General features: G+C 37.4%; 5 protein-coding genes across 18 annotated transcripts; 3 read left to right on the top strand and 2 right to left on the bottom strand.

The window, feature by feature from the left end:
- Positions 1 to 25,706: 25,706 nt before the first annotated feature.
- MAP3K7CL (MAP3K7 C-terminal like) lies at positions 25,707 to 53,350 on the bottom strand. Its single transcript, XM_026103597.2, has 5 exons — positions 53,297 to 53,350; positions 52,934 to 53,042; positions 44,447 to 44,508; positions 34,964 to 35,079; positions 25,707 to 26,888 (listed from the first exon to the last, which is right to left on the bottom strand). The coding sequence occupies exons 1-5, from the start codon at positions 53,312 to 53,314 to the stop codon at positions 26,708 to 26,710; spliced, it is 486 nt and encodes a 161-aa protein (XP_025959382.1). The 5' UTR covers positions 53,315 to 53,350; the 3' UTR covers positions 25,707 to 26,707.
- Positions 53,351 to 71,526: 18,176 nt separating this feature from the next.
- On the top strand, positions 71,527 to 82,853 carry CCT8 (chaperonin containing TCP1 subunit 8). Of its 2 annotated transcripts, XM_026103610.2 has the most exons (16): positions 71,527 to 71,683; positions 73,091 to 73,181; positions 73,779 to 73,858; positions 75,090 to 75,239; positions 75,495 to 75,675; positions 76,356 to 76,417; positions 77,084 to 77,221; positions 77,636 to 77,814; positions 78,798 to 78,864; positions 78,967 to 79,054; positions 79,164 to 79,279; positions 80,483 to 80,554; positions 80,728 to 80,892; positions 81,289 to 81,408; positions 81,854 to 81,942; positions 82,613 to 82,853. In XM_026103610.2, coding segments are annotated over exons 1-16 (1,659 nt in total). In that variant the 5' UTR covers positions 71,527 to 71,623; the 3' UTR covers positions 82,614 to 82,853. The 2 variants fall into 2 exon arrangements, with proteins under 2 accessions (XP_025959395.1, XP_025959396.1); XM_026103611.2 differs by lacking the exon at positions 81,854 to 81,942.
- Positions 82,854 to 84,222: 1,369 nt separating this feature from the next.
- Positions 84,223 to 105,146, bottom strand: USP16 (ubiquitin specific peptidase 16). Of its 9 annotated transcripts, none has more exons than XM_026103603.2 (18): positions 105,012 to 105,146; positions 103,331 to 103,429; positions 100,512 to 100,687; positions 99,741 to 99,844; positions 97,203 to 97,306; positions 95,177 to 95,358; positions 94,126 to 94,218; positions 93,285 to 93,415; positions 92,870 to 92,957; positions 91,770 to 91,848; positions 90,769 to 90,860; positions 89,893 to 89,949; positions 88,575 to 88,745; positions 87,278 to 87,944; positions 86,451 to 86,545; positions 85,120 to 85,206; positions 84,654 to 84,810; positions 84,223 to 84,551 (listed from the first exon to the last, which is right to left on the bottom strand). In XM_026103603.2, the coding sequence occupies exons 2-18, from the start codon at positions 103,389 to 103,391 to the stop codon at positions 84,427 to 84,429; spliced, it is 2,469 nt and encodes an 822-aa protein (XP_025959388.2). In that variant the 5' UTR covers positions 103,392 to 103,429; positions 105,012 to 105,146; the 3' UTR covers positions 84,223 to 84,426. The 9 variants fall into 9 exon arrangements, with proteins under 9 accessions (XP_025959388.2, XP_025959390.2, XP_064379909.1 ...); XM_026103605.2 differs by having other exon boundaries at positions 104,940 to 105,136; XM_064523839.1 differs by lacking the exon at positions 105,012 to 105,146 and adding an exon at positions 104,802 to 104,852.
- Positions 104,729 to 109,563, top strand: RWDD2B (RWD domain containing 2B). 3 transcript variants are annotated; one of them, XM_026103609.2, is made up of 5 exons: positions 104,729 to 104,969; positions 105,851 to 106,073; positions 106,175 to 106,242; positions 106,899 to 107,264; positions 107,988 to 109,563. In XM_026103609.2, exons 2-5 carry the CDS (start codon positions 105,867 to 105,869, stop codon positions 108,223 to 108,225), a joined length of 879 nt encoding a protein of 292 aa, XP_025959394.2. In that variant the 5' UTR covers positions 104,729 to 104,969; positions 105,851 to 105,866; the 3' UTR covers positions 108,226 to 109,563. The 3 variants fall into 3 exon arrangements, with proteins under 3 accessions (XP_025959394.2, XP_025959393.2, XP_025959392.2); XM_026103608.2 differs by having other exon boundaries at positions 104,732 to 104,931; XM_026103607.2 differs by lacking the exon at positions 104,729 to 104,969 and adding an exon at positions 105,195 to 105,481.
- Positions 109,564 to 109,954: 391 nt separating this feature from the next.
- Positions 109,955 to 143,348, top strand: LTN1 (listerin E3 ubiquitin protein ligase 1). Of its 3 annotated transcripts, none has more exons than XM_064523809.1 (30): positions 109,955 to 110,173; positions 111,874 to 112,077; positions 112,505 to 112,603; positions 113,679 to 113,909; positions 114,707 to 114,759; positions 115,188 to 115,368; positions 116,078 to 116,251; positions 117,297 to 117,487; positions 118,787 to 118,934; positions 119,324 to 120,112; positions 120,654 to 120,695; positions 121,861 to 122,053; positions 124,957 to 125,196; positions 126,867 to 127,020; positions 127,262 to 127,412; positions 128,169 to 128,370; positions 129,256 to 129,415; positions 129,604 to 129,708; positions 129,988 to 130,130; positions 132,002 to 132,137; positions 133,134 to 133,275; positions 135,179 to 135,392; positions 135,690 to 135,927; positions 136,843 to 136,917; positions 137,859 to 138,045; positions 138,403 to 138,574; positions 139,713 to 139,933; positions 140,475 to 140,669; positions 141,368 to 141,535; positions 142,243 to 143,348. In XM_064523809.1, the coding sequence occupies exons 1-30, from the start codon at positions 109,988 to 109,990 to the stop codon at positions 142,303 to 142,305; spliced, it is 5,457 nt and encodes a 1,818-aa protein (XP_064379879.1). In that variant the 5' UTR covers positions 109,955 to 109,987; the 3' UTR covers positions 142,306 to 143,348. The 3 variants fall into 3 exon arrangements, with proteins under 3 accessions (XP_064379879.1, XP_064379887.1, XP_064379872.1); XM_064523817.1 differs by having other exon boundaries at positions 109,956 to 110,173; positions 113,679 to 113,738; positions 133,131 to 133,275; XM_064523802.1 differs by having other exon boundaries at positions 109,956 to 110,173; positions 133,131 to 133,275.
- Positions 143,349 to 144,179: the final 831 nt, after the last annotated feature.

Raw genomic sequence — 144,179 nt, 5'->3', positions numbered from 1 at the left:
ATGTGGGCTAGTATGGCTGAGTACCAGTTGTCTTTTGTAACTAACAATCATACAAAAGAAATAAAAGCAATGTGAATAAAGTAAATGATCTTTACTATGTTGGCTGTACGCAAGATTTAGTCAAGTGACGTTTTTCTAAAAGGCCTACACTAAGCAGGATTATATGCCTATATGGTCATGCATGCTAAAGGCCGTCACAAAAAAAAGGTGGCACATATGCCACACTGGAGCTGATGAGGCAAAGGAGGGTATCAAGTCAAAAGAGGTGTTGAAAGAACAGAAAGAACACAGCAGTGTAAAGTATGTGACTAAACAAGGAATGGAAGGTTTAAAAATATATGTTGGCTTAAAAACAAATCTGAATCTTCAGTAATTTAAAATTACGGTATCACTTTATTTTACAAATGATCTTTGTGAGCAGTCTTAGAAGGAAGTACGATGCATTTTAGGTAAGAAGAATCTTCCATTAGAAGGAAGGATTGCCTTACACTCTCCATTCCCTACTTTTCCATGGAATTCCTCTGTCAGATTTGTCTAGGTGTATTTCTGCTAAAGGTACAAGTTATCTCCATTACTTTGTAGATTAAAATAACCCCTCTTTAACAGTTCTTTTCATATGTAACAGAACTATTATTATCCCTCTGTTTATACAACTCTATTTTGAGTAAGTAAGAATTTATTGATGGCCCCAGTTTACAACTGTATCTTAAAATGACTATATGAGAGGTTTGTAATCCCATGCAGGGTTTAGCAAAATCACACATAATGAAGGGAGGGTGTAGTTCTCTCTGCTGTTGATATGAAGAGTGTATTGTGCAAAATTTTGGGGCTTTCAGTTTTGATAGAGGCTAATAAAGACTTTCCTTTTGTGACTGGTAACTGCTTTCCACCTCACTAGCCTAAGTTTCATTACAAAAGAACATAAGCAATTTGTGAGCAAATAAATTCATGAGACAGCTATTTGATATTATTGTCCAAAGAGTATCTTTTTGCTTGAGATTTGGATACTACCAGTTCTTACATTTTTAGTAATAACATATTTTGAATCATAAGTTTTTGCAGTTGCTCCTTATATTTTCAATGACCTGTAGTTCTCATGCCCTTACACATGTTGGTAATTCCCAGTCCCCAAGTACTCCAGATAAGAAGAAAGCAGCTTTAGGAAGATTGTTTAGGTCATAAAATTTGAGTTACAGAAATACCTGTTCTCAAATTTTAAGCCTAAGCAGAAAATCTAAATACCTACCATTACACTAAGAGGGTTTTTTTCTGATCTTACACTTAAGATTCTCGTGAGAGAACAGAATAGGGAAGAAACTAATCAAAACAAAAAGAACTCTTATTTTGTCTTGAAAATTGGCTACCAAATCTTGGACATCACCCACCAAGAAAGGATCTTCATCTCTTGTTCTCAATCCTAAGGATGATGCAATGCTGACTTCCCACACAATAGAGAATGAAATTATGGTGTAATAACTTGTTGCTCACTCATAGTCAGACTGAAGAACTGAATAAGTACTTTCCTCATTGAAATTAAACACAACTGGAGAGAGGAAAAATAATAAAAAGAGAGTCCTTTTTTTTCCTAAAAAGGAGAAGTAAAACCAGCAAAAAAGAGATCTGTGAGCTAAGCTGAAAAATAAGGAAGTAGATTTTCCTGCATATGAGGAATGGATGTTTTAAAGATTAAACAAGATATAAATTGAGATTGTAAGTGTTCACCAAAGCATTCACATAATTAGAAGAAAACAAAGAATAATGTCCTGTTAATTTTTTGGCAACAGAATTATTTTCTGATATGCTGAAGGCATTAATGGGATTTTAAAGCCCATTATATAATGTGCTTGTATTTCCCTGAGAAGCACGGCAGTAACTCTCTCTTTGCTAGTGTCATTTACTGCCTCTGGCACAGTGGCTGCCCCAGCCTCAGCTAGTGCTAGTTGTGGCTAGACTGCACTGAGTTCTGGCTAGTCCATGTGGGGTAATGGCCTGGAGAGATGGAAGTGGTATAATCTTTAGAGGTTAGTCGTGCTGGATACTGGCACAGCCTGAAATAAGGAATGTTGTAGGACAGCTTTAGTACTGTGTTTCATCTTCTCTACCCTTGCTCTCAGTTCCTGTGCTGAACCTTGATTCATACCACAGAGACTTGGCTAGTAAATTCTCCAGAGGTAAATTGCAACATATCCCAACTCTAAAGGTGAGATTCATCCCACCTATCTTTAGCCATCTAAATTTTAGCTGTCTAGTCTAAGCTACTTATCTAGGCTCCTCTGCAGTCAATGGAACTTAGATAGGCATCACCACAGGGTAATTTTTCCCTTCCTATGGTAGGAGGGTGAGACAGGTGTGATGAAACACCTTTTGGAGATGCCTGTCTCGCTCCTTTTTCTGTGGCGGGAACATAGGTAGTTAGGTTAGACTGGATGCATAACTTGTAGAGGACTACAAATTAACTGAATCTGTGCCTCAATATGTACTTTACAGGGTTCTGGGATAGGAGCACTCGGTAACAAAAGTGCTATAGAGTTGTAGAAGGAAAACACATGCTAAAGGTCAAGCTCCTTCCTTTTACAATGGAACCTCCAGTTTTTGAGGCTGAGCAGAACACTTATTTCAGTGCCAAAAGAGGGTTTCTGTCTTTGGCCCCTTGCCTACCCTGTAATGGACTGCTTAGGCATACATAATGAACCCAGCATTTCTGGTCATGAGCCAAATGAGTACACGGATCATGTACAGTAAAGCAGGTGTAGTAAACATGGTGTTGTCCTGGACACACCAGTTTTACATGCATAGATTGAATGCACTGCATACGCTTAGTAGGTTGAGGCTTTCCTGGAAGCACTGGTCATACTATCATAAGCAGTACAGTAAATCTGTGCATGTGCAGCAATTCCAGTATTTCCCTGGAGCAGCAGATTTTCTGTGCATATGTACAGCAGCTGAAATGCCCATGTGCAAGGTGTGCATGTGTGATGGCAGGCAGAGACAGCAGAGAAAGATCACAACTGGGATGGGGCTGCTCTTGTTGGAACAATTAATGAACTGCTTCTAGTGTACTCCTGCGCTTGTCAACACCAAGAGGTGTGCCAGGAATGACCTGAAGGTAACTGCTACCCTCAATTCATGGGTCAGAGGCTGAAGATCTTACTGTGTGCAAATCCATGTCAAATGTGACTTCTGTTACATGGAAGGTAATCTCATTTCCACCGAGGTAAATGAAAAACAAACCACTCCCTGATGTGAACTTGCAAACACAAAAGATATGTTTTAATCTACACTTAGGTTACATTTTCTAACTGTAAATCTAGCTATCAAGTAGCTATTATAGCATGTAGTGTATTTAAGCAACGAAAAACTTCAGTTACGGCTACGTCAATATGTACAGGCTGAAAAACTGACTCTTAGAATGACTTTTTAAAAGTCTTTAAATAAATTATTTTAGAAAACTTTTGAAGAGGATATTTTTCCCCACGTTTTATTCTAAGCATGCAAATGAAGCAGCAAAGCAAATTTATTTCCATACTGTCTTTCACCATGTGTGTGTGGTACTGTTCTAATTCTTAAGAACACACATGCTTGTTTTGTATGGTTTCTTGCTTATAAAAGTCTTTTGTTCATTCTGGGAAAACATACTGTTAATCACAGGAAAATATTTTTAAGTTCCCCGTTTATAAAAAAGAGGAAAAAATGCCTTTCATCTAGAAGTACATACTATTCTATTAGACAGTCCTTTAAAAGTACAATTATAAAAAGATTATCTTAAATCTAAAGTTACTTTAGTCCAAATCAAAGCTTCTTAAATTGAAAAGTGGCCTCTCACTTAAAACTGATATTTCTCAGATACTATTTTAAAAAACAGCAACCTTAGAATAAGTAATAATATTTCCATGGGAAACATTTGGAATTTTTTTTATAATTTTGCATCAAAAGAATGAGAATTTTTTGATTCTTTGAGAGGGTTTATAAAGCACATGTAAACAATGGCAGAAAGATGAGAAACATGAAAAAGTAGCTAGATATTTTAGGAAAATAAGAGGTCTGCTTAGATAGGCTGAGGGAGTTGTTTGAAAAAAACAAGGGATGAGAACTGCAGCAGGGCAGCTAAAAAGACCTACCCGGCTACTTAGCTTGAAATAGAAAAACAATTGATATATTCCTGGAAACTGGATTTGCTTTCCTGGAAACCTGGAAAAAAACTGGTGATAGCTGTAATTTTGTCTGACAGAAATGCCTGATCAGAGGGATCTATGAAAACACCAGAAATTTTCAGGAGGTGAGGGGAAATTACTGTAGTCAGACTGTCCAGACCATACATTATCACACAGTGGCCTTTTTGAAGCCTGGGAGGAAACTTTGGTATGTGTGAGAAAGCCAGCGTGTATCGTCCGGAGCTTGCTGAGTGTTTTCAGTCTCAAGTAATGCTGCGGGATAGAAGCTGTGAGGGTTTTTTAGATGAATTAGTTCAGTGCAGCAGAAAACCACTAAGTCTGAAACCAGCAGAAGCTTATTTCTCAGCCAGGTGCAGATCTGCAAACAGATTCATGGAGGCACTGAGGTTCTGGGAGGATGGAGGGAGACCTGGTGAAATGCCTCATGCTTGGGGGGCTGAGAGTGTTTGTTCACAGGCCGTACTGTAAATATACTACACTGTCCTGTGTCAGTGTTCCCTTTCCCTATGAAAAGATAGTGCTAGGGAAAGGAGTCATTATCTCTTCAAAAAATGTCCTTTACGGTACTAGGGAAGGAAGAGCCCATCTCTTTTCTTTAATGTAGAATATAGTCTAATGCTAGTCTCCTGAATCAGGATCTCTGGGTGGCCCCTTCACACACCCTAGATCCTCGTGTAGAGGGGACTAAGAGCTGGTACTGCATTCTTCTCATACGTGTCTGGTTTTGGACTTCGTTGTTGTTTTTAATCTAACCTGCTGTATCTGAAGTCTGCTCATTAGTACTACGTTATCATCAGGGATATCTGGAGTACTGGTTTGTTGCTCTTCTAGTAAAATGTAACACCCGTCGCCAGATGAAAACTTAGGGAACATTCATCGTATCCATGGAAGGAGGTACCCTGAGTTCTCTGAAATGAAGCAAGTGTTTATAGTTGAGGCCCTTGAAAGTAGCATGGAAGTGTTTTCTCTCTCATACACATGCAGATTCATAAATCTCTACAATACTTGAAACAGATTTAAACTTTGGAAAGATTCCCTAAGAACTGTAGTCATACCCCTGAGAGGAGAAGGATGTTGAGTCATCGTGAAGCAAGGAAAAAAGCTGAATGTTTTTTCTATTACAATCGTTACAGAGGTCAGACGCAACCAAGACAGACAGATGAACAACAAAAACAATGGTTAAATGATTCAAAAGGCTAGGTTTTCTGGCATTAGACAGAACCATTTCAAGCACTGAAGGAAAATGTGGAAATGAATTGTCACTCCAGCATATCTAAACATATGTGCCGTTTGAGTCCAATGCCTAAGGAACAATTAATTTTAAAATGTTTCAGCAGAAACCTTCTGAAAGACTTACATGTAGGCTATCTGAAGGCTATTGTATATCCAGCATCAGAAAGGCTATCCAGCATCAGAAAGGTGAATAATCAAGTTGCATTTACTTTTAGAGATCTCTTGACAGTGGCAAAAAGACTAGGTAACATGATCCTTTGCAGTATGGCATAACATCAATATTTAAAAAAAAAAACAAGCTACTGTTTTGTTTATGTAAGTTCTTCATGACGATCACGCAGCTTGCCTTTTTTTACTGGATAACTGTAAAAGCAAATGATGTATTTGAAGACCTAGCTAAGACTGGAAAGACTACCAAAAATTTGGAAAGAATATCATACATTCAAATACTTGGCTAGGTTTTAATTTCACAACATAAGGTACTTATTGTAAACTATTATTTCTACATTGATCACACAATGGCTTGCCAAGAAGAGAATCTGACTGCTCTACATATTAACTCTGCTGTTATTACAGCTTTCTGAAAAGGGGATTTATTTTTCTGAGGGTTGTACATTTTCCCATTTGTCATAACAGAGGAAAAATTGATTCAATGCCTGCTTCTGTTTAGAACAGCAAATTAAATGCCCCACAACAGATGATGTTCAGTTTCTGCTACTGATTAACCAAGCTGGAGTCTCAATTGAGAAACCGGAGTGGTTACTAGTTTACATGTCACTGTGATGATCCGGTGAGAGAAGGGAGCCAGTCTTAACCCATCTGCTCTGTCTATCTGGATTTCCTCCCGCTCGCAAAGGATTGGCCAGTTGGTTCATCATTCGCTTGGGTGTGACTGCAAGCCATGATGAGTCATGGTTTAAATGCACAACTCATACCAAAAGGAAAATGAGGCCCAATTTTTACTCTAGTTTTAGTTTTATCTCTAGCTTAGTTAGTTCTGTGAAAGTCACAGAGTGCCCAGAACTGGAAAAGGTAACTCTATGGAAAAAAGAAAGAGAAGGAGGTAGCACCATCAACATACAAAAAGAGACCTGCCAGTCTCAAAAACAGAATATTAGATGCTGCACAGAGTAGTGGTCATCTGTTGTCAGATGATGAAAGATGCTGAGAACAGCAAGTTTACAATTGGAAAGTGTACTTGCAAACCTGGAATTTGTTATAGAAGTGATGAAACTGATTATGTAGTGTCATTTCGTGATAACCTGGTTCTTTGTTAGTCTTTCGTCTTATGAGGTATTGCCTAGGATGCAATAGTCTGCTTGATAACTTCCTATTGTTCCTGCTTTTCCTCTCCCTTCTTTGGACAGTTGATGATCCATGCCTGGGGAGGCTGGAGCTGCCAGCACGGGAGGAGACTCACTCAACTTTTTTCCAGGAACCTTTCAGAGTTGGGATTCTCACACCACAAAGTAGGAGCTTCTTGAAGCCACTTTCACTGACAGCTTAGCTCAGGAACAGTTTCTTTTCCTCTTTTCTCTTAACTGGGATGAAGCACTGAAGTGGAGCTGAAATAGGCCAAGCTGCCTAGGCAGGTACTAAGCTAACAGATCTACTCAGCAAAAAACTCTTGTGCTGTTCCTGCTACTTTCTGGTGATTGCAACACTTTCTGAGACATGCTCTTTCTCAGGCAAATGTGTAAAAATTGCCCTTGACGACAGCTGATCTTGGGTGTTTTCCAGACAGAGCTTACCTAGCCTAGGAGCTTTTCGAAAGCTCTGCAAAAACACCAGAAAAAGTCAGTGAAGACTTACTCAGACATCCTAGCCCACACAGCAGCCTTCTGTTACCTTATGCCTTGTAGCAGATTCACTGTACAAACTGTTCACGTTAAGTGAACAGGCTTAAGTATAGACATGAAAAGTAGCCTGTAAAAATTTTGTTGACAGCTGCTAGGGCATATCTTTGTCTTTCCTGAAATGACAGCACAGTCCCTGTCTCTTGTCTGCAGAGCTCACACAGGGTCTTTGGTCCCCCTGAGGTGAAGAAGAGGAGGGAAGACAGAGGGAGGAAAGTGGGGGTCCACTTAGCCAGAAGGATAGGTTCTTATTACTTCTTTGCAGACAGACTTATTTCCTGATAAGGAGAATTGCAAACATGACCTTAAATTCCATGGAAGAGGTTTTCTGGCTGTGATTTAATTTGGGAGATTAATTTTCTCGTAATATTTCATATGCCACTATGATCTCATTTTTCTCTGTACAAAATCCTCACCTTTTTGTCTCCCTAGCAAATTCTGGCTACATTAATTCAAAGACCATCCCAGTGCATAGCTGGCTGTACTAGGACTTTGTGCGAGACCATTCCCTGTGGTACCATATGCTCCATAAGAAGTCAAGACTCTTACATCCTCTCTAAGGGATATGTCCATTTATAATATCTCCAGAGCAGTATCTTTCATGCGTGCTTCTGCCAAGTTCACTGCCACTGTTGCTACTTCAAGATGGAGCACTTTGCAGAGGGAGCAGATTCCCTTTGCCTAACTTCTCAAAACACTCAGGATCAATTTAGGGCTTGCAAGTTGCTCACGGGAGCAATATTCTCTTGGGTATGTTGTGCATATTGCATACTCCTCCTTGCATCCCTTCACCTAAGAGTTACTTGGAAAATTTGGGATGCTGGGGTTCAGGTGGAGCTTTGCAAGTCACACACAACCTGTTTAAATCTCTATGTGTAGCCACAGCAGAACACAGTCATGTTTGGTACTGATAAGACACAAGCTTTCAGTTCTGAGTGCTTGTTTGCATGCACACCCACCATGTGAGAGCAAGTTCTTGCCTAAGAAAATGCAAATGCCTTATACTTCATGACCAACGTTGTAAGTCAGAAATTGTTGTAATTATCTCATGTGAAGTCCCTCTCAAAAAAGAGCAAAATACTAATGTTCTGGTTAAAATGTTTATGAATCACCACACAGAAAAAAATGACAATGCCTGTCACATTTAATGCAAGATCTCAGAAAAAGGGTAGAACATACTGAACTGAGGTAGTGACTGTTGTATGGTGATTATTATATCACATCATGAGATCTATTATACTGCATGTTCCTCTCAGGCGGAGAAATGTAGTAGAAACTGCACAGCTGCTGAAGTCTGACAAACTGCTAGGAGAAGAAATCCTAAAAATATTAGTTTAAGTAACAAAAACATGCAGTTTTTTGCATACAAAGTAGAATGCCATTTAGATATTTTTCTATGAACTTAATAAATACATGCAGAAATTGCATGTAGATGTAACACAACAGTTACTATTGCCTTATAATAGATTATAAGGCATAAGTGAGAATGAGTAGGAGCTAAAACATTTGTGGAACAAAGTAATAAATGAAAAATAATAATTCAGGAATGCAAATGAGCAGCTACTCCAGCTGAGAATATAAGATTTGGAATTGGAATTTATATTATATCATATGTAGCTGATGTTTATGCAAAATTAGGCAACTAAGTACTCCAAAGAGAGAGCAAAATGGAATATATTAAACATTGAGTCCCTTATTTGATAAGACATTTAACAGAGTACATATCCTTAAGCGGATGAGTACTCCCACTAAGATATGAATTGCCAAGCATTTAAAAATCCATTCAAAATGTGCCCTGGTATGTTTTATATCAGGAAATATCAGAGATTTTTTTTTTCCTCTGTCATTTTGACTTGGATTATTTTAATATTGCTTGGCAGTTTCATTGGTGGCACGATATGATTTGGAGGACTAACATCATGTGGCAGAATGGATCATCAGGAGACTTTCAGACACCAATCTTTCAAAATAAGAAATAGCAGACATTTTGTATAAGAACAGTTTTGAGAAAACACTCTTGCGTAATAATCAATAATCACCAATTTTACCATCTTTGGGAAATTACTTTTTCCAAACTGGCCCCTATCTGAGGCTTCTAAACCTGCCCATCAAAAGTTCATTCAGATCAGCTAAAATGTAAAATGATACACAGATAAAATACAGCTTGAAGTTCTACCAGTTCCATTCAGTTCTGTCTCTTTATTGTGCAAATCTTGTCACATTGAATGAAATCAGTCATGTGTCACCATAATCATGTTTATTTGGATTAGGGGCTGTTCTTCTACCAACAAGAAACTTGTAACTATGTTGTTGGCAGTTGAATTTGTAAGGCATGATGACTAGGCTTCACATGCTTCTATTAATTCAGAACTTCTCTGTCATTTTTATCAATATTTGCTGTTGCATAAGGTGGGAAATATTGTACGATAATCACTTATAAATTTGTAGAAACTAATCAAATACACATTGCATTGTAGTTTTGTTTTGAAAGTTCTCATTTGCACAGTGCCAAAGGAATCTTATTTTTGTCAGAACATGAACAGCTTGCTTGTTTTTCGTTATTTGCCAATTGCAGTGGAAATGATGCAGCACAAAAAACTGCTGACTGAAGAGTTGGTTGTATTTTCTAGGTACTCTCTGGTTTTGAAATAACACTATAGAATATTGCAAGTGCTGCAGTTGCCTGGATTCAACTTCTGCCTAGTTTTTATGCTGCTGATACTTCTAAGAATAGAGAAATCTACCTTAAATGCTACTTCTGAAGTCACATCAAATTCCATATTAAATTTAAAATGTTTAAATTCTTATGCATATTTGTGATGATATTCCTTAAATGATATTGCATCTTAACACTTATATACCAATTAATGTTTTGTATTGTTGAGTAGCCACCCAGTGCTGAAAGCAACTATGATTTACTTGTGTAAGGAAATGACTACAAGGATGCGTATTAATATGCACTGGTGCAAGGTGGCACAACTCTACTGGTATTAAAAAATCAATAAATCCCAGTATCAGCTGGCCAAATAAATGATGGTAAGGATGATGAAGCTCTCAGTCAAGAGAGACAACATTTTAATCTTATGAGGCCTGTGATGGGCTTCTCTGACAAACAAAGGCTGTCTTAAAGGCCTTTAATTACTCATATTCCAAAATAAAGAGCCCACATGGGGAGCTAACTGTACTAATACTTGTGGATTTTTCCAACAGTTTGTATAGATGAGCCTTGAGTGAATCTAGTGTTCTCAGTGTCTGAGTAAGCATCACTATTTTATCTGGATTTTATGCACGCAGGTAAATTTTATCCTAAAGCTAGATATGATATCTAGTCTACTTCTAAATAAATAGCAAAGACAGTTACAAAAATTTATGTTGAAAAATTAAAGAACCACATTTTATTTGCAAGCATTGTTCTTCAGTGTTTCTGCTGGGGAGTTGGAAGATATAAAATATTAGCCAGAGGTAACAAATCAAATAGCTAATGTGTTTTAAACACATTGCAGTTGGAATAACATTCAAAACTTTTGCAGTTGTGAGCTGGTGATAGAATAGAATAATTGCAAATACAAGACTGCGGGAGGCATCTTGAAATATATCAAGATATACCTAGGCACATAAATATACCTATATATCTAAAGCTTAAGTCTACTTAAATTCAAAATACTGAACCCAGCAATATGTTCCTTGCCTCTCATCCTGATCCTGAACATGGCTAGATTTACCCCATACTTCCCTGTTTGACCTGAGCATAGCTGCGGTTCTGTTTCTCTATAGGCATAGACTAGCCAAGGCCTAGGTAGGCTGCTGCCTGATCCCTGCTTAATTCTCTGCTTGAGTTTCCAGGTCCCAGAGTGCTGAGTAGCTCTTCTAATGTATGCAAACTAGCAGGTGCAAGCAGAGCACATCTGATGGGTGTGCAGACACTCTGATGGTGCAGACAAGACCAGGCCTCTCACAAAATGCAGTACATTGGGTTTTTGTTTGGGTTTTTTTTTTTTTTTTACATGACAAGAGAAGAAGCAACCAGTAATGGTGATATAGATAGCATTCTGGTGGTTAGAAATACTCCCTCAAGAGGTATCTCCTACCCTCCAGGAAAATACCCTAGCCTCCAAGCCAAGGTGGGAGTGCTTCCTACTCCTTCCCTTGAAATCAGACCCCTGTGTAGGAGATAATATGCTATTGATAGGGGAAGAAAAAGAGTGAAAGAGGAATTTGACTGTGACCTTAATGACTGGGGCACCTAGCTAAAAATAGAAAATACCCAGCCCCTTATTTCAGGGCTGTGAATCATATCAAAAAGTTTGTGTGTAAAATTTGAGTGAGGTGCCCCAATATCCAAGCTATATGGCCCTTTTTCTTGTTTGCCCTCCCTCTGGCTCACAGCTCTTGCAAAATTTGCTGCACAAGGACCCACTTGTGACATGAGAGGATCATGAGAGGGATTTTCCATCCACATGTACACTTTAACCTATTTTCTGGTGATGGAGACATTGTCCTGGGACATGACAGGGCTTTCTAATTCTTTCCTCTGAGCACTTTTGAAATGTTTTTTGTAGAAATTAGTGAAGAGTCAAGGGTAAAAAAGCTGTACCATCATCACTTTTCAGAAAATCCTCTTTTCATTAGTTCTCAAGACAACAGTCTCTGTTGTTCAGACCACTCCTCTATTTTTAAGCAACATAAGCACATCAGAAGGATTTCATTTTAATCCATGTACATTGTTTTAAGCTTGTAATTGATGGGTTATAAAGATAGGTAACCAGCCATTAAAAGTGTCGAAATTAGCTTGCATTAAACTGAGCTTGTTCAGAAGCTGTCAAGGTTTCAAACAGCAATATCTGACATATTGCCAGCTAGCTAACTTCCAAATCCCAGATGTACTTGATTTATCAGATAGATAGGCATCATTAGATGAACAAGTATTATGGAATACATATATTAAAAATGAAGCTTCGCCCGAACAAAATAATGATATTTAGGTAGATATTTAGGTATTGGGCAATCTTTACAGTGAAAGCATAAAATTTAACCATTGATGGACTAGAGTAGAAGAATTAATTAAGCAAAAAACTCTCCTGGAAAAAAAAAGACAGAAGTGCCGAGAAAAATTGTCATGCTTCCTGTTGAATTTCAAGTCATATTGCTTACAGCAACTGCTAAAGTATTTTGTACATTAGGACTCTGTATAAATTTATTGTAAATTTAGTTCAATATATAATATGTAGTTTATGTACTGCAACCCTGTGCTTAGGTTAGGATTTTAGTGGAGCATGGCAAACAACCTGCTAAAAGAAAATGTGTTTGCGTTATCAAACAAAGGCAGGAAACAAACTTCTGGGAAAATGGATTCCAGGTAGAAAAGGTGCCTTTAGATTATCAGCGCCAAAGCAGACATACTAGAGATAGAGTCCTCTCCCTACCCTACAGGCAATGAAAGAGAAAAAAGTTTATACCTGGAAGAAAAGTTGTTCTTGTTTAAAAAAATAAAGAAAATGCTCAAAAGAGCAATGAGGAAAAAGAAATCAGCCAGCCAGTAAGAAAAGTACATTAAATTGGGAAGCTGAATAATTCATAAAACAACTAGCATAGTTTTGGAGACTCTTACAATCAGGGAAAAGCTGGCTATGAGGAAATTAATTGCCTGTCATGAATTAAGTCAGTTATTGTGTTGCTATCAATAAATTTCAGATTTTTATAGAAGCTTTGATGTGGCTATCAAATTATTTTCTACAGAGAGGGAGATACTCTTGTAAAACATCTGTCTGACAGCCAGTTAGAGCAGTTCTAATGAAAAATGCAATAAAATTATTCAGTTCACAATGGGAAATGAGTTCTAAGAGAATGAACAGGTAACAGAAAAATTCAGTCATGAGACTGTTTATAAACAACGTTATAATTTAATATTTTTGCTTTATCAAAATGGATTGTTGGTTCATGCAGCTGATACATGGATAAACTGCACGGATATACTGCATCTTCCAGAAATAATTAGGCAGAAGGAAGGACGAAATTGGAGCAGAATTCACCGAACGTGTAATCCAGCTTTAAAGAAAATTAGTAACAAGATCCAGGAAGGAATCACCTGGAAAAGTAACTGAAAAATTAGTTATCCCAATTACTTAGTCAGCTGTTCATAGTGAACGGACAAAGTGGGCTGCAGGTGGGGACAAGGCAACGGGTATGGGGAGCTGAGGCAGGATGCCCTGCTTGTGGATGTACTCCTGCTTGTAGTCTCCAAGAATTACTGCAGCAGTGAAGATGTATCAGCAGATGTATTTGGGGTTCGTACCTACAGACCTACACTGGAGGGTGGTAAGAAATCACTGCACCCTTTTCTCCCCTCATCCTCCATACAGGAAGGAAATGGTCCAAGAGAGTTTTCCAAGGAAGCCCAAGAAGACTCACATACACGGTTGCCAGATTTACAGTGAATATCTATCTTCTTTCCTGATCTTTATTCCTCTAATAAGGTAGAACTAAAAGTCTATTTTTAAACTGAAGAGTCATCAGGAGCCTCTGAAGGAGTGCAAATGAGCAAATTTGTAAGTTATTTTCCCCATATTTCTTAGCTAAAATTATCAAGTAATTTCTTTCTTCAGCATGTTAAAAAAGCAGTCTGCAATACCACCTGTCAGATGTCTGTCCCTAAGATTTCCATTTATCAGGCTTCTGTTGATCAGAAACAGTACAGAGGCAGCATCTCTTTGGGTTTTGTTTGTTTTTCTTTCACAGACTAGCTAAGTACTAAATAAGCTTAAATAATCTTGTTCAGATTCTAAGAAACTTCAGGTTGAACCCTGAAAAAGCTCTAGTTCTTGAATTCCGACTCAAGGAGTTGTTACAAACAACTCTCCATTTATATCTCCTACATTTTCACTGCAGCACCACAATACAATTTGTTAAAACTGTTTTTTAACAGTAATGTTTCCAGTGTCTCATTTGCTTCATCTCCTTTTACTGTCGAGTACTCTAGAGCCTCTACGGAGCTGTAAGAACATTAGTTTAGTCTACAGGTTTGCAGTCTTTTTGGCTTCTTCTTTGCCACCCATCAGTGTCTGTGGAGCCATGGTGACAATGCTCACATTTCTGTCTTCTGAGGACCTCTCTACCTCTTTCCAGCTACATGAAATGAAACAAGTAGAATCGGACAGGCAAGGTGCGGAGCAAGCCCTTTTGCTCTACTTTCCCCATTTTCCAAAATTTGTAAGTGGCTCTTTGAGAGAGGGAATTCACACAATACTGCTGCAATGTATGTGGTGTGCAATGAGGTTTTGTGTCTGACACTGAAATACAGAAGAGCAATGACTATAGCTGCACAGACGTACTGTAAGGATTTCAAGCTCCCTTTCAAGTGTGCTGAGTTTGCACCCATGCAATGCAGGCCCTTGTGTGGTTGACAGAATAGTTTGTTTATGTGTTTGGTTTCTCAGGGTGATTTTCAAGTGAAGACAAAAACAGTTAGGTGCTGATGCTCCTCAGAATTTGAGTTTTAGGTACTTTTTATATCCACATAGCATGACTCAAAGTGCCAGCAGTCTCAGTCTTAACAGTATTCCCAGAAGGCCAGTACTTAAGCACTGAGGCCCAAGTTTTAAGTGATGAAAGGCTCTTGTGTACAGATGCAAGATATAATAAGGTGGGTTTTGGAGTCAGAGAGGGGGCAACTGGACCCCAGGGTCCCTATACAGTCAAAGGAAAAGACAAAGATCACTATAGGAAGCACTTACAGGACGGTCTAAATAAATGCCTACTCCCTGTTATTGACTGTGTTCCCAGAACAGCATCGGTCCTGGATAACATGCAATCTGAATTGCTCATGTTGTTTTTGAACTGGGGCACTTTCTATGTTGTTCAAGTCCTGGACAGATGTCAGAGGAGGTCTTAATACAGTCTAAATTTTCAAAGGTGAAGCCTGACTTGCTGTGATGTGTCCATTTTGATATATTTAAAGGAATATGATGTTCAGAAAGTCCTAATACCCAGTTCCTGATAATCAAGCTCTGGGACATTACTGCATACATTACTGCTTACCCAAACACTAGTTAGTTTTGAAAAACTGACTTAAATTATCTGGTGAGCTATCTAATCTCAGCATGCACTAGTCTTCTTCTAACCTTGTCCTTTAGTTGGCATCGACTCGTAATCAAATTGGTATTTATAAGGGTACACCTAATTAAATGGGGCTGGAAGTTTTTATTTACTTATTTTTAAACAAAAGTGTTCACTAATGCCCCAGTAAGGCTGAGACTAATTGAAGATGATGTATTTCACAAAGCCTCTGCTTACTTCAGACAGATATTAAATAATTCCTATTCTTGAAATAGGAAAGTGCGTCATCAGACAAAAAGCTCCAAATGCTTAAGTTCATACTGAAATAGTCATTTTGTTTGTTCAGCTGTACATATCACTGTAGGTCTGAGCTCACTGCCTATCTAGTGTATTTAGAAAGCCACTCCGCTTTAAGTTGCTTATCTTTTCTAAGCATATGTTTTAATACTCCTGATTAAAGAACATTCTTTTAAAGAGAAAGAAAAAAAGAAAGAACAGAAGAAAGAAAGAAAGAAGGAAAGAAAGATCAAAAAAGAGAGAATAAAAAAGAGCAAGGAAGAGAAGGAAGGAAGAAAGGAAAAAAGGAAAGGATAAGGGAAGGAAAAAGTAAAAGTTAAAGGGGGAGGGGAGGAGAGAGCAGAGCAGAGAAGAGAAAAAAGAAGAAAAAGAAAAAGAAGGAAAGAAAGAAAAAGCTTTGGGTTTGATTAGTAGCAATTAGTAATGATAAAGCAAATCAAAAAAGTAGCAATGGGTTCTAGGGAGAATTAAATGCAGTCTTCAACAAAATTACTGTTTTTAAAAGATATTAAGTGTTGAACCAGTTGAATAACTTCAAAACTTGTCTATGCAGAGGTGAAAGCTATACACACTTTGTTGTGTGTTCTCACCTTCTGTCAAAGGGAGGGAGTGGACATTGCCAGGATGTCATATTTTGTTATCTATGGTATCATCTATTCCTAATTTCACACAAATGGTATTAAAAAATCTGTATCATAGAGATAAGCAGTAGGAAAGTTAGTGCTACCTCACTCAACTAGCTTTTGTGCACATGCATTATTATAGTCTTAAGCACCTGATCACAAATGACTTTTTTTTTCCAGATCCAGCCTGCCTTCTTGATTGGCCTGTTTTAGTTTTGACACCACATCTCAGATTTCTGTCTCTTTACTTCATCTACCATGCGGCTGTTCCCCTGTATCCCCCTTTCCCTTTTCTCTCTCTGCTTGCTTTCTCCAGATTCCTTGGCTTTCCAGTCAATGGCCTCTCCTATAGCCCAGCTTTTCATCAGACCTATCCTTTCTCTCCTCACAACATTTCCTTCACATCTGTTACCAGTGTTAATTTGTTGTGTCTCTTTCTCCTCTAGTTTCTTGTCCATTCTTCTTGTTCCTCTCCCCTTCTGCCACTATCTTCCAGGACTGCCATTTCCCACATCAGTCCCTGATGGTAGTCTCCCAGCAACTTGCTCTACCACTACCATGCACCTCCCTGGCTTCCAAATCCATCCCAGTTTTTCCTTCCTGGGTCCAGGTGTTTTGTTATTTCGCATTTGAACATGACATTTTCCTCCTTCACAATTTACAATGTCCAAAGGAAGGATATTGACAGCATGGGAGAAGTTGGGAGATGAAATCACAAGCAAAATTGTCTTTGGTCGTAGATCCCTGTCTGAAGCATGCTCATTTGTGGAGTGGTGCAATCTGTATGCTGAACAGTCACATACATACTGGAGCTCTTGGGTCATAGAGCAAGTTAAACTCCAAGTCTCCACTTACCACATGCAAACTGAAAATTGTATGCAATATACTTATTACATCTCCAAAATTGAGCAGGCATTCATGTAGAAGGCAGAGAACATATTCTTAACCCAGTCACTCCTCTGCCCAATTCCTACATCAAAAGCAGAGGGGAGACATAGTTTCTCAGAGAAAAGGGTGCTGCAGCCTCAGCTCTGAGAAACATTTTTTGCTCTGTCTCATCTTTGAAACAGCTGACATCTCTTATTGGAAGAACTGGAAGGGGTATGTAAAGGGAGGGGAAAGGAGGAATGGGAGATATCTGACAGAGAAACCCATGGCATTTCCCTCATAGCCCAGTATCTCTGTTAAATTTTTCCAAAGAAAAGAGAATCAAAAGGAGCATTTCTAAAATACTTTAATGGTGTTATGCTGTTAATCTTCTGGTTAAGAGCAACTTGTGCTGTATTTCATAGTGTTTTGTAAATATTTGACATTTTTTTCTCTGTTTGCTTGGATTTTTTTAACTCAGTTCCACACAGTGACTCTACAGAGACACTTCATAGGAGTTGGTAGGGCAGTAGTTGTGTGAGTGGGAACAAGTGATTACTTTGAGTCCTTATTCCAGTGTCTGGCTTCTCCAACAGCTAAAACTGGACCTAGACCCAGCTCAAATGACTGGAACAAGATGCCTGAGTTTTGTACACACCTCAGTGTGAAGCACTGCACAGAAGAAGATCCTTCCTGTTATTAGATTATGAAATCGTCTGTTTAGTTCATTTGCAGACGGCTCAGCTGAAAGACCCGGATGCAGCACAGCCTGTAAACACTCCAAGCACACAATTAAATTCAAAGAAACTTTAACTAACAGTCAGGTTTCAAGTTAAAGTGCTGGTCACTTTGGCCGTGATCCAAAAAAAATCACTTCAGTGCCTGAGTAAAACTTTACCACTGTGAGTAGTCCTAATGGCAGATCAGTGGGAACTACTCACAGCTTAAAGTTAGATATGTGTTTAAGTGCTTTGTTTGATGTGGCCACAGTGCCCCATGGTAAGTGCTATGTTGAACCAGGGCCTAAATCCAGTTTTCCATGTGGTGTGTTCTTGACCTTGCTGGTTACCTTCCAGACAGCCTTGCTCACTTAGATATGGATTCTCTCATTTCAGAATCAAGTTTAAGCACTTTTAAATGCCACTTTTTTGTGATTAAAAAGTCAGCGATGATGCTCTTTTGGATAACAAGATACTGCTAGCTTCATTTCAGAGCACTCTGACAGTCAAACTTTGAATAACAGTCTCTTGAATGTAAATCACAGCTTTAGGAGAATACCATAAACACCTGAAAACACTGTATGTAGAGTCAAACTCAGGAGATACACAGCTGTCACAGTAAAAATGTGCCACTGCCTTTGATACAATCCTGCTTACGTTTTCTTTCTTTTTCATGCCTCACATTTAAATATTGTGTAACTAGAATTTTGTCTCTTACCAGGTTTCACATGGGCAGAAAAAAATAAACCTCTTTTTGTTAATTAAAGGGGAGTTCTGAAACAGCTAAAGTAGAAAAGCAAACTTATCAGCCTGCTTTTCCTGCTCTTCTTCCTTCCACAATGTTCTAAGAATCCTAATTTTCCAAAATATGGTTGCTCAGACTGATTGTGGGGTGTGCAAGATTGCCCCCAATTCACTGTGAGTAAGAGCAATCCTAACATTCCAGCACAACCCACTTTGGGTAATTGAAACCCGAACTGTGGCTGGAACGTTGCCAACGTGCTAGGGCACTCTTCCCAAGGCTAACCCTTGAGATGTTCAGATTACTTAACCTAAGTAGGAAGAGAAAAATTGAACGACAACATTTGCTTTTTGTTTTATAAAAATGTAACTCATGAAAAACAGGGTGTATTGGACTTAGGCATATTAAAATTTGCTAGCAAAGCAGATAACATTAATACCAGCCGTTCTGTGCAGTGGATTTGATTCTTAGTTTTTATAATATTAAATAAATGCTTTTTAAATAAAGGGCCTGCAATCAGTTAGTACTGTCTAATACTTTGAAAAAGTAAAGTCATATAGGCCAGATTTCCAGGCAAGCATCAACACAAGTTAATGTAAATCCAACTGAAGTCAACAGAAACTACTCATGGAGGAGAGGACTACTCTGGACAAAAAGAAAGATATTTCTGTGTAAGCTGTAAGTCTTATGAACTCTTTCAGCTTCCCTAGGATGTCAGACCTCCTTTAACTTGGGTGTTCATGTTAGCTCTTGCCTAACGCTTTGTTGAAAATAACACCTTTGTGCAAGTATTTCTGGTATGTTAAGAACACTGGATACCTCCCTTTTGGTAGTTTCATGCAGATGTAATCAGATAGTGAGAAATTAGTATACTGTCCTACAACTAGAGAAAATAAAGAACATAGATAATCAAAATAATCAAAACTCCACTGGGATAAACATAATTGCAAACCCAAAACGTCTCTGTATTTACATTGTAGTAATAGTGGTAGATGCCACATTACCCACCAGAGGGAGCTCACAGAGTCAAATGTAAAAGTACTTTAACTTTTGAAGTTAAATTGAGAGCTTTTTAAAGGGTTATACATAGTTTTAAGAATATTTTTAGGAAGTAGTGCATAACTGCATGTAACCTGTTGTTTTGGCTGGGAGCTGTTATGCAGAATTTTTCCTAGAAAGCATATTCCTTTTTTGAAATTATTTCACAAATAGTTGTTCATATTCTTCTTGGCCTGCAGATGATTTCATAAGCAGGTACTATTTCATATATGAGATGTGGGCTTTTCTCTGATTAGATACACAATAAGGGACTGAGGTCCCTGCACAAGCCTGATATTTAAGGCCATATTTGTAAGTGTATATGTTTGAATGTGTCTCTGTCTTCCATGAGCATTAACACCTGTATTTTTTATACTGAGATCTAATCAGTTAACTTATGTACTGAAGTACTTGCAGAACGTGAATACAAAAGGATCTGACCACAAGACAGTTATGGTTTTTAGCAAGTGATGTTTTCAAATGATGTATTTGCTTCTGCCTACACTTTAAAAAAAATCTGAGTGTTGAGGTATCTCAACTATCCAAACAGAGCAGAAAAATGTGACAGGAAAGTGACATGAGCAGAGTGGAGAGAACATTGCACTGAAACGGTTACAGAGAAAGCCTGTAGGAACAAGGTAATGTGGGTTGTGCACTGAGATGTGTCGTACACTTTTAGGAAGGTCACAAGACAGAAGTGGAAGGTTTTTGATCCTAGAACATCACACCAATAGCTCCTCATGTGGGTTGCTGTTGATGTTCATACGACCAAGTTAATATAAGCATCAAGCTGTATTTGTGCAATGAAAGCAGTAAGAGCTAATTAGTGGATTTATTTCAGTACAGAAGTGTTCTACCTTCAGTATAGTTTTTACTATATATAGGCTATTAATCAAGGCTGTGATTTATTTACTTTTTTAATGCAAATACAACATCATGAAAAAAGAGCCATATACTGATACTGGTTATTCCTCTTTTTGTATGAGACTGATCTACAACACTATGGGCATCTTTATCACAGTACAGCTTTGTTGATCCTAGGCATGTTAGACAAAAACTTGCCCTTAAAAGAAATAAATGTTGCAGCATAAAATGTTTGTGTAGACAAAGCTTGAAAAAGCCCTGGAAAATGTCCACACAAGAGTTTTTAAATTTTGAGTTAAGGATAACAGTCTATGCATCCCACTGATGCAAGCCATAAAAAGCAAGAAAGCAAGCAGCTAAGGCATACAGCCCACTCACCGGTTCCTCTTCTTAGCTGTAACTACTTCCTTTCCGTCACTCACAGTTCTCATATCACTATACTGATTCTCAGCACCCAAGGGACAGTCTCGCATCTGCCCATACATTTGTTAAATCAGCGCACACATCCTCTTTTCATTTCCCTAATTTCTGTATTAAAATTTAATACAAAATTCAGACAAGTCACTAAATCCACAGACCACCTGTTCACATTTCCCTAAGCTGTTCAGAGAAACAGAAGGTATCTCACAATCACGCCCTGCGTGCTGGCAGAATACCTTGCTGCCATATACCCGTCCCAAATCTCAGAGCCTTGTGCAATTGTATCTTCTGGCAACCCTGTCAAGCACACAGCCATCACCAGACCACGTCATGACATAACCGGTCAACTGGATCTGAGTTCCAGACTGATGCTGCTTACTCAGGAGGGGGGGAAAATACGTAGCTTGTGGTCAGGGGGAATTAAAGGAACCGGACGTTCAGAAGTGGGAACTAGTGTTTGGCATATAGAAGTGCTGAGTGACTCATATGCTAAATCTTGTGCTTTCTACAGTTTAAACCACTTGACTGTGCAGCCTAGAAACCCTGGGTCAAAGTGAACAGTATTTTGTGAATGATTGCCATCTTTCATTAATATGGGTAGTAAATATGCCTAACAGTGAATATAACTATGCCACTCCATTAAGGAATGGTAAAGAACCTATAGGTGATTATCTTTGCTCCAGACAAGGTTGATTTTTTCATTATTATAAAATAATGCTCTTCTTTAAATTTAAAATATCAGTTTTACAGTTTTGGTAAGCATCTAAGCATCATCTCAATAATTTGAAGTTTAAGCCTGCAAAATCAAGGGCTCAGATGAGAAAAGAATGAGATCGAGGCTACTCATCCAATTTTAGCTTGATTCCCTCCCACCTTAGTGTGAACTGTGGTAAAGTCTTACAATCCCATTGCCTGTTCTTTTCCCAGAGAAGCCCAGACACATTCAAGGAGGGACGACTGGGGCCAGCTATTCAATAGTCTGCGTTGTCCTCCTTGCTCAGTATGTAGCCCTGGACCTTCATTACTGCACGCCTTCTAGCCCTGTCATAAGGACAATTAATAGTTTCATCATGGGCTTTCCAAGGATATTTTCACTGTTTTATCCACGGGTGTCTCACATTACTTCCCCTACACAGTACCTTGTAAGATAAATTATTATTCTCATTTGACCTCCTATCTCCTCCTTTTAAATGGAACTGAAGCACAGAGAGATTAAAGCGCAAAATGGCCATTCATACTGGATGTGCAGGCTGTGATACTTTGCTTGTTTGTCTGTCTTTTCCCCTGGGGCATTTAACACACAGAACAGTTGAAGGCTAAAAGTACAACTTTTACAGACTTCAGTGCAGATATTAATGCTCACTGCCTTTGGAAATTGGAGCTCAATGACAATTTGGCATCTTCCCCCTCTTCTATGTGTATATGGACAAGAAAGCTGTAACGGGAAGGCAAAGACCCCCCCGCCCCCACAGACTGTGGGTGTTCACATGTGTATGTGGAAGTATATGCAAGGGGAAGGAAAGTGATGCCACTATCCAGGTTCAGTCAATTTTCCTCACAGTCTTGCTGGCTGGGGCTAGTGATCCTCCTACTACATCACTGCCTGAACCACTCTTTCTTTTCCTGCAGTCCTCTTCCTTGATCACCGCACCCTTTGCACCCTCCATGACAACAGTGGCAGGGTCCCTTTGGACAGCAGTCTCCCCTGCCCCTCTAGATAGGTCCATCTTGTGCACTGAACAAGCAAAGAAATGTTTGTGGGGAAAATACCACGTGACTCTGTAACTGAAGACCAGGTCAGACTAGCTCCTTTCTCAAAGGGGTTCTGGAACCGGAGTTCTAGCAGCAAATGGGAACGTGCCAGAGCTCCCCAACCATATAGTCTAAAGGGAGCTTGAAAACACTTGTGCGTCTTATCCTTGTGCATTTCTAACCACCGTGAAGGACTTACAGTGCTCATGAAGGCCTATATGGCAAAGCAATCAGGGGGTGGGAGGGAAGGACATTTCCAAAGACCATTAATTCACAAAAACAGCCAGAATAGAGATAATCCTGGAACAGCAAACATTAACAAAACAAACAAACAAACGAACACCTGCAGATCCTTAATTTCAAGATTTTTCTAATGTAAAGAATGTAAGAATTTGCCAGTTTGAAGACTGCATGAGTCATATCCTTGCTAACTGGAATACTTAAAAATAAGCTTTTTCAGCATTTGTTACGATGGAAGGAAGTCAGTAAGCAATAATGGGAAATGGAAAGCACAGGTCTTGTTTTTTTAAACCCATGTACTTCACTGGCTGTTTTCTTAAGCGATCTGAGACAAGTATTTGTCATTGTAATGGCACATTTATTTTTTTTATCCTGAATAACCTGAGTAACACAAAGAAACACACTGCATCTAACAGACTGTGTCTATGTAGTTTTACACGTTTAGAAACCACTTCTGTCATCTGAGCCTTTCACTCATCTTTCCTTGCACTCTGACCATTGGTGAAATGTGACCAAAAGTTTCAGACTGCTCTGCTGTTTTGCTGAATACAATTGCAGTCATTACAGGATGTGGTCAGAAGTTATAAAACTGAATGTTTCACTGAGGATTGAACTCAGAAGCTGAAACTGGCTTCTAAGTTCTTGGGTGAAATACAGTATAAAAATGTCTTTGAAATAATTGTATAAAACACTTTTTTACAGGGCTATACTTAAAATGGACCTAGCAAGCAGAACAATTTAAGGTCTCACCTTGAATAACAGAAGGACACACATCATGTTAGCTATTTGGAAAATACTGCATAAATATAACAATGAGTAAATCATTTCTTAAAAAAAATAATTTTGATTACTGAGCCTGCAGAGCTATGTACTTCAAACTAATACCTAGAGAAGAATTCAGCATGTCAAAATCAAAGGTCATTGACTACAAAAACATTTATCATCATTACACTTTAATTAACATTAAAAAATCAAGAGATGAATTATAGATACAGCTTTTACCTCTCAGAAGGCTGTTCTAGTCATTTTACTCTTCGCAAAATCTGAGTGACTTCCTGGGTTATCCTGACTTTTCTGCATTTTAATTTCACTTGTCTATAAATGTTTTTGAAAAATTTCACTCCTCTACCCCTCTTCTCTTTGAATAACATCTCCCCCTTAATTTTTCTTACTTTCTTTTGAGGATACACTTTAATTTTTCTTCACTGGTACTTCTATTTTAGTTTTACTCATTTGGACTGTGATGCAATCTCTCTGAGTCACTATTCTCAGACACACGAGCATCTATGCTGGCATGCAAATATGTTAATACAAAACAGCTATTTTTGACCTTGGACCAGAATTAAAAATGGGAGGAAAAAAATGATTGCAAATAGTTAAAGACCAGATTAAATACAGATCTATGAATTCAGTTAGCTTGGGATGTTTAAAGAGTTCCATATTTATCCTGGGTAGTAACTGGACCACACCGAGCATTTGGTGTCTGTGCACCTAAAAAAATGTTTCCCAAAGACTTCCATAGTGATTAATATCTATAACTTAGAAGACTCTTATTCCCTGGCTTCTTTCAAATCACTATGTGTCACAAATGAGGCCTATTTTTCTTCTCTGCAAGAATGTGGCTCTCCTTCAGACTTTTCTCAGAAAGTATGATCTGAGACTATTTTGACATATAAAACATAATGGCTGTACTTAAATAGAAAATTTCAAGGCGGGTAAAGTTCTGCTCTCTGGCCCACTTCCACACAAAGCCAGTCAGATAATGAAAGATTTGTATGTATTTTGTGCAGTTTTCACTGAGTTTAAAATTCTTATATGAAGAGCTGGGGTACTCAAATGAATTTGTGCTAATACATTTCTGTGGAGTTCAAGGTAGTTTAAGTTTTTGACCTCTGTGGAAGTCCACATCTAAAATCAGCACCAAATACATTAGCTGATGTTTTCAAAGATAGATAGAAATTCTGTGACTAAATCCATAAATTCATTTTGAAAATGATACTCCTGTTTTTGAAACATGTAAATAAAGAAATGAAGAATACATCCCAAATTCTGCCACATCCTGTGCTCAAAGCAAAACCAAGAAGACTGTACAGGGTATGTTTGTCATCAGCCCAAAACTCAGATCAAGGCTCTTCCAGCATTCCCAGACTTGACATCCCACATGTTCCTTTTTTTTTATCCACTATGCTTTTCCTCTTCAACTTCCACAAGATAGAGTGGACCCTCAGATAACAATGTGCTCTGAGAAAGGAATACTGGGTTTTACTGCCCAGGCATCCCAGGAGAAAGCACATGCCTTGTAGCAGTGATTTCCCTTTGTGTCTCTGCAGCGGCCGTGGAACAAGCGGAGTTGGGCACGTACGCTGCCCCGGCAGCTCAGGAGAAGCAGAGACAAGGCTGGATTCCTCCACTACCTCCTTGCAATCTCCTCCTGCTGCCTGAGCTATTGCTAGTAACATGGAGCTTGTTCTCACTCCTGTGCTGCTGGGTGCAATGTAGGCAGCCAGCACAGAGAAACGAAGAGACAGCTTGTATTTTTTTGTCCCCTTTGTTGCCAAAATTACTGAGGAATATTTTGGTGCCAAAGGACTTCCCCGGGTATTGTTCTGATTAACCTAAAATCCCATTTTTGTAACAGATTAGTGATAATAATCAAAGCTAAAGTTCCTGTGGAAATCTTAAGTTCATAGCTTTCAATTATTAAGACACATTTTAGTACTAGTGACACCTCCAGCTTGTATTGAATTCCAACCTCACAAAAGTGTAACATGCTGTGTCTGTCAAGCAGAGTTAAAAATACAGGGTGGTTTAAGAACATTCAGAACATAAAATGGCTTTTCTATATCTGCTTTTAATGAAAAAAATATTGTATGAATAGAAATGGAAGTATAACAAAGAATTTTCAATTGATCTAGGAAAGTAAAAGGATAAATAGAGCAAGTAAAACAAATACTTTAATTCCAGGTTATTTGTATGTCACAGAACTCCTGTCCCTACTTACAGCCACTTATGTTTCAAAACAGCCCAGAAAATAAGAACAAAATACCCTTATGGTACTTTAACTGACATATTCTCAGTTGAAACTATGACAGTAGCGCTCATATATTATTTTTTCATTTCTGGCATGCCAAAAAATACAAAAAGAAGACTCACAAGCTATCTTTATGCCTGAGGAAGGAAAACTTGATCTGTTCTGTTTCCTTTCAATTTCATAACTTGCAAATTATTACTGGTAATACACTCAGTTGATAAAAAGTAATTGTGTTACTTTAATTTTTTAATGAACAATTTCTTGAATTTTATACAACACTGTAAAGTAGATATGGGCTCATAAAGCATGGTTTTTACCCATAAGGAGATCCATTTTAAGATAACTTCCAAACATTTTAGGTATGAGGAAAATAATTAAAAAAATGTTCACCAAACTAAAATTAACATACATGTATTCCATATATTAACATCGCCCCTGCTGTATGCCTTAGTATGGTCCAGATTCCCAACACACAGACTATTTATATCATTTTCTAGTGTGTCCATATCTTCTTAAATTGGAAGAAATATGTTTAGAAAAGAAACCTGATCTACTAGAACATATAATGGGGATAGATTAACTTCAATTATGTTACTTGAAATAAAATATCCATTATATAATGGATGAAATATCCATTATATTAAGCTACTGGCTGGCAAGCATTAAATCAAATATAGACTTCTACATACTCTGTATCTGTAGTAAAGTATTGTAACATATTAAACAGACCTTTATTTTAAAATCTCTTTCCAGCACAGGAACAAGCCTGTATTATACTGCCTCATATAAGCTAGTTGAGAGTTATGAGGATCCCTGTCTTTTTTGATACTGTATTCTGAGCTTTTCCAGTTGTTCTACACACTGTGTCTGGGCCAGCTTCAGTGTTCGATTCTCCTCTGTCAGTTCTGCATACTCCTTAGCCAGCTGAGCAGCATCCATGCTTTCTTTTTCCACTTGTTCCAGCCTGGCAATCAGCTCCTTTCTGATGATTATGAAAAAAACAAAGGTTAAAAATTGAAGTATACTAAAACTTATTAGGTGTTATGTTAAAGCTGGACTATAGGTTGTTAATATGGTACTACCTGAGCTGTTGTGCAATAGAGGCCTAGAAAACTAACTGATTAGAGTCTTCCTTTTCCCTTGAAACATTAAGCTGTCAAAATCTCTGATGTTTGTTCTTCAGCGACCAAACCTGCAAAATGCTGAGGTGCAGCACTGAGCCTTCAAATAGCGTAATTGAGCCTTCAAATAGCTTTAATTTCAATTAGAGCTGAACATGTAGTACTTTGGAGAGAATCAAGTCCCTAGAGACTGTATGCTAATATTTTGCCTGTGTGGTTCATAAGAAGAATAAAAATGTATTTTTCTCTCAATATAAAACATATTTGAAAGTGGGCAAAGGGGTGTTTTTTGTTTTTTGTTGGTTGGCTTTGTCAGTAGAATCTGTGAAATATGCTTGGTTTCCTTTTCTCTGCCATAAAGAAAAATGTTCCTAGTAAACAGCAGGCACGTGAAGCTGAGCTACATATATTATTTCTATACTGTTTTTATACACATGCAGACCTTAGTTCTACTGCTGAGGAGCAGAGTTATCGAACTGCAAACCTGACCCCTCCTGGTCTTTTTAAGAGCAGACACTTGAGGATTCAAGCTGTTGTTTCTTCTAGGGTGGAGTCACACACTTCCCTGTATTCCCAGAGCTGGCCAGAAGCTGCAGTCTCCTGCACAGCATCAATTGAAATTACCTTAGCAGGAGTTAAGATAAAAGAGGTCTTAAAACAACAGAAACCACTGAATGCATGAGTAACTCGCTGTGTATCTAATCGCTCTCCACCTAGTTACCCAGCAGATTAGCCTGGCCTGTGCTTTTTCTCCCTCTAACTCAAATCATTTCTTCACCCCTGCTACAGGAAATCTCCTTTAAAAGGTTCTTAGCTCTTTTGATCATCCTATCTGCGAGATTAGTTAATCTTTAACTGTTCATAGCCCTGTGACTTTATTTCCCAGTCATGCCAGAACAATGCTTGTAGATCGTCACTGGGAAGATGTAATGTCTTCAAAGCGGATAGCTTTTTCCACAGGCTCTAAAGGGGCGTTCTTGCTGGCCAGCCCTCCTGTCAAGCTAGACCAGTGCCTTCAGGCAGAAGATTCTTACGGACCAGTAATTCTATCTCTGCAGGTCACATCATAAAATGCTAGCTTTTCAATATTTGCATAAAGAAATATGGGTTTTGAAAAAGAGTTCTTCAGTCTGGCCTTCTTTCAGGATCAGTTTAATCTCGGTCTGTTTATTACAGCTTTCAGTGATAGCACAGTTTGCTCATGGCTTAGCTGGTTGCTTACAGTAGCAGTTACTGCAGTTCCAGGAGTTGCACGTTAGAAGAGACCCCTGCAACACTCATTGCTCTCGACTGTTTCCCATACTAAAGCACCTAGGGAGAGTAGCAGCCATTACAGCAATTTTAGATCATGCAAGAGTTGAAGCATACAGACATCCTCCAGCAGCTAGATATGTCAGCTTTGTTTTATACCACTTTGCTATGCTGTAGCAATGACCTCTTCTCTTTCCTTTCATCGGGAATAAGATATATTCACCACGTATATTTGAACAACTTTTCAAGAGAAAATATTCAGGCTATATTTTTGTTTAGCCAAATTCTATTAACATTTGGCATAATATAGTTGTAAAATTTGTAAAATGAGCAAGCCATTAGCAGGTTTATTTCTCTTTGCTTAGGCCATGCTAGACCAACCAATTTTCAAACTGGTCAAGATGAACTGATCTGGCTAGGAAGTTCAATATTCCAGCTCCTATTAATGGGATTATAGACCACAAATGAGTAATTGCAAGTATATTTTAGGGAGTAAGAAATACATCTAAGGACAATCAGATTTTATCTGCTAGCTTTAATCACTTTAGTCACTTGGCGCTTCCTCTGGAAGAGTTTTCTTTCTTGAGACCAAAAGCGAGCTACAGCTGTATTTCTTTGCAATTATTCTGCTCATGCAATACTGGACTGAAGGATAAAACTTTTTCAAACTATAGACTGTTCACTCAGAAGCATACCAAAAAAATTAATTCAGAATCATTCCTCCTTACTTTTTTTATACTTACCAAGTTCTTGAAGGGAGGTGCAGCGAACACACTAATAAGTAATCAGCATCTTAAAAGCAGATAAAACCTTTTCCATGAAAACTTTTAGTACATGCAAAAGAAAGTACTAACTACTTTTCCTGGACTTGAGCCAGCACTGGCACTGGCAGACAGTGTGCAAAATCAAATAGCTCTATTAATGAATGTTAATCCTGATTTGGTAAGAGGAGGCTATAAGCAAGTATGGCTTTCATGCTGCTTTCCAGTAAAACTCATGCAACATAGATAACTTTTCTTCCTGGGATTTAGCTTTCTTATTAAAGAAAATACAAATGGGTTGAGACCAAAGTATACTTGCTTCTGTAGCCCATGCTCTGGAACCTCTCTCCCAGAAAGCAGCTTCCTTGCACTGAGGTAGTAAAATTGCCCACTTCTGAGTCAGCAGAACCTACTTATTCCCTTCCCATCAGAATCAACACCTGTTTACAGGGTAGGGTGATGTTTCAAGCAAATACTGCCAGCCTACCACAGAGATCTAAAATTAGAGTACCAGGGAATTGCTAAATGTTATGAATGGTGTGGTTTACGAAGCTCACAAAAGGGTGAGGACACTAACTAACATTTGCTTCTGATCTAATCCAGGATTTGAACTAGCTTTCAGAGGTTAAAGACCTCACCACACTAAGCTCTTGCACCATCTACCCTTTGTTATGGATGCTTAATAAACGGATCTAGCATTGTGTAATCTGTGTTTTCTGTTAATGGTTACCCTGTGTTTAAACATTAACAGCATTCACAAAGTATTTTCTACTTTGTGCTGAGCTTTCAGACAATCTGCAATGTACACTTTCAGTGCTCTTTTTTCAGGCAGGTGTTGGGGTGGGAAGGGAAGACAAGTGTGATTTGCATCATAAACCAAAAACCACAAGCCACACTAGAGCAGGAAAAAAAACCTAGCATGGTCTTAGTGAAATTATTTTTCTTGTCCTGGCCTCAATGACCTATGTGGAGCACAGAGCAACCTTACAGTAATATACTCAATGAATAAATACCAAGACAAGTTATTCCTGCTAGCTCATCTCTAACAAGTGGAGCAGATAAGAGTGTTTGGAGGTAAGTGTATTTCGAGATGGACTGGAGCCAAGGAAAACAACTTGCCCAGTATGAAGAGGCACACTTGTCTTTCCCCAGTTGTGGACAATGTATTCAGGATCCTAGGAGCTCGTTGCTTTCTGGGAAGACTGCCTTTGCTTGTTCAAAGTCTAATAACTAATTTTTAAAACAATGGGCTAGCCTGTTTTAATGTAAATTATAGTTTCAGTGTAATGACATTATATCTCAGATGCCAGCACAAGAAAGTATTCATCAATGCAATAGGGCAGGTTGAAGGTTTTCTTTTTATTGGAAAAGTTTAAATTTCCACTGATTTGGCAGGTAACAGGTATTTTGGATATGTGTAAATTGATTAAAAATCAGGTCTAGAATGGAAATATTAGTAAGACAGAAGGTTGTTGTCTTTATGGTTTATACCAGGTTTTTTTTTCTGAACTACCTGAAAGTCTGAAGACTATTGCCTCAACAGTGTTGGGAGAGACAATCTAGACATGGTGTGCCTGGAGAAACCACTTGGATTTTGGACCTTGGAAGTGCTCCTAGGATCATCAAAGCATGCTAAAGCATAAGGAATGGCCCCACGAAATTAAGTGGACATCTCCACAGCATGTCAACAGTAACATGTGTAAAGGAAGGAAAATAAACCATATCCATGACAAAGAAAAGGGGTGATCCTAAATCAGGTGATGGTAAAATTATATTTTCTGGAGAGTTATATTAGAATTGTCTGGGAGAAGAAAAAGAGAATAACAGCCTGAGCTAAGAATATAAGATATAGCTAGCAACCATGGCAACTCTAATATTTAACTGCATAATCCAGGGTCATTATCTAGTAATAGCAATATAACAAGTGCTCAAAATAACCAGCCATCCCATCCCTTTCACCCAAACTTAGATACCCAAAAACATCTGTTATGGAAATACATGTGTGTTTCTGGAACATAAATTAAATTACATTCTGTGACCTAAATGTGGTGTGGTCTCGCTTCCACACCCTTTTCTTTCTTTTCTATCATGTCTCCCATTCCAGACTGATTTTGTCTCTCGTTCTACATTTTGTTGGCATAAATGGGCAGAGTTTGAGTGAAGAGAGCAAATAGAGCTATGATCACTTAGATTAGCAAAAAAATCTAACCAGTTTTCTTTTAAATTCTTTCAAATTCTTCCTTGCTTTTGTCTTTTTCCTAAGCAACATCTTTTTTTGCCTTCTCATTTGCTTTGCCCTATGATTTTCCCTTTTTTTAACCTGCAGCCTCCCTTTCCTGTTTTCCTGGGAAATAGCTGTCATCTTCTCTCCTACTCCTAGCCTAGTACATTCTCTTGCCATCTTCATTGTATACAAGGGAAAGGGGCAAATAAGCTCCAGTTCTTTCTCTGAAGTAAAGCCACCCTTGTCATTTTACACTACTAACTTTCCATACTTCAGCCATACGTAATTCTTACACTATAATGACAGTCAAGTCAAACTAAGCAGAATTAAAAACCTGTTAAAAGTTTTGAAAGAGTAAATAAGTTTTGACTGTTTTAAAACAATGTTATTCAACTTTCTATTTCTTAAACATGCCTTCTTTAAAAATATACCTGCATGTATTATTTCATATATAAAAGCTTACTTTTATATATGAACCTTAGAGTTTGGGGAAAAAAAACATTTTGTTTGAAGCAGAATGAATATTATTCTATTTTTTGTTTTACTAAAAAGCTCCAACACCCCTAAGAGCATTTATGTCAGGTTAACTTAAAATGATTTCTTTCTCCTAACCATCAAATCCAAAAAATTTGCTCAATCCATTTTCTGCTTCAATCCTGACAATCATCATCATCAATCTTCTCAGTACAGTTTTCTACTAGTAGGCTTCACAGGTGCAGACACTGACGGGTGGGATCTGACATTTGACTTCCACAAATGAGTTGATCTGTTGAGAGCAAGTTAAGAAAACTGGCAGGGCAATCATCCAGCAGCACTTCTGGTTGCATTTGGTAAAAATATAAATGGAAGAACAGTGCACGACTGCTATTTATTCACATTACAAGGAATAAAACTCTATCTTTGTCCATTTTATTGCATTTAATATTGAAAAGAAATAGATTATAGATACCAAGTGTATTAGGCAACTGTGAATCCACACCTCCATACCTTCAAATTCAAATGTAGAGTAAGAGCAAAACACCTGCAACCGTTCCTCATCTGCTCAAATTACAGAAAGCTCCAACCAACTTCACCCTTTTCAATATGATTACAACTACTTTTGAGGTTAAAAGCTGTGCAATTTATCAAACTTCTTTCCTAAAAGACAAACCCTTTCTCTCTTCCGAGAACGGATTATTCAATACGCATGTCATCCCAGCCATCGTGATCCAATCTTGACCTCTTCAATTCAGCATATGCTACCCATAAACTTTGTTCAACTTTCAAACTGTTATTGTTGAGAATATTTTTATATAAAAAAGACATTGATCACTAGACAAAAACCTTCTTTTACTTCTTGCTGACTCCTTCACCCCCCTTTTCTTTATAGTTTTATATAAAATCAAGGTTAATGTGTTCAGATCATACATACTTACATGTGTGTATATAGGTACATGTGCCCTAATAACTTTTGAATCCACCTTCCAATTTCAATCAAACTTGACGGGGATGAAGAGGTCTCAAGGAGTTGGTTTTTGACAGGTTTTATGAAAACACGTTTACAGAAAGGAAAGACACCACAAAAGGTGGAAAGGCAGTATCATGAGCCCTCCCCCAAAATACTACACACACGAGAATCTACCTGAAGAGGAACTTCATAAACAGTTCCCAGCTGGGGAGAAAACTTTGGTTGGCACTTGCACCTTTTTCAGCCTCAAAATCAAATAATCATAGCACACCAATCTGTAGGAAATTAGGTATCCTTAATTCTAGTGCTCGTAGGACCACTTCTTCAGATTAGGGGACTTGGAAGGTGGTGAAAGATGCTGGACTGACATCTTAAGGTCTAGGCATTTCATAGCTACATAGCATGTGAATATCTAGGCCACAAATATGTAATTAGGAGGCACATAAGAAAAACAATAAAGGAATTTGCTCCCTTATTCAGCCACTCTTGTTTTAACATATGTTTACTGGGGAGTGAAGTCTTTTATACACACAGAACAGGTTCATCAAAGGTAGTAATAGTGGAAGCTTCCTGACACTGTTCCAGTGTTGACATGCACTGGTGGAGTCAAGAAAAATGCCAGTTTGAGGCTCTTTAATTCATCCTGAATGACTGCAGCTGAGAGACTCTCTTCTGGTCTCAGAGGTTGATTAGAGTAGTTTTGAGCTCAGGTAAACAATTTTGTGTGTGTATCTGCCATTCCCAAGGAGCAAAATATTTCTAATTTGACTAGTACCATAGATTGCATAGATAGGTAAAAATGCAGTCCAAATTTCATTCTTGTAGATGCAAAAATATATGTGTCTAGCCTTCAAGCGCCTCAAGCTTATTTGTAAATGTTCATAGCTAATTCAGGCATACGTCAATAATAATAATAATACAATTATATTAGTAGACTCTGAAAAACAAATAAGGTACTGCTAGCTTGTTTGAGTTTATACATGTAAAGTTAAGCACTTAAATCACCATTTAATATTTTATATTCAGTTTGAATTTTCAGGGAGGTCAAACATGCATGGTTCCCACTGAAGTCACTTTGTTATTAAAGACACATGTAAGCAGCTTACTTTAGACAATCAGTTTGACAAATCATTGTAAAATTATTTGAATTAATTATCTTCCATATTCAGCTTCTTAAATTCACCAATTACTTTTGATTGGCCAAGTTTAATTAACAAAACATCAAATGCAAACACTGGGAGAACTTATTGTCAATCTCATTTGGTTATTTTTTTGTTAACCTCTATGCTAATCTGTCAGCAACCAAGCACCATAAAAGTCCTAACAAACAGCTACAGTGTTTCCTTCCCTCTACTCAGAGCCCTCTGTCAGAGCTGTGACTATATATCTGCTATACTATGAAGAGCTCCATTCCCTCTTTCACTGTGCACTGCACTATCATGGAAACATCATGCAGCATTTAGAGGAATGTGTGGATTTTATTTTCGCAAGAAGACTCAGAGGTCCACACTGAGGTAACTCTCCTTTAGGAAGGCAACATTGCTTCAAGGCACCTCCAGTGTGAATGTGAAAACAGAAAAGCATTTGAAGGAGAAAAAGAGTTTACTTAGCAGTAACTGTTATTCCTTGAGCTTGGTTGTCTGGTAAATACACTCTCTACTCACCCTCCTCCCTCTCTCTCTCAGCGTGTCTTTGTCAGGTTTCTTGCGGAGAGGAACCAAGAGTCATTGAGTGCACTTTGCCATTTAAGAGTCACATGAAGATGGAGGGAGTATGAGTACAGGCCATAGCCAAAAAAAAAAGGTCACCTGCTTAAGTAATTTGAATATGAACACCTAAAATGTGAATGGACATAGAGGACACACGCCATAGAACAATGTTTACTAATATTAAGTCAAGTAATCTAAACTAAAGTGAGGATTCATACACTTTTCATTAAAACATATAAAGTTAAGTTGAAAAAAAATCCTTAAAACTAAAAAGTGGACTTGCTCCAGCTGAACTAGATTTCTGTGTAACAAAGATAGAAGTGTCCCAGAAGCTGTCAATGAAGGTTTCAGGGAAGAGCTGGATAATGGAGGGCCCAGACAATGCAGTGTCCTTAGTTCCCAGTTGATCCTAAGGACCAATGGCCTAATCGTGACTGTCAGGCAGAGGAATAAGGTCAGAAAACAGCATCTGAGATATACAACTTCAGACTAGGGCTTTACAAAGAGAATATACAACAGTAAATTCTTCGGGAAGGTTACTCACTTTCTTTCTTCCAGCAGAGCAATTTCTTTCTTGACCTCATGGTACTCTTCTGCTATTTTGCAGTGCTGTTTGTAGACCTGCATAGATTCCTTAGAGTCATGACAAGGAGGCAGAGGCTTTATGAATAGAAGAAGAAAAAATATATATACTGCTTTTGAATGAAAAATTAGAATAAATGCATATTTGAAAGAGACAGTCTTTATCTTCAGTTCTGCGACAATTACTTAGAGAAAATTCCTTTTAACCCCTCACTGCAGAATCTAGCTTAATAGTCCTAGTGATGGCCTTTCACAGAAGAGAAAAACACTTTCATGTATAATAATACATATAAACCTTCAAACCTTATTAGGATTTTCAGAACTTTCCTTGTTGACTTTTTAAAGTATCCCTGAAAGATTATTCAAAAAAAAGATTTCTCCCTTACCTCCCTCTTTCTGCTATAAAAATGATAAAGTTGGTGCATTGGTCATACCACGTCTACACTGTAACATAAAATACAAGAGCATGTTTTCACTGTAGAAACTACAGCACTGAGCAGAAAGGTAATTTGAGTGCAAACAAGCTCTTATTCTCCAATTCTGCAAGATGAGAAGGAAAGATATGGAAAGCTATTGGCTGTTCTTTTCATACACATAATGCTTTTCCCAGCTTATTACTAAATGGGACAGGACATGAATTGGAAGACTGGAGACGGGATGCTGATCCTGCTGGACTCAATAGGAGTTATACTGCTGGCTCCAGTGAAGCCCAGATTTCATGACAGGTTCTATCCCAGGAATGCCTCAATCTGAAATGATGATAGTTAAATGTTAAATTTGCACAGTGTTTTGAATTTCCATGAGAGGTGTGGATAAGGGTTAAAAGTAGAAGGATAACGACAGCAATTAAAAAAAAAAAAAAAAAAAAAACGGATAGGACAGAGAGAGTGAATGCAAAAGCCCCCTAACTTGAATACCTACATTAGGGCAGAAAGGAGGGGTTTTTTAATGCACATTAGAGGTACTAAGTATGTCAAAGAAACCACTCTATCTTGAGATTCCTCATACAAATTACAGCTAAAATCTTGAAGATACAGTCTGCTTAATTGTCAATGCTTTTTTGCTCCTTAAAAAGAATGCAACTTCAGGCTTCAGACTTGACTGTCACATTTTGGCCATAACACTTTCAGGAAGTGTAGTATTTTTAAGTTATTAGCCATGAATCAATTGACTGTAAATGAACTCCAAATAGCATGCTTCAGCCACCTGTTTGAAGCAAAAGGAAGCACTTAAAATAGTCCCTTTACTGCCCAGTTAAAGAACATCCAATTGCCTTTCATAATAAAAGTGGACAATTTTTTATTTCTTGTTGTCCTACTTTGACTCTTCTTTGTAGTATAATAGTCCAATCACATTGTTAGAAAAAGAAAAGCACAAATTCTTGGACGTTTCCTGTTTATGATCTTGCAATCTTCCGTTTTAGCAGAACTACAAGTTTAAATTTCATTAAACATATTCAGAGACAAAGATTAATCCAACAGCCAAGGTAAGTTTTCTTCAGATGTAGCTCAATGCATAGGTGTAACTAGTATATGGACCTTTGCAAGAACTTTTATATGGTACATAGTTCCTCATGGAAATTTTGAAACAGACTCATTTTGAAACAGATGCTCCAAGTTTTGAATGTAAAAACGCTATGTCAGAATTGCTTCACGGCACAGTTCTGAGCTCTGGAGAAGTCTGGACCTCACGGAAAGAGCTGTCCATTACTTGGTGAAGCTGGTTCCTAGGAAAGGGATATTAATTGCATTTCAATGGGGATGAGCAATAGCACCATCCATATAGTCACCCAAATAATAAGCATAAATTTAACAGGACAGAATATAGTAGTCTCAGTGCTCTAATCCAAGAATGCAAGGGTGAGCCAAAGTAGCTCTGGTATCTACCAGAGATCAGCAAACAACAAATGCATCACAATAAAACAATTTTGAACAGTACCCAGGGGGAAAGTCCCTAAACAGTGATCCTTTGGAAGAGAAAAAAATTGCTTTTGCTTCCAACTTAGTTTCCACAAATCTAGCTGGTTTAAACCAGTTTAAAAATTAAAGTAGCATTCAGTTTCTATATTTCATCTTCCCACTCAAAAGTTATATTTAGAGAACTAAAAATTATCTAGTCCTGTTGAGACTTAGTATCTAATTCCCACTTAGAACCAGTTGCTGACTTTCAAACCCCTTCCTCTCATTGTTTCCTCTTCAGTGTCATTTTTTCTTACATTGATATTTTAAGTTTTTCACTCAAAATGAACTGACAACAAGAAATAGTCATTTACTAATATTCTCTTCATACAATTTTGCTTCAATCTTGAGTGATGCTATCAAGTGCTAAATTGAGAACTTTTCTTCACTGTGAGAAGCTGCCTATTTACCATGTAAAACTTAAGGTGGAATGACATTTCTACTTTAAAATGTAAATTTGATTATGATTTTTTGGGATCGGATAACTGAACATTTTGGTTTGCTTTCTTGAAAACTTGAAATTTCTATCAGAGGTTTTTGCAGATAGTGCCTATAGTTAACATGAGTAATATTTGCCCACTAGTACAAGAAACACAAGCTTATGCATTCTTTATTTAACAGATTGCTCTACTAGAACAACAAGAAAAACATAGAGATAAAACAGTCTAGTCAGTTCTTTTCTGCCAACCAGAAAATGTAAACAAACATACCAACAAACATAAGCACAGACAAATTATTTTACCCAGGTCTTCCAGCCTACTTTGACATAAACAAGAGTACAAAGGATTAATGATACATCTGTCCCCATCAAGAGAAGCATTTTCAGAAGATGCAGGGCAAACTCCTGAAAAAAACAAATGCAGAAACAGAGGCAAAACTTACTTGTTCCAAAGCAGTAACCCCAACTAGTCAGCAGACTTTTAGAGTATTAAGTTATTTTCATGGAAGTGAGAACAATAACAGAATAGTAACAATTACTCATCTAAAGGGACTTGAGAGGAACCTACAAAACCACTGAGTCTTGTCCCTTGCTATCACAGGCAAACCCTTAGATTCATGGGCTTATTAAGTTCTATCTTAGAACAATTTAAGTTTCCTGCCCCAGTCAGAAGGCTGCCCCAGAGCCTTACCAAGGATTAGAAACATCTTTCTAATTTCCAGTTTGATTTTATTGAAGACAAGTTTGTATGTGTTTTTCCTGTGCCAGCACTCTCCTTCACTGAAATAGCTCTTCTCTATCCTGTCTATTTTACCTCTGTGATGTATCATATAATTCTCAAACCTACATCTTGGTAGGCCAACCAAGCTACATTCCTCTAATGCCTCGTAGGTGACATTTCCATTCTCCCTTGATTATTCTAGCTGTCTTGTTCTGCCCCCATTCCACCTTCAAGGCCTTTTTTGAATGCCTGTGACCAGGCCATATGCAGTATTATAGATGCTATGCTGATGGCATTCCTTAGGCAACTCACTTCTGGCAGGGAAAAAGAAATGGAATTCCCAGGCCAAGTATTTTTCATCCATGAAGCCTGTATTCTATCTTTTGGTAGGAGTCCACATAGGCAACTAATTAGAACAGACCTTAATGAATGTCAATTTGCAGTATGCATTTTTTCACTCAGAATCCAACAGCCATACTTTAATTTCTCCTCAGTACAGCCCTAACTTGTTACTTCATGACATATCTTGCCCATCCAGAAATTAATATGTATATATATAAAAGCATACCTGCTACATAAGCAAAAAAGTCCCTGCCAAAGAAAGTTATATTTAATGGCAACAGTTTCTACTTTTAATCCTGCTTATTTCAGGCTTCAGTGTCATTCACCCTCATTTTCCTCTGCTGGCAAAACATGTGCGCGCAGCATCTCTGTTTTTTTTTCACAAAGCTATTACAAAAGCGACAGCTTTCACTGATACTACTGGTCTATCCTGTTATCTCTAATTTTCAGCAAGGGAAAATTTCTCTGTAGTTTATTGAATAACTCACTAGACACTAAAAGACCCCTGTTACAGGCTGTTCTGTAACTGCAAAAGTGCATATACACCTGTATGAGACATATGCACTATTTGTTTAAATTTTTATTTGGAATCAGAAAAGAAAGATGTGGAAAGATGCTATGAAAAGGTAGTTCATGGAGAAATAGAAAAGCCTGAGCTGACCTGGTTTTTAAGACAGGCTGAAGGAGCTGTTCTAGTTAAAATCTTCGCTGGGAGACACTAAAAGACATTGTTTTCAGCCTTTTTTTTTTTTTTTTTTTGTGCTTTACTTGCATGACAAAGTATGTTTTGCCTTTTTTGCCTGCCCATACAAATATCAGCATTCTGTATCCACAAAAGTCCACAGCTGAACTGGTAAGTTCTGTGTAGTTGATAGTATTACCCAAGTGTTCAAAAACTTAAAAGCACTCTGTTTTTTTAATGTACTTTGGGTTGTCTGCATTTACTTTTTCATTCTGGGCTCTTGGAAAAAAAAATCAGTTTGCTTTTGAAGGTTAAAGTTTAAAGAAAAATACTGTGTCATGCATTTTCAACAGCTGAGCATGTGGACTCATCTAGAAGGCAGTCCTTAGCACTGGTCTAATTAAGGAGTGATGTCTCACTTTCTGTGGATTTGGTTATTTCCAACTAAGCCATTCTGCAGAACCAGAAAGTCCAGTGACAATGTTTTGCATGTGGCCCATGTTCGCTATACCTTGTGTACTCTTCCATGATAGAAACCACTAAATCATATCAAGCAAAACTGATAGCTGTACATTGTAACTAGGTTTTGTTGTGCAACTGCAAGTCTTCAGCCAATCTCAGATATCTTGTCTAGGAGATCTCTAGTCTAGTTCAGAAGCTTATTATGAAAATAAGCAGCTCTCTTCCCTCCAGACATCTCAAGTCAGCTGGATGGAAGGAATTGGCAGTTTTGGTGTCCCTTCTAAGAGATCTTCCATTCTTTTCCAATCTTAATATGGTGCTCTGAATCTGTCAGTACACATGATTTATGTAACCTAAAATGAGATTATAGTTATCATAGCAATATTAAAGGAGGCTTATCAAGTTCATAGGGCATGAAATCTAATTCTAGAGTACCAAGACATCCTGGAAATTCTCTTGGAATTTAATACATATTCAAAAATACCATATATTATAAAATATAGTATACTTTTTAAACTTTTAAAATTATCCGTATGCCTCTGTTGAGGGTCTTGACAGAGAGTAGAAGTGAGATTTCCATTATTGAAGTTCTAGAGTAAAGAAAGTTTCTGCTAAATGTGTGTGTCACATATAACAAACTGTCCCTTTCATAACATAAAATATCTTCATTGCTTTTTTGTATAGACATTTCCAACTGAAGCATGAAAAACTTCCCCTTGACTTAATAAACTGATATGATAAATGGCTGGAGCATCTTATCTCTTGCAGTAATTTTATGGTCATCTAACTCCATTGATTTCAGAAGATTTATAGTACCAAATATGATATAAATGCCTCTATCAAGCTCATGATTTCATGAAATGAGATGGTACAGAGCTTCCAGACTCCCTGTGTGTCTGTACATGAGTTCTGTTCTTCCCTATTTGGAATGAAACTCCCAGCTGGAATAAAGAGTTTCACAGAGAAGAGAGAGAGGAACTGAGCAAACCACAGGAAATGCTGGAACAGGAGAGACAAAATACAGTGCTTAATAATGTAGGTATTTAACACTGGATACCTTCATCTATATTCAGTGACCTAAACAAGAAGGCCTTAGATGCTGATGTAGTGTCTAAATATAGCTAATAACCACTAGCAGAATGACTGTCAGAGAGGCTACCACCCAATAAGCAGCTAATCAAAGAAGCTCCTTCCAAGGCCAAGGCCAACCTCTACATGGGGAAAAGGTTAACTTTTCCCAATAACAAACTGACAAATATAGTGAGCCTATCTTCTCTGCACTACTGACTTCATTGCTTACACAAAGGGGAGAAAAAACATTGAAACTCAAAAAAGCAAGTGCTTTATCCTTATTCAAAGTGTTGCTCTTCAGTGGGAAAATAAAAAAAAATAAAATTCCAGGACTGCAAACAAAAGAAATCAAAAGAAAAAACTGTATTAATATGAGCTTTGTTTTACTTGGGCATCTCAGGAACTGCATGATTTTTATTAACAAACCTGCAAAAGAGACCAGGCTTTTCCTGTACATAGTTTAAGCTCCTCTATTCTCATCTATAGGGCTTCTGTCTGAGGTAACCCTACCTAATATTTATTCAAAAAAAAAAAAAAAAAAAACCAACTTTGAGTTATAGTAGAGATGTTATTTTCTTACAAATTGCTCTTTGGAACTTTGTCCCCTAAAATACTGGAAAATGTAGCATTCAAAAAGGTAATTTGAGAAGATAACATTTTCAGTCTGAACCTACATAGTAGATCAGAATGCTCAACTGATCATTTATTCTTCAGAAAGAAGCTCTAACTTTCAGCTGTTAAGATTGTTCTCTAGCAAGAGCGTTTATAGAGCATTAAGTATTTGCAATTCGTCTTCTACAAATACCTTTTCTCTAGCCAATTCTACCTCTAACTCTGTAAAGTTGCCATCAGTGCTTCGAGAGCAGTTTTCACTACCCTGACGGGAGAAAGCTGCAGTGAACTTTGCCCTGCCGTTGGATACCAGTGCCCAGGGAGTAAGTATGGTAGGATCGTGGTAGGAAAAATGGTAGCACTAGGTAGTTCTGCTCAAACAGTCAAGTTGTCTGCCAGGGCCTAACATAGAAGGACAAGGGCTTGAAGCCCAAAACAGAGGTGCAAACTGCTTGAGATTCAGGCTGTGGTCTGCTGCCTGCATGCATAAAATTCTAAGGCTCCGATTTTCCAAGTCACTCAGTGAACTTACATATCTTTCAAGCCACTTCCAAAATCCAACCCAAAGATCAACTAATTTGGGCTCTTCATCCTTACAAGTTTCAAAATCTTCCTCTACATGTTTGAGAGCTGGCAAGTTACTACTTTTTTTTAAGTGCATATTATTATAAAGCCACCTACCAGGCATTTATAGTTTGTTTCTTTAAATAAAATACTAATGCCTTTGATTGTATTTATGGCATGGTGATGAAAATCTTGCGGGTCTAGCTGTGATATTTTTATTATGAAACTATGTACCAGCATTCTTACAAATTCAAGCATTTCAAACTGCTGTGCCACAGCTGATTAAAGGGTACATTTACATGAAACCTCATGTGTGCTGCTTTATACTAGCTAACTTTAGGACAGAAAAAAGTGTGGATGGAATGACAAGGGACTCCACCATTCAGTACTTACGCAAGTCCTGCTGAAGTCCATGTTGTTATAGCTGAATTCCTACTGTAACATGGGAGCTAGCTCTTTTCAAAGCTGGTTGGTTACAATAACAAAAATTGCAACCACATGCTATACAGCGCTGACACACCATTAGGAGTTTGGATCATAGCAATTTAAAAAAGTAACTTAATAAGAAAATGCAACTAGGTAAATTATAACTTTCTTGCAGTTGTGTGTTTGAAACATTAAAGCAATTTATATATGATGTAATTATATTAAATGGTTATAATTTTAAGCTGTGATCCAGACCGACAAAAGCAAGGAAATTCCAGTATTCACTGCTAAAGCTAAAAGCCCTGTTACCACAGCATCAGCTCAGAACCTTGTGTTGACATAACTACCTCAGGCTGAACATAAAGACATCTAAATATAAAGGAACATATAAGCTTGAAAAGCTAAATGATGAAGTACCAACACTGACTTTAGAGTGGCTGAGTCAGCCAGATCCTTCTTACAAGTTTGAGACTCATCTTTTGAACTCATTACCAAAAAAAAGTTTCTGAAGGATAATAAAAAGAACATTATCTGAATCAAAATCTTTGATTGTTTCTTTGAATTTATTGCCATCTTGAGATCATGACAGTAAAGGAAAGATTTAGGCTTGTCTTGAAAAAATGTTAGGTACTTAACAGATCAAAAGAGTGTACTTAGTGGAATTGCTCTGTGTGCACTTAGAAAACTTTTACTGAAGGGCTGTTATTTATCCAACAGACTTGAATGCTTCCAGGGCAACAATTTCAATCTATCATGAAAGTACACATTTAGAGAGTACATTATATATTCCATAAATGGGTTGTAAAAGTCTTAATAAAAAAATCATCATTTTGCCTGTAAAGTACCTACATCCAGCACTGGTAATTTTGTTTTTACGTACCAATATAGTAATAGTAGTAATGTTAATCATACTTTGCTCTTTTAGAGCCCTCATCACCCACAGATCTAAATGTTCTTTAACAAAGAAGATAAAAATTATTAATCTCATTGCACAGATGAACAGAGACAAAGCAACTTCTCCAGGATCACACAATCTGCCACTGACAGAGTGAGAAAAAGATTGCAGGTTCTTGAATTTCAGTTCAGCACTTCAGCCACAAAACAGTATTGCTTTTCTCAAATTTATTTCTGTTGAGGGAAAAAATATCAATTTTCCTTTGCTGTACTGGAAGGTAAGGAGACTGAAGAGGCAAACATACTACCCTGTTCCCCTCAGCACAGATCTTAATTTGCTGTTCATCCCTTTAATCTTTCCTAGTTATGCCCAGTGAAGGAACCTGCCTCTATTCTCAGGATCTGAGGGACAGAGCAAGAAGAATCTCTGTCTTCCTCAATTCCTTCTCTAGTCATCCTTTTGATGAGAGCAGCAGGAGAGAAAATAAAGTCCTTTAGATCACCAGCCCTCCAGTATTGTCTTACTAGTTGATGGGGATAGGAAGGATGACATCATTGGACAACATGGTCTGCTAATGCCTTTCTCAATTTACACTCAGGAAACAACTGCCTGCATATTGAAATATCAGAGGAAGTCTAAATGCTCCTGGGACACAGATGATCTGAAGTACCTTGCAATGGCCAACAAACACTCCAGATCTGCCACAGAGGAAAGGGAAATAAGCCCTGAATACAGAACTGGCTCTGTGCCCACTGAGCCATGGAGTTTCCAAGGATTGACGTCCAACTGAGCAACATATCAGGACTCTGTCTTGCTACTCCAGCATCACAGATCAGCCTGATCATAACAGCATTCACCTCTTTTGCCCCGCACTGTCTGCGGACATCTTCTAGAGCAACCACTAGTATTGCTGGCTAAGCAGCATAAGCTAAAGTAACTTTGAGGATGCTATCATCTATACTGGAGATTGGCCCTAGTTAAGCAAGACTGGAGATAAGATGGCCATGCAAAATATACCTTTGCATTCTCTTGGAATGCTTCAGGGAAAGGTCATCATACCAATCTTCATACAGCTTATGGGTGTTAGAATATAATACCTGGCTCTTACCTTCTCCCATCAAAACCACAAGAACTGTTCATTGTAGGGCAATGTCCCTGGCTAGATTTTGCACAATAATTGTAAAAAATAAAAAAGATAGTGAGATTGTAAAAATAGATATATTTCTCTGCAATTGGATTAAAAATGTCAAATAGATAAATAAAACAAGTTTACCTGCAGCTGCTGATCTAGTTCTGGAAATTCCAAAGGGAAGGAGTTTTCAGGAGAAGCATCATCTAAAAGGTAAACATGAAGTGAAAAGCCAATATCTACTGAAAAGGCATTTTGAATGATCTGTTGATGTAGTTTTACATTGCATATATCCTCTATAATATCAGGATCCTTCAAACACCTTTGTATATGCTTACCTTTCCATGCCTGAGATACTTTATTAAGATCCTTGAAAATACTAGTGAGTTGGAAATAAGAAAATGTTTAAGTGTTAGAAAGACAGAAACCCTAATTTGTACTGCGGTGCTTAGAAAGCAAAACAAAACTAGTCACAGCAATAGAACATGCTATAATGTAATAAAAACAGTAAATCCAAACAATCTTTCTTCTTGAGCTGTTCATACAGTGCAAAGAATTAAAGAATCTTCCACAGACAGTATCCTTATTGTCAAGGAGGCAAACCTGGAACTAGAAGCTTGTTACCCACACAGACATGATTAGAATGGGGAAGCACTACAAACAACTTCATACTGCAAAGAAATACCTTTACTATGACCTGTAGGTAACTCTCCTTATGTGATAGGGTCAGTTCATTCACAACACTCAGCCAAATGGTGTTTTTATTTTATATTTTATTTTTAGTACAGGCTTCCAGCAAGGTGGAACAGAGTGTGCCAGTTACATCAGTGTTGTGATGTGGACACCTGCCCACTAGTAGCTGGACTGAGATCAGAAATATGAATCATAGTTGGTAGCGTCACAACTAGCCACTGCAATATTTCTTACTCGGTGACTTTCACGCTATCAGTTTTGCATTGGATTGTGATGACTGTGTATATATCTTACTACAGGTTATGGGAGGTAAAGAGAAGGTTACTATTAGCTAGCTTACAGAGTCAATTATTTGTAATGATCAAAATTAAACAAGGATGTCCCTCACAGGAGAAAATTGCTAACATAGGTCAGATCCTGCAAACTGCTCTGTGCTGGCAGACTTGTATGCTACAACAAAGCCCCTAAAAGATTAAAAGAACCATGTATCAAAGCAGTATTCTGTATATTCTTAATGAGTACAGACTAGGATCTAAATTATGTGTTAAACATATTTTATCTCTTTATCCTGCCATCAGTGATCACACAGCTAAGTAGATTAGGAAAAAGTAAAATAAGCCATCTAGTTCTATCAAAAATGAACATACTAGCTAATGTACAGTCCAAACATTATTTCAACTAGCCTAGCTAGAGTTGGGCACCATGGAAAAAAGCTATCTGCAGTCTCAGTCTGTATGCTGTTGTGAAAACCTATGCAAACAAAAATTTTTAGGAAGGGATGCCTGGAGACGAAAAAGATACAGTGATACTGAGGCAAAAGCAAAACAATGAATTTCTGCAGAAACCAAAGTGAAGTACTACATCTAATGGGGGAGGATTCTTGCTATTATTAACAAAAAACATTACCTCCCCCTCCCATATACCTTCATTCTGTACGCCCTGTCCCAAACATTTCCCTTCTGGAAAAACGCTTAAATTGCCGCAATTATATAGGGTTGTATCACGCTGATATGCAAGTGTTTATCTTTAAGTTGCTGTTGCTTTCTTGTACAATATTTAAAAATAGACTAATATTCTAAAAGAAGAAAGATGAATCATATGGCAGGGCTAAAAGGAAGGACAGAATAGTACTCAGTTGGACTAGGAGTACAGCTGCTCTACAATTATTTGGCTGAATAGTTGTTAAATATTCTGACAGCGATATTGGACCTGAGTCGTGGACAGCAGTTAAGCTGATATTTGTTTTGACAATTCCAGCAGTACAGCCTTTGGTACAGTAGCAGTAAGGAGGGATATCAGATGATTTTAACTTAACAGAAACAAAGCAAAAGTAACCCCAAGAACTTTTAGAGGAACATTAGCTTTTTTTTGTTTTCTCCTCACTGAATCAGTTACTAATAATAAAAAAAAAGTCAATGCTGTATCAGGATATTAGGAAATATATCTTATTACCTTCAAAAAAGAACTAGTAAAAAATTTAAAAGCTTGGAAATACTTTAAAAAGGATGGAAAAGAGAAAGTACTATATAGGAAATCCTTTCAATAAGCAGATGTTCCCTGCTTATTTTCTGAACTCAAGTGACTGAGTCAATGGTACTAAAAATAGAACATACTGGTATCCTAACCATTATGGCATACCATAGTACATTTTATAATGGGCCTGCCCTAACATCTATTGAACAGCTGCTAGGGTTTTTTTTAGTTATGCTAGTTTAAGACTTATTTAAATTGTCTGATGTTCTGCACATCAGATAAGCTGGGGACTTTGGTAGCTTGAAATTTTTTTGAGTTCCTAATTCTCTTAGGCTCCTCTGAAATTTTCACCTTAACTATTCAGTCCACAAAAATTAATGGAAATCTTTAACTGCAAGCTTGTTTCCCACAAAATGAACAACCACCTTCCTCACAGCTTCCAGTGAAATAAATTACTTCTTTGGGTCAGTCTGTATTTCAGTGTTGTCAAAGTAACAAACACAATAATGACAAAAAAATCATCTGTTGAAAATTAAGTACATGCTTAGGTTTCACAGAGGAGGAAATGACAGCAATCATTCACCTCCTAAGACTCATTCAAGGATGTTTTCAGAAAGTCAAGAGGAAAGCTTTAAACTCCTGCATGTTCTTCCAAAAGAACCACTATTGCCCTTACAGGCTTGAATACTGCGTGTTATGCAGGAGGTCAGACTAAATCACAGTGGCTTCTAGCCCTAAAAATCTATGACTCTGAAAATCAGAACCAGTGAAAATATCTGAAATGTCAATGAAATTATTCTGAAGATCAGAACACCCTCCCAATTATCTGCCTACCTACCTGTACTTGTTCTTTTCTATTCTACATTTCCTTCACTAGACAATAGAATTCAGAAAATTCCCTGAATTTCCTTTTCTCACTTTATTATCAATATTTAATAAGTTCTGAGATTGGAATAAGGCGTCACTGATATAATCAAAGACCTTCTTTCTAACAGTCAGTGGTTTTTCTATGCCTAACAAAAACTGAAAATAAGTAGACTGATTCTACATCAGACACAAACAGCATCTCACCTCCACACTCATTCTTTTTTGCCTCCCTTCCCTATCACTCATAAACTGGATTTATAATTGAAGCTGGTTGTTTTAACAAAATCAATTTTGTTAAAAATTATCAAAAACTGCAACTTGCTGCACCTGCAATTGAGTCAAGATTCTGGTCAAAACCAAAAACAAAAAGGAGGAAAAAACATACACGAGTGTTTTGGCCATCCCAGTAAAGCCAACAGCACTAACCCATGATGTGAGACAGTCAGTCCAGAGACTTCATCACCAGCCTCCGAAGTTCAAATAAGTATGTTTCATGATTTCTAAATAAGTAGCACTTCCTGATTTCCCAAAGATCCTGACATTAATTTTGGAGGTCTAGATTTAAAAGACCTGTACTCTGATTACAACTTGAACGCCCTGCACATACAGTTGATTGGTTTTTAACCAAAGACTTGGTTTGTATGTATGCAGTAACTTGACTTTCAGGTTTGTTTCATCGAAGATTCATACATTCTCTCTGCTTGTTGCCTGAAAACTATCATTATAACACAGTGCATTTGAGAGACTGTCTCCAGGGAAATCATTTCTTCCTTTTGTTTTCCATTCAGAAGGGCTAAGACAAAGTACCTTTCTATTTTAAAGACAGCTCTCTGACTGTCCCTACATCAAAACATAATGAACAAACAAGCTCCCTAAGCATGCTCCCCAGCCAAGACACTTCTATGCTGATATGGGGTGACAGGCAGCTTTCTTTAGGGACAGCAAGGCTAGGTAGATCAGCCATCATTGCCCAAGTGAGTTCTTTTTGTCTCTCTGCGGATAGCACCTACTAATACAAATATGATGATGGGATTAAAATGTGTGATACAGAGATCCACTCAAGCCATGTGATTTAGAAGGTTGAACTACATTAAGACTGATTATCTTCATACAAAAGGCTTATTACTTATTAGTAATGTCCTGATGCATTCAGTCCCCTGATACATGCTAATGTTGCACACTGAAGAATGAATCATGCTTCCTGGAAAGCTTTGCTTATTTAATCATGTTCTGGCTTTTTGGAGGTCCCAGTAGCTCAAACCTCCAAGATGTAGACAAACAAGCAAAATCGCTCACACTTTGCTGTCTGTCTGGGACAGTGCAGGGTACCAGCACAGTCTCTTCTTACATGGCTGCTCCATTTAGCTGAACTATGGGCAATAGAAATGTGATGAATAAATACTTTAAGGACAACATCTAAATCTACTTGTAGCATAATCTCACAAATTACAGTTTCTCTAGGATCTTCACAGTTAGAGAAGACCCTACATGTAAAGATAGATAGAAATAGAATATACAAATTTAAATGTGTTAAAGGCACATTAAGGTTGCTAAATCAGGCACTCAAAATTTAGGAAATGCCAATCACAACTCTGCTTCCTTGGGTAACTGAGTTATGATCCAGTCTTTAATTATATGATCAGGTACTATTTTCTTCTCCTCCATGCGTGGGCAAGTGTATTCAGATCTCTTCCTCCTAAATTAAAGAATCAAATTGGTAATGTAAGTAGGCTGTTATCCTGTAAGTGGATCAGCCCTTGCACAGGAATAGTGCTCAAACTCTGCTGCAAGTAATGCAGCTAGCTGAGGCACAACATTGATCAGGGGTCCAGTCCCAGCCCTGGGAGTGCAGTGAGAGCGAGCAGCTAGCGCAGTGGTTACTGACAGACAAACACAGACTTATCAAATTCATCCTGGAAGGCTCTGTGGCTAAGTGACTGAGACTTGGCAGTGTTGTGTGAAACTCCCTGGGTTCTATTCACAGCTCTGCCTGAAACGACCTTACACAACCTCTCGGTTACCTCACTAATAAAATAGTGGGGAATGGTCATTGCCTGACCCAGGAATAGGCTATGAAGGCTTGCTCAATAAGAGCTGTGGACATCCCAAAAATAGCAACAGTCCATACCAGAAAAGAAAAGAGCAGAACCAAATGGGTATACCTTCACCTAAGCCAAAAAGGTCCTGTGAGGAAGACACAGCCTCTGCCCCTCTGAGGATTAACGTCCTTAAGTTCCTCTCAAACTTCCACACAATACAACAGTGGGTACTTCCTATCCTAATAAGGTCCAGCTCTCATGATTACTTAAAGATGTGGGGCTGCAAAGACAGGTATAAGCCTCAACTAAAAAGTGAATGTACTGTGATGTTCTCACTTAAAATAATTTCTTATTTCGGGAGCTAAGAACATATCTTAAGCCATAATGGTTCTCATCATTTCCAGAGATCAAGCCACTTAATTGTATATTGGGTGCAGTTTTAGGAAACGAGCTTTGTAAATTTTAGCCATATATTTAGCAATCCCCACCGGTTTTCAAACAATACACTGTCAGCTGGAAATCCTCTGTTGCTATTAGAACCAAAATGAGGATGGAGAAAGGATGTGAAGGAGCTATTGAAGAAGTAACTATTGCAAAGCACACCTTTGCATTATCAGCTATAAAAGAAAAAATTCCTCATGGTCACTAGGATAACAAAGACAAAGAGGTGTAAAATAAGTCATCTACTATGCTTGCAAACATCATGTTGTTCCACTGTCTGTCAGTTTCTGCCTTTGTTGTCAGCTTTTCCTGGAGAGTGCTTATTAGAGGTAGACTAATTTCAAACAAAAGAAATTACTAATAATTTCAAAAGCAGTCATTTGTCACCATATGTCACAAGCAGAGCTTTTCAGCTACATTCAGACTTTTATTTTAGGAAGAAAGGTGAAGAGATGTTTACCTATAAAACTTTCCTTAGAACAATTACACAATGCAAATCCACTATGCCAAATTTAGTAAAGGTCCTATTATAGTCTATCTTAATATGTGCAATAAATAAGATTTAATGATATAAATTAGTACATACTGAATTTCATTGGTTTAATTAAACTGATGTTGATAAATCAGAACAAACTTTCTCTTTGGGAATGCTTATTTTAATTTTTGAACACCATATTCAATTTAACTTGCATTAATTTCCAAGTATATAAGATGTGCTGAAACAAAATGTCTCAAAATCATTAATTTAAAACAGTACCTTAAGTCAAACCAGTGCAATATGGCGCACAGACACACCCTGGGAAACCTATGTTTGATGCCAGCTTAGTGAACTTCAGTAAAAGAGCCAAACATAGATATCTATATATACAGGAATAAGAGACACAATAAAATTGTGTTCTTATATAGCATCCCTGTCCGCAGCTGAAGGGCTGTTCCTGAGACTTTTAAGGAATTGGTTAGCCAACTTTCACATTGAAAATACTGCAAAAGGCTGGCCAGGATTTCAGTCATCATGTGTTCACTGACAAATAATGTAACACAATTAAATTATTCTTGTATGCTCAGGATAAGCCAAATCCCTTCTTGTAGGTCAGTTAACAGAAAGTAAGTGTCTTTTCTTGAGCTGAGTACAGTCTCTCCTTTCACTGCTTCTCACACCCAGTGCTTGGTTACAATCCTAGCCAGTGAGATAATCACCACCCAGAAGAAACATTCCATTTCCCCTTTTTATATCTAGTTACGCTGTAAGTTCCTCCTAGTAAGCAGTTGTACAGCTCCCGGAAGGATAATACAGCCTTACTTGGTGAAACCTGTCACTGTGCTTTTCCAACGAGATAAAATTTAAGGAAAAGTTTAAACCAGACAGATTTCCTCTCCACTTAGCCCTCGTGAAGGACTTTTTTGTACACCCTAGGAGTATAAAAAAAAAATCTCACCTGATGCTTTACTATCACACTTAAAACAGGCAACTTCTGTTTGAACTCCTTGCCAAGGAGGAGAAACATAGCAGGAACCCTGGTATATGCATAATAAATGACTGAAAATTATAGAAAAGTTTAACAACAATGTAACAGAAAATACTACCTTTCTGTAATTGAGACTCTTTCTATAAACTTTAAGAGAGAAGCTGGAATTGTTAACAGGATAGGAAACTAAAAAATAAAATGTGATGCAATGTCAGGGAAGCTTAAGCTTCCTGCCTTTCATGTCCTTCTTCCAAGCCATTCACAACCTTGTCATTTCCTACTGCCGTCTCTTGTCACAAACCGTTCTACCCTCTTTGATTTTCCCATGGTCTCAGCTTTCCTTGACTCGTTTTCAGTTTCTCACAGAAGCATTCTTTTCCCATAATTTGTAAGAGCACTCCCCTTTCTTTCACATCTCTCTTTAAGACCTATCTTTGCCGTAATTCCTGTAACAAATTTATCCTGTTATTACAGCTTGAGAGTTGAGAATGGTTCATAATTAGTTTCTGTAGTAAAAACATAATTACAAGATTATTTTATGAAAAAGGGGTTCACAGACAGCCACATGTATTTCCTTATATTTCTTCTCCCAACTTTTCAGTATCACTCATCTTTATGAGCTGTAAGTTATGTGCAATAATGTATGAAAATGTGTATTTTAAGTCCCCTTGCACAGGGGAGGAGATTCTATTCCAGGCTTATGACTGCAAATGAATATTACATAATAATTAACTAAGAAATCTAATGTGCATTTCAGAATATTTTCAATATGACAAAATTATATGCAGGCTGAGACTGTATTCACGCAAAACTCAGGAAGCTGCCTAACATAGTATCCTACAATGCATGCCATCTCACAAAGTACTCATCAACAGTAGATTTCAATTACCATTATCAGAGATCCTTGTATTTCATGCTATAAACACATCTCTACCCTGACTTCAGGCACTCACCTCTAGCAAAAGCATACCCGGTATTTTTTGGGATGCTTCCCAGCTTCCAATTTAGTTTATTTCATTCGGATTTTTACTGTATGCCAACAACTCTCTAGAACTTAATAGAATTTAAGGTACAAGCTAGTAGTATTTTTCTCATCCAAAGGGGTCACGTCTGCACAGGTTATGTAGGGGAAGTTAATGCTCAGTCAGCACTAACTGACAGGATAAACGTCAGTGGAATTTCTGCTGCTTTGTTGGGGAATGTGCCATGTGGGGCATCCGTTTCCTGAAAGCGTTCATCAGGTTGGGCACGTGTGGCACTTTTCAGCCTTCCTGCTGAAGAGAAAGTCTCTTCCTGTTCTAGCCTCACCTCCAGTATGAAGTGTCTTTGTCTTTCCTTTTTTAAAAATACCTCAAAATCAGATACACTGTATATGCAAATAAATTTGACAGTTAATTACAGTCTTAAGTATGTTCCACAGACTGTAGAAAGAAAGTTAACGTCTAAAATGTCAGTCAAGTGATTTAAGTCCAGTGAAATTTTTAATGAAAACATTAAAAATTACTGGACAGGAAAACTGATCACATGCTATCACTCAGGAAAAAATCCACCCATAACATTGGACTTCATTTGATACCGTAAACACTAGCAAGAACATGTAAAATTTAAAAGCAATTATTTCATTATGGATTACTCTGTAAATTTAACTGTACCTGGGGACTCATTCAGGCTGAAGGCAATTCGTATTGGCTTATCAGCAGGTACCCTGGCGGTGGTGATCATGTGGGCACTTGAGTCAGTGCTTTTACTTGTTTGTTCCAGCTGCAATAATATAAACAATATATTTATTACAGATCACGTGGCACCATCCAACAAAGGAATTACAATGTTTTTCATGCATTCATAGCTACCTTTCTCATTCTAGCTAAGCAATGTTCAGAATCAAAGTCATGGGAGTGCCATTTCATCTTTCCATTTAAAAAGGATTTAAGTGAAATTCAGTGCAGAGTCTGCCTTTCTTCTGTTATTTACAGATTAGAAAGAACAATGGCAAAGGAAGCTTCCCCTCTCCTCACCTGCTTGCTCCCCGCCATTGCCCCTTCAGCCTTGACTCGTGGCAATGCTGCCTGGTTCTGAAGGTGAAGAAGGAAGAAGGGGTGGGGAGTTGAGAGTAACATGACCCCAAACTTGCCATGTGATTGGAAACGTGCACACCACTCCAGATGGTGTCAGTGAGGAGGAACCCGTCCTCCTACCTTCCGCCCATACTCCCCCAGTCAAGCTGTGCCTGATAGACACACACTTAATGGTCAGAAAGGTATTGGCTCTCCAAACCTTGGTGGTGATTCTTCAGTGGAACTCTGTGCAGATGTAGGGGTCTGCCTGCATGGGTCTGACTCCCGGATCGGGACCCTTATTCAGTCCTTGGTCTTTCTTCTGAGACCACCAGCTCCAAAAAGTGGTTTTAATGAGACGAAACCCTGTCCATTAAGAAAACTACTAATTCATTTCGAGCAGGGCACCACAGAGTCACTGAGCAACAAAAAATTTAGTTACTACTTGTCTGCACTAGTATAACTAAAGCATCTCCAAATACTCAAAGTTGCACTCATGGTTCTACTATATATATTTAACCTTTAGAACACATAGCTTTGGTAGGACTCTATTAAGCATCCAAACACAAAGTTATTCTCCTTGTATAGCAAGCACCAGGCTGCTAAAATTCACAGATGTTAATCTTCTGATTAGCTCCCTGTGTGCAGAACATGAAGTCAATGGGACTTCATGCACGCAAAGGATCTGCCCATAAATGAAATATTTTAAGACTGAAAACTATGTTATCCAGAGTGCATTGTACCCATACCAACTATGTGGACAATTATGATAGCATTTAAATTACTGTAATAACTCCTCAATCAAATAGAAATCAAGTTCTTTACGAAAATACAATGAATTTACTAAAAGCCGTACCACACGTCAGTAGATAACATGGCATTTAGCTAGTAAAAACAAAAGCCAATATATTCCTAAGCCAGTATCTTGCAGGTTTTCAGTGAAGTGGTTATTGTATTGCACTGAAAACCCAACTATCTATTCTAATTTACACTTAATTATTTGGCAATCTCAGAAAATCGGTAGAACAAAACAATATTACAGGATTATAATCTTCCTTGGTGAGGCACAAGTGAATCGAATTCTTCCCTGGTATTACTGCCTTGCAATCATTGGAAGAGTACCACCAACCTTGCGTTTGGCCCATTAATTTCAGCATTTCTTTTTTATTTGCTTTGTCTGTCTTAGCATTAAATCTGATCAAAAAAATTGTTATTTAAAATGCTTAATCTTTTTAAAAAGTGTTCTAAAATCATTACTTTGAATAATTGGAAGCTAAGAGTGTCTCTTTCTACTGATACATGAAGGATCTCCAGGGTAGTTCTTTATTCCCTATTACTAATAATCAAGACACACAGAAACTGAACAGATCAGTATGAATTGGGCAGAGACAAAGAAAGCTCAGCTAAACTGCCACAGCTTATATTCGTGATCTCAGGAAAAGATCTCTGGGGCTATTTTGAAGTGCATTGCATTACACTAAATAACTTTCACCTTCTGAAAGTTATTGATCTGTTTTTCCCAGAGCCTCACTTTTTGAGGAACATCAGAGACAGCTCATGTTTTTTTAAAAAGAACAGCACAACTACTACCCCAAAATAATTTTCCATATTTCCCTTCCATTCCTTCCAATTTAAGGTAAAACAAAACAAAACAAAACAAAAAGATGGTGAACAAGGCTGTAAGACATCAGTCTACGTTGGTGGCACACATTCCCCTGACATCTGTTTGCTATCACTGGTGGTCTTCCACATAAGAAGATACTTCACATTTCATATCATAGCCTAAGAAATTAAAAGAATACATTCAGCTAGAGGATTTAAACTTGCCATAACAATACTGCTAGAAGTAAATCTGTTGTCTTATCCCAGTCACATACTATGTGGTCTTTGATATTTTTAAATTGCCTCTTTTAACCACCTGCTATGAGAGGGCAAAAATCAATATCCCATTCAGTAAGTAGTGGTGAATTCTATCATAACACAGAAGAGCGTTTTCGTTTTATTCTAATTCACAAAAAGGAAATCTCATCTCTATATACACCAATCACCCTGCTCTCTGGTTTTTTATGTTACATTTATCCCTTCACTCAATTTTTCCGCAGAAGTCTCGAGCTCTTCATCCCAAGAAGCAAGCAAACAGAACAAAAAGGGATGGAAACCCTCTATGTGCAAATAAGGTGATGCGGGCAACATACAGGCTGACTGCCCCCAACTTCCCACCTGCTTTCTGCATGCATGAAGAATAATATCTCTGCAGACAGAGATGCGTGCGAGTGGGCAACCTGGAATTTAATGAGATTCAATGAGTAGCCCCCTTATCCATGACAATTGCCTATAGAACTGGCTGCTGTTTCTTCAGAAAAATCTGTAGCAGAACTCAAATTAAGTGTTGCTACAGTTCTATCAATTTAGTCCAGTTTCCACACCTGTTGCCTTACCTCACTTAGTGGAGTGTCTGCACTTGTATAATCCAGGGCCAGCCACCGCCTTGGCTTGTCGTTGCCTTTATGGACTAAAGCTTCAATAAAAGAAAAGGCTGCACCTGCTGCACAGCAACAAACTGACACGGTCTGAGAAGCTGAGACAGCTGTCAGGGCAACATGCTGCTACCTGCACTTCCCATAGGCTTTGCTGTCCCAAAAGATCACCCTTTTCCGCTTTTCTCCACAATTCCGCTTTGCCTTCCTCTCCTTTCCAGTGGCAAGGGATTATGATGTTGTCACGCTTCAGGGAGGAAAAAATCCTTCTGTCACAGGCATTATTAAGCAGCAAGTTGTGGTGAGCCCAAGATTTTTAATTCATTAGTCCTGGCAAACCTAAAATACAAACAGACTTGCTTCATAGGACAGGAATGTTTTCAGCATGACCCAATCAGTGTCTGTGTCTATTCCAGCAAACTGGCAAAGATAGCATGACTCCAGTCAGCAAAAATGTCTGCGGCTCCAATCAGCTTGGGGTGACATTGCCAACTTGGACTGGCTACAAGCAAACTATCAAATGATAGCAGTGACTATCAAAATTAACAACAAGGGATGGGCTTGGCGTTTTAGGCTAGGTTCATATTGGCTTTGCTGAAGGGAGGCTCGTCTAATAACAGATGATAGACTTACAATACTAACGGGACAATGAGCAAATTTCAGAATGCGTAGGCTGTGAAACCACATGTATTTATAGATGAACTGACGATGATGATGATAACTGAAGCTGGCTAAACCTGAGATTTGACTGAACTCAAAGGATTTACTAGTGTGATTTCTGACAGCGTTTGTCAGTTTTAAAATCACGGGCTAGTAATTAATAGATAAATATTGAAATATCACAACAGAAAAGCATTTCTCCAGCTTCAATTTTTATTTTCTGTAGCTGTATCAAACACGTATCCTGCCTACATGACCTTTTTTGATTGACTGCTATCGCAGTGATCAAAACAAATGGAGGATAATACACAACAATTACAGAATGATTATATATAATATCTTTATACTTACTGTTTTGTGCTTGTGCTTTTGTATTTTCTATTTTAAAATTCCAAATGGAAAAGGGTTATGTGCATAGGCACATTGCTAGATTCTCGGTGTTCAGCTGAGAAATGCAGAGGCTGCAGGACAAATGGAGATGTTAAGGTTGTCTTAAATCAAATTTCATCTCTCCTCACGCCCTCCTCTCACCTCACTTTCTTAGCCCAGGACTGGTCTGATCAGTGCAAATCTCAATAACCTCGGAGATGCCCTTGTGGCCTCAAAGGACCTTTTTCATATTTTGTGATGACTAAACTGCAAAGATATTCTACCTACACTTCCTTCCTCCCGCACTGACCCCAGAGGGTATCAGACTGCATCTGCCTTACTTAAGCATCTAGTGAGGACTCTTCTGCAACTGCACCATGCTTCCAGAGCAGACTATAGGCTCTGGCCCAACGGGGTAGTCAAAAGCAACAACATGCCCCTGACTATACTCACTGTTTTCTTCTCTTAATGTGATTCTGAAAAGATTGAAGATTCCTCCCTGTATGTCTCCTTTGGAAGGAGAGAGAGTGAGATTCATCTTTGCTTACAGCCATCATTGCTAATAACATTTTACAGCTCGATATCATCAACAGGTGATACTGATCTCCAGCTCCACGAGTAATTATTTTGAAAGTATTTATTTAAAGATGCAGAAAATCCTGGCTCCATTGAAGTCACTGAAAAATATTGTGCTTCAGTTTCCACGGAGCCAGGGTTTCCCTCAAATCATAAGATTCTCCTCTGCCTTGTGTGGACAGATGGTATTTACGTAGTATGAGTGACTTCAGTACACACTATAAAATAAAGTAAAGCCTAAAAAAGAATCTCTACATAAAATGTTAATTCTTGCAAAATCTTCAATAGCCACCACTGCAAGGGTCCTGGTAGCTCACTGACATAGATCTTACATAAGCAGTTCCTTTAAAATTCTAAAAAACTGGACTGAAATGATGGCTGAATAGCACAGCAGTAGTTTTTCCACATGGCTCTGACACTCCACAGTTCCAGACTGACACCTCAGGTGTACACAGTTTAAATAGTACTTGCATTTGCAAATTGAGTTCATAGTCATTTTGTGTTCTGTATCTATTGCATAAATACTTCTTAAATGTTAGTGCTTCTAGTTAAATCCCATATTGTTATACACACTTTACAAAAGAAGGTGGAATCACCTGTGCTTCACTTAATATACACATTCCTTTTCTAAATAATATATTGCTTCTGAAGGCTGTGAATCATGTGCTAAGACACCAAAACCGCACAAACCAGAAAGCCCCTGATTTGCATTTAAATGTCAGTTCTATGCTTTATAAAATAATTAGTCACCTGGAACTACTACTGAGCAGAAGACAGCATATTTTAAAAATCTGAGAATATTATGGCATTCTGTATATACAACATTAAATCTGAAACATCAGTATAAATGATCAAACTGTAACTATTTTATCATCTATTTATTATTGGGGTTATGCTTCTAAAAAGCCAAACAACATGGATTTAAATGAGACATTTCAAAAGTTTCTCAAAATGACTTTGTAACAACAATGTGGGTAAGATTTAGTATATCCATTTTAAACAAAAGCGAAATTGAAGTACAGGGTTCGTCACTCCTGTGATTTGCTCACATTAATATTCAAAGGCACTGTAAATCTTAGGAAGAGATAAATCCCACTTCTTTTACTCACTTAAGTAGGCTGACTGAAATCTATGCATCTAAGAAAATTACCCTTTATTGCAGTACAATAAATACTTCTTTATAACAGGGTACACATACAGCTTTCAGAAATCTCTGTGAAAATCAGAGAGTGCTGATAGCTCCTCCAGTTTTTCGTGCAGGAACACAACCTACCCTGTTTTCTTGCCAGCATACTCTTAGTCATCAGATGCCTGGTACCCAAGCAAAATTCTTTCAATACTGTATCACATTATGAAACTGGTGAAAAGCCAGAAGAATGACACACATGGTATCATGTTTTATTCATCAAAACACCTTGAAGAAACATACCTTAAATCAGGAACACTGCAACTTATTGATATCCAGCACCAGAAACATGCAAATTTGTAACAATTTTTAGGATGAAGCATCAGTTATTCTACAGATGTAAAAAAGGCCAATATCTGCTATCTAATAAAACACCTGTTGCCTTCCCTGTTTTTAGCTGTGCTACTTTCAATTCATTTCAATTTCCTAGTATAAGTAGTATTTTAGTAGCATATGACCTCATTCATGCTAAAATGGTGTTTCAGAGATTGTCAGTCACTGTTTAAAAATACACTTAAAATATTCTAGCATATGGAAGATGTCCCAGGGAAAATTTTTCTTAAGAACACTTTGCCTAAAAACTAACTTAGAGTAAAATTTTCACTTTACAACTCCCTCTCAGTAGAAACAAATCATATTTTGGGGAATTTCTGAAAAACATTTTTCTGCAGCAAAATCTGTTAAAAAACCCACTGTGGGAGGCATTTGTTTCCCTTGACTGTCATTGGGTCTGATCAGGGTGAAGCTGCTCCATGCTGTACATAATTGATTTTGAAGGCATAAATATTGTTAGATCACCTCCTGTAATTCCACATTACCTGTTGAATTTCCAATTCCAATTTGATCGCAAAGCTCAGAATTTGCAAAATATTAAAAGCTGGATGGTATATTCTAGAAGTCTGCAATGGTAATTAAGTAAGTGCCTTCACACCAGCCACTAAAATAAAAGCTCTGTGTTGATCTGATCTCTTCTTGCAGTCCACAAGAATAACTATTTCAAGTCTGCATGGAACTGGGTAGAGAAGTGTTTTTTTTCCTATGACAGCAGCTATACTTGGTGAGATGAGAACATCCAGTACAATGTAATCAAGCACAACAGCCAAAACCTTCAAGCTAGAAATCCAGAATCAGCACCAATACTGCTCTCTTGTCTTTTGGGTAACAGAAAAGTGTGTGTGTATCAAATACACACTGTTTCAGTTTTGTGGTACTTCACTCACAACCTAGCATCCCAGGTCCTAACAGCTCGAGCCACCTACAGCCACCTTCATTATTGTTCTTAGATACCAACTCCAGTCTCTTTGCCTCAGTAGTCTCGGTCTCTCCCACCTCCCAGGACCACTCTGCATTTCCTTGCCAGCCAAGTCCTGTGTCCTTCCATCTCAGCTCCAAGTTTCCTTCTCATAGCTGTAGGTCTCAGGTCATAGTTTCACTTCCCTTTCTCCTTTCCTCACAGTTTCTTTGTCTGGGTCTTTTCTCTTCATTCCTTTCTTGGGTCTTGCTCTTGCTCCCTACACTTTCAAGAAGACAGTTCCCTTTGTTCTCCATCTTACTCTCTGAATCTGGAATCAGCACCATCCTAAAGCTGAACTTTTTGAGAAAATCCTGTTCTAGATTATCTGAAGCAGGGACAGAACCTGATAATTTAAAACTGCACTTTCTCAAGGGCTTACACCTTGCAAAGGATGGTTTCTCTGGGGAGAGGACAAGGTACATTTCTGATGAAAGTGCTACTTTTTTGATGTATTTCAATTCCCATCTTCAAAGAATTTTAAAATCCATTAATAAGAAATATCGTTGGTAATTTTAACACAGGTAAAATCATACACTTCCCGCAAGCTCTACATTCATAAATGGCTGAATGCTGTCAGCTGAAATTAATTAATTAAAAATACCTTGCAACAGGCATGAAAATTTTTTTCACAGTCATGTGACAATATCCATGAATGTGAGCACTGACTAGATGAGTAAAAAATAGCATGTAAAAGCCCTACAATTCATGGCAAATTGATGCAATATCTGAATGCAGTTGTATAGGATCATGCACATCTAATGAAAAGAGCTGTTCCAGAGAAATTAAGAATTCGCTCACTCAAGGTAATGTGGAATTACAGGACCTGACTCAGTAATTTTTATGTTTGCCTTATGACCATCTGGAAAGAACAGTGCATCTTGAATCATTTGAAAGCCTGACTGATGAAAAGCTCCATCTTTTCCACAGCAACCTCTAGACAGAAACTGTGGGAAGCTAATGCTGCTGACAGGAATAAAACTGAAGCCTTTGAGACATGATGCTGCCAAAGATCCTTGCATATCTCTTGGGTGGAAAATAAGATGAAAGCTGAGTTTAGAAATATTATTGGAAAAGGCTCACTCTGTTGTCAGAAATCAACAGGTGCAAACCTATATACTTCACTTGCATCAGCATGAAGATGGAAATAACCTTCAGAAACTAATTTTGGGAAGAATGGTGGCAGGTCATCTCAACAGGGGATAGCCAGGGAGGATATGGATGGAGAGTGTGCAGCAGTTTGCTAGGAGGTCAGCAGCTGAATGTTCAAAGCTAGCATTGGTTTGAGTAGACTTCTGGAAACACTAGCAGAATGTCACAAATGCTTAAAACACAAATACACAGATTTTGCTTACTGACTGTGTCACTAATCCACATCCAACTGTCCTAGGGCAGGAAAATAATTCTGTTATAACCATATACAATTTGAGTTGTCACTCTGAATTAGATCTGCTATACCTTAAGGTGATACTTAGCTTACCTTAAGAACTTACCTTAAAGGCATACTAGAAGGCATTACAGGCTCAGTGGTTGAATAGCTGAGGTCAACATGCTCTTGTGCACATGACTTTTGACCCAACATATTTTCACTGAGCTTTGCTACTATCAGGAAGAAATCAGCACCCAGCAGAACCTGTGGTAAAATGACCAGCAGCAGCTGGTATTCTGTCCATAGCTGAACCCCCACTGCTGACACAGCACTGAAACTGCCTCTGTTATAGCGCCAGCTGCAAACATGGAGGGAAATTTTAGTAAAGATAAATGCTGGACTCTTTATTAGCAAAACATTTTCATCAGTAAACACGGCTGATGACAGTCCAGGAAGTCCTCACACCTTCTCTAGATATATATCTTCTTTCACCCAGAGAGACAACATATGGTATTATAACCAGCAAGAGCAGAGCAGGGCAGACAGTTTTGCAGTGCAGCCAGTTTCGCAGTGTGGTGGATGTATCAGGCACATAGGTGTCACAAAATGACAGAATATTACGTATGTGCATGCATTTACATTGTTCAATAGAATTAATTACACTAAAAAGGCATCATTACGGTTACAAAGTCAAACATTTTCAAATTTATGAACAGCCTGTCTATTTATAGGAGGTTCTGAACCTTTGTGCATCTATGATACCCTCTTTAATGATGGTGCTCGTGCTGTTTTCCCCCAGGAACCAAAATAGGATGAACCTCCTTGTTCAAATGAGAGAGAATAAAAGAGATCAGCCTTATAAATTCAAAGTTGTTATATCTTTATACAGGTACATTAGGAAAAAAATGGCTTTGTTCTGGCAGATGAATTACACAAGACATGTTCAAAGGCCAGCTTACCCATGAACGGCTCTTGCCCAGGAAACAAGACTCTACCCAGTCTTCTGCTGGGAGGCTGACAAGACAAAGTGGGGTAAGGAAGGTAAAACTGCCTCTTTTTTTGCAGGGGGAAAAGGCACTTGAACTTTGTTCTTCCTAAATGGTTGGCTGTGCCCTTGAGATTGATTACAAGTGATAGGCCAAATACTACTATTTTCTCATTATTAATGCCACACTCCTTCCTCTTACCACATAATAATGAAAAAAACAGATATTTTTGTGATCCAGTGTACAGGACTAACTCAGAGAGATTAATACTCCAGAATATTTGCATAGTTAAGTAACTAATACAAAACTGTTTCTTAGGTGCAATACTGCCAGACTTGGCATTATCTAATTAGTATTAGTGAAAGAGAGGACATATTACTTCTAGAAATGACATAATATTGATATTTCTCAGAGAAAAGAAATGAAAATAGGCTCTGTCATCAGTTTCTCACTAAAAAAAAAAAAAAGAGAGAGACCGGTATTAACAAAATGCCCAACTTTCCTATATGATTTTTAGTACTCCACAGGTGAGAATGCCAACGGTTTTAGAACTTTAGCTGAAAATTGTCTGCTACAGGATTTTTGACAATAATGGCTCCCAAATATATTGGCTACCTTTGAAAACCGATAATTCCAGATAACAGAGAACAAGCACTAACTGGTTAGTTCCTTACTTACTTGTATCCCATACTATGAATAAAAACAGCCATTTCCAGAGGTATCTGTTCTTCAATGCTGCCCCTTAGAGGACACATGCAAGAAATTCATCCATCTCGGGACAAAGATCCTTTGAAGACAGTACAAAGAAAACTGGATCAAGACAGTGCAATGTTGGGGCCCTTTGAAGCCTATTGACTATTTTGATACTAACCATTCAGCAGTAGGGCATATTGACATGTAAAACTCCTTAATTACTTTAAGAAACAGTGTTTGCTACAGCAATTTTTTTCAAAAAATGAGCTTGATGCCACATACCACTTTTGCCCAAGCCCCTCAACTGCATCCTGATTTTGCTGTTATGTTTTTCTTCCTGTGGTCATCCACAGTAATGTAAGAACAAAGTGAAATTTCCAAGCTAAACCTGTATCAAACCTCTTATTTATTTATTTATTTTTTTTGTAGGCAAGCGCTGCTACCAGTACCAACAAACCAGTATCACATGATGAACTGTAAGCAGGCTGCAGTAGCTCCTGCTTGATATCCCTAAATCCTGATTCACTTGTAAAAGTGACAGGAATGGTATCTTAACCATGCTCCTTCAATTGCAGCTTTCTGCATTTGCAAGGAGGTGGCAGGGAATATTGATCTGTTTAAGATTCTCACCTTGTAAAGTTCAGGATCTCTATCCCTGTGTGAAGCCTCATCACACTTAAAGTGCTGTAGATGAGCAAGGTTAGATCTTACTGTCTTGTAACTGTCCATTTCTGAGGAAACATTATGAAACACAAGGCAGCATTCTCAAATGGCCTTCAATGGCATCATAAGCAAAACTGTAATGTATGTGGGGTAGTACATACATCGGGGGGGGGGGGAAATGGAAAGAAAGAGTATAGATACTGTATGTTCCTGGTTGCAGTTTGTATCATCAACTTGACTGTCATTTGAGTATTACAGGTCTCCAATTCAGTGCAAAATTAGAAAATTACTATTGAAATACCTAATATCAAACTTACTTCCTTTGCATTCACTTAGTTCCTACAGTTTTACAGCCATAAATAAAATGACATCAGTTTAAAAATGAGCAAAAACAGTCATCAATAAGGCCCACAATCCCTGAAATCTTAAATCCAGTAACAGAGTGCTGTTTACTAGAATGAGACAGCTTGTATTATCACAGCCAAGCGGTTGATGAGATTTCAGTTTTAAATCATTGCTTTCTGGAGTTACAAAAAATACAGCTTGGCATGTAAAATTCCTGCCTACTTGCAAAAGACATGACACACTGCTTTTGAATTTTAAAAGCACAAAAGAGTGAGAAACAGAAAAATCTTTTAAATATTTGTTCTATTAAAACTGTATTTTACATGCCATAATTTACCATCATAATTACAAAATAGTGAAAATTTGAAAAACATACTGCCTAAGTTCACTTGCTGATGAAAACCCCTATTTTTTAATTAAAGTTCTAAATGTACACATATTAGGAGATTTTCACTATTTATCTTCACACTGCTACTCACAGTTGTCCCCTTAACCTCACATAATCCTCCTAAAATGAAGGAATATACGCGAAACTTAGCAAGTTTCTAAGAGACTATAAGATGTAATGCAGATAATTCATTCTTCTTACCAAGATTTCAGGGAGAAACATGAAAAATATGTCTGGAATGCTGCAAGAGGGTGATGGAGAAATTTAGAATCTTTTCAGACCATGTATCATACAATAGTAGAAAGACTGTAATCCTGTTTTTTCTAAGAGTTCCCTTATTTTCATGCTGTTGATGGTCCTGGGATAATTTCTTTATTTGAACTATTAAGTTTGATTATAGAATAACTGAACAAACCTCAGCAATACCAGTAACTTAACCTACACGAATTCTCAGTGTGTAAAATTGTAAGAATTTATTTGCAATTTTTAATAGTAAAAATACTGCATGTGGTATCCTTAAAACATACACTCTGGGTTTCACTGTTTCAGCTTGGACTGTGACTCCATTATGTAACATCATTATTACCTCTTCAAATTCATTATCATTTTTAAGTGTCAACAGAATGGAACATTTTCTTTTTTAGTTCACCTGTACATGCCACCAATATGAGAAAATCAAGATGGAAGACAAATTGCTGGTTAAACTGTGTAATCACAGAGCTGTGATGGAGGCACAACGATGTAACCCCAAGGTGTCAGAGTCCAAACTTTACAGACTCTGAAGGCTTGAAAGGCAGGCATCAAACTGCCAGTGAGAGCAAAGGGAGCTACGTTTTTATTTTCCAAAGTGTGGTAAATGGAACCATACACTGCTGAATGACTCCTTTGGGTTTCCCACCTTTCCCAAAGATTTCTTTCTCAACTCTATTCCACTGTTTGGTTTGGGGTTTTTTTGAGTTCATGCACAAAGCAAGTCTAACTGTCAAATATCTTCTTTTATAAAACCCAGTGTTCAAATGAAGCAAAAAACCCCACAGCAGTGTGGTTCTGCATCCTGTAGACTCTGCCTTCCACCACTCCTTTCTGTGGAAGTGGTATCTTTTGGACCAGCCTATCTAAAATCCTTCTAGGTGATCAAATGAGGCAATTGCTCTCTCAGAGCTTCTGCAGGTATTGTGAAAACAGATGACTCCCTCCTAAAGCTATGGCATGCTGACGTTCAGAGTAAGAGAGCGGTGCCATGGCATGCTGCCACATATTGTCCCACTTCAAGAACAGGTTTAATGCATTCTACTTTCTCTTTGCCAGCTGGCTGATAAAAAGGACAGCTGTTAGCGGATCAAAATAACTTACGTGAAGCTTTAATATATGTTTTGGACCATTTTCATGCAGGAGAATGATTAACAGAGAATATGTCATGAATCTCTTATATGGCTCACTGATGGCCAAATTTCAGTAAACAGAATTTAGGACCTGGACCATAAAGATACACACAACAAACATTCAGGCATTCATTTTGCTGTATTATATTTTAAAAAATAGAAATTGAAAAGCTCAATGTATCATAGATAAAATCTGTTCTTCACTAAGAGTTGAACAGCTAGTCTGCAGAGTTGATAAGATAAATACTGATAATAAAGAACAGTTGTGATAATTATCCTTCAAAAGCAAAAAGGCAGAGATTCCTTTATCGCTTGGTACTGTTTCAAGAATCTTAACCCCAATATAGGATTCAGAATAAAATCTGGCTGATATACAACAAGAAAAACTGCTGATACTGCTGAGTCAGGGATCTGTTGTTGTCACTTTCAATCCCTGCCCATTGCAAGCTCCAGTTCCAAGGTACTTCAGTGTGTTGTAACACCTTTTGCTTCACTAAGCTTTCTAGTTCTCATTTAACCCATTCATTGTGTAGTATGTAAAACTGCTACAGATCCAGTACTTAGCAATTACACTGGAATCCGAGTGGATAAAGTAATGCAGTACTTACATAGCTTTAGATATTATCATAGCACTGTACAAACACTAGTTGCTACTGTTCAGTTGTACATTAGAGTAATTTATTTATTAAACAAACCTCCAAGACATTAACTTCCTGAACTATTATTTTTGGTGGTGTACCCATATTACAACACTGGTACGCTCACAAGTAACTGTTTCAAAGGTGTTTATTAAAAAACATTCACTGCTTATTCTCTATACGTAAACTGTGTTGCACAGCTTAAGTGCTGCTTAGGCAACTGCCCATTATCATTATACCTGATTTAAATACAGAAATGTTACATTACTTTTCTCTACTTCACGACTTAAATAACAACAGTGTATTCTTCAACTTAGAAGTTTTTTAGGCAGTAAGTGATATGACTTTACTGCTCAGGCTATGGTTAAGGATCATAGTTTTGGAAGTTAGCATGCGGTACTGGGAACAAGTCTTGTGCTGTAGTCCCAAATTTTGGCATGGATCCATTCTGTGGCCTTTGGCATGTCATTTGCTATCACTAGGATATGATTCCCTGATTTGTAACATGTGGTAGCAGTATCTCCTCCTTTGCAGAAGTGCACAGCATTTATTCATTAATAATTTTTTAAAAACTTCAAGAAACATGTATGAAAGACTGTACATTACTGTGCAAGCCATGAATCTTAATTACAGCTAAGAAGGTTAGACAGTGCAGAAACAAGGGCTGCAAAGGTGTCCTTGGAATTCTTTTGATTCACAACCAAGCACGAGTCAGGCCAATTTCCTAGCTGCTGGCAGATGTATGGGGCTGATGGAGTAGCCAGGAAATAATGGGATACATGGAAGTTCCCTAGGTCATGCTGATCGTCACACTCTATGCCGGCAGCAAGAAGGAGAGTGCTCTACACATCCTGGGCCTGATTCAAAGACAGCTGAGCCAGGAGACTCCCACTGATTGAGTTCTGGAGACTTTATGGACAGGTATATTCATATCACATATAATTACGAATCCTAAAATTAATCCCGAAGTAAGAATGGAGACAATATGAAAAACAAGATTTGGAGCTACTTGGACAAGGTCTTTAAACTTATTTGGGTAGAGAAACAAAGTTCTAAATATTAAGAAAAATCTCCATCTTTGTCCTGAAGATCTAGTACTGTTTTAGACCATCGTTAGAAAATTCCAAATTGGGCATCCAAGTCAAGGCATGTGAAGATAAACTTAGAAGAGCCCACACCTCAATGTCCCCAGCGTCAGCCAACATGAATTGTGGTCTTGACCTCAGAATCCTATATCTTAGCTACAGTTCTTCTGCTTAGTGTCTGCAGAACTGAAAGAAATCCTAATCAGGTGAGTAGCAGTTTATTTCCAGGAGGCTGCAGATAGCTGTAATTTCCTTTACTCTTCGTGACTTCAGCTTGGTGCTCTTTCGGCAGAAGTCTTTAGCTATTCAATTGATGTGTATTGCCCTGTTGTCACAGCATGATTTTATACCTTGATTGGACCTGCAATACAAAGTGGAAAAGCATCACTCCCATTCTTAGCCTATCATCTTTTCCAATCTTGTCTGTTCAGGGTAACCTCTGAACTCCTGCCACATGTGAAGGAGACTCTAGCATAGTGGATCCTTAGATCAGCTGGGGACTGTCAATACTATTTTAATATAAGTTGACATTTTCAAACAATTTCATCTACTGATCCCATGCAAGGGCAACACTCCTCTAAAGTCCCCTGAAGTGCTTTCCAGTGACCCAAGCTACTTGGATTAGCTGTAGCAGAAAGCACATATACTGAGGTAGGAATACACACACAGTATCAAAATCTGGCTTTCCTGTCTAGCTTGCAATTGTCTGCGCCATCAAGCAAGCTAAGTCCAGGATATGAGCAGCATTTTAGCCAGGAGCTGTGAACCAATGACTTAAGAAGTACTCATAGGTTGACTAGAGTGCTCCTTCTCATTAGGCCACAAGGGAGATAAGCACACATTGGGACAGGCTCATGTAACCACTCCTGCTGTTACTAAGAGATTAATGTTCATCTTGAATATTCAGCCCCATGAGCCCTACGAGGTTCACACTTCTGTGTTTCTGGTATAAATATAATTCTATGCAAACCAGGTATGATCCTCAGGCTCTCTCAACATACCACTCACATTTTTCTTTGGCCAAATATCAGTATTGTTTGGCAAACACAGTTAGATATTATGCTTTCATCAAATGCTTTTCTATCCCTTATTTTCCAGTTGCTCAGGTTCCCACTGCTAAATAAGCAACTAGAAATTAAGTCCTTTAACATTCTGCCCTCTGCATGAACTTCTCAAAATTGTTTAAATTTTACCATCCCAGAATTCGACAAACATGTGCCTACAGATAAGTTGGGGATTTCCATTTGTACAGTAATAGATTTTGGCTGGTGAAAGGGCGGCCGACTGCCAACAGCCAAACCTCTGACCTTTGGATGGTCCCTTAGCATGGCAATAGCTGTGCAGAATATAAACAGAGTAGATGAGTAGCTAAAAAAAGATCAAGGCCAAGACAAAGTCATGATTAGACATCCAGTCCCAAATAGCTCCTGGTTAGAACAGAGATGTTTTTAGTTAATTTTAATGATAGTTTAATATAGATTCATATGTATATAATCACACACACAAACATATGTACTCTAGCTTTAGTGAGCTTTTGGCTTAAAAAAATGTAACTGGCATAAGCTTCATTGAAGGTACTGTACCTACAAGGCAGCTCCAAAAATATTTTAAGATAACATAAAGCAGCACTGCCACAGAAAGAGGTTGCTTCCCTGTCTCTCTTCATTCCTCCTTGTGCCAGCACAAGTTTTTGCACATCCATGCAGTGAGAAAGCTGAAAGTTGACCAGGCTTCTTTTGGTTTATTTTTAATGTACAATCAGTTCCCTAATCTCGTTCACCATATGGGTGCAAATCAAGTCAGGAAAATAGCACCAGTGTATACCAATGAGCTCAGAAATTTTTTTAAATACAAAACATTACTATTTTTGGCATCATAGCCTAAGCTCAGTTTGGCATTCCACCTACAATGATGTAGTGTGGCAAGTGATAGGATCCTACAGGAAAAACAGTCATGGACTTCCTGGCTGAAGTTTGCAAAATTTCTAAGAAGCATTTTATCATTCTATTTCCTATCTGGAAAAAAAAATGTACTCATGTAAGTGCCATAACAATAAGGTAGCTATATCCAGTAACAGCACAGAGAATGGAAAATATATGGCAAAAAAATGACAAAACTTTTAAGTGTTGATGAATTACTAGAAACTTGCCTGAGGTCATGCAGACTATTAGTCATAGAGGAGAGAACTGAAACCCATCCTGCAGGTACTGATCAGCAGTCTAACCACTGAACCATCTTTCCTCTCTCTCCCCTAAAATGAAGGCCTGTAACTAGAATGCATTGGACTACTGACCAGCCTTTTGCTCCTGACTATGAAAAGTCTTCTGCATTGACTTAGGAGTCACTTCTCTGAGCTCCATGGCTAAGAATAGATTCCAGAACTTGCTTTATAAAAAACAACTCCTTGGCTATAGAAGAGGACAGGCATTTCCTTGTTCCCTATCTGCACTGTGGTGCAGAGGGATAAATGGTGTTATGCCCCTTATCCCAAGCCTGAGCACCTCCTTTTGCAGTGCCCAGACTTCTTGGTCACAATAGTCAGGGCTGAATAGGTTCCCTTGTCTGCTTCAAGTGTCATCTGCCCCTATGTAGTTCTTCTAGCAGAACTGCATACGGATTTTTCAATGTGCATTCTTGGATGCTTTATCTATATTTTGCTTTCCACCATCACTCTTTTTTTACACAATCATGATATGTTACAGGTTAAAGCTGGCTGAATTCTAAGAATTGTAAGATGTAAAACTAAATCAAGTGTTTCCTCTTGAAGTTGCTTAAGCAACAATATATATGCACATCAAGCAGTTCCATTGATCTTTAGGTAGTCTAGCAATGCTGCAGATGTGGAGCAGCTCCATCTCTGTTGGGTTACAGGCTCAGATACAGTGGGGCCTAAGTGCAGCTGTATCACTTCTAGAGCCTTGGAAGCTCTCCTCTTGAAAAAGCCTATGTGATTTTGTGTGACGCAGAATCAAAGCTAATAAAACTAAAGCAACTCCCTACAGAAGCAGCTCCGCTGTCTCAGAGGTAAAAGCACCAGGTAAGTAATGTAGAGAGATATTCCAGTGCTGGACACCAGCTAATCATGGTTGGACTTAAGCTGCCTGTAGAGATGTTGAGGTGTGCCTTCAAACTACTCTTCAGCTTGTCCTGTAGCACACAATCACTTGGCATTACCCTGGATAATGGAGAGCTGACTGCACTTACTCTTCCTGTCAGGACATTTTTTGTCCTTTTGAACAAGTCATGTATGTATTAGGCCAAACATGAGACTGGAGCATGCAAAGTTTTATGACTGGCTACTGCCATCAGTGATTATGATAGCTCCTAACTCTATTTCTGGACTGTGTATCACTAAATGTACTCAGAGACATGCGTGGGAGGCAAGATGCCGAACTAGACAGTGAGAGAAAGATTTTGATGGAGCCAACATCAGCCACCACCACGATACTAATCACTTTACTACATGGACAATGGTCCTTTGGAAAATCCACCATCGCTTTGGGGCCCTTTACAAAAAGAGGTAGTGAGTGTACAAATAGTACAATGAATGAAGAAACTTTATCCTACCTGCTTCAGAAAAGTATGATTTGGATGTCTTTTCTTTTTAAATAAAATGACAAATATAAGTCAGTTTAAATACTGCGTAAGTCAGATGTATCATCCATTTTGGTTTTATTTACATAAAGCAAAACACAAAGCCAAAGGAAAAGCCAGTCATCTCCTAATAGTCTCTAAATATTACACTTTCTATAATGTGTATCCTCTTTTAGAAACTCAGAGGTCTTATCTGAGGATAAAGCTCTCAGTTAAGAGGGTTTCTGACTTGCATAGCCCGCACTGCAAGTAGTGAAAGGCGTCAGACTAGCTGAAGCTTTATGAGACCCGGACCTGAGGAAGCCCTCCCGGCAGAGAGGCAAGGGCTCCGCCAGAGGGACCGCATCCCTCACGGCCCCCACCGCGAACCCGGAGGAGAAGCGGCACCGGGGCACCACGGCCCCAGCCCGCTGCGGCCGTTAGGGCGCCCAATAACTCCCCGCGGCCGGCCAGCCACGCCCTTCCTCCCCGATCGACCTTCCCGGGGAGCAACTCCTCCCACCTGCCCGTGGCGCGCGTGCGCGGTGCCCCCTCTCCCGTCGTCCCTGGCGCGCGGCGGCGGCTGGCCGGGCGGAGCGGAGCAGGGATGGCGCTGCACGTTCCCAAGGCCCCGGGCTTCGCCCAGATGCTCAAGGAGGGCGCGAAGGTGAGAGCGGCGCCGGGTGGGCGCTGCTGCTGCCCGCCCTATGCCCCCTCCCCGGCGGCGGCAGCGCGGGGGAAGGGCGATATGGCGGCGCGGAGAAGCTTCTGGAAGGCCGGCCGGGCCCGGCGCGCCACGCTCTCCGCGGGCGGGGCGGGGGCCTGGCGCTCCCCGCCCGGCGGCTCCGGGCCCCAGCATTGGCGCCTGCTGCTGCCCCCCTGCCGGCACCGCTCGGCCGGGTCCGCGGGGGAGAGAACGGGGCGGTGCCTGGCGCACGCGGTCTTCTAGAAAACTCTGCCGGGGGGGGGGGGGGAATCGCTCCCTTCTTCGGGGCGCCTCGCCCGGGCCCAGGGGCGCTGCCGCTGCCTCTCGCCGCTCCCTGAGCCGCTTCGCGCGTTCCCGCCTCCCGGTGGGGCGCCCGGTGCCGCTAACTGCAGGCAGGCTGGGCCGCTTCCTGGTCGCCCCGCTCTATGTCGCCTGCAGCGCTGACTGCCTAGGGAAGCGCTGCGTGTCTCTCTTTTGAGGATGATTTCAGGAGGACGCTTTGTTTAGGGTGCGTTTGTAGCTGGTGGTCAGTGAAATGCAACCGGGCCCTATAGCTGGAGCAGTTCTGAAGTGGCCTGGCTGCTTGCTGTATATGTTCTTTGGTTGTTTTCTGTTTCTTTGTCTGTAAGGAGGTACTGCGAAGTAACCAAGTATTTTCTATATAATTATACTTAACATTAAACCAATTTAATAAACGTACATTTTGACAGTTGTCAAGGAACATGCCTGATAGAGCAGAAGCTTAGTTTGAGAAAGCTGACAGAAAATAACCTTATCTTATTTTTTTCTGAAGAAAAAAACCAGAAACTTATGAATGTTGATGTTTAATTGGATGGAAAGGGAGATTAGGCAACTCAGGAAGTCCTTTATTTCCTTTCCAGAATCTTTTATGAGGGTAGAGGAACAGCATATTTTTATATATATGTTATATGTGGAGGGGAAGCAGAGAAGCTGAATAGCACAGATGCTCGTTCTTTAATATAATGTTCAAGGGCAGAAGAGCAGGAGCTGTATTTCACAAAACAAGGAAGCACTTGGTCCCCTGAGTTGTTTTGTATTTACAGAATACCTGCCTATACTTTTCTCTCCTCTCTGAAAGAAAGCGCACAGCACTGTTTCCCTACTCTTTAGGCTCTTTCTGGGGATCCCTTTTTTTGGTAAGGCTTCCAAATGGAAGCTGAGTTGGTTAACTTCTCAATCACAAATATTTCCTGAATCATTATTTTTCATATCATGCATGTATAGTGAAAAAAGAGCAGAATTAATTTATCTCTGTGGAATACAGAGGTGTGAATAAAAAGTGTATGCTAAAACAGTATGTTTACAAAACCTTGTCCCTTTGCAAGCTGGTAACATTTTTCTTTTTAGCATTATTCAGGACTTGAAGAAGCTGTTTACAGGAACATCCAGGCATGCAAAGAACTTGCTCAAACCACTCGTACAGCTTATGGACCAAATGGTAAATAAATCCTAACATCACTGTAATTCTTTTGAGAAAAATGATAATGTTTTAAAAGCTAATCCTACTTTGAAGAAGAAACACCTGTTTGTTTCTTGAAGAAATTCATTGGACTTGCTATTGAACCTTAAATACAGTCTTGACGTATATAAAGATTACAGCTTTTGTTTAGTTGATTCTTTTTTTTTTGTAGTGAAACTGCCTTTGTCCGTTCTGTACAATTATCGTATCCTTTTTGTTGTGAAGACATACTGCTGAAGATATACAAAATTAAAGGAGGAACAATAACTGGGCAGATAGTCATAATGAACATAACCATGCTGTGTTCTGACAAACATACCAAAATAAAAGATACTCCCCATATTGTTTAATTAGATAATGTATGAGCATTTCTGAAGAGAAAGCTGTTAATTCAGATACGAATGATTTCTTCCTAATGTAACACTCCCAAACCTAAGTATCTCTTAGGTTCTCCTGAAAAGTTACAAAATAGGACTAACATTTTAATGCATAAGGTATACCTAAAATAATCTGATTATGAACCAGTATCTGTATACAAAACCACACACACTTTATAAATATTTTTTTCCCCCTTAGGAATGAACAAAATGGTTATCAATCATCTGGAGAAGCTTTTTGTTACAAATGATGCTGCTACTATCCTGAGAGAGCTGGAGGTAAGCTTCCTTATTTTGGAAGATTTCAGTTATGCTGAACTAGTGTTTCTGTTAGTATGGACCACTACAGTTCTGAATTTTGATAAGGAAATTTGCGTCAATCTGCCTGATGACATACGTATGTCACTTTGTAAATCTTTTAAGTTTTCACTGAATTTGAGTGTGTAAAGTAAATGGACCATCTCCAGGTGAGAAGTAGACTTCTGTGAAGCAGCATTAAGCAGTCGCAGATGCTTAGTAACTGCTTCCTGTATTCACCCAAACCAGTGTAGATTTAGAGAAGAATATGTCTAAACAATACAATGTTTGGAAAACACTGAATGAAATAGCTGTTAATCGCCTGATACTGGTGCTGGCCATATTCTCCTGTTGGCTTAGAACATGGTAGTTGGAGTATGGTATATGGTATGGGGCTGTAGCAGCATCCTTTTGTGAATTAAGTGATAGAATAATTATGGAAAAACTGACCTGTCCTGACTTTTCCCTTACCATCATAATAGCTATATCGCTACACAGTAATGTTTTACTCTTAGTTCTGTGTTTATTGGTAGAAATAGTATTTTAGAATAACAGCAAGAAAGCAATGCAAATGCGAAACTGTTTTCAGAGTGGTATTAAGTACATTTCTTTAATGTGTTGTGTTTGTATTCAGCACAAGTGGGAAAAAATGTGCAAGTCTCAGTTCTTTAAAAATATCTGCAAACTAGTTAATCTGATGAGTCTTGCATGCCACTTTCTGGGATAAGATGATAGGCGCTCTAAATATATTCAAGAATAATGTATTTTTATTACAATTCTTTGAAAGAGAAAACAGTTGATCTCTATGCAGATGGCAAAGCATTAGAATTAACACAATGTAGATCTCCAATTAAAAGTTATGCATGTATGAGCTCAGTTTGAAGGTCAAAACATCAGACTACTTTCCTGTTGCAAAACTTGATTGTGAAGCCACTGCATGTTGTCAGAATAGCAGAAAACAAGTAACCAGGGTGTGTAATTTATGTTGAAGAGGAATTGTTAAGTTCTGTGAAATTTTCATAGATGTAGTACTTCTGTTTACTATAGAAATTACCCAGTTAACTTAATCTATGCTGCTCTCTCTTGTGCATTTGTGGTATGTTTAGATATAACTTGAAATCAAAGAGCTTGTATTTGAAGCAGGAAAAAATCTAGAGATGTAGTCTGAGTGGGATGTTAGCAGCTATAGTAAGATATGTGACTTCTTTTAAAGGTCCAGCATCCTGCTGCAAAAATGATTGTGATGGCTTCCCACATGCAAGAGCAAGAAGTTGGAGATGGAACAAACTTTGTCCTTGTGTTTGCTGGAGTCCTTCTGGAGTTAGCAGAGGACCTTCTGAGAATGGGATTATCAGTGTCAGAGGCAAGCTATTTTATTATTATGATCGATGTAGCCTGAATTCAGATGGTTATTGGTCAGTATAATGCTGTGTTTCCTTCTAAACTGATTTTTAGATAAAGATCTATGCAGAAGAATAGTATATATTTTGCTGCATGTGATTGCATCGCTTGTGAGCTTTTTCACTTGTCTAAGTTTTACGGCCCTTTCAAGAGGAGATGTACACAGTATGAATGTATAATGATGTGGTATAGTGAACTTCTGTTGCTTGCTGCACAGGTGATTGAAGGTTATGAAAAAGCTTGCAAGAAAGCCCTCGAAATTATTCCTGACTTGGTGTGCTGTTCTGCAAAGAACCTTCGAGATGTTGAAGAAGTGGCATCTTTGTTGCACACTTCAGTGATGAGTAAACAGTACGGCAATGAAAATTTTCTGGCAAAACTTATTGCGCAGGCCTGTGGTAAGTGGGCAAGACTGTGTGCATGCTTCTAGAAAATGGTGTAGGTTGTACTTTAATCATTACTAATATCTTCATATAAGGTGAAAAGGTATGGTTAGTTTATCAGGCTAAACTAGGCTCTGAAATGAGTGTATCTTTTTTTCTTTCTCATGCTCATTGTTGTGGCTCAGATAAGGTCTGTGTTTTCTAGTAAGTATTTATAGAAATAGCTTGCTACTAGATTTATCTTTCAAGCAGAAACAGATTTTTTTTATCTTTTTTGTCATTAGGAAGATGCATTATACTTTAGAGAAGCTGTTTGCTAGTCTCGGCCACAGAACAATGAAAGCAAGAGTGTGTAGTTGTAATGAGTAGTGGATATCTCATTTGAGACCTCAAGAAATAATCTTTGTGTCTAGTTTAAGTGTTTCCCCAAAATATTCTGGGTCAGACTCAACCCTTGTTTAAATAGATGTTCAGACTTAGTTTAACTGACTAGCTTGAATAAATGTGGCTTTCTGATTCTTATATTGTAAAAACAAAATTTCTGCTCATCTCTTGATGCAAGTTTTTAATGGGTTATAATTGCCTTAAATAGGTGGTTCAAATCTTTGAATTCTAATACTCAGAAAACTCTATGCATTGTTTGTGGCACCATTTTACTTTAAGCAATACAAATTCTTTTTTTTATTTTCAAACAGTTTCTATTCTCCCTGATTCTGGTCATTTCAATGTTGACAATATCAGAGTGTGCAAAATTGTGGTAAGTTGGGCATAGCTAGCTTTACTATAGAGTTAAGATCAAAAGTTTAATGAAGAGAGTTAATTTTTAGATATTTGAACTTTGAAACTGTCTTTTCTATTCCAATTTCTGTTCAGTTGTAGCATGCATAGTTAAGTTCTGGAAGCTGATCCTTGTTTTAAAATATTTCTGGGTTCAGTAGTTGGTTTCAGGAACAGGAATCATGAAAACTGAGGGTTTAGATCTGTTAATTATACAGTGGAATATTGATTTAGAAGTATTCACATGATCAGGCTAAGAGGCAGGCTAGAAGAACAGTAGTGGTCTTATGCTGTTTTTGTCAATGGGTTATTATGCTTTAGTATGGCCTGTAGAATTGGAGCAAATTTACATCTAATATGAATTTCCCCTGACTGTTCTTATTCCCTGCTAATGAATATGTAAAAAGTTGAGCAGAGAAAGTGTACATTACAGGCTGTAATCGGTGCTCTCAGAGAGCTCATCTTAAGAGGTGAACCCATAAGACAATCTTTGATGTTGCTGAATCAGCATGTCTCATCTGCTAAAACAAAAACTTAATTGCATTCAAATGAATATAAGGACTGTTTCTTGTTAAGGATAGTGCAGCTTTCTGACAGTAAGTGTTCGGTAGTGTGACTTTATTCCATTCCATTTCTCTTCTTTCAGGGTGCTGGTATTTGTGCTTCATCAGTACTGCATGGCATGGTTTTTAAAAAAGAAACTGAAGGAGATGTTACCTCTGTTAAAGATGCGAAGATAGCTGTCTATTCTTGCCCTTTTGATGGTATGATAACTGAAACTAAGGTATGTAGAAGCCCCAAATACGTTTTGTATCTATTTATGATCATGTGCAGTTCTAAATCTCTTATTTTAGACTTAATCACCATGAGTCAAGAATATTTATAGTTGAGTTAATTCTGTTAATCAGTTCATTAGTTTAAAAAAAGTTCGTAGAAATCTTCTGAACTTAATTTTGCTTTACAGTTTACTTGTGAGCCAATTACATGCTAAAATGTCTGAAGCTTGGGGGTCTTTAGAAATGCTAGAACTGTCTTTCTTTGACTTTTGCTACTCCATTGCTTGGGAAATGTGCCAGTTTTATAACCTCAACCCATCCTGTTTTATCAATAGGTTGACGCTGTGGTTTGTCTTATAAGTTATTTTTTTTTAAGTATGTATGTAGTTAACACTGAATTGATAATATATTTGTTTTGCTAGGGCACTGTACTTATAAAGAATGCTGAAGAACTGATGAATTTCAGTAAGGGAGAAGAAAATCTGATGGACTTGCAAGTCAAAGCTATCGCTGATACTGGTGCAAATGTAATAGTAACCGGTGGCAAAGTGGCAGACATGGCACTTCATTATGCCAACAAATACAACCTTATGTTAGTCAGGTAAGTACTAAAACAGTGTAAAACATTTATCTATGAAGTTTATGAAGTGCGCCTACCATATTGATTCTTGCCTCTCTAACTACTTTGAATGCAAAGTGTTGGTGACCATTTGGATTTCCAGTGGAACAAAACCTTAGCAGCAATTTGGTTTTGTTCATAGCTTATGTTTTTTCATAGCACTTCACCTTTATGTGGTAACTAATTGGGGAGTAACTTCTGTATGTAGTACTGTTAAAATGGTGTAAATGCCTTTCCAGCTCAGCTGAAGTCAAGGAATTAGAATTTGCGGATTTAGTAGAGAGGGGTTGTGTGGCCACAAAGGTAAGATGAGACTATACCATAATGGTTCTTCCTGGCCACAGTCTACATGTAATAGTTTTCCAGTGATGTAAGATATGCTTCCCTGCATTGCTAATGTATTGATGGATGGAAGAACTAACTCTTAATACTTTCCTATAATTTTTATGAGTCTTAAATCTTCTTAACTATAAATTGGGCTTGTTTATACATCCTTGAAAAGCATTCTGCGAAACATCAGAGTTACATTTTGATGGCATCTCTTCCATCTCATGCAGAGAAGTGGTCCTTTTCTGTTGGAAACTATACTTGATTGTTGGTGTCTGAAAAATCTGAACTTATGGAAAGGGAACATGGTACTGTGATCTCATGCAAAACAGAGGATTAGAAATCTAATACAGAGGTGTTGTAAGGATAAATTCAAGCGTTACATGATGTAAGATGAACTTTGATTATTTCTGTCTAATTTAACTACTACTTTAAACAGCTGGAGAAAAATCTCTGTAGAATTCCTGAAAGTATGTGATTATAACTGGAAAAAATACCTGAGTGGATTCTGTAGCTCGATGCCTTAAATTTTGATATCATGAATTTACAAAATGTTTCCAAGTTACAGAGAGAATACTAATTTGAATGTGTTCACATTTCTTCTGGAAACTTCTTGTTATTTTTTTGTTTGTTTAAAGGTTGAACTCAAAATGGGATCTGAGGAGACTATGCAAAACAGTTGGTGCAACAGCCCTACCCAGACTGGTATGCAGTTTTCAAATGAGAAGCGGAATAGAGAGAGCTTTATCAACAGGTTCTTCTTTTGACTCTTTCTCTCTCTCTCTTTTTTTTTTTCTTTCTTTCCAGACTCCCCCTACCCTAGAAGAAATGGGTCATTGTGATAGTGTATATTTATCAGAGGTTGGGGATACACAAGTTGTCGTGTTTAAGCATGGTATGTATGTTCTATAAAGTCCTAATGCTACTATTCTACAGGTACGATACTCATGAATGTTTTACATATAACAAACTTAATTCAGTAATGAGCATGTCCTTCTTAACAGAAAAGGAGGATGGTGCCATATCTACCATACTCATTCGTGGATCTACAGACAATCTGATGGATGATATAGAAAGAGCAGTGGATGATGGTGTAAATACTTTCAAAGTACTCACAAGGGTAAGTGAACTGAACAGTTCAGTTGCCACAACTGAGCTATGGATCAGTTTGAGGCGAGTCTACTGCTTGCTTTGCACTCATCACATGGTACACAGGCTGTAAGCTGGCATTTACATTGTCAGTTTAGGAGTGTCCTTGAAGCATAGACAAGATTGTGTAGTATGATGCTGCCACCCTTGTGAATACAATGTACATAAAAGATTGTGCCCAGCATGTACTGAACTCAGTTTTTCAGTTTTTCAGTTTATGACGCGAGTCTTTGAAGATAAGTTCATTTCACCATTTTCTAACGGCAGTCAGATCTTTGACCACTTCCACAAACCCTCTGTAATGTTCCTTGGAAACCAGACACAGAAGAAAAAGCTGTGTGTGTGGTTTGTTTTTTGTTTTGCTGGGGATCAGGAGGAACTGACTGGTTACAGACTATATTTCTAGTTAATGGGTGACAAGACTTACTTCCTCCATGTACCCTTGATAGGTTTTATAAATAGAATAATTTATTTCTTCAGTGTTTTGTAATTAGCTTTTGTGAACTTGAGCTTTTTTTTTTGGTAAAAAAAAAAAAAAAAAAGAAAAGAAAAGGTTGTATGTACTTAAAAGGTGACATAAAAATTATCATTTGACACTTAGTATCTTCTACATACCAACACATGAGAGTTGCTTTACAGTACAGAAGCAGACATACATTGTGCTCTTGTGGTTGTCTGATTTATGATGATGACTTCTGTTTAGAAAGTCTGAAAGTTCTTGAGTGAGTGCTGGCTTGCCAAAAGATACACAAAGTACTTAAAAATTTAAAAATAAATCTGATACCTGTTGACATATTAACCTTAAAACAGTGTACAGTAGATTGGCTTCCTACATGCTGTTTCCTGACTGTTTAACAGTTAAAGATCAGAAAGTCTAGGAGTTTTATTCCTAGTAAGTTGTGAGTTAAAATGACTTTTTTTTTTTTTCAGAGGAAAAAAAAGAAAAGCTTTTTTTTTTTTCTTTTAACAAAAGAAGCTATTTTTTTCTCAAAGACATTCGGAATGAAAGAGTCAATTCTGGTGACAGTGCTCTTAATGTTTATTTGTTCTGAAGTAGTGATTAATAAGTCTACATGGGTAAAGTTTTATTGCATTGTTCTTGCTAGAGTATTTAAATTCTAAAAGTAAAAGTCGTGTGCTGCTTCAAGAAATACATGGGACGTTTTGTTCACAGGATAAGCGTCTTGTTCCTGGAGGTGGTGCAACAGAGATTGAATTAGCCAAACAGATCACATCTTACGGAGAGGTACCTCATTTTTTCTTTTTTGAATTTATGTATATATAAAATATGTTAAATGATATGCATATATATTACTAAGATACATATAAAAAGTGTGAACATGCACACATCCCTCCCTACCTTTCTGGTCCTCTTTGTGTTCATTTTAAAAAGCTAAATGGTTTTTGACTTCACTTTAGACATGTCCCGGGCTTGACCAATATGCCATCAAGAAGTTTGCTGAGGCATTTGAAGCCATTCCTCGAGCACTAGCAGAAAACTCTGGAGTAAAGGCTAATGAAGTCATCTCCAAACTTTATGCAGTGCATCAAGAAGGCAACAAAAATGTTGGATTTGATATTGAGGTAAATAGTCTGACACAGTACGTGGTGCTCAGAAACAAAGGATTATAAGTGATTCTCAGTATGAAGTGTTTCTAGATTAATTTTAAATTATCAGAGCTCTGTCTTGCACAGTCTAGAAGAATAGCTTTTTAAAATTTCATCAGTAGGCAGTTGAAATCACTGTAGTATAGCGGCCTTATGTAGGAGGTGAAATGAGAGATTGAACTAATACAGTGAAAAGTAAGTTTTTAGTAATTACTTGTTTTGTGTTCCTGCAGTGGATTAGGAATGAAGGTTTTCTGAAAGAAGACCAGATCAGAAAAGTTACGTTTTGTTCTAAACGCGTAACTTTGAAAACCTGGTTACGTGTAGAAGCATGAGAAGACTTTGAAAACCACTTTTTCTCTTGTCTGACAGGCTGAAGCTGCTGCTGTGAAGGATATGTTGAAAGCTGGTGTATTAGACACATACCTTGGAAAATGCTGGGGGATCAAGCTGGCTACAAATGCTGCAGTGACTGTTCTAAGGGTGGATCAGGTAAGCTTAAAAGTAATATGGATGCTAAATTGAAATCTCTGCTTTAACTTGATATGCAGAACACTGATGCAAAATACTTGAATGCCGGAATACTGGAAGAATGTGGCATAAAACATGATGTTTGAAAACTCAGTTCTATTGCTGAAAAATGGTAGCATTCTATTCAAAAACTTGTATTTTGGAATGGTGCAATGTTGCCATTTCCATAGAAGCACTGTACATGCTACATTTTTAAGATCTGGCAATTGATAGCACTTGAAACCATGTCCAAAAAGTTTACCCAAACTTTTCTAGGAATGAAATTTATCACAAGAAAATCCTGTATGTTGTTTTATATGAAAATCCCATTTAACAGAGGTTATAATCTTACTGAGAAAAGTCTTAGGCTTGTATGGTATTTTGTGAAACTTTAGCAAAAATATATTTGCATGTAAAATTTCTGTAGATTATTATGGCAAAAGCAGCAGGCGGTCCAAAAGCCCCTAAACAAGGACATTGGGATAAGGATGACTGGAAAGATGAACCTGAAAAATAGTATGCAGTAAGCTTTGTTTCTCCAGCGGAGAAGTATGTGTGTGAATGCATGCATGAATATATTGACAATCACATGACTGATCTGTATTTTTTAAGAGCACATGTGCAACATTACTGTCATAACTACATAACAGTAAGCATACTTATTTGTGCCATTGCAAATGAATCTTACTCCTAAAACCAAGCTTTCACTGAGAGACAGCCAAGCGCAGTTTTAGTGGTATGTTACTTGTATTGTCACTGCAGCAAGTGCAACAAATGTACCTTTAACAAGGTGTGACTAGTGGACACTGCTTTAAAAGCATGTTGTTTATAGACTCAGGAATTCAAAGCAACAGTGCTAATAATTCTTCTTATGCTTACTGTAGTGTGCATTGTGTAAACCAGTCACTGGCTAGCTTAGTTGAGCATTACATGTTCCCTAGACTAACTGAAGTCTAAATTGCATGCAAAAATGAGGTAAAAGTTGTCTTTTTACTTTACATCAGGGCTCAGCTTCTGCTATTTTCAAGATAAAATACCTAATTTATGAATCAATTAGGTGGATAATATTCAATGGTGTAAGTGTGGAGCCCAGAAACAGCATGAATTTAGTGAATTCTGACAGCATCATATAGGGGGGGAAATCTGATTCTAACTCTACTTTTTCTATCTCTCTGTTACCTTCAAGATCATCATGGCAAAACCGGCTGGTGGTCCTAAGCCTCCATCAGGAAAGAAAGACTGGGATGAAGACCAAAATGACTGAAGAGCTTAACTGTACTTTTAAAGTGACATGGTTTTATGAGTTCTGTAATATTCTGGTTGGGGCCTGTCATGATGCTTTTCTCCCTTACCTTTTAAGTTATGAGACTATGTCCAGTAGAGTGCAGAACTTCAAATACTTCAATAAATGCACTTGTCGTTATAAATATGTTGTCAGTTTCTTTGAGCTAAGCCTGATGTGATTGTTACTAAGTATGTGAATGTGAAGGTCTTTGTGGGGAGATGAAAGTATGTGGGTGGGTGAGGGAGGTGGAATGTAGGCCCAGTGCACAGAACTTGCAACTTCTGGAAATTTTTATCTATTATCCTGGACCTCATTGTGCTGTAATACTATGCTCCTTGCTAATATTTGAGTGTACAAAGTCAAATGAGGTGAAAGAAATAAGCATAGCAACAGGTCCATGCCTTTATTCAGTTTTGTTACATGCATCTAATTCATTGTCACCCTCCCAGAGTTCCCATGCTCTCAAAATGTGACAGTGCATAAATGCATCTAGCATCCACAGTTAAGCTGCCTTAAAAATAAATACTGTGTAGGGAAAAGTTAGCTATTCAGAAACATTGAGCACATCATACAGTGTCCTAGAATCTTTTAAATGAGCATAAGGGGAAAATGTGGAGTCCTGTGTAAAGAATTTTTATGGGCAAGTAAACAGCATGTGTGTCTTGAAGTTTAAAGGGAGAACTGCATTTGAAATTCAAGCCACTTAATAATCAAGTGTTTTATTACTCTTGCCAGCACTAATCTCTTTCACAGCCAGAAGGGAGTGGAAGGCTAAATCAAGTCTGGAACTTTCTTATGCCTAAATAAGGCTGCCATAGAACAGCTACTCTACTGCTTGCTTTATATGCACTTGCTGGTGTGGCTGAAAATTAAACTCAGCAATTTTTCAGAGGGAGTGGTGTACTAAATCAACTGCTCAAGTGCTACTGCTGGCAACTTTTGAGGGTAACAGGAACACATATGACTACCTGTTTTCTTAGCAGGTTAGTTGTGAAAAACCACACTAAAGGGAAGCAGTAAGTCAGGAAGAAGCTGCTGTTTGTGTGAAATGCTCAAACAAAAGCCTGGCTGCTGCATGCTATGTGCAGTCTAGCCTGCAAGGAAGACAACTTTAAATAAAAACTACAAACCACTTAGGGCTAGCTTTTCTTACCACTGGAGCATAGAAAGGCTAAGTGAAAGGAAAAGAGAAATCTGAGTCCTTAAGCTTGTCAAACCATACCTATGTTAAAGAATTCCTAGAGAGTTTGCAACTTGAGTACTTCTGTACTAGAAATAAAGGGTCAGCGGAAAGATAGCTGGTGCTGAGTTTGTCTCAGTTCTTAAGATGCACAGGAAGAGACAGCTTCTTAGCTCAGTTACTATCTGTATGTAGTTCTAAGCCTAACTAGTTCATTATAGCCAATCTTTTTAAAGTGAGATTTTCTGACCAAAATCTATTAGCAGTTATGAGAAACTAAGAAAGCAGTGTTGCTTGGTCACACAAGCTACTCATTAGAAACTCAAAGCTGTAATTTTGAAAAAAGACCTTTATTTAAAAGTAGTGAAAACACTGGAAAAAGTTTAAGTTAATCATTTGTCAGTGTATCTAAGAAGCATAAAGCATATTCCTGCAGTTGTATACGGTAGCTCCAAGGTGTAACAACATGATTTGCAAGTCCATTCCTTCTTTCAGACAGCTTGGTTGCACATGTAAAGGCAGCTTCTCAGATGTGTTACAGCAGTCGCTCATAGAACAGGAGGTATGCTTGTGAGCTCAGCACTTTTGATGCAGACACAGCTTGTACATGCGTATCGCTAATATGGAACCACTGTCCTTTTACTGGTTCAGTTTCTAAAGCTGTAAAAGAAAATTTAGGAGGCAGAATTTATTAAAAAGTACTGAAGTAGACATGTTACTGTTCTGCAGTAAGAACTAATTAAGAGTATTCCTAATGTTCACCTTTAGTAGATTCTCCTCGAAGGACAAGGTCAGAAAGGTGATTGTTCATATTTCTCATTTTGGCATAAGCAGTATAGTGTCCAGATCTCATTGTGCCGCTATGTTCAACAACTCCATAGAGAGAGTACAATACTTTTGTATTCCCTTCAGCCACATTCTATAAAAACAAAAGCATAGGTATAGTACTGGATTTTAACAAGGCTAGAATATAATCTTTTCAGTCTGTTTTTGTTTACTGATGAACAAAAAATTAGTCACCACAGATTCATGCAAGTTACCACAACTATGACGAGTAGAAGGATACTGACAGACTCACATGCAAGTTACAAGATATCCTGTACTATCATGCAAAATAACTGAAACTTGATAAGCATCGTATGAAGGGATTCTGCTAAGCAGCATAATTTTGAAAACATGTTAAAATATTAAAAGAGAGAATCTGTTCCCATACATCACCACCACTTACTTTACATTTAACTGAACAGAAAGGAGCCAAGTCTAACACTTCTGGAAACTTGATATGCCTGTTAACTTTCCGTAGATTAAATCCAACCTTAATAGCACATGAAGAAAAAAAGCCACAGTGTTAGAGTATAACATATTAAAGCCATGCTTATCATTATTTACTACATATTTCACATTGAAGGTCTAAGAATCCTAACAAGACATACAAAATTAGGTTTACAATAAGGACAAAATTGCTTCTTTCTCCCCTCCTCTATCCCTGCCTTTCTCCCTCCTTCCTCTCCCTCCCCACCACCCCAATACCCAAGCTTTTTTGGCATTACATCCTTGCCTATGCACGTTGCACTGGAGCATGAGTTAAGACAACTCTTTAACTTACTCTTTTGGTATCTTAACAATGGTAGCAGAAATGGAAAAGAATCAGCTCTATATACTTATGTAACTACTCTGAAGGCATCTCTTGCTTCTCAGATACTGTAGAACTGTAGTATGTCTGACAATCTAATTTTTGATTGCCAGAACTCAAGGAATTTCTACTCCTACCCCATTCAAATAATATTCTGGTATCAAAATTGGAAAAACAAAGGAAATAGATGTCTTTTCCTCAGTTGTGTTATAGTCTCTTTCAGTATCCTACATATTTCCATTTACTCTGTAGAATTGATTTTCATCTACTTAACAGCTACATCCCTTATTTTTCAAGCATTTTGACTAAATCAGTTAACAGCTTTAAATTTATGAAAGGCAATACTGTTCCTTTCCTGTTCCTTGAAAACCTAAAGCCCTAAAATAAAAAAAATTCCTGTAACTTAGAGAAAAGGGTAAACCACCTTTCCTTTGGTGTCTATACATAAGACTCAAGTTGCCTTGCTTTCCATTCACCCTTCCCCCACCCCTGTAAGGCTTCAGTTTCCTCTCTTTTCCAGCTCTGCTGGCCTGTTTGTTGCATTTGTTTAGTAAGGGATCTTATCCTGCCTGTACTCAAATGTAAAGAGTCCAAGAACTGCTGGAGTAGCAGCAAGCAATTAATACTAAGACACTACTTGATACAGTAACCAATAATAACAGCAAATGAATACACTGCAAAAATGTATTCCCAAAATAGTATTTCCCAGAAAACTAATTGAACGTTCTTTCAGTTAAAAACAAACACACACTACCACAAACAGAAAAACCCACCAATGCCTCCCAAACCCTGGAAAAAGATAGCTTTACAGCAAATTAAAGTATAACTAACACTGGTTCTGTGTTAAGCTAGTACTATACAGCTATATACATGTTGTGCTGGTACTATATACATATGCATTTTTGCAACAACAGCCTGCAAGTTACCTGTTGAAATCTCTTTAAGTGAAGAGTTAAAACTGGAGGAGCAAGAGAAATAAGCATTTGTTTTTTGGCATTGGTATAAACACACTTCTTTTCACCTACAGAAAACAAAAAGTATCAATGATTAACATCTAAACAAATGTTACAGCAAGAAATTGATTATTTTCACTGTTTACACTGTTGCAATGTCATCTATTCATCTACTACAAAGACTGAGGGACTGAACGCTCCCCTTTAACAGAATTAGCTGTACAACAGCTGCCTTCTTGCAGATCCTATGTCACAAAAGCAACCAGCTCACATCATGTCTGAGCAACATCAGCATAAGCAGGATAAATTCTTCCATGTTCTCTGCAACTCCCATAATCAGAAACTGCATGGGGCTTTTATTGGTCTTTTGAGCAAATGCCAACATAATTTCCCTGCAACTGTTGTAGCAGAAGTTTTACATTAAAGAACAAAGAATCATCTGCTAAATAACCATTCCCTACATTCATCCACGTAATGAAGTTTTAGATTGAAATGTCCCCCTTCCCCCCCCAAACCCCCCCCCTAGATCAACCTCACTCCTCCTCCTCAACACTCTTTCCATCCTGCAGTATTCTCTACCCAAGCTTGTGAACCCACTACTCTGCTCAAGAACTCATATTAAACTGTGCGAAAGTAAGAGGTTCTCACAGACTGTCCTTCAAATACCAGTTCTACTGATCTAAGATTAGGTTGCAAGTTACACAACTGCTGCTTCAGGAACACCACTCCACTCACCCACCCACCCACACAGCAGATAGGGACAGTTTTAGAGTTTTCTTTTGAAAGATAATTTGTCATACTTTTTAAGCTCTTCTTTGGTCCACAATGTCTTCGTGTACATACATCACAGAGTAGTTTATTGGTCTCACTAAGTTTTTCATTATGGGTAAATTGATATAAACAGTGATGGATTGAACCTTCTTCTAGGTTCAGGTCTTCCCTGTTTGCAAGAGTACAAAATGCTGTTTCTGGATCTTCAGTCACCACTTCACGAATCTTTGTTGGAACACTTTGAAGGTCATCTAGAATGCTTATATCAGATTCAGTATTGGCACACAAGTGTAGGTTTGAAAAATCGGTAGCAAGCTCCTCCTCCTCTTCATTATCATCATCTTCTCTTAAGGATAGGTTGTCAAGGCCATTGACAAACCTTATAGGAGAATCCAAGTTTTCCATAGGGAGATCCATGTAAGAGTCATTTTCCACATGTTCTTGTTCTGGCTTTCCTGTATTTTCATGCATGCTCTGAACATCTGTACTGTTTCCCTGTATACTTAAGTCTTCTTGCGTTAAGCAGTGATCTTTGCAGTCATTTGCCGATTCCTCTTCTTGCTTCAGGTCAGGTATTTCAGAATAAATTTCTGCCTTTATTTCCTGGTTATACTCTAGATCTTCTGATTGTTCAATAGCACAGATATCTGTCAAGTGAAGTACCTTTCCTTGAAGTTTTTGCTGACGGCGCTGGTTCTAAAAATTGGAATACATGATACGTAATAATATAAAAAGAGTAGAAAGTTTAAATGGTGTTTAGCACTTCAGACCATTTCGTTATCAAAATCATTAGAGCATGCAATAGGTGTCAAAGTGGGGGGGGGGGGGGGAATGAGTTACTGACCTGAGCTCATCAGTTCAAAGTAACTAATACTAAATTCATTCTCACTCAAATACAGTTCCTCACTCTACCTCTCTACCCAGTATCTTTAAAATACAGCTAACAATTCTCCTTATATCTTCCTTATCTTTTTCACACTTGTATTCTGAAGTTTTATGTGACAGGAGAACAGCTATTTAATACAAATTAATGCTGCTGCACACAGGCAACATAAATTTCACATTGCTTTGGTATTAACTTATTCCTAGCACAGCACCTTTTAACAGAACATGCAACTTCTTCATAGCTATGACATATATGCAATTGCTCTTTCCAGATTTTGAATATGCAAATTCACGATCTGAATATGCATAAGGAGAAAACATAATTTGTCCTCTTCTCAGTGGTTCTCCTCCTTCTAAACTGAGGAAGCAAAAGAAAATTTTTGTTTTACCAGAAGTTGCAAGTACTTCATTAGTAAAAGTGAAATACTTCTCAAAACAAACCTTGGCTTGTTTTTTGGCCTGCTTCTTTGCTTTTTTCTGAAGGTGCTTACTTGTACCAGGGAGCTCATCTCTCTGTTTAACATAACAGTCATTGTTTTTATCTTCTTCATCATCTTCTGGCTCCTTTTCTTTGTTTTTCTTAGCATTTCTCTCATTTGTATTTTTTAATTTCTACAAAAAAAAACAAACCCCCCCCCCCAAACTCCTCAGAACAAGCACAAAATTAGTTACGTTATACTGCAGAATAACATAATAGTAGTCCAAAGAAAACTGCAGGGATGAGCATGTTATTCAAGAAGTTTTTCAACCCAAGAGATGACATTTTAGGGACTACGGCACAAAACTAACTCATTTATGCCAGGCTAATGCCAATCATACCAAAGAGAAATTTCACTCCAGAGGGAGTCCCAAGTGAAATGACAAATTCAGAATGAAACAATATCAAGAAGTAAGGCTATCAGGGCCAAATTATGAACATGTAAAAGGGCAACATTACCTTTAGCTCTAACAAATGTAAACCTAATTAAATTCATTGAAGACTAACATTTTACACAACTACCTGCCACAGATGTTGCAGCATTGCTCTATTTGCTTCTGCTAAAGTGAAATTTGTTCATTGATGAAGACACAATCCTTTTGGCTGAGCAGACTCCATTTTAATATTTAGTCACTAGTGTTTGCACGAGCAGTGCTAATGACAAATCTGAAATCTTATACATGCAGATTATCAAAATGAAACATAGGGAACAAGTCTCAAGTGTTTTGAGTGTCTAGAGATTGATCAAATAATTAAGTATTCACTCTATTCTAACATTTCTTAACTTTATTCAATATTCTGAAGACTGAAAGCATTAATCCTCTCAATGCATAAAAATTGAACAAAAATAATTAGAATTTAAAGCATTGAAGTATATCACTGGGAACCCATCACTGTCATCCAATTTAGTTCAGATTTACAACAGTGAAGATGAATTTGAAACATTATTCTTTATAACTCAGTCATCTACTGTAATAAGACAACATTTGAACCTACCAGATAATCTAATTTTGCTTAGAGAATAAACTGACAAAGCAGCAAAATCACCAACACACTATCAGTATTTTTCCAAAGACAATTTATGAGCCACAACTTACAGGAATGATTCTCAAGAAAATCTCACTTTCTATATTTTTGTGCAAATTTATTACATTGACTCTTAAGAGAGACTTTAGAATGATGCATAAATTCATTCCTTAATGACCATGTAATAAAGGTGTTTTTGTATATGCAAACAAAAACCTAAGAACGCCAAAAAAACAAGCATGTACAGTTTCTTACCTGATCATCTAGTACTGGAAGTGACAAATCAAGGAAAGACTCATGGACCAAGGATACCTTAAATGAATATTTAAGAGTTTGACTTAGATTTTTTTTTTTTTGGAAGCAGCTGGCTTCCTGTCAATAGCTTTTTTTTTTTAATGTATCCTTGTCTGCATTCAATGCATGCTTTTACTTGCGCATACAAGCATAAAACACAGTTTTAATCTACATTCACAAACAGCTATCCATGACCCAAAAATCTACCAGTCACATTACCACAGAAATGAGCAAGAAATATTTTCCACAGATATCCATTTCCTTGTGGCCTAACACATGAACACTCAACTTAGAGCCTGCAAGATTGGTATCTGCAGTCTATCAGGACATTCATCTAGCCCATTCACTAATACTTCATTCTCATGATGAATTATCCTGATAGCGTACTTTCCCTGTAACTATTTTCTTTGCAACCCCCCCAGTCATTCCAGTGTGGGAAAGGGAAAGCAGACCGAATAATCTGATGGAAAAGGAATGAGGGCCCCAGGCAGCATACTGCCTGCAGCTGAAGGATTCATCCACTCTACAATTTGCTGGAAGAGGATCACCAAGAACCCAAGAGTGAATTTTTCCAGCAGAGTCAGCTTGCTCCTGCTGCCCTCTTTTTCTGGAGGTCCTTTGGAATGGACTAGAAGATTAGCTTTATAGCACAAGGAAAGAAAGATTCCAGCCAAACCATGCCCCTCTCTGAAAAGCAGGCAGCTAGTCAACACTTAGAAATGTATTAATTGAAGACAACCTTTTTAATTCCATTTATTTCAACATATATGGGGTTCTTCTGCCGATTGCATATAAAAAATTATATTCTAGGCTATTCAAAGCTGGCAGTCTACTTACAGTTCTACATTCCTCGCACATAATTGTACTGGTTAATTCTCCACCAAAGATCCGATCTACAAAGCTTTGTATTCCCTTTTTCTTTTCATATTCTGCAAATTGACAATAAAATATAAAGTTAATACTGTATATACTATTTTTGTGACTTATTTAGTTATGGCATGCCAAATATAAAAACAGAGAATACAGTATGTAAGATGTATGATGGAATATGTTAGACCGTCTTAGTTTCCCCAGCAATTACAGCAAGATTCTTAATTTAAGTTCCTTTTGTCAAGGAAATGGAGGTGAAAACATTTGCAAGAGAAGACAGTTTGAACCAACACCTTTAACAAGTTTTCTCAAGTCAAATGCATTTCTTTATTTTCTCAGAAGAACACTCCTTCCAGGAAGAGTTCCTTTTTTCTTTCAGAATTTAAGTCAGTCAAACAACTGTCTGAAGCTAAAAAAAAATGAAGTACTCGTCAAGATGGGTGCTCTATAAACAAAACCAAGTTCCTCAAGTAATATTCCCAGTGTAGCAGATACTTTGAACCAAAGTTTGCTCTTCATCTTTGAACCTAATTTAAGTTGAAAAGTTTAAAAATTCTTCTGTTCAGTGTTTTTTTTTCTTTTTGAAGCCACTGTTAAGTAATTATGGGCTATTAGGATTGAGTAAGTCATTACATCCATGTGTTAGTATTTTAATTTCTTACATGGTATCTGGATGATGAGAACAGTGCCCAAACATCTTTTAACGGATAGTCACTATAGAATCAGTTCTCTCTTACTCTGTTCAAGAAAGTAACCCCACGAAGGTCAATAAGACCTTTAAATAAATACAGTCTCCGAGATATCCAAGCCGTACATTCTAGATGCACACACATGCAAGACACGGCATTAAGTTGTTTGCTTAAATACATGTCTTTTAGTTGATACTAGTGACATTACTTTGTGTATTGTTCTGGTTCATTGAACCAGAAAAGTCTGAATTATCACAACATCAGTAAATTGTATTTTACCTTTAACTTTCTTTTTAAGTTCTTCTTCATTTTGTTTGTTAGAGTCAGTCAGCGTCTTCAGTATTCCAGCACTCACTCGCTGAAAGTTTAAAAACAAGTATTCACTGTACAATTCTCTAAACTAATTCAGTTAATTTTACAAAACACCTTAAAGGAAAAAAAAAATCTTTACCAATTGAGAGAATCAATACAAACATAACAACTGCCTGTAAAGATACAAAACTGTTCCTGTGTTTGAGTATTAAAAAATAATAATTAAAAAAAAAAAGCTTAAACCACAGTGTTTCAATTAGTATGTGAAAAATTAGTATGAGGATAAAATATTTTCTGAAATTAAATAAAAAAATTCACAGGAGTTCTTTCGGGCAATTCAGAAATTAACAGAAAAGGACATTCTTTAGGGCATATTCCAAACCCATTATTTTTACAATAGTTTTGGACAAGTCTATCCCTGTTTTCTCAAGGACAACAGACATGTACATTAAAAAGTGTTGAAAAAGACCTTAGAGCAAGCAAAACTCAACTTTTCTACTTGATTTTACTGGAAGAGCACAGGAAAAAAACAGCACATTGCTTCCTACAAAAGTAAAAGAGACCAGTACCTTAGAAACCTAAACAATGCATACAACACATGTAAAAGATACAGGCTGTAAACAGAATCCTTCCTTGAATGTAGTTTTGTTAAATGAAAATAGTACTACCTGTGGCTGTTCCTTAGTACCTCACTACTTAGGGACTGCCTGCTTCTACAGGTCTGTTACTAATCTGGTAAACCTCTGTTGCTGCTTCAAATGAGTGCTTATGCAACACAATCCACTCTGACGGGTTGACTTCTCTCAGAAAGAGGGGAGGAGTGCACTTTTTCCTCCCAAGCAGAGGTGAAAACCTTCGCCTTGGGTATGAAGAAGTTAAGTACTGGTACTTCAACCAGTACAACTGTTCACACAGTGAGCATCAGTTTATGACCCAAAGTCTAAATACCCCCCTCCAAAACAAAACAAAACCCCAAACAAACAAAATACCCTTTAGACGAATGGATGCCTACACTTTGTTAAACATACTCAGTGTTTAACTCACAAAACTCTGAAATAGGCACTCACTTGGATTTCTTCTGCTCTCATGCCATCAAGTAAGTAACGAAGCAATTCCTGACTGTCTTGCTGCTGATAACCTTTAAATCGTATTGCTCTGTCAAATGAAAAATAACTTTAAGGCATAATTCACCTTAGAAGTAGATATTCATGCTTAAGACTTTGTCCTTTTCTATGAAAGCAACAAGCATGAGCAAATAGAAGTTTCTGAAAATATGAAGAAGCTCTCAATAGGCTTCTTTCATTTTACTTCTGTTCGTTTATATTTTGTCTCTTACCCTCTTCTTTCAAAACGTAATAAAAATTCTACAAGTTTATGTGCTGTGATGTAAACCTAATAAAATTAGGAAGAAAACTGCCCTTTTCAAAAACCTAAAAAATGTTTTTGATCCTCGCTATGCCAGGCAATTGTACAGATACTCACTTTTTACAAACCTGAGCAAAAAGTTCCTTAGGAGTGACTATCCCTTTTTTTGTCTCTTGCATTTCTGTTAGAAAGTGATACATGGCTAATGTCAAAGGACCTGGTTGATCTAGTTTTATCAGTTGAGGTTCCTGTTTTAAACAAAAGAAAGAACATTGTGGTACTTAATTTGGTGACAGATCTGTCCGGAGTAAGTTTTTCCTACAATGAAACTTCTTGAAAATATTCTTATAAAACAGGATATACAAAATCCCTGAATGGCAGTAAGTTAACCAGACAAAAACAATCAAAGAATGGTTTTTTATGAGATGGAATCAAAACACTAAGCTAAGAATCATGTAATTATTTATTGCTTATATTTATTATACTGCTTATGTAGCTGCAACTCTGAATTTCCTGGATTTCTTGTTTTTATTAGGAAAAAAATACAACTTCTTAAAATGAACAACCCTTCTTCCCCAGCCAAATCCTGATTTTAATGATTACCTGAATTTAAACATTACCTGAATGTTAGTGCTGGAGACATGCTCCAGTTTACCATTTTGCATTAAGAGAAATCACACCATGCCAAAAGTTACACATTTTCATCCTTTAAATACATAGTTATCATGTAATTACTTCTTTGATGACAACTAATACTTATAGTATTGAATCAGTGCTCTCTCACTTCTAACGAGGTCATGGCTCTACTGAAGTCAATGGTGAAGTTCCCACTGACTTTACATCTTAATCTTGTCAGCATTTAACTGAAGCAGCTTCAAAATCCAGAGAGGAAAGTACTGCTTGTTTCTTTAACAGACGGGGGGGAGGGGGATCACTATGGTAGTCGAAGCATATATACCATAGAGAACTCGGGTGGCTCTATTTTAAGTGTTGTGCCAGACATTTTAGCTTCTTTAAGCAGCTCCCTCAGGACTGGAGTTTGTGATAAGTTCTGTAGAATATAAAGAAAGAGAAAGATTGGTAACTGGGGAACAAGCAGAAGATCAGAGTAGTTTCACTTGTTACAGATTTTGTGGCAATTAAACTAGCAGTAGATTAGCTTTTCCAAACACAAGTATGACAAGGTTTAATAGCTAAGGTGAAGGTAAATTTTGTAGAGCTACAGGGACTTACGAGTGTCCTCTACATACATTACTTCAGATTGCGGAAGCCCTACAGGTATTATTCTTCTGCAGACCAATCTTTTGACCCAGTCTATTTATTAGTGCCTGCTTCTAAATCAAGAGGTAACAGGAAGTGCATCTGTTTCCTTTGATTAAAACACGTAACAAATATCAAACAGTTCACTAAAAACTGCAAGCAGAGCAGTAATCTTGCTCAAATATAGTGTCAGTGTCAAGACCCAAAGAGCACAAGATTCCATGCAAGTTTTAATACATATGAAAGAGTAAGTTCATTCTATCTAAACACTTATTAGCTGACGAATATACACAAGATAGCAATGCATTATACTCATCCAGTTAATATCTAGCTGTTTGATTTCTTGTTTCCAAGAAAGGTATTTTTGTTTCAACAAACACCAGTGGTCTTTTGGTATTAATCTCTCATATTCTAAGAGGTCAGCAAGGGTGATGTACCAGACCATATTTTTATTTACTAAATTAGGAAGTTCGCATGCTCAGCCTCTATCAGTAAAAGATGCTGTCCCTCAAAGATAAGGCAATCGGTTTTATCTTCTCTTAGTTCAAGTCTGAACCTGCAGCTCCACTGCCCCACATTCCTCTGGGCCAACTCTGTATTTTTAGCACGAACCTGTCATTCTTGGCAGATAAAAAAAAATGCATTCTAGTTGTGTGGCTGTACAGTATGGGATGTATAAAACTTTTTTTTTCTGCTATTGCTTCTTACTTCAGTTTTTTAATTTTAAAAAGCAGTAACAACTACTGTACCTGCATAACTGCATTAAAGAAACATGTATTCCCCAAGTTACTAAGTCCTTTCACAGTTACTTCCGAATTGGTACTTGAGTGAGAATTCTCTTCTTTGAGCGAGACTTCTTTTTCTTGCTCATTTCTGTTGTCTTTTATTATTTTTTTATTTTCGAGTTCCTTGTTTTCCTGTTGTTTTTTTACTGAAATAACAAGAAATATACCATATATTAACTCAGTAACAGGAAATGGGCTAGGAAAAAAGTTATTATAGACAGCAAAAGTCCTCAAAGTTTTAAATTTAAACACACACAATTACAGAATTATCATAAATGTAACACTACTGTTTTAGGTTCTTAAAACTGTCAGGCATTGAGATTATTAAAAAATAGAAAAACTGAAAATCCATTTCAGATCAGCATATGATTGAAACAGGCTATTTAGCCAACAAGCCATTCATGCCAACAATCCTTGAAACTCAGCATGTGTTATCTGAAATTTCATTCCTGTTACATCATCATCTACATGAGGGCTTTTATAACATGCATCAGGATAGCATCTGAGATAATATCTCATGTGACACAGCACTATTGTGTGGAATGAAATGCACAGGTCTCACACACTCAAAGCATTCTTTTGCTCATTTCATTAACCTAAAAAGCAGAAACTGGGAAGTTTACATTCTTCAATAATCATCAAGATATTTTCTCCAAAATTACCTTCGTATATAGCTCAAAATTTCAATGACTAATTTAACAAAACCGTAAGAGAGCACCAGGGAATTTTCCAAATAACTCCTGTACTGGTTCTGCCAGTGTGCCAAAGTTCTCACAAACTGTAGGCCAATATTAACTTCAAAACAAAGGAACATCAACTCAGAAAAAGGAAAAAAGCAGGACAACATAGTATTTGCAGATGGACAAGAAAGGAAGGACAACAGATGGAACACCTGAAACAGCAACTTCTGCACCTAGGTATTCATCCAGTTCCAGTTCAAACCTGAGCAAAAATTCTGGCAATATGAAGTTCAAATATTAAGCATTCAAACAGGGAAAGATTGAGCAAAAGACACTTGAGAATGTGGTCCCTCGTCAGAAAACCTCAGCTTCTTCCTGAACAAATACTCAAAGGCAACTACTGGGGATTGCTAGATGGTCGCTATCTCCCAAAAGGGATGAGATTTTATTTAACTGTAGGATGACGTTGGAATTTTTGGTAACCACAAGTTATAGCATTCTGATATGCAAATTCTAAGTCTTGCAACAGAAATGCCTCACAGAAAAACAGTTTTGCAGGAAACAGCATGTTGTGGAAACTTTTGAAAAATAAATGCAAAGTGTCCCGTGTTCCCCCCCCCCCCCGGTAGACTGCAGGCTGAAAACACCGTTTCACAGAGGGCTGAACGCACAGAAGCTACCTATGCCAAATGTATGGCCTCAGGAGACAAATCCTTTTGTACTCCTTCCATTAGAAAATGTGCTGGGGGTGGCAACAGCTGGGAACCTAGTCTCTCCAGCTGATGCATTCAAGAATGACTGTAGAACTACTCAGAACCACCCCCCCACACACACACACACAAAAATTACAGCAACAAAAACAAACTACCCTTAAGCAATGACAATTTTAAGTTTTCCCTCAAATCTTAAGTAAGACTGAGTCTTGCTGATGAATAAACATGATACTTTCGAGTACTGACAGTGAATTCCTTACTCACACAATAGCCCAATACCATATTGCCACATTCTCTCCCCCCACTGCAAGTGTCATAATAAGACTGTATTTTTTAATTTCTATTCCTGTATTTCTATTCTGTAGAAATTCAGGAGACACAGCAAAACCCTGGACCAATTAAATTAGTGGGCTAGGATGCTACTTACACTTTCAGAATGCTGACAAAGAAAAATGTAAAGATAGAAATTAGCCTTTTATTTTACCATAAGAAGCTCCAGAAGTTAAGTCTCATTTAGTGTACAGTCTTGATTTACATTACTATTTGCTACATTTAAGGTGCTTTCTAGTTTACTGTGTGTATACCACAGCTACTTACCTGTATGTGACGTGTCAATGCAAACTTGTTTTCTAACATAATCCACAGTCTGGCCCAATCGGGTTGAAGTATTATATGGAACTTCATTATCACATATGTAGCACCTGTCTCCACCCCAACCCAAAAAAGAAAAAAAATTAATTCTAATTTTTAAATGTTTAAAATTTCTGAATTATTTGCTGATTTAGTGCACATCATAACAAAGTTATAAAGTTACGCGTTTTGGTTTTTTTTGGTAAGATTTAGAAATCTTACAGAAGAGTTTAATTTATTGCTGATTACAAGAATAAAAAGTTAACATAATTATTTTTATTAAATGATTTCAGTAATTGGAAGATGTAATCTACAAACATGAATTAGACCCTTAAGAGAGATGCTTAGATATCTAGGCTGCAGATAAAGTAAGTACAGGGAAATTTTGCTAAAATAAAGAAACTAAAGTATCAGGCCCTAAAGAAAATGACTTACCAATTTTATCGTATGAAAAAAATTTGGAATATTCTAGCTAGCCAAGCACTTTATTATGTTTGAACTGGACAAGAAACAAATCTGTGTGCTCTATCAATCATATATGCTTTTACTTGCTCTTTTCTTGCCGATATGAATCTATTTCTCTCTGTATGAGCAGAGGAAGAGCATGGTTAGACCACTGAACTCTTTAAAAAAAACTGCGAGAGAAGCTGCAGTGATAATGACTCAAGTAAGACTGAAATTTGTCCAGACCACATACACTATAAGGAGAGTTATATGGACAAATTTTGTAGTTCTGCCCAATCAGCTCTTTGAAGAGCTCACAAAATAAACAGAAGAGAATGCAAATACCTCTGCATTTTGAAACATACCAATTATAGTTGTTAGGCACAAATGCATTTAGCAGATTTCAGGATTACTGAGAGTCAGACCATGTTTTGTCATCTTAATAGCAGTAAATTACTTCCCTAAATCTCTACAATCCTCAGCATTAGTTGTAATTTGCACATTTCTTTGTGGCTCATTGAAAAAAAAAAGAATAGCTCTACTTTTGGAATCTTTGTGTATTTATTTATGGTCAATCTATTTAACTTTAAAAACAGGCATCCTCACTCTTGGAATAACAAATGTTAATTCCACAAGCCATTTTTAGCACAATAACCTTTTTTGTCTGTCAACAATTTTTATAGGAGTTTTTGAAGGAATCAAGAATTGGAAGGAAGGTTTTTTCACTGATGTGTTTGACCAGAGGGGAAAAAACTTAAGTACATGTGACTGGTACATCATATCAGTACTGCAAGTACATACGATAGCACCTGTTTTAACCCCTAAATAGCAGAATATAATGACTTACTAGGATTGTCCTCTTTGTCTCCATGCTCAAAACTGTTTCTTTTAACTTTTAAACTACTATTTAAGTTCAATTTCGATCGCTTACTATGGAGAGATTCTAAGAATCTTTAACTTTGTTCACACATCCATTGCATCAATAAGTTCTGATTAAAACTGCCTTTGCTTCAATTTAATAAACCCACTATGGAATATAGTTCTTGCAGGTTTGGATTTATAGTAATAGTTTTACACCCAGTGTCATATAATTTTCTGAATAATTTTTTGTACGAATTTGCACAACTAAGAAATTATTCTCTCCAAAAGGCAGCAAAATATCCTGCTTAGTCAACTTCCTCTCATTCGCAAGTACTTTGATCTAAAAACCATATACATTTTACAACAGAGAAAATAAAGCATTTTAAAATGGCAATTTTAGCATTAACTTAAAAACACAAAGGGAGATTCACTCATTCATTAATAATATGTTATTAATAATGTCCACTTCCATTCTACAGGTCAATAAAAATACTAATTATACGTATATATATATGTATGTATGTATGTTTGTGTGTGCGCTAAACATGATTAAGTAAAAAGATAATGTTATATAAAATAAAACCTAATGACAAAAAGTAAGTTCAGAAAAAGGCAACTAAGCAGAATGAAAACTCTATGTCAGGCACAACACTTCTGTATGGCAGTTTAAAACATGAAGTTTCTCCACCTATAATAGACTATTCCTTTAAGAGAAGGAAATATTACCATATCAATAGAATTTGTATTGATTGGCCTAGTAGCATCATGTAATTTTACAGTTTTGCTTAATTATAAATGTGGAATTAAGAAGTCATTTATTGAGAAAATAAAAGTAATCAACAAATTGTTCACTATACATGCATCAGAAAGGAGCTTCCACCAAAGTTAAGATTTAGAGCTGCACAACAACATACATTTCCATGTGTCAGCATTTTGATTTAGCAAAAGTAGTGAAATATGAAATCAACAATGCTCAGTAGTTGGTCCATTTCAACTCTAATTATGAAAATTTTCTGGTCATAGATTTTACAAGAACACAATAATTATCCAGTAAATCTTGAAGACTGCTGGGATTTTTGTGTGTGGAAATGCTTACACATTTCCAGAGATAACTCCTGGAAATCACAAAGAAACACAAACTATATCCCAAATTCTATTTTCGTCTAGCTATATCTTATAACTGTTGCCTGACAAACTCACCACACACTCCAGTTGTCCAAACTGAGAACCAAACAATGGGGCTCTGATCTTGGCGTTGTATAATGCTTTAAAGCATGCTGTTCTTGAGAATTTCTGCCACAGCCCTATAATGTTGATAACCAGAAGTGTCACAAAATCCAGTTGACTATCAATGAAACATATATAGAGTCAGAATATAAACACAATCAGTTTTAATTTTAAAACTATGTTAAACTAACTAGGATGAACAGTTAGGTTGCTATTTCAAGACGTATTTCTATGGAGAGAAAAGTAACTTATTGAGTGCAGAATAATTATCAAGTTGCTTGGAGACTGGACATCTAACTTACTTTACAAATTCCAGTTTGAACAACCTGAAGAATGAAACAGAACAAAACCAAAAACCTCTTCAGCATGCACAGTTCTAAGTTTAATAAACCAATATTAGCACAAAACACTCATGAAAATCCTGATAATGCTCCTGATTAGGAGAATTAATAGGTATTTTCCTGGCAAAAGAATTCAGACTTTAAGAGGAGAATTAAGTCCTCAAGATGGTGTTTTAGCCTTAAGTCTGCTAAATGCCTTTGTGCCAAGTTTCCAAGTATTTTATTTGCAATTCAGAGCAGACATATTTCATCACATCAAAGTACATCAAATCATTTACATAGCACCACCTTCAGATTAAAAAATAAGGCAGAATATAAGGGTTTAAACAGAAGTTGTCTTGCTCAACTATATTATGAGGCACTGAAAGATATTAAGACAAAATAACAACAAAACAAGAGATACCCTATGGCCACATTTTAAACATAACCATATGGAAGGGCTTTCATCAGTCTCCTCAGATTTCTCATGTGTCTTATCATCTGTCTTGCAGTCCTGACAAAAATGCCATTCCACGTTCAACAATGCCTTTTTCAGATGGCTTTGTTCCAATCCTTTACGAATATGCTTGCACACAGGCTCTACAAAAAAGAAAGCACGAGATGGATGTAGATAGCATAACTAGTGTAAACGTCTCTAGGCTTCAAAAGCACAGAGAGCACTCCAGAAGCTAAGATGACCTTTCTAGAGCCGAAGAAAGGCTGAAAATTTAGCAGACATCAAAAAACTGTATCGGAAAGAAATTCTTTGTTATCCATTCACAATCTGGGGATATTGCTGCATCCTAAACTACTGCATTACTAGAGGAGTATCACTCCAATCTACATCTAGTCAGAGAAGCTGACAGAGCTTTTGTATATAGACCTACCTACTGTGCCAGGCCTGCTCAAACTGTGGGCTTCTATTATTGTGGCTTTACGATTCCCACAGCCTCCCAGGGAGCAGCCGCAGCCCACTGCCATGGTTCCCAGTCACCAAGACAGCACTTGGCTGGCCTATAAAAGTGGAGATAAGATTATGCTTCCAGCTGAGTGGCCTCAGTGAAGTTATGCAACAGACTATAGCAAAGAGCAGTGGCAGAGTCTTCACATCTGTATCTTTGTCACCTTACAATACTACACCCTACACAGAGTTGCATCGTCCAGGCCTAGTGCGAAACCCATCTATTTAACTAACCTTTGCTTGGAATGGTTAGACTGAGAACTGCAATCACACATTAATAAGAGTTACTCTTAAGAGCTCAGTTTTTTTTTCCTTTTTGGTTTTTTTTTTGGTTGATTACTCTGTCATTTGAGGCTAAAGAGAAGCTGCTTGAAAGCTTAAGTCATATACGGAGAATTCCTGATTAACAGGTGATGCATAAACAAACTGATCCAACTTCTTCCAAAGAACCAGTGTGATATGTTAAAAAATTTTTGATGTCTTTTTATACAGTGTATTTTTTTTTAAGACACGTGGCATCATCAACCTACGATTCTTCACTATTTTCAGTTACAAATGTCTACAGTTGCCAATACAAGGTCAAATATCTGACAGCATGAATACTCACAGAAAAGTTAAAAAGCACAGAGTAACCCACACAAAAAGAAAAAACAAAATATACACTTAATATGCTAAAAAAAAAAATCACATTCTTTCATGAAATTTCAGTCCAGAAGAGTTACACAGCTGTTTATATAATTCAACTGCCTTAAGTCTTCTGCTGCAGAGGTACTTTTATAGCTCAGATCAGAGAGAACATAACAGCTCTGGATTTATCTTTGCTGTGGACCATATGCAAGATTACAGCCTCAAGATGGCCAATCTTTCTTGGCATGAGCTGAAACCAGTGGACGCTTTGCACCTAGACTTCTGATTCTGACCAAGATTATAGGATTTTACCAGAGTACAAACGGTAGCTGATAAAAGCTTAGTAGTGCATCTAGACTTTAGATGCATTCTTTAAGACTTTTTTAAAGGCACAAGCTTCATCTACAACCTCAAAACTGTATTTATTTTTAAATAAAGTTCTTGGATATTGGCTGCTATTATACGGTGGAATTAACTAAGACTGATCATTATGAGTAGTTTCTATGTGTGGCTTTGCAGGACTTTTTCAGAGTGAGCTGACCTATTCAGCCAATAGAAATGTAAGAGGCCATCAGTAATTGCACTGTAACTGATCTTTTGCTGGAAAAAGACGAGAAATAGCAAAGCAGACAGTGATCTCAATTCCAGGAAAAAGACAAAAGAGTTAAAACACCATAGGACAGAAAAGCTACCATGAGACAAGGACAACCAGGAAACTGAAACAGAGCAAATGAGAATTTAAAATAGACAGGACATCACAGTTTTACTAAGAGGCCTGATGTAAGTACTCTCTTCCTCCCTCTCCCCTTCCCCACCCCCACTCCAGCTAAATTAGCATAGTTCAAATTGTTTCCCCGATGAGGTGCAGCATGCAAGATAGGTGGCAGGAAAACGGGTGGCAAAATACGTGACCTGGTAGAAAAGGCTGTAGAAAAGAATGTTATACAGCGCAAGCAAAAACAACAGCTAGAGTAACCTGGGTGAACAAGACAACAGAGCTTCAATGCAGAGGTGAGATCCAGTACCGTTGGAAGGATAACATTATTCTTTTAGAGAAAATCCCAGATAGATAAAGGGGAAGGAAGAGAAAGTTGGATCGAGGTTTTTAAAACAAAAAGCACTATGACTACAGACTTATTGGAAAAACAAAAATGAAACAGAAAAACCAATGACAGCTGAAGTGTCCGGGGCCAAGGCCGAGTCAGTTGATATTGTAAAGACGAGTGGTTTCCCAGAGAGATTTCAATCAAAATCTGTTATTGTTGAAACATGAATCTTCTAAAAGTATAAAGTTTCCATCAGAAATATGCTACTCAAACTTATCATGACAAGTTTAGCATCTGACTTTACAAATCCTTTATACACTGAGAAGTCTTAGAGAACTTAATAAGATCTATATGTCAGTGAAGAACTGTTTGTGTGAGAAATTGTTTTCAAGACAGGTTTATCATTTTACAGCAAATTTAGGAAAGTATCAACACCAATGCTTCTTGAAAGGTATAAGTTTCAATTAAAGTCACACTTAGTAATTGAGTCTTCAAAGTCAGTGACTACTGTAAAGCTCTTCTGATATTAATGAGTTTAAGCCTTCTCTGTTTGAAGTTAAAAGAAACACTTTTCTTCCTAGGACTATAGGCTTCTCTGCAGAAACATACCCAGCATATCCAGGGACTCGTCAGCCTGTGTGGTTTTGCCTTTGGCGCGTTTCTTTCCCATATTTGTGGTCTGTAATTTTCCTTACACAGAACTGGGACCTAGCAAAGAAAAAATACTAAATCAGAAATTCAGTTTAAGTTTTACTTGACAGTAGTTAGACAATAGATTATTTCTATCACCAAGTTGTATCTTGAAGTGAATGAACCTGCTTTAATTGGATATTTTTGAAAGAAAATGGATTATGTTTTAATACAAAACAATTGTAATCAGCAGAAGCAAGATCCTAGGGTGAATTAGAAGGGTGATCGATCACAACAGAGCCCTAAGCCAAGTGCTTCCCTTTGAAAAGTCAGCTATTGCACATGTGGTAAGAGATTTTTACCCTCTGGCACATAACTCCTGTAAGGCTCTATTGCTTATCTCACAAGAGATCATTAAAAAAAGTCAGGCCAATTTCAAAATTTATTTTTGCTATCCACTGAAGGTGTATAAACTAAAAAGGTTCAAAATTGCTGATGTGTGTAGTCTTTGCTGGCAGGCCTGACCCTGCTGTCCACACTCCAAGCCATGTAAACGTGTCAGCACAGCACTACATTTGCCTTGCAACACCCAGCCTCTCAGAACCATTTCTTAGCTCGCACTCAGCTGCGCACTAAGCACAGCAACACAGTATCCTGCCTGGAGCTATCACCACCAAGAGACGAAGCCAGACTAAGGGAATCAGAGAGAAAGTAGGACTGGGGGAGTTTTGACGTGACACAGAGGGAGGATCTTCTGTATGAGAAACCATTTGAGGTGCACGCCTCTGAAACAGACTGCCCAGTTAATTAGGGTAGGGAGGCAACCGCTGCATCACAAGTGGAAGGATCGTCTTTAAAAACTTAGCATTCAGACTGTTCAGAAAAGAAACTGCCAGTTCCTACGATAAACTGCCCATATAATGCATTTTTCCCTTAAAAAGCTACGATATTTGGTCTTTTACGACTAACTATAAACCACTAAACCCGCATGAATTAACTTCTCTTCTGCCGGGAAGACGCGAGAGCACGAACGCAAACAGCTACTGCTCTAAGCCGCCCTGTGCCTCGACAGACCTGTTCGACGGGCTCCCCTCAGCGGAGCAGCCTGCGCGAGGCACGGCGCCGCGGCGCCCAACCCCCGCGGCGAAGGCACACTGCTTAGGGGACAAGCGGCCCGCTAACGGCTGCCAGCGCCCCCGCGCCGCACGGAAACCGGGCGAGAACGCCCGCAACGGCACGTCCGCGCTGCGCACCAGGCCGGGCCGCGCCACCCGCCCCCGCCGGACACCTGCCGCCGGCGGGGAGCCCCCCCCTCCCGCGGGCGGGCAGCACTGCCGGAGGGGGGTTGAGGTGCCCCCGCCCCACTCATCCCGTCGCGCGGGACGCACCGCCCACGGGGGCCCGGCCCCGCCGCGCACGCTAACCCCGGCCGCAGCGCGGCACAACCTACGCCGCTGCAGCGCCCTGCCTGCTTCCGATAGGCCAGCGCCGCCCGCCCCCCACGCCTTTACTGACGCGCGCCGTAGCCAATAGGCGAAGCTCGGTGCCGCGACCGGAGCGGAGCCTGCCGAGCGGCAGAGGCGAGTACCGGGGCAGGGGAAGGACAGCGGCCGGGGCGGTAGGAGCGGGACAGCGGGGTCGGCGGGCTTCAGCCCCTCACCTGCCGCTGCCGCGGGGCGAGCGGCTTCGTGACACATGACTCCACCTCAGAGCAGCCCGGCAGCTTCACCTCATCCCTCAGCGGTTGAGCAACGGCCACCGGCTACCTTACGCGCTTCCGGCGCGTTGCATTGTGGGGAGGCAGTGCCATGAGGCCGAGGCAGGAGGGAGCGAATGGGATGGGGGGGTTGTGGCTGTGGGCGCATGCGCCTCGCCGTGCGCATGCGTGTGGGCGCCGCCGACGGCTTCCGGGACGCGGGGCTTGGCGGGACTAGGCGGCGGCGGGGTGGCGCCGCCTCTGCCTGCGGCCAGCGGGTTCAGGCACAACCCTGTAATCATTGTCCTGCCTTGCTTTGTGTGAGGCTGCTTGGGTGTGTCCGCGCGAGTAGGCTGGCTTTAAAAATAAGAGCTGTATGTCGTGTTAGTGGGGATAACAGCTCTGCCGCTTCGGCACAACTATAGGTGTTCGAAGTAAGTCTAAATTTGTAGGCTAATCCTAAAATTGGGCTAGCGTGCTTAACCTTTGCACACGTTTTTGGAGTGGAAGGTCCCTAAATGCGCTTCTGTCCAGTATTCCAGTCACCAAATACAAAACAATTGTGTGCTGAATTCATTGGATTGAACAAGACATTTACTTTATGTTAAAACATCAACTCCTGTTCCATCTCAGATTAATGGAAACATTATGAACTCACAAAATGCCTCTTTAAGCTTTTGAATGCCCAACGTGTATTAATTTTAGTAGGTTAGGTTACAAGGAATAATACGATTTACATGGGGGTAGACAATGAACTTATTCAGATATTTGTGTTTTTCTCTCCTAATTTCTCCTTTTCTTAGGAAATAGGAAATAGAAATGACTAACCGAGAAGAAGCCGAGATACAAATTTCTGAATTAGATTTACTCTCTAGCATGTTTCCTTATGAAGAGGAGTTCGTTGTGACTGACCAGCTGGCTGTAGCAGAACTGAAACACTATGTTGAAAATCAGTCTGCAGAGGTGCCGTCTTCAAAAGTTCAATTTACGCTGAATGTAAAGGCAGAGGTCCCTGATGCCTCTACGGTACTGTAAATATTTTTGTAGGAAAAAAATATATATATAATAATGTGGGACTTCAGGTCAGATTTTAGAGCTTCCTTCAACGTTTGATCATTTGTTTTTAGGTGGAGTTTTCTATGTGCTGTGCTTTACCATTTAAATATCCAGCTGTTCTACCAGAAATTACTGTGAGGTATGGCATTAAAAATACAATTAATAAAAATGTTTAAAAGCTACAGTGTACTACATAAATACAGATGTAATAGCAAAAAGCAGTCCTCTTTTATAGTTCACAGTCAAATTGAGCCAGATGGACAATGATGTCAGAAGAAAAACAAATCTGCAAGGATATGATTTCTCCTGTGTCTTCAATATACAAGTGAGAAAAATGGGAAAAGAATGGAGGAGTGCCAGATTCTGTACAGAGTGGTCACATATAGATACCATTCATAGGTCTGATGCTCAGGGACTGTCACCTGTTTTGACAAGGCTTAACGCTAGCTGAAGGAACGAAAGGTTGCTCAATGGTCTTATTCTTCCCTTGTCGCAATACTGTTATTCCCTGACTTCTGCTATTTTTATTGGAACATTTCTGTTTAGTGAAGCATTCTGTAGCATTGTATATTTTAGAAAATTACAGATTGATAGCAGTATATGTGGACTCAACAGTTAACACATTGATTAAGTACTAGTTATGACCTTTTCATAGCTAACCTGACTTAAATATCGACAGTAAGTGCAAGCCATCTAAATATGCCTGATTTTTTTTTTTTTTTAGCAGCTTGAAGTAAAACTGAAAAACATGCTGAACTGTAAGCAAATTACAACTGTCTTTACATTTTTCTCTAGGTCACCTCTATTAAGCCGCTCTCAGCAGATTCACCTGAACTCTGATCTAAAAACATATTTGATGCAAAACTGCAGTGGTGAGCCTTGCATGTTGAGTGCAAGAGAATGGGTTAAGGATCATGCAGTTGCTTACATTGAGAGAGAGCTTTCATCTTCCTCAGTGACGACACCAGATGCCATGCAGTCAAAAGACATCATTTTCACTAGATTATGGATCTATAGTCATCACATCTACAACAAGCAAAAAAGAAAGAATATTATTGATTGGGCCAAGGAGCTCTCTCTGTCAGGGTTTTGCATGCCGGGGAAACCAGGTGTTGTTTGTGTAGAAGGTCTGCAGAGTGGTTGTGAAGAGTTCTGGTCAAGGTTAGCTTTTCATTGTACTTAAGTACCATTAGTGGTTAGAATATTGTATTTTTCAGGTTGTATATGTGGCCAGAAGGTGGGAAACTCATCCCACCTTCCAACCTCCTGTCCGTGGAGTATTTGGCTGTGTCACAGTGTATTCACAACTCTGAATGTCCATTCTACTGATGGTTACGATGATGAAAGCCCCTAATACACAGTGCACGTTTCTATATCTGTTTTCTCTGCATTTCAGTGTGTAGCAGTGGACTGCAGTACACCAATCTTGTTACTTATGTAGGTTGTTATATTGTTTTATGTTCAAATTTTATTCTGCTCTCATCATTTACATTTCTGAATAGAGCAGAGTAAGTGAACGTTATTATTTGATTATACCAGCTAAGAGAGTATGAAAACTTCTAGGATCAATAGGATGCAGATGTGAGAATTCTTAGTATAGACAAGGCAAAAGTGAGCACTTAAATTTAAACCACATCTTCACCAATTATTCTGTGAGGAATGCCATTAAAGATTTTTAATCCTTAGAAAGTATGAAAAGAAACAAGCTCCTGCTTATGGGAGTGTTTGCATTTGAGTGGTATTTCTATGATGAGCTAGAGAGACATTCTCTCTGCCAAAATCCATGTACAAATTACATTTATGGACTTCAGTGACTAACTATTTCATAGTATCTTTTAAAACTGCATTTTACAGCTAGATTCATATTTCTCCAATTGCTTTCAGAATTAGAAGATTAACCTGGAAGAGAATTTTAATTCGTCACAGAGAAGATGTTTCTTTGGAAGGTGGAGGACGTGCTGAGATTCAGAAACAAAGAAAGTTCTCCACTTTGGAAGAAAAATGTTTTGATGCACATGGTTCCAGAGGAAATCATATGGATTTGGGGCAGCTGTATCATTTTTTAGAAGAAAAAGGATGTGCTGACATTTTTCAAATGTACTTTGGAGTTGAAGGACATTAGATTGCTACAGGTCCCAGTGCCTATGTTTGTAAATTAATCCTTAAAAGAGATTCTATAGCTTTTCTGCAACAGTTGATCAGCAAAGGGATTAATAATTTTTATGTTATATGATGAATCCAGTTTTCCATGAAAACGAATATTCAGTGAAATCTTGAATAATGAAAAGGACTAAATCAATGCTTTACTAGAGCTTTGGGTTTTAAGATCATTAGAGTATGTACCTAATTACAAAGCCAGAAAAAATGTTTGATAACCTACTGGGCAGAGTTCCAGAACACGGAATTATACTGAATAAATACCTGACTAGGAAGAGACAAAAATGAAGTGTAGATATCTCAGGAAAGAAATACTGATGTTTACATTATTTATTACTCTGTTTATGTACACTACATGAAGACTTTTTGGTAACAGTCTTTTTTTCTTTCTGTCTGAAAGTATATTCTGTCATGATATTAATATATTTTTATTAAAAAAAAAAAGAGGGCAGCTTCACAAAAGTCTTAGTCATGTGAATAGTTTCACTGAAGGTAGGATACCTATTAACAGGAGAAAGAATTTTCCATAGATAAAAATGTGTGCAGGTAAGAAAGATACTGTGGTGCCTCCACTACATTTGTGGCTGAGGAGTCTAGTCTGTTGATTACTCATGTTACAGTAGAAACTTACCTAGGATTGGGCTCTTTTACAGTACACTCCAAAATATTAAAATAATCCTTACCCTACTGAGTTTACAAATTTGCAGTGCTCTAATTTAAAGTGTTAATTTAATGCTACATATGTTTTTAGTCTGATTTCAACAAATTCATATCTTAAGATATGAAGGCTAGTTTTCTTTTGTTTCTGTGTTCATGGTTTCTGTATCTAAATCATATGTGTCATAAAAAGCAGACAGTGGTTACTAATGTTAATATTGCTGTGTAAATGCAGTCAACTTCTTACCTTTCAAATCTCATGTGTGGACTTTGTTAGACACTTTTTGTGGTGGTATTTTGCAGTGATTTCATTCAACAAGTGCAGGATTGCTCTGTTTGAAACCTTGACAAATTGTCAGTCCTTGTAACTTTGCAGGAGTAGTGCAGCTTATCAGAAGGACCTAAGACATGCTAGAAGTCTCAGTGCATTAAGACATATTGACAGAAACTTCGTTCAAAGATATTTCAGATAGATTATTTTAATGCTGTAATTTTCACAAAAGTGATTATTAATTGTGCATGGTGTTAAAATTTTTATTTTTTGTATTTTTTTCTGTCAGTAATCATCTTCTACAGGAGTATCTTTTTTTAAAGGAATAGGCTTGGAAAAATATGTTCAAAATAAAAGCAGCTATGCACGTTCTTAATGTAAGTACATCCGTGCATTTAGCATTATGAACAGACCTGCCAACAGTGGAAGGTCCAAGAACAGTAGTTCTGAGGTAGCACTATCACCACCTACATTTGCAGAGAGGTAACTTTCCACCGAAGCCATTAAAGCATGGCTTGCATCTGCCTAATCTGTAACTAAGCGCTACGCCCTGACACTTGGGGCAATTTTATGTTTTCTCCCCATCTCCCGTAAGCCTTTGCTCTGCTGCTGGTGCATGTGGCCTGACCACGCGTCCGCTGGAGCCATTGACTCCCTGTGGGCTGAGTAGAGCATGCAGCACCCGGAGCGTACGAAAAAGCCGTCAGTGCCCTTTAAGGGGAGCGTGGCGCGGCCCCACGTGACTTTAGCGCCGCTGCCCGGGCAGCGCGCGCACCTGCGCGGGGCTCCCCACGTGAGGATGCGGCGCCGCGCCGCGCCCCGCCCCGTTCGCTGTGACGCAGGCTCGTGCCCTTCCCTCCGGAAGTGCGGCGCTCTCGTGCCTCCAGCTGCGGGCAGTGGGTCTGGAGGCGCTGCTGGACCCCGCGCGCACCCCGTCGCCATCATGGGGGGCAAGAACAAGCAGCGGACCAAGGGCAACGTGCGGGTGAGCGCGCGCCCCGGCGTCGGCGGTTGGGGGGGGGGGCGTCGGCGGGGCAGCCCTCCATGCCCACCCCCTCCCCCCCCCCCCCGCTGATTTACTGCGGTTCTGCCCCGGCGGGTAACGGCCGCTGCCGCCCCGAGCCGTGTAACGGGCCTGGGGGGAAGCGGCGCGGTGCGGTGCCGTGCCATGCCGGCCTGGCCGTGAGGGGCGGCGGCCTCCTACGTCGGCGCGGAGGTTGAGGCCCCCCCCGTCGGCTCTCCGCGTCCCCTCTCACCGGCGCCTCTGTGACAGGGCCCTCATGGCAGCGGGCAGCAGCGCGGCCCGGCCCCGGGGCTCTCCCTCGGGTGCCGGATGACTAGGGCGAGGGCCATTGGTAGGCTTCAAGTGGTGGCTCCTAGCTGGGCCTGTTCCTCTGCTTCAAATAATAATAAAAAAGGCATGGTGGCTTCATTTTCCTGCAGTGGTTATAGAGGCTTTCCAGGGAACTGGAGGGGTAGGAAGGTGTCATTGCAAAATCATCGGGCTGTAAGTTTAACTGGGTTTAACTACAGTTAGTGTAATTTTCTCTAGCTAGTCTTATGACACAGCTGTTGTGGTGTTTCCATCTTATATGCCTTCTAAGTGGTGTGGCATCTGTCATGTATGGTGCTCTCTCAGTATGGGAGAATTGTGCATGAAGCATGTGTTTAATATATATAGTTCTTATAAATCTTTCTTTTATGTATTTAGAAATGTTTAGGGGACACAAAGAAACATGTCCTTATAGTTAAGGTTTCATAGGTGCAAAAACTGGTCAGTTCACAAATACAGTAGTCACATAAATTCTGGCTTATTTACTTTTCATTTGTAGTGACAGTTGCAGTTTTGTGGATTTTTTTTTTTGATAGTAATGACAATTTGTCAAAGTTCATTATACTTTTTTGAATTTTTGAGGTGTCAGGACCCATGAAGTATTACAGGGACACTTGAAGCATCAGCTGCTTTTGGGATATCCTCCTCTAAGAAGTATGCTTGAAATAAATGTGAGGCCATTGATATGATGAGCACAGTGTTGATTTATCTGGGACAAGCTATATGGGATGCTGAGCTCCAAAACACTTGCTTTAATACCAGTGGGATAGTGTTACATTATATTAAATATGTGTTGTCTTGCTCCGTTGTTCTCTATCCTTCCTGGGATGCTTACTTGTTGCTGGTAGCATCTTTTTGAGTGATGGGTTTTCTGACCCGCACCTCCTCCCATTGCCCCTCTCCCCCACCCCCCAACATTAAGAGTGTTCCTTGGAAGCTGTATCAGTCTGTATGTAGTGTCATGAAAAGAACTGGAAGAAAGAAAAGTAATGAAGGAGTCTGAATGGTTTTTTAATAAATTGTTCATGTACAGGAGTATGTCCTTGTTATACTTTTTCATATGTGTATAAAAATAATATTATTTTCCATAAGTATTCATGGATTAAAATCATTATGAGAAAATGGAATGCTGATTCTAAAAAAAAAAAAATTTTCCAGGTCAAACTTCTATGTTTAAAGTGTAGGTAGCCTTTTTTGCGAGGTTTTGTTTTAAATAGAAGGTTAATTATACAATATAAATAAACTTGTTTCAAGTGCATGAAAAAGGTTTACAAAATCATTTTGATAAGAAATTAAATAGCTTAAAGTGACCAAAATATATAACTGACTAACATCTCTCTTTTTTTAATCAGCCTTCTAGTAGTGGCCGAGCAGCAGAGCTCCTTGCCAAAGAACGTGGAACAGTGCCTGGGTTTATTGGCTTTGGAACCTCTCAGAGTGATCTAGGATATGTTCCTGCAGTTCAAGGAGCAGAGGAAATAGACAGCCTTGTGGATGCTGATTTTCGAATGGTTTTGCGAAAACTCTCTAAAAGGGATATCACAACAAAATTAAAAGTATGTATATCCTTTGTCACCTCTAGATTTTTTTATGGGAAGAGCAATACATTTTTCTTAAGGGTGGGAGAGGAATCTGCCAAGGTAGCTGGTTCATTCCAATAAATTTCCTAGAACATACCATCATTTTTTCACCTCTACTTTTACATGTCACATAAACTACGTTTGGATGTGTGCAATCCAAAGGGTATCTTGGAGAACTTCTAAAAAAGGTCTCTCAGGCAGTGCGTTCATAAAAATATCTCTAAATGGTATGTTGCTTCTTGCTCAATTGGAAGAAATGAACTAATTAGCTGAAAATGAGAATTACAGTATCTAATAGAAAATGGTAAGTTACAGAACATATCTACCTGACATTTCTTAAACCATATTGTTGATTTTTTTAATTTAATTAATTAATTAATTTATTTATTTATGTTTATTTTAGGCTATGCAAGAGTTTGGGACAATGTGCAAGGAAAGGGAAGCAGAAGTTGTTAAAGGTGTTCTTCCTTACTGGCCAAGAATTTATTGTAAAATCTCTCTAGTAAGTATTAAAATATCTAAATTTAAAACTTCTCTGGATACTTTCTGTGAAAACCCTTAAGGCAGTTGTATTGATATATTTAACTGTTTATTTTTGTTGGATTTCCTGTCTTGTTCTAGGAAAAAGATTAAGTTCATGGAAAATAGTGTTCCTTGTGGTTGATATGTTTCAGTATTTGCTGTGGGTGAAACCCTGAACTGTTGATGCCCAAGCTGTATTTTTGGGATGGGGATAAGTGTTTGTTAGAACTTCGTTAAAAGGATGATAGAACTTTTTCAACAGAAGAAATCTCTCTTTCTTTTTTTATTTATTTATTTTTAATGTAGAGAGCAGAATAGGTAAAGAGAATGTGCTATTTAGTTAAGATAATTATAAATCTTCTTGAGCTAGGGCTAATAGCTGACCAGCCTGATTATTAAAAGAATAAATAGAAGCATATGCAGCCTATAATATTCACCTAACCTATAATATTCCAATACAGTATTTTAACACGTATCCGAAGTATCTCAACAGGCTACTGTTGGAAACAGGATATTGGACAAAATGAGTCACTATTCTGATCCATTAGAGCAATTCCCAATACTTTTTTTAGGAGCCAAGAGCATAGAAATTCATGATGATGTAAATTCGTACACGAATAATTGAAACTTGCAAATAAGTGATTTGTGTAGGCTTCTGTATGTTTTAACGCAAAAAGCATCTTACCTAAAGGCTACCTCTCTCTCTCTTTTCTCCTGTCTTTCTTTTCAATGTTTGTATAAAATGGAAACAACTGTAGTTAGGGATATCAGGGTTACAATTTTGGATGTACAACACATATGGAGGTGCTAGTTTAGGACCCTCCCCTGTATCTAGGGATGCCATTGAAAAAGACTTGTTTTTATTTTTCTGCATATTGTCAAATCTCTCTAGCCTGATTCATTGCAAAAATGCTGGTACTAAGAGAGAGAGAGCTTTTCTCTTTAGATGGAAGGAATTGAGACGTAAGGGTATACTAGAAGAATTTTTTGCTTTGAAATTCCTGACTTCAAAAGTACACTTAAAACAGTAAAACTTTTTCTCCTTTTTTAAACAGGATCATGATCGCAGAGTTCGAGAAGCAACCCAGCAATCTTTTGAGCAACTGATTCTTAAAGTAAAGAAACATTTGGCTCCTTACTTAAAAAGTATCATGGGATACTGGCTGATTGCTCAATGTGACATTTACTCCCCTGCTGCTTCTGCAGCAAAAGTAGCTTTTGAAAAAGCTTTTCCTTCAAGCAAGCAACCTGAAGCCTTAGCATTCTGTAAAGATGAAATTCTTAATGTGAGTTTATATATCTGAACTTGCTGTGGTAGTTTTATAAGGCTTTGTGTGAGTATATATCACCTTTTAATACAAGTTCGAAGACTTATCCTGTCTCCATCCATTCCTAATGGTTAAATTTCAGTAAGATTTCTTTTTTTTTTTCCCCCCTCACCTGAAATTTTCCTGCTACTAAGGTCATGAAGACTGAGACAAATATACCTCTTCTTTATTTATTTTATACATGCAGTTACATTGACTGGAACCATACAACTATAGGAATGAATATGAAGTAAATTTTCTTGCTTGCATTTCGATGTAATGATGCTCAGTCAACAGATATTATCGCTCACAGATGGAGTAATGATGCTGGTATGGTTTAGCTGCAGTGGTAGAGGACTAAAAAATGCTGAGCACTGTTTCAGAAAGCCTCTCTGAGATGTGTGCTCACCAAGGTTCCTAATCTTCTGCCATCATATATGAAACTGAATTGTCTGAATTTAAAAGGCGTGCATTGCTGTCCTGTCGTATGGAAACATAACTTTTTTTTTTTTGTCTCAGCGTGTCTTTTTTGTCAGAAGCCTGTCAGCACGGGACTGCAACTGAAGGATTCTTACAAAGTCTGGATTCAAACAGTTCCACCACTATATTTAACATGAGTCAGTTCCATTCTGTTCTTGCTTGGTAGCATGTCAGAACATGTTTAGTAATGACTTCACTGAGGTGTAAAGATATTTCTGAATAATGTGTAGACTGTATGATTTACTTGTAAATAGTAAGTTCTCATGGTGTGTGTTTTGTTCCCCCCTACCCCCAAGGTACTTCAAGATCATCTTCTGAAAGAAACACCTGATACACTCAGTGACCCGCAGTATGTTGGCCGGCTTTAAAGTATATCTTTTAAGTCTTAGTCTGTATTGGGTGTTCTCTTGTCCAGGACGTAGTGGATTTACTTGTTCAAAGAGGGAGAATAGTTGTTTAAGAGTCCAGATCCCAACTTTCTTTGGGGCTTAAGTACAAGTATCTTAAATTACTGTTGCCTAGCTCTTGTTTCAGCTTTTTTAGATGTAGCATTTGTGAATACTTGGGAGACAAGAGGATTCCAAACTATTTCTAACATTTATAATGTAATTTAGTAGTATTAGAACCTATGAAAAGTTTATATATCTATATTGCTAAATCAAATAAAATCAAAAGAAAGACAGAAAAAACAAAGACAGTATAGTTATAAAGAGCTTTTTTTTAAGCCCACTGATTAATTCACAGTTAGTTTTAATTTTTTGTTTTTGTTTTTCTGAGAACTGTACCAGAGGAAGAAAGAGAAGCCAAATTTTTCCGGATTCTGACCTGTTCCTTGTTAGCTTTAAAGAAATTGTTTAGCATGTTGCCAAAAAAAGAGATGCGTTCACTGGAGGAAAAGTTAATGTCACTTCTATCCCAAAATAAATTTTGGAAATATGGTAAACACAACATACCACAGGTAATTTTATTTTTTTTTAACATCATCTTTATTTTGGTGGGTTTTAGTTAAAGATAATAATGCTAAATCTGAGGAAACACCAATTTCTTTTATTCTACAAGAAAGAATGAGCTTTTGTGCTTCACTGAATTATGTTTGAAGTGGTCTGCAAATTTCTAGGCCTTAAATAGGCAGTATTATAGACAGTATTACTCTAAAATTTCCCTAATAGGCTGATTTATTATTTTGATGCCACTATCATCTGCTTCTTGGCAATTTGGAGTTGTTTCAAATTCATTTAGAAGAAACAAATTGTGTCATGTTACTGCATGTGGTCACAGTGTTTCGGGTTTCATTATTTATACTATTTTGTTAGTCTTTACTCTGCCAAGAAGTAGCTGCCTACAGCGATGAATAAATTGATTCCCGTAGTAGTTTATTAGATTTTTTTTAAGGTGCTTTTGGATAAACATGCCTTTCAGAAAAGCATTATAAAATAAAATGTTCAATGTGCATGTTGTTACTGAAAGAGGTCTTACTTTCAAAAATTTACAGGCTTGTCAAGTAATTTCTTTATTTTTAATAATATCTAAACTTTTGTCTATGTGATAAAATACTATGACTGCATATTGCAAATTTGTGCCGCTTCAAGAGTAACATTATAAAACTACAGATAGTGAAATAGTACTGTCAGTTGCCCAAAATGTTTATTTTTTGTGGCTTTCATCAGGTTCGCTCAGCTTTCTTTGAGCTGGCTTCTGCTTTTTGCCAGTACCTGCCTGAGCTGGTAAAAGCTGAAGCGCCAAGAGTTTGTCCTGCTGTTCTTCTCAGCATTGATGACAGTGATGCAGTGGTGTGCCCGGCCCTTTGGGAAGCTGCACTTTATGCTCTTGCCACAATTGAGGTAATGTGGGAAATATAAAAGGCAGGTGTTTTATTTAAATGTCACATTTAACTCCTCACAGAATGCCAGTGTTCTCTATGTAGAATTAGGAGGAACAGTTTGACTGGATTTTTCTTTATGATTAACAACACGAACTTCTCAATGCTAGACACCCCTTCTTCCTCCTTAGGGTACTCATTTTTCAAACATAGTGTATCCAGCATCTCTGAAAATCAGTGTTGTTCTGTTAGATTAATTTAACCTGAATGTCTTGCATTAAAAATAGTTACTAAGTAAAATAATATTTAAAACTTATTTCTTGGTTAAGGAAGGTTCCAAGAATGGCCTTCAGTGCGTTTTTGGTTTGCTTGTTTCCCCTTCTAGGTTAATGCTCACTCAGCCTGATGACCATTTTTGTTTTCAAAGTGAAATACCAGCTTCATTGAATTTAGTAGCAGGCCAAGCAGTGCTTCCTTAGACAGTTATCAAGGTTTAATGCTGCAGATCTGTTTTGTAATTGCTGGTGTAAACTGTAACAATTCATGAAAAAAACAGATTTTTTGTTTAATCCATTTCTTATGACTTTAGATATCTGGAATCATAATAAATCAGGTGACAAAAATGTTCAAGGGGAAAAAAGTGCTGAGATATTTTGTAAATATTAACCTTTTGCAGCGAGTTTGAAGTTTGTGATACTTCTACAGTTATGATTTAGAAATCATTGTGTGTTCTTGATAAAAAGAACTGAGAGTTAAATACAGGACTGGATGTGATGGTGATTTTTATGAAGCATCCTGAAATGCAGGATCACTAAGGAGAAACCTTTAATGGAGGTTTGCTAACGAGGAAGCTCTGTCCTTAAACAATATTGAAATGGTTTTATCACATTAAATTCTTACAACTCACTTTTTTTTTCTTTTTTTTAAAGAAATGCTGGCAAGGCAGTTTAAATATGATGGTGACTTTCTTCGGTTACAATGTGGTGAGGTAGACTGAATGACAGGCTAAGTTATTCCAAGGCAACAGAATTTTTTTTAATTCAGAATATCTGTGTTTCTTTCTGAAGGACTGTTGGAGTCATGTAAATGCCAGAAAAGGAGTTCTACCAAAGCTGTGGACGGTGCTTCGAGAAGGTGGACGAGGACTAGCTACTGTCATATACCCAAATCTCTTGCCATTTATTAGCAAGGTACCACTTGGTATTGCAGAACCAAAGCTGGACTATTTCAGAACTTTTTTCAGCTCTATAATTCAAGGGTATGAATCATAAATTTACTTCTTTTTTTTGAAATCTCTGTTATTTACATTTTGAAGTAGGACTTTCCTATTTCCTTTCTTCCTTTAAAAAAAAAATTAATTCTTTTTTTAAGCATTTTAAAATAGGTAATTATGTATCCTTTGGCTGGAGGATATTTAAATATGCATCAATTGTTTATTTTGGGAAAAGACTGTTTCCACTAAAATATTTGAAAATTAATGCTTTCAAAATACTTTTAAATGTCCAAAACTGGAGTCAGTCCTTTGTAGCTGTCACTGTCTTCTTAAAACTTCAGCCTTCTTTTCAGTTTTGTGTCTGTCTCGTCTAAAACATTCTTATTTTTCTTGTCAAACCTCATGTTTATTCATGGTAAATTTTAAAATGAGAAATGAATTTAGTGTTAAGAATGGCTTTGAAGATACCAGACTCTTCTCAGTAGTGCGTAATTATTACAGAGCTTATAAAAGATTAGCATTTTAGTTGTAAAATTTACTATATGCAGGAGCTTGATAATTCTCATGATTTTAAAGGATTTGAACTTTATTATTTGTTTTGCCTTTAAAATACTTCAAAACTAACTTTCTATCAAATGTAACTTAAATACATTTATGTGCATTATCTACATAACGCCATATATAAATTACTTAATGACTAAAATGTAGCTTATTTAAAAATCAATTCTTGATTGGCATTGGGACAGTCATTAGAGCTCTTGGAAAAAAGAGCTACGTAAGGATTGATTTTGAAGAGCACAGTAAATTTTATTGCAAGTAGTAAAATGTTTGTAATATCTGCATGGTAATTTAATGAAAACTAGATCCCACTCTCACTCATGCACACAAATCAATTATTTTGACTCAAACCGATCATGGTGAAACCATCTGGTTTTTCTTTTTTGTTTTTGTGGTGATTGGTTTCCATCTGTCTGCCGTTTATTTCATACGGCACAGGATTAAACTAGTGACATTTTCGAACCTCTGCTGTTTGTGTAGAATGTTGCAGAAGAGATTGGACAAATAGATGAAACAGCAGACAGTGTACTTGCTTGCATATATGGTTTCTGTATTTATACAGATATCTATGAATCCTAAAACTTGATGAAAAAGTTATGTTATATGAAATGCCTTTATTTATTTTCTTGACTTTTTGAACAAGTCTGATTGAATTTGTTTTGATCTGACATCCCATATTGTTTTCCTGATAAAAGCAATGTATTCAAGCTTACACTCAAGCATTGTAATTGGGTTTCTCAGAAGCATAAATGATGGATTTGTTTTCCTCATGTTGCCTTTCAATAGGTTGTCAAGTGAGCGAGCAGTAAGTAGCCATTCAGAAAGTTCAGCAATTATAACTGCATTTATGGAATGTCTGCGCTTTGTCATGCTACAGAAAATAGGTGAAGATGATGAGCAAAGACAGATTCATCAAATGCTTATATTTGACCAGGTATTGACTAGAAATACTTAATATTGCTGTATATGTCTTTAATATTTTGAAGTTGAAGAGAGCTAAGTTTCTGTGACAATTTGTTCATCTATAGAAAGTCTCATTACATTTTATGAAAAAAGTAATGTTAGTTAAGTTAGTCAAATTTTTCCGTGCCATAAAATCAGCCCTTCTAGTGTGAAGTTTAAATTAGATGTCTAAAAAGAGCATCTTGTACCTCTTCCTCATCTTTTTTCTTTTTTTAATTTGTGTTAAAGCATGAGTAGTCCTGAATTTTTTGGAATTGTTTCCAGAATGTTTTTCAAAATTATAGATTTTCTTGGTATTATAAAGAACAGAAAGAATATCTGTTTGGCTTTGTATTCTTTAATTATTTCTTGTCTTTATAGCTAATTCCTCTTACTGATGCTGTACTTAAGGAGCCCAGGTTACAAAATGGACCATTATTTTATCAAATAGCAGAAACACTGAGCTCTTGGGAAGCTAAAGCAGAACTCTCCAGTGATGATGGCACCGATGAAACTTTCCAGAAACTGTTATCAAATTTTTGGGACTGTCTTCTAAAAATGTGTGTGCTTCATGTTGATACTTTGGACGCTGATGAGAAATCGTTGCTTGCTATATCTGGTATGCTAGAAATTCTTCAGAATCCAAATAATGCTACAAAACCAAACAATAGAAAATCTCTAAAAATCAGATTTACAGATGAGGATGAATCTGAAAAGAATGCAGAGAATGGAAAATTTACAGAAGTGAAAAATAATAGTGACTCTGAAATACAGGCTGAACAACAGCATAGTTTGCATTTAAGGAAAGAAGCTTTAGAAAACTTAGTCTGCAACCTTGCTGAACTGAGTATTGTGTATGTCAATGAACAGAAGTCAGAACAGCATTTGAAATTTCTTTCTGCCTTGCTCAACTCCTTCTCTTCAAAAAGAGTTTTTCACGTCCTTTTAGAGCAGGGAAACAGTGCAAGTTGTGCTCAGGCTAAATCCCAAGAAAAGATAAAAGCTCATCATGAAAATCCATCTGTACAGTTTCTGCATCTGAATTTAATAACTTGGCTGAAAGAAGACTGGAGGAAAGACACCCATTTTCTTGTTGATATTTTGTACAGCGTGCTTAATTGTTGTAACAGTAGGGATGAAAGGAAAATCATTCTTGATGATTTAACAAAGGTATGACTCATTTTCCTAATAGGTTAATGTGTCAAAGTGACTCACCTTTTTGTGGGATGTGATTGATTAGTTTTTATTTTCGGGTTGTGCGAGATGTTCTGCATGAACTTGAATAATTTCAGTGTAAAGAAGGTCAACTTAGAAAAGGTTGACATTAGACTGTTACTGTGAGGGATTATGACATCAGTATATGTCCTTTCCTATATGGCATAAATCATAAAGTAACAGAAGTGCTGATGTTAAATTTCTTACTTGCTTCTTTATGCAGTTTAATTCTATACTAGCCATTGGTGACTTTTCTCTTAAGAGAGAAGACTTGAGAGGCAAAGGCTGTGGTATAATAAAAATAACTCATCAGAGTTAATAGAATGAGTATAGTAAAAACAAATCATCAGGATAACTTTGTTATTGAAACTTAGCAACTTTTGCTTCTTCCCTGCAGAAATTAAAGTTGTAAAACAAACAGTTAAAATGGTATTAAATACTTCAAATTCATCAAAGAATTTCTGATCAACTTTGTGGGATTTTGTTTTCCTTCCAGATGGATCTGAAATGGGTTATTCTTCTCCAGATAATTCAAAAGGTACCTTTTCAAACTGTTTTTGTTCTTGTTTTGCATAGTTTTGAATATCTCCCTGGTTTTAACCTTGAGAATTATATATGCTGGGGTAACTTTTTCTTAAGTAATGTTAGGTTCCATACTTTGAAAACCTTGTAGTAATAGTTTGAGTGCTGTTTGTTTTTAGCCCCATTTAGATGTGGGGACTATCTTACAAATGAAATGACAGTATTGAGAAAAAGAACCATTTATCTTTGTCCCTTCTATTTTTGGTGATTTTTTTCTCTGAGCTAGTGGAATTCCTGATTCGTTTCTGCTCATCTAAGCTAGAGAGAAAGGAGTTTGGTATTAGACCAGTGATTTTAGGTGAATCATCTACATTTGTGTCATCATTCTCCACTGATTATTACTCTGTGCCCATTTGTTTTAAAAATGGGTATATAAACTCAAATACTGTTTATAGAAACCCATAAAATACTGATGGTTTAGGGATGTATTCAGAATACTTTAAAGGATTATTTGTACCGTCACCTTTGCATCGTGGTTATGAGGAAAACATAATACTCCATTTCTGTACATGGGAAACTGAGGGACTGACAGGTAAGTGATTGCCTGGGAAGAAATATGAAGTGTATTACAATTTTTAGACAAGAATTCATAACACTTGATTAATAATCTAGTGTGTAGACCACAGTATCTTTCCTTACAGATATTGTGTACTTTATGAATCATCAGTTTTTATGATTTTGTTATTTAAAATGGCTTACCACCAAAATAATGTTTCTGATTTGTGACCCGCTGTTTGTTTTTACAGAAATTCAGATGCTATAAATAGATTTTATTTCACTTGGTCATCTAAAAGTTTAAAAAGTAACTTTCAGTTGGTCATTCTCTGGGCTCCATAGTTGGAGAAAAGAAGAAATAAGCTTTCTTTAGGGTGACTCATTTCACCGTAAAGTCTGATGTAGCCATAATAAGTTGCTGTCTCTTGTCTGCCCAAAGAGGAGGTTGGGGGGATTATCACGAACATGGTACTTACAGACTTACCGCTTATGACACATACGATTCTCACTCCATCTATGTAGAGTTGAAGTATTATTTCTGAGGACCATATACTAATCTTATGTTTAGTTAAAAATAAAAGTTAATAACCTCAAAAGGCTAATAGAATTATTTTCTTGTGATTCAGGCATGCTCAAGCACAACAAAACTTTCCTTAGTCTCTGGCTGGCTGAAAGGAGACACACTTGGAGAAAGACTTGTAATGCTGGCAGATGATCTGTGTCATCTGGGTTTGAAACCCATCGTGGCTTCATCAGAAACATCCTCTTCAGAAAGGTGGACCCTTCTGAGCTTAGTGTTGTCACAACACATTAAAAATGGTAAGCACATTTATTCTTTGGACTTTGCAAAGTGTAAATACCGTATTTATACTTTACGCTTTGCTTTACGCTTTCACTATACTTTACTCTTTACTTTGAGAGGAACTCCTTGAGATCTTCCAGATTACTTAATTTGTAACATCTGGGTTTTTTTCTATTTTTACCTAAACCAATTAACCATATCCAGTTTAATTTCATAAGCACTAACTTGCAATTGTGGCATCACATATTTTGTCTGTGTAGCTAGTGTGTCAGTGCAAATTTATGAATCTGGAAAACTTGAAGAAAATTTAAGCAGTAGTTGGATTTATTAGCTAAGCTGCTGTAAAATAATATTGTTAGCTTTTAAAACATACCATCTGAAGTTTACCTTCGAAATAGCATATCAAGAATCAATGGTTATACACCCATGGGTGCAGTGGCAGTGCCTTGTTACAGGAGTTAAAAATTGCTTTGAGCCATTTTTTGTTAGACTTATATATTGGGGGGAAAAAAGAGTGTGTGCACTCATGTCATACATGTACTTTATTTTTTGTTGTTTGGTTTTAAATAACAACCTGTTTCATTTTTTCTGTGCATTTTGTGGCACCTGTGATACAGACTTCTCTACTGGAATTGAATTTTCCTGATGTGTTTTGCATGTAAGCTTTTTGTTTGCATTATGTTAAACTCAGTATTTGTTTTGATCCCTGAAGTAATATATATGCTTTAATTTTTCTGAATGCTGGGTGTGTTTGTGCTGTTTTTAACTTCAAAAATACCCATTACAGCCATCTTATGTATATTTGTAAGCAGTGCATTCTGGGTGTGCTATAATATTGCTGTTTTTGTTATTGGAACTTTGGAACTTTTGATGCAAAGGAGCATCAGGAAAACCTGTTCCTCATTCCAGATAATGCATTCAACAAACTTGCTTGTGAGTCGGAGGCTGATTGTCCAGTGATATAGTTTGTTAGCTCTAGAGCTGGAGGTATTGTGCTGAAGACATTCGTTTTGTGCTGAGTGCTGTATAACACAATTTTAATGCATGTGGATCAAGTCTGAGAGCTATTCAAGACCGATAATTCTTCTCAACTTAATAATTTAGGCCAAAATAGAGAACATGGACTTTCAAAAAAATTTTTGCTGAGATCTGTCATCTGAGTTTCTCAAGGTAAAATGTATGGAGTAAATGGAAGGGCCTTTCATGGATCGATCGCAACATAGGATTGAAAGGGGAAAAAGGATAAATAATGAAAGGATGATAATTGTTTCTGATAACAGATTATTCAAAGTAGTCAAATCTAAAACTGCAGGCAGTTGTAGCAGCGTCTTGCCATACTGAATGATTAATTGGTAATATTACAGCTGAAATTCTATTACAGTAAATACAAAGAAGTGTACATGGGAAGAACAATTTTAACTGTATTTATTCAATAACAGGCTCTGAGCCTTTATGATCTGAGAGGAGAGATCTTCAGTCATTGTGTTGGTTCCCTGCAAGTGGCAGCTTGCTCCTTAGCAATTAAAAAGGAATATAGGTTATTAGGAACTGCTGGAAAAAGAGTTGAGACATGGAGCTATTGGAGCGAGTCCAGCAAAGGGCTACTAGGATGAGGAAGGAACTGAAGCAGCTCTCATATGAGGAAGGACTGAGAGAGCTGGGACTCTTCAGCCTCAAGAAGAGAAGACTGGGCGGGGGGGGAATCTTACCAAAGTGTATAAGCATCTGAAGGGAGGGTGTAAAGAGGAAGGACCCAGACTCTTTGCAGTGGTGCCCAGTGATAGGACAAGAGGCAATGGGCACAAACCAAAACACAGGAAGTTGGTCTGAGCATGAGGAAAAACACCTTTACTCTGGGGGTGACTGAGCACTGGAGCAGGTTGTCCAGAGAGGTTGTGGAGTCTCCATCCTTGGAGATATTCAAAAGCCATCTGGACGCAATCTTGGGCAGTGTGCTGCAGGTGACCCTGCTTGAGCAGAGGGGTTGGATTAGATGATCTCCAGGGGTCCCTTCCAACCTCAACTGTTCTGTGATTCTGTTAGGGCAAATGAAAATCATTATGCTACTGCTGTGTCAATATCTTGAATACTCCCTATAGTTTTGGTCACTGCAATATCCTGATTCATCTGTGTGTTTCTGAAAAAGGGTTCAATGGAATCAGAAAATGTCCAAAGAAAGATGACAGGGCTGGTTAGAGAAATGCAATGGCTTCTGTTTGTAGAGGGAGTAAAATAGACTAGAACCTTTAAGCTTGCAAAGGAAGTGATTGGAGATGGGGTTTTGATAAAGAGCTGTAAAATCATGATCCCTTTGGAGAAAGCAAATAGGAAGAGTTTTCTTGTTATTTCTGAAAACACAAGAGCCAGAGGTTGTCTACAGATGTTTAGATAGCAGCCTTGAGAACAGAAAAAGGTATGCTTTTTCATATAGTTCATAATTAAATTGTGGAACTCATTGTCACAGGATGCTATGGAGACTTAGCTCAGTCAGAAAGGGACTAAGCATATTTATGGAAGACATATCTGATTGGAGTAGCTAGGTTCAGTGATCTACATGCAGTCTCTGGCTCACAGTTGATTGGCAGAAGTTAAGAAAACACTCGAGGGAAATGAATCATTCTGCATTTGCTCTGTTTATATACCTTTTGTTTAAACTGATTTAGCTGTTTTAGAGAAACAATACTTGGCTATGTGAACCTTTGGCTAGGAGATTCTAGGTAGCTGTTGAATAAGAAACTGTTTAGTTTAGGTTTGCAATAAGACTTCTTTGGCCTTGATTTTGCATTCATTGTTAGTAAATAAACTTTTTAAAAAGTAAGTATGTAGAAACAAATATGGTGACTTTGAGCAATCATTCTTGTCAAGTAATCAAAGCATACCTTTTTTTTTTTTTTTTTTTTTCTTTTCCCCTCCCCAATAGAATCCTTGATTGGTGAAACTTTTGTTGAAAGGATTATTGATAAACTTCAAGCAGCTTTATCTAAAGCTAGGGATCTTTCTGAAGCTGGGAATACAGAACCGTCAGTGTCTTTCATCTGTGAGGTAGCCTCAAGCTTTTTCAGCTCAGTTAAAGGGTGTTTACTGATGCCATCCTCAGAAGACTTGCTGTTCACCATCTTCCAGTTGTGTGCTCAGAGGCAGGATGCCACACACTTAACAGGTAACTTAGAAAAACAACTGTATCCCAGACCAAATTTGATACTGCAATGTTAATTTTTCAGTTATTTTATTGATCTCTTAAAATGTGTCCTGTGGTGGGACATCAGCTAAGCAGTAGAATGGGGAAAATGCCTAAAAATCTGAAGGGAGCTATTTTTGATTTTGCAGAGCTTTTATCAATTGTTTTCAAAAAAAACAGTTGTGTGAAGCAGAATCTCTAATTATCTTCTCTGAGAAAGTCAGAGAAGACAGTTCACTAGTATCAAGAGGAGCAAAAGCTATATTGTGAAATTGCAAGTCTTGAAAGTGTTAGTTTCCCTAAACATCCTTGCAGTTTGTGACTAGTTGTTCTCAGTCAGTTTTTTTGAAGCCCATACAACGGCATTGTTGGGCTTTACCAGATATGCAGCTTTTATGCTTTTTTCCAGACATGCTGCTTTTCATATTAAAAACATGGGATTTTGCTTCTTTTTTGTGTGGAGAAGCTCTTCTGTTACCCATTCTAGATCAGAGATATAACATTTCAGAGAGGGGAAGTGGCTTTATCAGAGTATGCCTTTTTTTGATTGCTGTGAGAATCTTCCCAAGCTGGTCAAATCATAATCTTTGGAAAAAGAGGCTGCTTGGCTTCCTAAAATTCTCCTGCTAAAACACACAGACACTAAATATTCTAGACATGCTGCTATACAGGCTGCAGAGGGCTTCCTCTGTGTTGGGAGCAGGAATTGAAAACTCTCACTTCAGCTTAACTTTTTATAGTTGATTAAATCTGAATTCTTTTTTGTGAGACAGATTGAAGAATTTAGTATTGAGAACTTGAAGCTGTAGCTGACATTAAAATTTGTGCTTTGATTTACAATGCCAGTAGTTACTTCTAAGCATTGGGTCTCATGCATTTTGACAGGCATTTCAGACATTTTTGATGTTAGTATCCCTGTGCTTCAGCTATTTTTGAAACTGATATTCCATGCTTTCTAAAGTGTTGCAAAAACAAATTGATTGAGGTCTTTGAAATAAAAAGAGTGAGCATTTTGTTCTTTCAGTAATGCAGAGGTTCCACTGGAAAAAATGTGTGCAGTCACTGCACTAAAGATGCATATATTTATTCTGAAACCAGTTATATCAGATCAGGTTGCTCTGGCAAACTGAGTCCATTTCTCTCTTCAGCAGTGTCTCATTTTCAAGCTGAGATGCTGATTTATATTCTTTGAATGCAGAATTTGTGAGTAGTAAGTTGGGTGTATATATTTGCTGGTATAGATGCAAAAGAGGAAATGTTGCAGTATTACGTTAGAATTGAAGTAGAACAATATTCACCTGAAAACCAGTGCTGCTTTCCAGGAGAGTACTGATGTTGTGAATGTTCAGTGTTTTAAATAGATTTGGAATTTTAAAGACCTCATGGAGATACTGTAGTAGATAACAGGATACTCGCTCCTTTCTCACATAAAAGACTACTTATATATCAGGATTTCTTTAAAATTATTATACCGCAACATAGCTGTGTATCTGCTCTTGATAGCTGTCGTATGTAACTATACACAACAGAATTCTGTTTCTGCTCTAGCACCTTAGTTCTACACATGTAATCGTTGCTATGCACTGTAAAATATAACTTGGGAGTTTACCTGTTTGTGTGTGTTTTGTTTTGTTTTTTTCTTCCTACTATAGATTTACTTATATGTAAATTAAAGCACACTTGGATGTCTGGTGTAAATTCACTTGTACATCAACTTCAGAGTATGCAGAAACAGAGCACCTTTTTGCATAAATCTGCACTGTGGGTCAAGAATCAAATTCAGTCTTCCTCTTTGGATGTTAAAAGGTAATTGTGTATGTCTATTTCTTAATACATTGCTCTCCAAAACAGTCCAAGGCTATGCTAGTCTGTATTTAATTAGCATCTTCATTGTTTAGGGTTTTTTCAGCCTGGTAGAGGTGAGAACTATGGCTTAGAGCACAACTTAAAAAGCCATTGGTACAGCATTGTATCAGAGTAAAATAAGGCAGCTTGGTTTTACTGGATAGTGCTGAACTTAACTTGCAATGTTTTGCCCTTTTCTCAGCCTGCAGGTTTTGATCTCTGCAGTTAGTGATTTGTTGTCTAAGCTTCTGGAAGCTGAAGGGCTATCTGGACATCTTGTGGGAGCGTATGTTGAGCGTGTCACGCCAAACAAAACCGAATGGGAGAAATTGCATGAGTCCCTATCCACTGAGGTATGAAAATGGTAATTGACTTTCATGCTGTAGTTGATCTTACCTGTCTCGAAGGCTTTGGCTTTGAGTAATGAACATACCTATTTTGACACAGCACTGTGGTTGTGAATACACGTCTGACCAGAGGTTCTTTTTAGTGACTTCCCTTGCTGGAAGAGAAAATCTGTGTATTTGTGGCCCTATCAAGTGCTACTGAAGAAAATCCGAATTTGTGAAATTACCCTTTTCTGCATGGAACACCAGCAACTTACTTTATAATTCAGAAATGTAGTGTCTGACAGAATATACCTCATAAGAATATCCTTAAGTTAAGTATTCTATAAGATTACTTTTGTGAGAGGACTCCAGTATCTTCAGAGGATTATGAATTGCTGGCTGTAAATAAAATGCTGGCATACGTGTAGTGGAGAGGGGGGAAGGAAATAACTTCCTGTCCAACCACCAAGTTTCAGTAACTCTAGTATTTCTTGTACCTTGTATGACATATTTAGAACTCTAAAGTTATATATTTATTTCTCAGGCAGCAACGCAGTCTCAAGTTACTTCTGTGCATTTAATTCAGTTTTTTTTAACTGCTGAAATTTGACACAAATTGAATTTAAATAGGAATGGCTCATCTTCACCATTATGCTTTTGATGGTAGTTTGACTCTTGGTTATTTTTTAAGTAACTCTGAATTTTCAATGGATTAATACTCTTCTACAGATCACTAAAATGTCACTTATTGTTCATACTCTTTTTATGCACATATTGCAGTGGATGCACAAACCTCTTTTGGAAGGAAGGCTGAGTATGAATTGTGAGCATTTGGGATCATATGTTAAGCTGTGTGGCACAACTAAACTTCCAGGCCATCTGTGTGCTTCAGCCTTATTAAGTAAAATGGTGCTGTCTATGTTGAAAAATGGTATAGTCCATGGATATGATGATGCTGAAAGAAAGAAAATTGACAATATAAGTAAGTTATAATGGTAAAACTTAAAGGAATTTGATTTTGTAGTAGTTATAATCCAACCAGAATTGATAACTAGGAATGAACAGTAAAGATTTGGCATATAAATATCACAGATCCTTTTTTTATCCTTTACATTTAAAGGCAAACTAAAGCAAAAAAAAAAAAAAAAAAAGTATGAGTTTGCGTAAGTATAGTGTTTGTATTTCTCGGACCTTCTGTGATTGTATGCATGCTGTCTCAACAAAACTTTGAATTTAGAGTTTGAATTTATGCTGACCTTAAGTTGTTCTTTGCCAAAATATTTGCAGTGTATTGGCTTCAGTGGGCAATAGGAGCTATATGTATGCCATCAAATAAATGTCTTGAGAGTTTTGCCGTGACACAAAGATATTTTGAGGCAGTATTTTTTCTTAATTCTACCAGGTAGAACTTGTTTATTTTTATTTATGGAATGCTTATATTCAAATTCTTAAATCAGACCCAGCATTATGAAATTAGCTGTTCGCCTCCAAAATCTCACTATGAAGAGAATTGTATTTGTTTCATGTAAGTCTTAGTGAGTTGATGAAGAAGCCACATGTTAACTATTACCATTGGATTTATTTTTTTTCTGAATTTACATCTTCATTGCCTTGTCTGCAAGAAGTAAAAAAGAATGGAGAAGATTTAGTCCTTGCCATATGTGCTTTGTTTTAAAATTTCCTGAACATCTAGGATTGATTATTGTAACTCTTTTGTGTATTTTATGATGCAATAGCAAATATCCAGTTCATGCTCTGAAGCACCTGAGATTGTATGTAAATGGCAACTTCTTAATGTGTTAAAACTTCTGAAACTTTTTGCATATGCACTGAATATATTCAGCAGTTACTTTTGTTGTTTAATTAGTTGCAGAACTGCTGTACTCATTACAGTGGATTGAAGAATTGGAGAATCCTCCTTATCTGCTTCTTGAATATCTTCATATGTTAGAAGAAATGCACATCACATATGAGAAGTTCAAGACACTTAGTAATACAACTAACCTTCAGCAAACAATATGTGATAGGTATGTAAGAAGTAGTAAAACCTCTGTTGAAATACAGCTCTTAACCGTGGCTTCAGATTTTGCCCTGTGTAGAGTTTTTAGTGCCGTCACATTTCCTTATGTGCATTGATTCTAACTTCATACAAATGCTTTTGTGGTGAACTATGCATCTGTATATGTTAACAACGGTCTTTATTCTTCCTTTGAAGATCAGAGGAACATGGAAGACTGTGGTCCTTAACCATGGCTAAAGTGATTCGTGAAGGAAACACTGGATCATGTGGGATGAAACAGCTTTTCAAAACAAGTGAAGGGTATCTTAATAGTACAGCCTATGTGATCTTGTTGTTTACATTGCAACTGTTGATATTAATTGGTATTGATTCTGATGAATGACATCTGAAGATGAGAAATTTGGTAGTGTGGATGTACGTGCGTAGTATTTAAAAGTGAAGTTCAGTTTAGTGTATAGGTTTAGTTAAATCACAGGATATCAAGTAGTCCTTCTATGACCATTATAAATTGACTGACATTTTGTTTACTAGTTAGTTTTTGGGTTTGTTTCATTCTTGGTGTTGTGTTTGTGTGTACAGGTTTCTTCCATTAACAGAGGGCAGATTGCATACACTTCAGTGTCTCTCATCATTTTTAATTGAGGAAGAAAAGAAAGAACTTGTCTTTGACTGTGTGGCCAAACTCATGACTTGCATGCAGACAGAGCTCTCTACTACTGATGGTCAGTATGTTCTTAACTCATCCCACTTCATTAGAATTTAAGAACATTATTTTGTAATAATGCTTGCCTTTAAAGTATCATATCATTTTTACTAGAAAGAAGTGTCTTTGCAGTTGTTCACATATTTCTTCTAAAGTGTTTGGCACAGGAGTTTGCTGTGTTACTAAGGAAGCTTAAGCTGGTCCAGAATTAGAACTGAAGGATTTAGGTTTGTTAAAGAATTTTGATATTGCCATACTTCTTGTTTGCTTTGCTTGATTTAGATGCCTACACCTGTAAATGTTGAAACTTCACTTAAACATTTAGGCTTTATGGTGTGTGCAAAAATATAACTACTGTCAGTTGGTGGCATCATGATTGTTTTTAGATATTTTAGTAGGACCTCTTTCAATGTTTACAAATAATTTTTGAGTAAATCTTCCAGTGTGCTGAGTCAAATGTGCTGCAGGTGCACTTGTAACAGCTTTTGAAAAATTATTTAATGAGGTGATTGGGATGTGTTATAATATTACTTTGAACGTCCTTTAGAAAACCTCTTTATTTGCACAGACTTGTTTCTTTTCAAGAAAAATCTTCAGAATTACTTAACCCGAAGTCCTTCCATATGTTTGAATTAGGTGTGGTTTAAAACAGGAAGCCCTCCCTCCACTCTGTCTGTTGCTTTCATGCTTTCTTACACATTCCCCTATTGATCAGGTTATATAAAACTTGAAAGTTCGTTTGTGTTTTTAACAGGACTATTCTGAAGTTGAACTGAAAAATCTATCTTTAGTGATTTGAAATTGTGGCCATCTGCCATAGGCCGTGTCCTCACGTTTTCAGATTAGTTCTTTCAAATGGGTGTCTTTGAAGTGTGAACTTCTGAATATTAGTTTCATGCAGCAGTTGAGAGAAATCTTGGTTCTTTCTAGCATGGCAGTTTCCCTAACACTTGTTCTTGAGATTTTAGATTTTTAACGTTTCCTGGCTTTTTGAGTGGACCACCGAACCAGCCAAATGTAGCTGTGAAATTTAAAGTGGAAGATAGAAAAATGAATCTTCACTATTTCTTAGTTATGGAATACTTACTCAGTCTGTACCTTGAGTCCATGTTTTTCTTTCTGCTGCTTCTCATTACCCTAAGGATTGCTGATCAGAAAATATATACCCAAATTTTCCTACCAAGTGTGATCTAGGATGTGGATTGACCATTCAGGTTTTCATTTTTGTTCAGATCATGAAAGTGCTAGTAAAGTTCTTGTAGATCATTGCGTTGCTGCTTAGGTGAATGAGCTTTTTGCCATGCGCATATAGTACTTTAATTAACAATGTTCAGTTTCTTGTCGTCATGCTTGTAAGAAATCTCCTTGTTCTCTAAGAAAGAGATGCGTGCAGTTTTCCGTGAAAATGGTAAACAGAAATAATGCAGCTGTTGTACTTAATTGTGAAAGTGAAAACTAACACTCTCAGGAAAGTATTGACATTCACAGCTTGCAGTTAGGTTTACTTAATTATCTGTCCAAATTATTGTTTAGCATACTGCATACTACATTTTTTAGTAGCACAAATAGATCTAAATTTTACCAGGTATTTTCCTGTTTTGGCAGTTGTTTAAACCAACAATGAATGAGTCTTACAGTGTTTGGAGGGTTTGTTTGCTTTAATTTTGGCTGGATGTAGTATTTTTGATTTACTGATTGCAACTTTGGATGAACTGTTGAAAGAAAAAGACTTGGATATTATCCAAGCTATGTTAAGATACTAATATTAAATTCACATTAAAAGATCCATTCCATTAACACACATTCTAATGTTGTCTTGTCTTGATAATTAAAGCTTATTGTGTATATGTGTTACTATTTTTTTCACATTATATTTTTATTATATTGTAGGAGCATTTGGGTGTCTTTCCATTTTGAACTCCTGCTTGAATGACAGAAGTATTGACTGTGATCATTTACTACCTGGAATACTAAAAATCATAATATCTTGGAAAAATGATAATGAAGACAGCTTTCTTTTTAGCTGGTGGGTGCAACTTTGAGATGATTTCACTTTTTTTTTTTTTCTTTTCCCCTAAAATAAGAATTTAAAAATACAGAATAGTCCACTAACTCAAGTAAAATCAACAGGTTTTTTTGTAAATTACACCTGACGTCTGCTGCATTAATACTGAATTTTTAGCCTTTGTAAAAGCAGATCCCTCAGTTCAGCATACCTGTCTTTAAGTATCTAATAAGTCATACTGAAGACAATTGCTCTAGTGCTTGAAGGTAGGTGTATGAAAGCAAGGCTGGGCGACTAAGAGCTTTTTGTATACATATAGATAACAGCTGTGTTTTAAAAATGGCTCACAACTGACCAGCCTCTGTATGTTTTGCTGGCTGTTCAGTTCTCAAACTTTATATTGCTTATGTAAGTAGCATGAATAAAACTTGTGTGCCAAACTTAGCATCTTTTTTTAAATTTTGGACCTGGAAATATAGCTTAGAAAACCTAGCTTCCAGCAAGAAGTGAAAATAATCTGAAGTTCATCTATCTTGAGCATAGTGAGGAAAAATCCTCACAATGTAGCCCCGAAATAGTGTATCAGATTGGGACATTCGAGGGCTTATATTTGAAAACAGGTCATCTTATTAAAAATAATATTTTTGTTGCATTAATTTAGTTAAAATTGCTAGATTTTGCAATTCACCTAAGTGTATTGTTTGAGTTTCTATGTTGATAAGTAAATTGTACAGTGTTAGGAACCCATTAAAGTAACATACAAATGAGCACGTAGTTCTGATGGTATGTTTTGTGTCTGTTAACTTACATATACAGGATTGGTAGTTTAATGTAGGATTCAAACCCTGAAAGTCAGGGTATGAAAAGTACATAGAGCAGAGCCTGGTGTAAGATGAATTTGTCCTAAGAAGCGAAGCACAGGTAAGAACACAAATACTTTGTTTCTACAGCATGAAGATATGTAAACTTCAGTGTTTTTTTTTTTTTTTTTTTTTTTTTTTTTTTTTTTTGCAGCAGTCTGAAAGAAACAAGTGCTCAGTTGCTTGGTCTCAACATAGAGATGATCCGTTTCCTTCCTTTGTTGCTGAAGTATTCTACAACTCCTTTGGCTGACAATGAATGGGACTTTATAATGTGCTCCCTGCTGGCTTGGTTAGAGGTAAAATGAAAGAGAACATTGCTAGCCATCGCATTTCATCTTATTATAGGATTCTCCTACTGCCCTCTGAGCCTACTAGACTGATTTTGTTTGTTTGTTTTTTGAGGCGGGGGATTAAAAGTAGGCTAGGAAAAAACTTGCTTGTTATTTTAGTGTGTTTTCTTGCTGGACCTTTTAACATACAGCATTCTAAGACTTGGGACAAAAGTTCATCTATCTATTTACATATGAGCATCTTCACAAAGTGGAAAGGTACATATCGGAATAATACAGTAAAACATTGTAGAAACCATTTTAGCTAGGAATTAAATTTGAACAAAGATGCACAAGGGTTATCAAGAAGAATGGAAATCGGAGTAATCCTAATCATTCAGACACAGTTTGGAACATGACGGTTTTAAGCGTTTTAACTTTTTTCATCTCGTGTTAACTTCCAAAGCACTAGAAAGAATGAACTGTTTTCAGCATTTCAAAGATACTTTTTAAAAAAAGCTATCTCAACAAAATATGGAATTAAAACTAAATTTTACATGCCACATCAGTGTTGCAGCTCCAGTTTTGATGTGCTTACCTTTTTAGAGTATTCTCTGGATATGGCAGGGATGTAGTCATCTCACCTTAGGAAAAACTTGAAGATTAAAAAGGATTGCAGAAAATCCTCTTTTTCACTGAGTTCTGACAATGGTTATCCTTGGCTTGAAAGCACGAGCAATACTTTGCTCTCTCTCTCTTTTGTATGTTGAGATGAAGTTACTCACATCTCATGTACTAATATGTTTATTGGTGGTATTGATAATTGGAGAATAATTTTTAAATTTCTGCTGTGGATATGCTGGAAGATAACATTCTGTAAAACCAAAGTCTGATGTGATATATTAAAAATGACTGAATGAAATCAACATCAGTCTATCACTATCTAAATGATTATGCAGAACTTAAATAATTTATTCTAACAACTGTCAGGAAAAAAAGTCAGGATGAGCAGCTGACTACTACTTTAGAAATCAAATAACACTACAGAATCTCTGACCATCTAGCCTCTGTTATTAACTTACAGTGCCCTCTGTCATTAGGGTAGAAGAACAGACATATCTCTTGGCAAAAGGCATTTTTTAGGTTTGAGGTTTGCCTCTATAGACAAAGATGAGATAGGTCTGTAATTGCAAGGGAGCATGATCTTTTCAGAAAGCAAATCAGCAATAAAATGGAAAATATCACCAGGGCTGGAAACTTCCATGCGGCCTTTCTTGATGTCAGGAATAATCTTACTTGTGCTGTATATGCCGGTACTTTGTTTCCTTCTTAAGAAACAGCAACAATGAACTTCTATGGAAAAACTTTTTGCATGGATTAAATGCTTGTGAGTATCTTTAATGCTTAGTGATTGTCTGTGACGAATAAAAACGACAAGCTAGGTTGTGGAGAGGAAATCTTCTACAGACAGCCACTGGAATAATTCCAGCTTACAATAAGATGTCATTATTTTTCTGTGGTTTGAAAATAAAAGCATGATATTAATACATTTCTTATGTTTGGGAGGGAAAAATGAGAGCACTTCATATTGCAATTTTGGTTCACTTGACAAGCTACCGATACATTTCTATTTGAATCCACTTGGTGGCAGTTTCTTTCTATCATAAAGAAGGGGCATATAAAGAAAGCAATCTAGTATTCTAAACCTTGGTGAGATTTGGAAATTTGTTGTGACAATTTCAGTAAAAGTACAGATCATTTTAAACTCTTTTCTTTCAGCTCATAGTTCTAAAATGGTCTTTGCAGCTGGCTTTTGTGTGACATTACACTTTCTGGTTGTTGTATTTGTTTCTGTGTAGAAAGTAAATGTGAAGCAACTGTTGTTTTAAAACAAATTTATGGTGAGGAAATTTTTTTTCTTCTCTCCTAGACAACAAGTGAAAACCATTCACTTTATCATGTCCCACTTGTACAAATTTTTGCTTGTGCCAGTTGTGACTTGGCATCTGCCCTTAGTGCTTACTTTGAAGCTGCAGCTTCTGAAACTATTGAAAACCTTCCTGTGAACTTGATCAGTGAATGGAAGGAATTCTTTTCTGAAGGAATTCACAATTTGCTGTTACCCTTGTTGGTGAAAGTGACAGGCAAGTATATGGTAACTGGCAAGGACAGTAATAGTGAATATATGATACAGGTCAGATCAGTCTGAAATAGAACTTGACAGGCCATATTTTTTATTTATAGAAACATTATATTAATGTAGCTTTTAAAACTCACTTTTTTAACATTTATAATATGCTAATTAATAATTGCACTTAACATTCTGTGACTCGTACGATTAGGTATATTCTAAGTGCAGTCCGAGTTGTTTCTAGTTAAGCTTACCTATGCTAATATCCATGCATTCTGTATCACAGCTTGTCTTTTTCCATTTTAAATAGGAGAAACCAAAAATGCATCTGAAACAGCTTTCCAAAACTCTGTATTAACATCTGTGGGTGAAGCTCTAACATACATATCAAAGGACCAGTTGTTAAATCATAAACTGCCAGCCAAGTTTGTTGCAGGCCAGAAAACAAATCTTCCGGATAAACTCCAGACTCTGTTAAATACATTATCTCCATTATTGTTCTTCCGGGCTAGACCTGTACAGATTTCTGTCTACCACATGTTGTATAAGTAAGAATCAACAAATCTTTCACTACCTCCACTTTTTTTTTTAATATGCTGTAGAATATGCACTTACAGTTTTATGTCTAGCAAAGTGATGTTCCATTGTTCCATTATGGGAGAAAATGGTTAACTGGGCAACTTGTGTTCTGCATCAGAGTACATTACCTAAAGCTATGAATACGAAGCTTACTTATAAAAGTGGACTAACTATATACGAAGGAATTCTACTGCAGTACATGAAAATACAATTTTATTTTCTGGTGAAACTGTACTATAATTGCTCTAAATATCAATATAAGCTGTTTATTTATAGCCGCTATTTCAACACTTATATAAAAATCCTAAAATGTAAACTGAAATGTTCCAGTATTGATCTGGTACTGTAAGTATCACTAAATAGTATGACCTCTTCATTTTCACTAATTTGGTGAAGAAAATGAAGAAAAATGTTTAGTATTTCTGTGAACTTTTTGGTTATCTCTAATAGCAAAAGATAGAATACAGAATTTGAAAAAATAGTATGTGCATTTGACTGCTCAAAATGCAAATTGTAAGGCAACTGACTTGAGGGTAAGATTTCAAAGCTACCATCATCTTTCATTGTACTGAGGCATGAAGATGTGACTGGTAATAGCCTTGTACTGAGATGGAGTAGTTTATTTTAGCATGATTTGGAAAATTTAAAATATTCGGAAAACAATTAGGCAAGGTTATGTGCTCTTTGGCCATTGTCATTTAAGAACCAACTCTGCAATGGTAATGTATCTCTTAAAGGTTCTGTGTTCTTGTTAAGCAATAAAGTAATGGCAATTATTTCTTATCAATAATGTAGACACTGATAAGCAATGACCTATGTATTGCTTGCATCAAAATATGCAATCATTAAAAATTAAATCTGATTTTTTTTCCTTATCTCTATAGATTAATGCCTGAATTGCCTAAGTTTGATGATGAAGATCTCAAATCTTATGGTGATGAAGAGGAGGAATCAGCATTGTATGGATTTTTTTTCTGTCCTGTTTTCCATTACTGTTTTCCCTATTTTTAGTATATGTTACATGGATTGAGATTTGCAGCGGAGTAGTAGTCTGTCAGGAGATGTTAAGAGTAAAAATGACATGGTTATGACAACAGGGACATAATCATTGAAATTATACAACATAATTGCTTTTATCTGCTTTTTTGCTACCACTGGGACCAGTATTTGCAGTTGTTTTCTAAGTACAGTTACTAGAGTAACTGCAGCATATGTCCTATCTATTGTAAAATCATGAGAGATTTTTACTGGACTGCTCTATTCAGAATATGCCCAGCTGTACAGATAACTTTAGTTTCATGGATTATTCCTTTTGGATGAATTTATCCATGGATTGAAATAAAAGTGAAGACCTCCAAAATAGACCTGGGTGTTTTATATAGCTTGAATCAGATAAATCTACAGTTTGAAGAGTGGATAGTATAATTTATTTAGTAAAACATGCTTTTAGTTACTGAGCTAAGATTAGTAAATATGTAGTTAAAGGCTTTTTAATCCAATGCAAAACGCAAACCAAACACATCCAGTGATTAGGAGATTGATTGTTCACTAGCTGCTTTTTTGGTGTGACTTGACAAACGCAGAAGAAAGCAATCTAGCACTCCATGATGTAGGTTAAATCAGCTCAGACCAAATTCATCCTTTCAGATTAAGTGATCAGCATTCAGTTTATATTCTTCCTACAGGGGATAAAGAGATCTATTGCCCATTTGAGGAAAAGGGACTATTAAAATACAGCACTACTGTGCAAATCTAGAAGTAAGTTTTCCTGTAGTAAAAGACCCCTTTGATCTACATGTATGCTTGTACTAACAAGATGCTAGGTACACTATGAATATAAATTCAGTTACTCTTCTGCTGAATTTTTTTGCTTACTATGCCGGATAACATTTTTCCATAGATCACCTCCTGCAGCTCTTATGTCTGTCCTGGCCACTCAAGAACTCTTGCTAGAAAACATCCTAGAATGCATTCCTGTTGGAGAATTCGCAGTTATCCAGCCACTGAGCGATGAGTTCTGCATTGTTCTAGGATATCTTCTGACTTGGAAGTTAACATTAACTTTCTTCAAAGCGGCTTCTTCTCAGGTATGGGCTCAGAGTTTTTTTCCTTTTAGTGGAATTATTTGGTTTGTGGAATTAGTATTATTCTAAAAGCTTCAATAGAACTAGATTTCTGCACTGTGATAGTTCAGGATAGTAATATTACAGTAATAATGATGTAAGATTTGTTAATAGATGATTCTTTATTACTTTTTCAAACAACCTTGCTGCATTTTCTAATTTTATAATCACTGAGAAGGCTGCAGAGAACTAAATTATTCTCCCAAACACTCATTTCAAATCACAGGATCACTTTTCCTCCTTACACAAACATATCTGTATCATTTACAGGACAAACTAATTTTATTGTCTCATCTGTTTTTTTTGTCTTTACCCCATCAGCTGCGAGTTCTCTACTCACAATACCTTAGAAGAACTAAAAGCTTGAATAAACTGCTTTATCATTTGTTCAGGCTAATGCCTGAAAACCCTACCTTTTCTGGGCCAGCTTCTGAAGTTCCAAATAAGGATACAAAAACTTTCTTTACTGAAGAACTTAATTTAGATGTTAAAGGTTAGTAAACATTTATTTGCTGTTTGTGCATTTGAGAGTTTTGACATTGCTAAGTCTTAGATACACATTTCTGCTTACAAATACATACTTAGAAGATCTTTTCTATACAAAACACACACATGTATGTATGTATGAAGATTTTTGGCAATCATTCCCCATAGTGAAGCTCAGTCATAGTAGAGCTATTTAACAGAAAATACCAGATTATTCCTACCAGTGACAATGTGTTATTTCTGCATTGTCTGAATCCTGAACGTATGCAAAAATTCTGAAATACTAAAAATATGTGGTCTAGCCTGGGACTTCTCAATTGTTTCTAGATTTTTTTTTTTTTTTTTGATGCTAAGTGGATTTTTTTTTAATTTTAACATACAAATAAAAGCAAAAATTAAACATTTTAATATATTAAGATTTTTCAAAATATTTAAAATTTGATAAATTGTTTTCATCACACTGTTCAGAAGAATCAGAGTTAATCAACCATGACAGAAAATAAACTACCTGTTTTTTCTAGCTGAGAAACATGAAGAATTACTTTTGAAAGTTACTTCACTGAAATTATTTTATGTACCTATAGAGATGTAAGCAAAGATACTGAGATTTCATTTCTTAATTTTGTTTGAATAGCACTGCGTTGCAGAACAGTTTATTTGGATAATGGGGAAAAAAGACAGAGATGGGGTAGTTTGGGGACTTAATGACACCGTGTCCCAAGAGAAAGACTTCCCTTATCTCTCTGTACACTCTCACAGAATATTGCAAACCTCAGATATGCTCCAAACATCTCCTTGCTTGTTCCCTCCAAAGTGAACATTTTGCAATTTCTGGAAAATTATTACTGATTTCTGGTAGTCCATCTATAGTGCACCTCTGAACTACCAGATGAGTTTCTAGTTCGGAAGTGTTAGTCTGAAAAATGAAAAATAATAACAAAATAACAACTGCCAAATACGGAGTTATAATATCAAATATAGAAGGGGCATGTAAATGAAGTTCCAGTTACCACAGTTAGGTTGGTATCGACATTTTTGTATGCAGTGTGGAAGAACCAACATTTGTTACTAATGGTATAGTATCTCAATGTGGTGTGCTTTTCTTTTTTTTCTTTTTTTCTTTTCTTCCCTCTTCCCCCTCACAGGGACAGGGCTACTGTCATCTCAGATACCACACTTGGCTTGCTCTGTGTATCATATAACATTGAAAGACTTGCCAGCGATGGTTAGGCTGTGGTGGAATAGCTGTGAGAAACGTGTCTTCAGTGTTGTAGATAAATTTACAAGCAAATACGTCAGCAGCGTGCTTTCTTCACAGGAAATAGCTTCTGTACAGACTAGCACCCAGTTATTTAATGGCATGACGGTTAGTAAGACTTCGTATCCTTTTTTGATTTTTACCTGAGAATTTTGCAAACCCTTAAAGAAATGTTTCTTCTCAGAACCAGACTGTAGTACAGGGTCTTGTATGATTGCATTTTTCTTATTCTAAGTGACTGATGAGAACATAGTTTAGCTCGGTATCAGTGTATTAAGTTGATGTTGGTACTTACTAATATTCTGTGTTCTGAATAAGCTAGAAAAGAGTGGTTGTTTTCTTGGATGTTGGAGAAATTGAGGAGGTAAGCAGAAGTTGCCACTATCAATATGCTGCTTCCTTTTTGGTGGTAGATTTGAAAAATATAATGAACCACTAGATTGAAAGATGGATGGCAATTTCCTGTTAGATTGCCAAGATATGAGTGGGCTTTTATTTGCTTTGAGGAAAGTGTTTTCCTGGTCTAAGAAAACTATGTATGTAGTGAAGTGTAAATGGTTAATATATATTAAAAGACAAGAGATGGTGTATATCTCTCTTTAATTGAATATAGAGTTATTACTTTAATATTTCCATTTTGTTTCCACAGGTAAAAGCTCGATCTGCTGCACGGGAAGTCATTGCTACCTATTCAGTGGATGATATATTTATTGAACTAATAATACAGCTTCCATCAAATTACCCACTGGGATCCATAACAGTTGAGAGTGGGAAGAGGGTTGGTGTGGCTGTTCAGCAATGGCGCAATTGGATGCTACAGTTGAGCACGTATCTTACACATCAGGTGAGTTTAGAGAAAGGCCTTAGTTTTGAAAACTTAAATGAGTCCTGATGATAGAAAAGTAACTCTAGTAATATAACAGCATTTAGATCTTTATAGCAGATCTCATCAGTAGAACTCAGCATGCTATAGAATTGGTCATTCTTATCTGCTTTTCTCCAGATGGTGAAACAGAGAGGTAGAATTAGCTGCCCAGTAAGTCGTAATAAATCCATGGCCAAAGCTGAGAATGTAGATCTTCTAAGATGTAGCCTAGTGTTTGCCATGTATGGCAATGCTATCTCAGCTATAATTTGAAAAAAACACAAACCAGTACATGAAGTTCTCTATAAGATTGGTAGTGGTTGAAGTTGCATCCTCTGTGGTTAGGAAAAAAAATTAGGAAACCAGTAAATGACACTTTAAAAATCACCTTTTAAATGTTCTTAAATGCATTCTTTTCATTGCGAGGGATGTTTCATATTTCAGTTCATAATTCGATTTCTAAATACTAAACTGCTGACTACTATCTGTAGTTCATGTGTTGGCTTTGTAAATTACTCACTGCAGAAACTGCATGTGATTTCAGATTATAAAGTCTTCAGGCAATGTGTATATGCCATGTAATGTCACTGAATCCTGTTCCCTTCACGTGCTTATGATTAACAGAGGATATTCTGAAGGGACTCTTTGATGTTAACAGTTATTTTTCTCTCTGTTAGAATGGAAGCATTATGGAAGGCTTATCTTTGTGGAAAAATAATGTGGATAAACGTTTTGAGGGTGTTGAAGATTGCATGATCTGTTTCTCGGTCATTCATGGTTCCAACTATTCTCTTCCCAAAAAAGCTTGCAGAACATGCAAGAAAAAGTTTCATTCAGCCTGTTTGGTAAGTACCTAGACTACATCTTTCTAAGTAGGCAAAATATCTATTAATAATTTAAAAAAGGTATTTTTACTGGAATACCATCAATTTCCATTATACTGATGGAGTATCTGGGATGAACTGAACTCATAAATGATTTGCATGGATTTTGTACTAGATTGTAAGGGCATTTAATGAGAGAGGGATTTCTACACTGCACAGACAATAACTATCTCTTTTCTGGTCACTAAGACATAAACCATCGTATCTATGTAGGGTATAGCAATGGTATCTTGATGCATCTGCTTAGATGGGGGAATAGCATGCTCTTCAGTAAACCCAGCTGGTCTTGATATTTAACAGCTGACTATATCCAAGTCATCATAAACATTGGTTGTGTGGTTACTGAGTATATCTGGAATGGGTTGGTGGATGTATTGCCATACAATAGAAAATTAGTACTGTGTTTAAAACCATTATTTTTCTACTCTCTTAAAATGAGACTGGATGAGAATTCCTTCATGTGGTGGGTTGTGTGGTTTTTTCTTTCACACATACCCACACGGAAAAGTACTCCTTTGTGGGTTTTGTGGGTTTTTTTTCCCTTTTTTAAGAATAGTAAATGTTGTTGCAATTAGCTTAATTGGCAAGTAATACTTTATTTGTGATAAAACAGCGTTCTTGGTATTCAGATTGTGTTTGTATATTAAATGGTTGTATTTCTTTTTCAGTACAAATGGTTCACATCTAGCAACAAATCCACATGTCCGCTTTGTCGAGAGACGTTTTTCTGAAATAAAATGGTCTGTCTTCTTTCTATGAGCTAACAAGTAAATGAAGAGGAGGCATTAAACTGGATGTTGAAAGAAGCTAATTACTACTTTGAAATAATGTCAGTTACTTTGAATTCTTGACTAGTGGGATATGATCCATATTTACCTCTGGACTGTTTTTTGTAAAAGTTTAAACATTCTTCTTTGATATAAAGAAATATATAAGAATAATTTATTTTAATTTGTATATTTTTAAGGTGTTAAGATACGTTAAAAATTCAGAAGTAATGCAGAGTTATGTCTGCAAAGTGGTGTTTAAGCCACAGCATAGTTGACTCAAACCTCTTTATTTTAGCTATATTCTAACATGGTGTTATGCACTTAAGTCATATCATGCCTCTTAATATACATACACATGAATTTACCATAGCTGGTATGAAGACATGAATTTTTGATGATAGTAAATGTACATTTATAATAGTTCCTCTTAAGGAAAAAATGGATATTGCTGTTGCACATTAAAGTTAAGGCATGGAATTAAGGTGACTACTTTGTGTTAAAGAATAAAACCTTAACATAGCATGATCTAAATTAAGATGTTTATAAACTGAGCTTTCACCTTTAACAGTCCGATTTTCCCAAAAAACCTCAGCCATCCAGCAGCCTAAAAACATGAAAACTCTGAAGCCCAAGTAAGCACAGAGGGAGCAAAATCATTCCTGCATGACAGTGCAAAACACTACCTACTTATTATAGATAGGCTTTTAAAGAGAAGACATACACACTGATCAGTTCATGTGTTTTCATTATTTCAGTTAATGTCTTCACTATCTGCCAAATAAGCTGTCACTGAATCTCCACTGTACTTCCACTGTCCAGTAAGGACTTGTTTGCTAAGTGAATGTGACAGATGTGTCAGAATTTAATATTGTCTGCCTTTCACTATTTGTTTTTTTCATGCCTTTTTTTAAACAGCAGTAGCATACTAATATGTTCTAAGTTGGATGGTATTGCTCTGTGCTAGATTTCTTGAAAAAGCCAATAAAAGGGGAAGAATAAATGAATTTTATCAGTCTTTGTATTCTTTGGATTACTGTCTCTTCCTCTGTGTGACAGACTTTCAGAAATTAATAGTATAAATTTTCAGATGATTTTTTTGCATACACAATTAGCTTTACCTCAACAGCTGTTGTTTAGATGCTCAGTGTTTTCTTAAAGTTGGTCCCTTTTTAAAGAGACCAGCTTTAAAAATATATTTTTTAAGCTGTCCATAATTTAAGTCCATATATTTAACATATAATGCTCAGTTTCCAGAAGAGAAATTTCTCAGACTTTATCACCAGTTTTAATGTTTCCCATTATCTCTTTCTTAAAAAAAAAAGTGAAACGGAAAACACACACTGAGGAGCACGCTGTATTGTTTTCATAATTGCTGATACCAGAACTCTGGAATTGTTTTTCTTCTGTCAATTGTTTCAAAAAAGACTCAGTATTCCAAATGACTTCTTTGCAAGTTAGATAACTGATCTGAAGGCAAATTATTGTTGACGGGGTATTGCTTAAAAAGAGCTAACTGTCTTAACTCATCTAGCAGACCTTGTAAATTGCCTACTAGAAACAGCCTTTTGGAGAGCTTTTGAGACAGGTGCTTGCTGCTGCTGTATTTGGGGAAAAAAAAGCTTTCTGATTCTGACTGAGTGGTGCCTGGGGAACAGAAGTTTTGTTTTCTTATTGGCAAGTTTGACACTACATAGACAGTCTGTACCTGCCATGCAGCTTATTCTCATGTGTGCTGAATGCAGAAATAGGTCTTCTAAAACTCCCCAGAAATATTGTTGCATTCTTTGCTCATGTTCTAGGAGAAAGGAATAGGTGTGCCCTGGCAAAGGGTGAGT

The sequence above is a fragment of the Dromaius novaehollandiae genome, chromosome 1 (genome assembly GCF_036370855.1).
Source record: "Dromaius novaehollandiae isolate bDroNov1 chromosome 1, bDroNov1.hap1, whole genome shotgun sequence".
In the NCBI taxonomy this organism is placed as follows: domain Eukaryota; kingdom Metazoa; phylum Chordata; class Aves; order Casuariiformes; family Dromaiidae; genus Dromaius; species Dromaius novaehollandiae.
Note: the sequence above shows the minus strand (reverse complement) of the source record. Positions and strands in the feature narration are given on the sequence as shown.

What these genes read in the sequence shown, in the direction of transcription:
- MAP3K7CL (XM_026103597.2), bottom strand. An exon ending in CAGCCTGAATGAGTCCCCAG is followed by an intron (nt 44,509 to 52,933) that starts GTACAGTTAAAT and finishes TTTACCTTTTAG; the next exon opens with ATGATGCTTCTCCTGAAAAC. An exon ending in GCTCTGCTGGAAGAAAGAAA is followed by an intron (nt 26,889 to 34,963) that starts GTGAGTAACCTT and finishes CATAATCATCAG; the next exon opens with AAAGGAGCTGATTGCCAGGC.
- CCT8 (XM_026103610.2), top strand. Translation starts at nt 71,624, where the DNA reads ATGGCGCTGCACGTTCCCAAGGCCCCGGGCTTCGCCCAGATGCTCAAG. An exon ending in CTATCCTGAGAGAGCTGGAG is followed by an intron (nt 73,859 to 75,089) that starts GTAAGCTTCCTT and finishes CTTCTTTTAAAG; the next exon opens with GTCCAGCATCCTGCTGCAAA. An exon ending in TGGGATTATCAGTGTCAGAG is followed by an intron (nt 75,240 to 75,494) that starts GCAAGCTATTTT and finishes CTTGCTGCACAG; the next exon opens with GTGATTGAAGGTTATGAAAA.
- USP16 (XM_026103601.2), bottom strand. Translation starts at nt 101,068, where the DNA reads ATGGCAGTGGGCTGCGGCTGCTCCCTGGGAGGCTGTGGGAATCGTAAA. An exon ending in TTTGCTCAGGTTTGTAAAAA is followed by an intron (nt 92,958 to 93,284) that starts GTGAGTATCTGT and finishes TTCATTTGACAG; the next exon opens with AGCAATACGATTTAAAGGTT. An exon ending in TCGAGGAGAATCTACTAAAG is followed by an intron (nt 84,552 to 84,653) that starts GTGAACATTAGG and finishes TTTCTTTTACAG; the next exon opens with CTTTAGAAACTGAACCAGTA.
- RWDD2B (XM_026103609.2), top strand. Translation starts at nt 105,867, where the DNA reads ATGACTAACCGAGAAGAAGCCGAGATACAAATTTCTGAATTAGATTTA. An exon ending in CTACCAGAAATTACTGTGAG is followed by an intron (nt 106,243 to 106,898) that starts GTATGGCATTAA and finishes ATTTTTCTCTAG; the next exon opens with GTCACCTCTATTAAGCCGCT. An exon ending in TGTGAAGAGTTCTGGTCAAG is followed by an intron (nt 107,265 to 107,987) that starts GTTAGCTTTTCA and finishes AATTGCTTTCAG; the next exon opens with AATTAGAAGATTAACCTGGA.
- LTN1 (XM_064523802.1), top strand. Translation starts at nt 109,988, where the DNA reads ATGCGGCGCCGCGCCGCGCCCCGCCCCGTTCGCTGTGACGCAGGCTCG. An exon ending in TTTATTGTAAAATCTCTCTA is followed by an intron (nt 112,604 to 113,678) that starts GTAAGTATTAAA and finishes TTTTTTAAACAG; the next exon opens with GATCATGATCGCAGAGTTCG. An exon ending in GAAGAGGAGGAATCAGCATT is followed by an intron (nt 136,918 to 137,858) that starts GTATGGATTTTT and finishes ATTTTTCCATAG; the next exon opens with ATCACCTCCTGCAGCTCTTA.